General features: G+C 42.1%; 4 protein-coding genes across 7 annotated transcripts; 2 read left to right on the top strand and 2 right to left on the bottom strand.

Moving 5' to 3' along the window:
- Positions 1-5,692: 5,692 nt before the first annotated feature.
- Positions 5,693-17,709, bottom strand: LOC106570302 (leucine-rich repeat-containing protein 3B). 2 transcript variants are annotated; one of them, XM_014142473.2, is made up of 2 exons: positions 17,472-17,709; positions 5,693-11,930 (listed from the first exon to the last, which is right to left on the bottom strand). In XM_014142473.2, exon 2 carries the CDS (start codon positions 11,739-11,741, stop codon positions 10,920-10,922), a length of 822 nt encoding a protein of 273 aa, XP_013997948.1. In that variant the 5' UTR covers positions 11,742-11,930; positions 17,472-17,709; the 3' UTR covers positions 5,693-10,919. The 2 variants fall into 2 exon arrangements, with proteins under 2 accessions (XP_013997948.1, XP_045550749.1); XM_045694793.1 differs by having other exon boundaries at positions 17,424-17,689.
- Positions 17,710-38,008: 20,299 nt separating this feature from the next.
- LOC106570303 (3-oxoacyl-[acyl-carrier-protein] synthase, mitochondrial) lies at positions 38,009-46,254 on the bottom strand. The gene is given in 10 exon segments (XM_045694792.1): positions 38,009-38,266; positions 38,268-38,522; positions 38,524-38,607; positions 38,794-38,961; positions 38,963-39,019; positions 39,208-39,440; positions 41,806-42,261; positions 43,542-43,618; positions 44,888-45,407; positions 45,841-46,254. Coding segments are annotated over 7 exon segments (924 nt in total). The 5' UTR covers positions 41,878-42,261; positions 43,542-43,618; positions 44,888-45,407; positions 45,841-46,254; the 3' UTR covers positions 38,009-38,211.
- A 46-nt stretch (positions 46,255-46,300) lies between these two features.
- ngly1 (N-glycanase 1) lies at positions 46,301-58,311 on the top strand. 2 transcript variants are annotated; one of them, XM_014142476.2, is made up of 12 exons: positions 46,301-46,523; positions 49,110-49,224; positions 49,401-49,601; positions 49,950-50,112; positions 53,885-54,104; positions 54,344-54,465; positions 54,747-54,892; positions 55,163-55,273; positions 55,679-55,855; positions 56,106-56,297; positions 56,602-56,779; positions 57,035-58,311. In XM_014142476.2, exons 1-12 carry the CDS (start codon positions 46,423-46,425, stop codon positions 57,208-57,210), a joined length of 1,902 nt encoding a protein of 633 aa, XP_013997951.1. In that variant the 5' UTR covers positions 46,301-46,422; the 3' UTR covers positions 57,211-58,311. The 2 variants fall into 2 exon arrangements, with proteins under 2 accessions (XP_013997951.1, XP_013997950.1); XM_014142475.2 differs by having other exon boundaries at positions 49,401-49,634.
- A 189-nt stretch (positions 58,312-58,500) lies between these two features.
- Positions 58,501-106,979, top strand: LOC106570304 (DNA topoisomerase 2-beta). Of its 2 annotated transcripts, none has more exons than XM_014142479.2 (35): positions 58,501-58,980; positions 68,259-68,465; positions 69,157-69,247; positions 71,226-71,289; positions 78,929-79,074; positions 79,336-79,433; positions 79,935-80,147; positions 80,388-80,561; positions 80,782-80,883; positions 81,020-81,157; positions 81,405-81,543; positions 90,065-90,222; positions 90,519-90,644; positions 90,924-91,034; positions 91,351-91,456; positions 94,839-94,948; positions 95,284-95,376; positions 96,318-96,432; positions 97,011-97,132; positions 97,936-98,084; positions 98,320-98,551; positions 98,928-99,062; positions 99,241-99,441; positions 99,823-100,018; positions 100,309-100,400; positions 100,514-100,669; positions 100,948-101,031; positions 101,309-101,506; positions 101,830-101,980; positions 102,231-102,392; positions 104,185-104,472; positions 104,640-104,729; positions 105,628-105,768; positions 105,915-106,015; positions 106,130-106,979. In XM_014142479.2, exons 1-35 carry the CDS (start codon positions 58,939-58,941, stop codon positions 106,319-106,321), a joined length of 4,923 nt encoding a protein of 1,640 aa, XP_013997954.1. In that variant the 5' UTR covers positions 58,501-58,938; the 3' UTR covers positions 106,322-106,979. The 2 variants fall into 2 exon arrangements, with proteins under 2 accessions (XP_013997954.1, XP_013997953.1); XM_014142478.2 differs by having other exon boundaries at positions 68,241-68,465.
- Positions 106,980-111,150: the final 4,171 nt, after the last annotated feature.

The following is a 111,150-nucleotide window of genomic DNA, read 5'->3' as shown; positions in this document are numbered from 1 at the left end:
AGGGAAAGAAAGAGAGAGAGAGTCCCCATTCTATCATTCAATATTAACCTCTTTGTTTATTCAAACTCAATTCAATGATGAACATCGGCAACAGGCCCATTAATCAACCATGCCAGACCAGACAGCGGTAGACCAGACTAGCACAGGGAGAGATTGTGATAAAACAGAAAGACAAGAGAGATATCTTCTGTAATAACCCTAAGGAGATACCAGAATTATTCTAATACCAGAGGAAGTCATTTAGTCAAAACAGAAAATGGGGGGACAATGTTTTTGATTAGACAGGGCAGAAATCAGATATGTGTTATCGAGAGTATTTACATGTCATCATTCATTTATTATACAGTAGTGATAAGCAAAATGCCAAACACCGAGGGTGTCACGTCCTGACCATAGTAAGATGTTATTTTTTATGGTAGAGTAGGTCAGGGCGTGACAGGGGGTGTTTTGTGTTTTTCTATGTTTTGTATTTCTATGTTTAAGTTCTAGTTTTCTATTTCTATGTTGTTTTTTGGGATAATCTCCAATTAGAGGCAGCTGATCCTCGTTGTCTCTAATTGGAGATCATACTTATTAAGTAGGAGGTTTTTCCACCTGTGTTTGTGGGTAGTTGTCTTCTGTTTAGTTTTCTGTACCTGACAGAACTGTGCGCTTTCGTTTTCTCTTTGTTAATTTTTCCTTTAGTGTTCTGAGTTAAAATAAATATTCATCATGAGCAATCAACGCTGTGCTTTGGTCCCCTCTCTACGACAGCCGTTACAGAGGGTGGAAATTAATATGAGGAATTAGCAACTAATAACATAAGGTTGAAACATATTTGGGGCCAGTTTCCTGGACCCAGATTAAGCTTAGTCCTGGACCAAAAAGCACTTTCAATTAAGATTTTCCATGTACTTTTTATTTCAGTGGCAGGTTTAATCTGAGTCTGGGAAACCATCCCTTGATGTTTCGTTTCAGACAGAGAGCTTGTCCCTGAGGACAATACCTTGAATTACCATAAATTGATGCCCCTGAAGATCACTTTCAATGGCTCTGACTTTATGAACTTAAGATCAGTCTTGTCCCAAGGAGAATTATTAAGTCTAGGTCCAACCAGCACTGTTGGCATGGCTGATGCTAAGCAATATGCAGAGACAGATAAGAAATAATTGCCGGCTCCCTCCTATCAGACACCAGGAGGAAATGAAAATCACAATCAGGCAGTGTTTTAGCTGGCTCACGGTCTGTTTTAACTGGCTCAGTCTGGTCTGGTCTCTGTATGAGTTGTGGTGCTACAAGCCTGGTGCTCACTGGATAGCAAGGTGTGTATTCAAATGTCATTTTGTTCCTGTTTTGCCTGGCAAAAACAGAGTAGCCTACTTTTATATAATCCATATAAAATACACTTAGCTATCTGCCACAGACGCATATTTGCCAGAACAATCTGCCTGGTCTCATAGCAGCCCAGCAACAGCAGCCCAGCAACTTGACTTTTTCCACAGTTTGCTACATTACAGCCTTATTCTAAAATTGATTAAATTGTTTTTTTTCCCTAATCAATCTACACACAATACCCCTTGTTGACAAAGCAAAAACAGATTTTTTTAACAATTTATGCAAATGTATACAACAACAAAACATACGGAAATATCACGCTTACATAAGTATTCAGACCCTTTACTCAGTACTTTTGTCACGTCCTGACCAGTAAAAGGGGTTATTTGTTATTGTAGTTTGGTCAGGGCGTGGCAGGGGGTGTTTGTTTTGTGTGTTTCGGGGTTTTTGGTTTATGTTCTATGTTATCTATTTCTATGTGTTTATCTAGCTTTTCTATTTCTATGTTAGTTTTGTCAATGACCTCCAATTAGAGGCAGCTGGTGGTTGTTGTCTCTAATTGGAGGCCATATTTAAGTGTGTTCATTTTCACTTGTGTTTGTGGGTGGTTGTTTCCAGTATAGTCTGTGCACCTTATTGGACTGTTTTCGTCATTTGTTTTGTTTAAGTGTTTTTCCTTTAATGAATAAGAAGATGAGCACTTTACCCACTGCATTTTGGTCCACTCCTTACGACGCACGTTACAACTTTGTTGAAGCACCTTTGGCAGCGATTACAGCCTTGAGTCTTCTTAGGTATGACGATACAACCTTGGCACACCTGTATTTGGGGAGTGTCTCCCATTCTTCTCTGCAGAACCTCTCAAGCTCTGTCAGGTTGGATAGGGAGTGTCGCTGCAGAGCTAATTTCAGGTCTCTCCAGAGATGTTCGATCAGGTTCAAGTCCGGGCTCTGGCTGGGCCACTTAAGGACATTCAGAGACTTGTCCCAAAGCCACTCTTGTGTTGTTTTGGCTGTGTGCTTAGGGTCATTGTCGTGTTGAAAGGTGAACCTTCGCCCGCATCTGACATCCTGGACTCTCTGGGGCAGGTTTTCAACAAGGATCTCTCTGTACTTTGCTCCATTCATCTTTTCCTCGATCCTGACTAGTTTCCCAGTCCCTGCCGCTGAAAAACATCCCCACAGCATGATGCTGCCACCACCTTGCTTCACCGTAGGATGGTGCCAGGTTTCCTCCAGACCAAAAAGTTCAATCTTGGTTTCATCAGACCAGAGAATCTTGTTTCTCATGGTCTGAGAGTCTTTAGGTGCCTTTTGGCAAACTCCAAGCAATGTGCCTTTTACTGAGGAGTGGCTTCTGTCTGGCCACTCTACCATAAAGGCCTGATTGGTGGAGTGCTGCAGAGATGGTTGTCCTTCTGGATGTTCTCCCATCTCCACAGAGGAACTCTGGAGCTCTGTCAGAGTTACCATTATGTTCTTGGTCACCTTAAAGATCAAGGCCCTTCTACTCCGATTGCTCAGTTTGGCCGGGCGGCCAGCTCTAGGAAGAGTCTTGGTGGTTCCAAATTTATTCAATTTAAGAATGATGGAGGCCACTGTGTTCTTGGGGACCTTCAATGCGGCAGAATTTTTTTGGTACCCTTCCCCAGATCTGTGCTTCGACACAATCCTGTCTCGGAGCTCTACGGACAATTCCTTCGACCTATTGGCTTGGTTTTTGCTCTGACATGCATTGTCAACTGTGGGACCTTAAATAGACAGATGTGTGCCTGTCCAATCAATAGAATTTACCACAGGCAGACTCCAATCAAGTTGTAGAACTGTAATGGCTGTCTTCGTCGTCCTCAGATGAAGGGGAAGAGAAATCAGACCAAAATGCAGCGTGGTAAGTGTCCGTCAATTTAATGAGAAAACTGAACACTAAAATACGACAAGCAACATAAAAGAAAAACCGAACAGTTCCATAAGGCACAGAAGCTATTCGGAAAACATCTACCCACAAAACCCAAAGGAAAAACATGCTGCCTAAGTATGACTCCCAATCAGCAACAATGATGTACAGCTGTTCCTGATTGGGAGCCATACCCGGCCGAAATAAAGCAATCCCCAACATAGAAAAACAGACATAGAATGCCCACCCAAATCACACCCTGACCAAACCTAAATAGAGACATTAAAAGGCTCTCTCAGGTCAGGGCGTGACAAGAACCAGCTCAAGGATGACCAATGGAAGCAGGATGCACCTGAGCTCAATTTCGAGTCTTATGGCAACGGGTCTGAATATTTATGTAAATAAGGTATTTCTGTTTTCTAATTTTAATATATTTGCAAAAATGTCTAAAAACGTGTGTAGATTGAAGGTATTGTGTGTAGATTGATGAGGATAAAATGAATGTAATCAATTTTATAATAAGGCTGTAACGTAAAAAACTGTGGAAAAAGTCAAAGGATCTGAGTACTTTCCGAATTCACTGTACCTCAGTTCTGTATATGTCTAAAGATAGCTGTAACATCGCACTACACTAAATACTTTTGGGATGAAGATGTAAAATATTCTCTCGAATTTATTACGATATTTATGAGGAAGAAAAAGGCTACAGACAGACCATGCTTTCCAACCTGCATACAGAGGACCCTCAACCTACCCTTCATACAGGTAGGCCGTATGATCTTGCTTGCTCTGAAGTGACATGATATATCTAGTTGATATTGACTGCTAAATGAATAACTTTCAGCTCAAAATGCAGACATAAAACGCAGTTTATTTCTGTGTCTTGCATTTTGAAAATGCATCACCGTTTATTGCGGTAATGAAAAGTTGCATTTGCGCAGGGATTGTGTTCGCGTCTGTGCGCTTTGAACCACTTCTGTGGAGAGTGGGGGTATAGCTGGGAGAATGGGGCTATGGCTGGGAGAGTGGGGGTGTAGCTGGGAGAGTGCTGGTATAGCTGGGAGAGTGGGGGTATAGCTGGGAGAGTGGGGGTATGGATGGGAGAGTGGGTGTATAGCTGGGAGAGTGGGGGTATGGCTGGGAGAGTGGGGGTGTGGCTGGGAGAGTGGGGGTGTGGCTGGGAGAATGGGGGTGTGGCTGGGAGAGTGGGGGTATGGCTGGGAGAATGGGGGTGTGGCTGGGAGAGTGGGGGTATGGCTGGGAGAGTGGGGGTGTGGCTGGGAGAATGGGGGTGTGGCTGGGAGAGTGGGGGTATAGCTGGGAGAGTGGGGGTGTGGCTGGGAGAGTGGGGGTGTGGCTGGGAGAATGGGGGTGTGGCTGGGAGAGTGGGGGTGTGGCTGGTCAGGGGACAGCTGGGAGGAGGTGGTTCATAGGGAGAGATTGTAGGGGTTGGGGGTTGTTGGCAGAGAACATGAAGTATGACTCTGGGTGTACCTTGAGTATAAAAATAGATCTAATTTAAGGATCTAATTTTAGTCTGTGACAGTTTATAATTCAGAAGAGAATTCAGAACAGTTGGGCATCCATCCTATCCCAGCCTTAAATACAGACGGATTGAGGGATGGAGGGAGGGAGGGAGGAAGCCGGGAGACATTGAACAGATGTAGCCGTTGTGTCGAGGGGAAGAAAGAAGCAAGTAATTGTTTTGAGACAGACAGGAGCACTCATGTATGGCAGGCAGCGTTTGTTCGTCTGTGCTTTTAGCGAAACGTTGACAAGAGGCCTCTAGACTCAACTTCAAACACTATTTCCCTTTGTTTCAATTTAGCCATGATTGGCTACTCATCAGTGTGTGTGTTTGTCTGTGTGTGTGTGTCTGTGTTTTCTGAACATGCCTTATTCATGATCTGTCATACTTTGCATTTAAAGATAGAATCCGCAGTACAGTGCCACTGGCCGCCCCACCACCCTTGTTATTGTTTTTGTTGCTGAGCAGAAAAACGTTGTGATCAGAGAAATGTCGTGCAGCATGGTAAAAACATTGCAGTACATATTGTGCTCTTCTATCGCGCGTGCAATGATGTCAGAGGGGGAAAAACTGTGTTCGTTGTTTGAGGTAACTTCTTTGTTGTTGTAATATTGCAAACAGACTTGGCTGTTTCACCATCAAGGAGTCCAGCTTTAAAGACAAATGCAAATAAACATACTGAAGCTCATTATTCAAAGAGAAACATATTGTTTAGCTAAAACGTGAACAAGTGATTGATACAGCACAGTAGGTTGCATGTTGTGTGACAATGTTATCAGCGTATGGCAAATGTCCCTCTGTAAAGTGTATTGAAAACTTATGACAATACACTTTAAATAAAGTTGACTGGACTTCATGGGCATATGCGTGCCCTCTCCACTCCTGATGCCTAGTATTGGGTAGAAGGCTACAACAATCATCATGACCATCCAAAGCTAAATTCAAATAAATCACGAGTGTCCATATTTCCTTTATTTCCTTTTATGACATGCCTTTACAACGTATGGATGGTTGTATCAGTGCTTGGTCTTGAGTTTTATCACAAAGCATCAGATAATGTTTTGTTCGTCTAAAAAAAAAAAAGAAAGTGGACAGGCAGAGAAGACAATAACCACAATCTCTCTCTGTTTTATGCTACTTTCACGTTTTTGCTTCTTTATTTAGATGGTGGGAAACTAGGATATCAACGTCCATTTCATTTCTATCAGCTCTTTCAAAGACAAACTATACAGAGTTAATGTCTCCTTTGTGTTGGTTCTGTATACACTATGCTGGACATGAAAGGATTCCAAAACACAGAAACCTTTGACTGTGAAACGCAGTGCTTTTTTCATTCATGTCCAGAAAACAACTCTGAATATGAAATTATTTGGTTAAAATGACAAACAGAAAATGTGAGAAGTTTTTCAGGCACTTAATTAAATATTCTTCCAGAGTCCTTGGCTTGGCTACACTGTGCTTTTTTCATTTGCGGTATGGGTACATGCATTGAAAGAAAAGGTCTCCTCTCCTAAACCCATTACAAATACATGAGACATGAACTCATGGCCTCTGCTCTGCAGGACAAGACAGCGCAAAAGGCTGTACAGTAGCACAAAATTCAAATACAACAATTTATTAAATGGATTTCAAATTCTTTCTCGCACACAACAACAATGTACCTATTTACATTTAGTTTGATAAATGTGTGTTGTGACTAGGCCTACTTGTCTATCAACCTGTTGTAACGTCAACCTGTTGTAACTACTACCTGTTGTAACGACAACCTGTTGTAACTACTACCTGTTGTAACTACAACCTGTTGTAACTACAACCTGCTGTAACAACAACCTGCTGTAACAACCTGCTGTAACGACAACCTGTTGTAACGACAACCTGTTGTAACTACAACCTGCTGTAACAACCTGCTGTAACTACAACCTGTTGTAACGACAACCTGTTGTAACGACAACCTGTTGTAACTACAACCTGCTGTAACAACCTGCTCTAACTACAACCTGCTGTAACAACCTGCTGTAACGACAACCTGCTGTAACGACAACCTGCTGTAACGACAACCTGCTGTAACAACAACCTGTTGTAACTACAACCTGCTGTAACGACAACCTGCTGTAACAACCTGCTGTAACTACAACCTGTTGTAACTACAACCTGTTGTAACGACAACCTGTTGTAACTACAACCTGCTGTAACTACAACCTGTTGTAACGACAACCTGTTGTAACTACAACCTGCTGTAACTACAACCTGTTGTAACGACAACCTGTTGTAACTACAACCTGTTGTAACTACAACCTGCTGTAACGACAACCTGCTGTAACTACAACCTGCTGTAACTACAACCTGCTGTAACTACAACCTGTTGTAACTACAACCTGCTGTAACTACAACCTGTTGTAACTACAACCTGCTGTAACTACAACCTGCTGTAACGACAACCTGCTGTAACTACAACCTGCTGTAACGACAACCTGCTGTAACGACAACCTGCTGTAACGACAACCTGTTGTAACTACAACCTGCTGTAACTACAACCTGCTGTAACTACAACCTGTTCTAACTACAACCTGTTGTAACTACAACCTGCTGTAACTACAACCTGCTGTAATTACAACCTGTTGTAACTACAACCTGCTGTAACTACAACCTGCTGTAACTACAACCTGTTGTAACTACAACCTGTTGTAACTACAACCTGCTGTAACGACAACCTGCTGTAACGACAACCTGCTGTAACTACAACCTGCTGTAACTACATCCTGTTGTAACTACAACCTGCTGTAACTACAACCTGCTGTAACTACAACCTGTTGTAACTACAACCTGTTGTAACTACTACCTGTTGTTACTACAACCTGTCATAACTGCTACCTGTTGTAACTACTACCTGTTGTAACTACTACCTGTCGTAACTACAACCTGTCGTAACTACAACCTGTCGTAACTACAACCTGTTGTAACTACTACCTGTTGTTACTACTACCTGTCGTAACAACCTGTCGTAACTACTACCTGTCGTAACTGCAACCTGTCGTAACTACTACCTGTCGTAACTACAACCTGTCGTAACTACAACCTGTCGTAACTACAACCTGTCGTATCTACTACCTGTTGTATCTACTACCTGTTGTAACTACTACCTATTGTAACTACAACCTGTCGTAACTGCAACCTGTCGTAACTACAACCTGTCGTATCTACTACCTGTTGTATCTACTACCTGTTGTTACTACAACCTGTCGTAACTACAACCTGTCGTAACTACAACCTGTCGTATCTACTACCTGTTGTAACTACAACCTGTCGTAACTACAACCTGTCGTATCTACTACCTGTTGTAACTAATACATATTGTAACTACTACCTATTGTAACTACAACCTGTCGTAACTACAACCTGTCGTATCTACTACCTGTCGTATCTACTACCTGTCGTATCTACTACCTGTTGTTACTACTACCTGTCGTAACTACAACCTGTCGTAACTACAACCTGTCATAACTACAACCTGTTGTATCTTCTACCTGTTGTATCTACTACCTGTTGTATCTACTACCTGTTGTATCTACTACCTGTCGTAACTACAACCTGTTGTAACTACAACCTGTCGTAACTACAACCTGTTGTAACTACTACCTGTTGTTACTACTACCTGTCGTAACAACCTGTCGTAACTACTACCTGTCGTAACTACTACCTGTCGTAACTGCAACCTGTCGTAACTACTACCTGTCGTAACTACAACCTGTCGTAACTACAACCTGTCGTAACTACAACCTGTCGTATCTACTACCTGTTGTATCTACTACCTGTCGTAACTACAACCTGTCGTAACTACAACCTGTCGTATCTACTACCTGTCGTAACTACAACCTGTCGTAACTACAACCTGTCGTATCTACTACCTGTTGTAACTACTACCTATTGTAACTACTACCTATTGTAACTACAACCTGTCGTATCTACTACCTGTTGTATCTACTACCTGTCGTAACTACAACCTGTCGTAACTACAACCTGTTGTATCTACTACCTGTTGTATCTACTACCTGTTGTATCTACTACCTGTTGTTACTACTACCTGTCGTAACTACTACCTGTTGTATCTACTACCTGTTGTATCTACTACCTGTTGTATCTACTACCTGTTGTTACTACTACCTGTCGTAACAACCTGTCGTAACTACAACCTGTTGTATCTACTACCTGTTGTATCTACTACCTGTTGTAACAACCTGTGCTCATCATATCATCAAATCCTTCCAAATGAACTGGCCACCTTGCAGCACTGGGGGGAAAATCTAAACTGTGTAAACATTCCTTGTACATAATACATCATTTCTTAACCACATTGAATATGGAAAGAAGCTTTTACTTTTTTCATTCTCTCACTCTCCTGCCCATATCGCTCCTTCGCCCACTTATCTATCCTCTCTCCTTCTCTCTCTCGCTTTCTCTCTCACTTTCTATCCCTCACTCTCTCTCCCTCTCTGCCCTGCCCTGCCCTCCCCCTCCCCTCTCTCTCCATATTTCTCTCTATGGGATGTTTTAGTGAACCCATGTCACTGTGATGCAAGTGAAAGCCATTTAAACGAATGACAGCTGCAATTTTCTCTTCTCACATTGCTGGGGATAGAACTCTACACACAGTGTTATTAAAGGCAAGGTAAATGATGCATGCATCTATCTGCATTCTGAACGCAGCATGGGGGCTGAACAGAAAGGGGATGTTTGTGTTGAAATTATTAGTCTTCCCATCGACAGGTTTGTGACGCTGTGGGTGTGTCCCAAATTGTACCCTATTCTCTACGTAGTGCATTACTTTCCACCAGGGCCCATAGGGCTATATGTAGGGAATAGGGTCCCATTTGGGACACTGAGTATTTCTCCACTTTGGCTGAGAAAGGAATCTTTGTGTGAAACACATTTCTATGAATATGAATACGTATTCTATTTCAGGAAGCATAGACTGAGTCATTAAAAATCTTAGCAAATGAGTTTTGTGGAAAAGCCAAATGCACAGTATTGTTTTTGGGTGTTGTTGTGTATGTGTTGTGTTAACATGTAACACAAAACGCGTGTTGGTTCTCAGGACTTGAGAACTTGGACACTACTAGGGTACTGCTAAATCACATGACACACATACGAATCACATGAATCTACCGACTCTTTTAGGGGTCATTTGATTTGATATCTACCCCAAACCATTGTGCTACGTTATCTGACCATCACAAATCTACTAAGATGCAATGGATCAACTTTGTCATTTCAAGACAACAAGAACATACAGTACAGGGACTTGACAAAATTAAGGAAGAAATGTTTAGTATTTTTACAGCACATCAGTAGTTTTTCAACATTGGTGATGTCATGATCATTTTAACAAATCATTGATTCTTTTATTTCACATTTGGAAAGTAAAGGTACGTTTCATGATTGATGTTTGGGGCCTGTGATTTATTCAAATTAAATTAAACAAAGTATGCAGTTGGATGCACAAGCACAGAACACTCTCTAGATCAAAGGCCTGTTATCATTACCTTACAAAAATGTTGTCCAACAAACCATTTCTCCAGATTTTGCTCTAAAAAAATACTTATCAACCTATCAAAATTTAAACCTGAGATTCAGATTTTCAAAACAATCTCAGAACAGATCTCAATGAAGCCATCTGAGGTACCCCCATAGACTATACCCTTCTGTTACTGTGATCTGAACTAACTGCTGTTGTCTATGCACATGTGCACTGTGCATTCCAAAATGCTCCACTTTAGATTGACGTCTACAGACAAACACCAACGTTTAAGCATTTCTCCTCTTTAAAAATTGGGCTTTCGCAGTGTTTACCTTTGTAATTAACACATATTGGGTGTGAAGCTTCAAATGCAAGGATCCAGGTTTAATCTATCATGATTTCTTTTGAGTACATCAAAAAAACATTTTCACAACAGAAGACGTTACATCCATCTTGAAATATGGGTCCTATATCTCCGGGTTTAGTTCTGAACTTCTGCTGTTCATGCATAGAATTAGAATCAATTAGTAATTCTAATTCTAGAACTAATTAGACAATCTAATTATATTGTTTTCAGTCAGTTCTCACTATAGTGATGTCAGTTCTCACTACAGGGATGTCACACTGGAGTACTGATGTCCTATAGTGTCTAGTAGTGATGATGTCCTGTTACACCACAGTACTGATGTCCTCCACCTCGTTGGGCTTCACAGGCTTGCTGGGCAGTGACTTAAGGTACTCCAAGTGTCGCCGGGCATCCTCCTGGTTCTGCCGTACGTAATACACCACGTAGGAGATGACCATGGCGAACCAGCCGAACATCGTCACCAGCATGGCGTAGTCCGTGGTCCTCTTGGCCAGGTTACACAGGTCCGTGTCCACCGCCAGGAAATGGCGGCCCTCCTGCTCCTGGAGCTCGGAGCTCCGGCAGAGGACACGTGCAGCCGCCTCGTGGTTGTGGGCCATGCCGCCCAGTGCCTGCTGCAGGGTGCAGTCACAGTGCCAGGGGTTGTCATCCACCAGGACCCGCGCTTTGAGCCGGGTGAATGCATCCTTGTGCACGCTAGTGATGCGGTTGTGTGAGAGGTCGAGGACCTGCAGTGTGGCCTCCACGCCACTGAAGGCACCCTCCTCCAGCGTCTCCACAGCGTTGTGGGACAGGTTGAGCTCCCGCAGCAGCCTCAGGCCCCGGAAGGCATGGTCGGGGACGGCCATGATCTGGTTGTGGTCGAGGCGGAGCACGGCGGTGTCTGGAGGCAGGTCCGGGGGGATCTCTTTGAGCCGGGACCCGGTACAGGTGACATTGAGGCCAAGGAAGAGCCCCAGGGGCCCCGGGCCGAGGTGGAGGCCCGGGTCGGGTCGGGCCCGCTGGCAGACGCAGCCCTTGGGACACATGGAGGCGGAAGGGAAGCACAGGGCCATGAGGACCAGGCTCTGGAGGAGCAGGCACATGGGCAGGGAGCGGGACAGCCACAGGTCCAGGGGAGTCATACTGGTGGGGACCACCAGCCCTCAGCATCCCGCCAAGGGACAGGGACACCACACCACTGGACCGGCCCAAGGACCAACAGACCAGCCACGGCTCATACCAAACACTCCATACTGGAGACTGATGAGCCTCCACCAACACACTCAAGGTCTGTTCAGGTCTAGCAGGATCTGCCACCAGTTGAACTCATGCTGAAATAAAAACAGAAGCATTAAAAAATGTAAAACTGCTTAATGAAGGACTATAAGTATTTTGAACAACTTTTTTAGTGTGGACCTTTTGGTTTTTGCTGTAGTCAAAAAGGCCAAACAGGAGCATTGATTTACTCTGTATACACATCATCATAATGTCACTGTTATTGATAGAAACAATATTACACGACTTGTTCTATTTATGACATGCTAGGGTACACGATAAGGTTAAGGTGCTGACCTGTTGCACCCTCTATAACCACTTTGACTATTATTTGACCCTGTTGATCATCTATAAATGTTTGTACATATTGAAGAACAATCTGGCCTTAATGGCAATTTATTGGCCAGAAGATAATCTTATAATCTCCACCTGGCAAAGCCAGAAGAGGACTGGCCACCCCTCAGAGCCTGGTAACTCTCTAAATTTCTTCCTAGGTTCCTGCCTTTCTAGGGAGGAATTCCTACAGTAGCCACCGTACTTCTACATCTGCATTTCTTGCTCTCTGGGATTTTAGGCTCTGTTTCTGTATAAGCACTTTGTGACAACTGCTGATGTAAAAACGACTTTATAAATACATTTGATTGATTAAGCTAGGTTAGACGAATCACTGTCCTTAAAAGAACACATTCTTTACTGAGACGTGGCAATAAGGATAAACCTGTGAATCAAACACTAGCCAGCTACAAACTATTTTTATTTAACCAGGCAAGCTAGTTAAGAACAAATTGTTATTTACAATGACGTCCTAGGAACAGTGGGTTAACTGCCTTGTTCAGGGGCAGAATGACAGATTTAGACCTTGTCAGCACGAGGATTCGATCTAGCAACCTTTCGGTTACTGGCGCAATGCTCTAACCACTAGGCTACAACTATGCTGTGTATTTAGTCAGTTAACCTTTTACTGCAGTGTGCTAAATCAAGGTCACACGGTGATTCTTGGTAGTCTTAAACACATCTACTTTGAAACCAAAGTGTACACCTCACACACATGGTTATGGGATTAAAAAAAGAATGCACCTGCATAATTTCAGATATAGAGTTGAAATGTATTACATTTTGAGTTTGCATCCCAATATTACACGTTATATACATCACAGAAGACTAAAATATAACAAAACCGTTTGACATAGACACACCGGATTTTCGCCGTTGAATATATATATATATATATATACATATATATATATATATATATATACAATTTTTTATTAATTATGAAATTCTGAAAAATATGAACATTCCACCCATGAGGCCATTAGCAGGGCGATTTAGTCATTTGACTGCAGGAAAGAGTTTTAAGAACAGATTCTTATTCACAATGACGATCTGTCAAACATATACATTGCCTGTTGAGACATGTACATTTTATTATCTGTGTAAGAGTAAGAATATGGTAAGTGCACAGTAATGGGAAGTTAGAGCGGACAATGGAATCAATGTTTACTTACGTTCCCATTCATGACATGATCGGCATTGTTAGTAAAAAAAAACATACACCTGCTCTATTGTAAGCTTGGTACTGTGGATAACAACAACACATTGTCTGCATTCCAAATGGCACCCTATTCTCTATGTGTGCACTACATTTTACCAGGTCCCATAGGGAATAGGGTGCCATTTGGGACTCATACATTGTGTGATAGGGACTCAGCCATTGTGTGATAAGTGCTAAGTACAGTGGAGTGCAGCAGGCTGGTTATATCATGCCCCCCTCATTCTCCCTCTGTCACCTTCTCAAAACAGATCCTTGTCTGCAGAACATCACATGGGGAAAACACAGCACAGGGTGAATGTGTGGAATTCACTTACAGTACAGGAATTCTACATTAACCCAACTGTACAATACAGCCCTATTTCAATCATAAAAATCAGCCGTAGCTGTATTTTCCCCATATTGAGAGCCTATCTATCCTGTAGTCTGTAAGTCAACTGTACAATACAGCCCTATTCAATTATAAAAGTGCTATGCGCTTATTTTCTGTCGTATGACTTTCCCCATATCGAGACCCTACCTATCATGTATATAAACACATACTAACATGTGTCTGTCAGATCTCCCTGAGGTACTGATAAAACACATTCATTACCGAGTTCGAACAGGATAAGATCCTGAAAAATTTATCCACTTAGACATACAATCAATTCTGATTATATACAACTTTACTATACTGCCCAGCAGCTTGATGGGAGGAATTGTAGAACGCTCTAGAATACAGTGATTGTTAATGGATATGTGCATCTCCCCATATCTGGGAAAAAATAGATACTAAAAACTATAGAAATAATAATAACCTAGTGTGAGGGAGCGGCCCTATCTCCCCACAGCTTGTGTTGTTCACTGGATCCTATGAGGATGATAGAGAGAGATAGAGAGATTTAGAAAGGGAAGAATCTTAGTTGACTGTCTGAGGCCCAGTCTCCCCTGGGAGCACCAGACACAGCTCAAAGATATGACAGAGAGACTAAAATAGAATAGAATAGAATTTATGTTTATTTATCAATTTCAGGGAGGGAAGCATCTGTGTTGTCTGAGGCCCAGCCTCCCTCAAGTGTGTCTAGGTTCAAACACCAACTGCCAAAACGTTGAATTGCATGCAGGCATGTCATCCACCATCCGCAAGTAGAAAAATGGCAAAGCAACACAAGTGACAGTTGGTATCCGCGGTGACGAGGGATTTTGAATGCATCATCTTCAGAGGCCCTTGGAGGGGAGAATGTAGGCTATGTGTCACTGTGAGTGTGTGAGCTTTGAGGCCTTTCAAGTCCAATGACTAACTGACTGAAGTCTTACCATCATACCCAACAGATATTTCACAGTAATGACCTGGCTGAATTCAGCTGCTGGCCCTCTTCCGTCTCTGGTCACACTGCAGTGTCAAAGGTTTTTCACTTACAGCTTGATATGGGCGCCTTTGGATTCTATAATTGACCAAACGTTAATTGATATGTAAATGTTGTGTGTCCACAGTCCACTAACAACTAGAATACAGCCTCAGCTGCGAGGATGCAACAATTTCTATTTTTGCCACCACTTCAATTTTCTTTTCACAAATCAAGAAGGACATGATTGCCCTGTCATTCAGATTCAGTGAAACCATTAAAACATTCATAATTTGAATAAAATCCTTACTTTCTACCTGCAGTCTTTATATGACCATATTGTTTAGCAGTATGGTTTAGACAATTTTGAAACTCTGACCAATTACAGATGTAGGATCTTAATTTAAGCCAGCTTGTTACAACAAGAAAATAATCCTGCAGCAACATGAAATGTGAATTATTATGTGGATAATAATTTACATTTCTTGTAGGGTATAATACATTTTTCGTTAGGGTAAATCAAGTCTGACAGTTTAAAGTCGAAATTATAAACTTTAGAAGCCTTTTTAAACCTACAAGTTTATACAAGTTTTATACACTACAAGTGTGCATTTCCAACTGTGCAGGAACATTTCAGCAACAACAGAGTGATCAAATTAAGATCCTACCTCTGTATCATGTCATCAATGTTAACTTTGATTTTTGTTAAGTAAATATCTGTCATCATATGATTTTAAGGGGTAAATGCCGGAGAGTGGATTGGGGATAGAGAATAATGCAACCTTTAACATTACTGTAAAAAGAGCCATGCTTTACAAATATCTGATTTTCAAATGCAACTAAGTTGGTCTGCAATCACAATTTAGCAGGCACTCTAGAACTGGGATGGGCTCCCAATCAACTACAATCATGCATGGGCTTTGTAAATAGCACTTAGGCTATGTAGTGGCTGCTCAATAATTTTCTCCCCCATGTTTTTTCTCTCCTTGTAAGAGCTTAGCTGTGACTTCCACTGATGTCAACCAAAGCTTACAGGTAAAGCTAATTCTTATGACAAATCTCAACATGACAGTAAGGATTAATCATGAAGTAAAGAAAAATAAATACAGCTATAACTCTTTTAGGTTAAGTGATATTGAAGCCATCCACTGTCAGCCTGGAAGCCTTAGCCTGAAGATGAACGAATGGTCAAGAGTTCAATGAAATAGCTCTTTGATATGACCCCATCATAAAGTCAGAGAATAAATCATGTAAATTGTTCCATTACTATGCATTTACAAAACAATTTACTAGAATACTATGTAACATCAATGGTGTTATTGTAGTGTTACTACACAGGTATAAGAGCAACTTGATGCACACCATCATTGTATTAAGAGGCAGAGTGATTAGACAGAGTTGAAATGGTTTTGGACACAACCATGACACTATTTCAATCATTTATCATAGGATATGGCCATTCTATTCCTTAAGTTACATGTTCCTGTCAAGGCCCTATTTATGAAATTCAAACAAAGATGTGGTGTGCATCCCAAATAGCACCCTATTGCATACATAGTGCACTGCTTTTGGCCAGAGCCGTAGTGCACTACATAGGGAATAGGTTGCAATGTGGGACACAGCCTTAGATCTACAGTGGACTAGCCTACTATGTTTTATTGAAGCATACAGTCCCATATCACTTGATACAGTTTGTGTTAATCAAATCAACATTATTATTAAGGATGAACCATTTATGCAAATAGTCTTGATGCAATGAGGGATTTCGAATTACCATAGAAATGGGCCTGAGCAAATAATAGCCAAGCTATTCCTCAAAGACAATAGTCTGCAAGTGTTATAAATGGCATGGCCTTTCCCAAACAAATAAACCATGCCCCATGGCAAAGAATCTGATTTCTGAGTAGCCAAGCCTACACAGATTTGTACACTTTTTTTAGGTAGGCCTATAGGTCTAAATGTATGCCTTTTGTTTATCGGTTATATATTATCATTCTGATATTACAAGATGTTATTATATAGTATGAGTTTTGATATGATATAATGAGTGTGTATCTGTTAAACCATTTTCACATGACTGTGTGAGCCTGCTCGTCACCAAGGTGAATTCCTTCCTATAGCGCACTCCTGGGCTCAACCGTTAACGGTTAACCCTGCCCCCGAGCTCCGCGGCCGAATGCGACGTAACCTACTACAGGGTTCCCGGCTTCCCTTTCTGACCAGCGCAGCTGTTGTTTTCTACATGGAAACAACTCACTGCCATGATGAAACTATTTCATTGCGGCATGCATGTAAAGATGACACCCATTGAACTATGTTATGTCCAAGTATTTATCAAGGCCATAACAGCAATATTATTGCCGGCATCCTATCATAACATTATTATAACAGAAAAATAGCAGTATATTCGACATTCCAACAATAAACTATATTTGAGTGATCAGAAGACATGAATGAGGCTGTGAAGCAACACATTGAATCGTCACATGACAACGTTTAATAATAATATTAATTTAAAACATGGTGGATATTGAAATCACCCCAAAAACGGATATATGACTACCCCAACTCATCTATTTTTCCTGTTTGTTTCTTAATCTGACTAACAACAACCATCAGACAAGAAAAATAAAGGTGGAAAGCCAGCATGAAAATGATTCCATACATACGTGTGTGTGTGCTGCGGAGCAACAGGCGACATATGTTTCCATTCTCACCTGCAATAAAAACAACCCCTCTCAATTCCATACGTTGACATTCTAAACGGATCGTTCCAACCCAATCTTCCTTCTGTAATTTTTGCCTATCCTCGTCAAAGATGTTCGAATATCCGAAGTTGAAATTCACATTGTTGCTATTGCTTGTTGCTGCTCAGTATTGAACATGAAAGGAATGTGACTGGGCTCGGGCTGGTAAGGGAGGGGTTTGAGAGACAAGAATTGGCCGCGACGGTATTTACCCGGAGCGCGCGCGGGGATGAATGGAATGCACGCGGCGGTCAGACAGACAGTAGGTATTGCCATACTGTCTGTTGGGTTCTTCTGACTAATTCAATCCACTTGTAATAAATCCTCAGACATTTCCATTGTATTGTATTCTCGTAAAACTAAATGGAGAGTTGTTAAGTTAAGACAATTTGTAGGTGCATTTCACTGTTAGTCTACACCTGTTGTTTATGAAGCATGTGAGGAATACAATTTGATTTGTGGCCCCAGTCAGTCACCTCCCTCAATCTGCATAACACTTCAATGAGTCCATGGTAGAAATAATTGTCAAAATATTGCTCTTTCAGTGTTGCATACTTGAATTGTAGCCAATCACATTGGTCCACATTTGAAAATACCCTATACTAAATACTTTTCTGTTACTATGTGTCTGCTCACACAAGTTTCCTACAGGTAGCCTACATAATATAATCAGGAGCCCACATTTGCCATGTGGCCTACACAGTAAGTACCATGGTAAATGTGGCCTACACAGTAAGTACCATTTACCATGGTATTTATGAGTCACATGAAGCTGTCACACTGCCACATGACAGACAGGGGAATCTGAGTGGAGCTGTCTATGTAACATGCCCATGGTGGCCACCAGCCCGGCAATCAAGCAGGATCGCCCTCAATTTCTCACATAACAGGCAGGGAAGGAATGGGGACACCCATATACATCATTTCTATGGGGACACCCAACTGTGGTGATGACATGAGGGGCCCTTGAGATTCCGTGGGGGCCAGACACCACGTGACATCAAGTGCTTTCTGAGTTTGGTTATAGCCTGGCCAGGCAACCATGGACACAATATACAAAGACATTCAGGACTCAGGAGTCTATATTTTGTAATCAGACGTCTCCGATCGCCACCATTCCACCACAAGACTGTGTTATCCCGCTGAACTTAAGCCTCAACATTAGCTCAGGGAGCTAATGCAAGTCTTCAGATCTCAGGCAAGATTATTCATCACTAGAGTGTGGTTAGTCGAACCACCTCCGCTACACCTTATAATTCCCCAACAGATGTTGATTTGAGATAAATAGCCATCTATTTAGATGTAACAGTCCTTTACTCATATTAAGCAGTTAGTGATCAGCTGAGGTATATCAACCACACACACATCATCCAGCGATGTATTTCAGTGGGTCTAGCTGCTTCGATGATGAGACATTTTCCTTTTCGCCCATAAAAAGTTATGTTTTGTTACGGTTATTTGCATACTGAGTGGCTAATTATTTCCAGCCAATAAGCAGTTATCTGATGGATGATTTAGAGGGGAAAGAATGATGAATGGTTAGTCAAATTTATCAGGCCATTAGCCTATTTGGGTGACCACTGCGATCAAACTCTGCATGCAACACAGATAATATTTATAACCCTATCCCTAACCCTTTATGTCATAAGATGGGAAAGGGGAGACCTAGTCAGTTACATAACTGAATGCATTCAACCGAAATGTGTCTTCCGCATTTAACCCAACCCCTGCCTATAATTCCTCAATTGCCATGTAATGCCTACCAATACATTTGCAATGTTTAAGTCTGTCTTCAAGCAATCATTTTCTCAAACCTGTCATTTCATATATACCTGAATGGAATATATTAATTCAATAAATGATGGTCTGTTTTCCGCTGTCACAGGGATTTTCTGCAGCAACCAGCAGCCTCTCAGTTTAACTCTGTTAACTGAACCTGTAGAGTAAAACTTGGAAAACACCAGGACCTGTCCCTTTCAACACAATAAAATCTGATAAAAGTGTATATATCACCAATTAAAATGATCAAAAATGGCTGTAGTGGGCCTTTAAACACAATCCGATTGTGTTTTTATTGACCTTTGAGTTAAAACAAAGGTAAGGCTATTTGACATAGCACGTACACAGCAGCATCAGGCGGTCGATACAAACACACACACACACACGCATGCACAAATGCACAAAACAGTAAGGGGGCGGCCAGTTGATACGAGCACATCAAAAGTAGTGCACTATGTATAGGAAACAGGGTGCCATTTTGGACGCACCCTTTGATTGTCTCCTAGATTAAGCCCCTCCTCCTAAGGCTTGACAGATTGATGTAGCACACTGTTCCTCTTCCATTTCTAAGGGGGAATAGATTGATGTTACCACCAGGGTAAGTATGTTGTTTGTGTGGTGTTGTACAGACAAAGATGAGGTTGAATGGCACTCTAAGGGAAATGGTTGAAAGAGACCCTTAATACAAACACACCCCCATAAAGAAAATGAGAAATAAAAACAGGTTCAGCCCCTGGCTCGACCGTGATCTTGCAGAGTTACTCCACCTCAAGAATTGCATTTGGCGAAAGGCTCGGCACATGCATACTCAGGCTGACTGGCTCTCGTTCATGCAAATGAGAAATAAGTGCACTCAGGCTCTCCGGAAGGCCAAAGTTAGTTACTTTAAGGAGCAGTTCACTCTCTATGGGTCTAACCCCAAGAAGTTCTGGAAAACGGTTAAAGACCTGGAGAATAAACCCTGCTCCTCACAGCTGCCCATGTCCCTTAATGTTGATGATGTGGTTGTTACTGACAAGAAGCACATGGCTGAGCTCTTTAATCACCACTTCATTAAGTCAGGATTCCTATTTGACTCAGCCATGCCTCCTTGCCCGTCCAACATCTCCTCATCTCCCACCCCTTCTAATGTGACTATCCCCGATGCTTCTCCCTCTTTTTCCCTTGCCCCACTACAAAGTTTCTCCCTGCTGGCAGTCACTGAGTCTGAGGTGCTAAAGGAGCTCCTTAAACTTGACTCAAAAAAAAACATCTGGGTCAGATGGTTTAGACTCTTTCTTCTTTAAGGTTGCTGCCTCTATCATCACCAAGCCTATCTCCAACCTTTTTAACCTGTCTCTCCTTTCTGGGGAGGTTCCCATTGCTTGGAAGGCTGCCATGGTTCGTCCTTTATTTTAAAGGGGTAGATCAAGCTGATCATAACTGTTATAGGCCTATTTCTATTTTGCCCTGTTTATCAAAAGTGTTGGAAAAACTTGTCAATAATCAACTGACTGACTTTCTTAATGTCTATAGAACTCTCTGGTATGAAATCTGGTTTCTGCTCAGGTTATGGATGTGTCACTGCAACCTTAAAGGTCCTCAATGATGTCACCATTGCCCTTGATTCTAAGCAATGTTGTGCTGTTATTTTTATTGTCTTGGCCAAAGCTTTTGATACGGTAGACCATTCCATTCTTGTGGGCCGGCTAATGAGTATTGGTGTCTCTGAGGGGTCTTTGGCCTGGTTTGCTAACTACCTCTTTCAAAGAGTACAGTGTATAATGTCAGAAAATCTGCTGTCTCAGCCACTGCCTGTCACCAAGGGAGTACCCCAAGGCTCGAACCTAGGCCCCACGCTCTTCTCAATTTACATCAACAACATAGCTCAGACAGTAGGAAGCTCTCTCGTCCATTTATATGTAGATGATACAGTCTTATACTGAGCTGGCCCCTCCACGGATTTTGTGTTAAATGCTCTACAACAAAGCTTTCTTAGTGTCCAACAAGCTTTCTCTACCCTTAACCTTGTTCTGAACACCTCCAAAACAAAGGTCATGTGGTTTGGTAAGAAGAATGCCCCTCTCCCCACCGGTGTGATTACTACCTCTGAGGGTTTAGAGCTTGAGGTAGTCACCTCATACAAGTACTTCGGACTTGGCTAGACAGTACACTGTCCTTCTCTCAGCACATATCAAAGCTGCAGGCTAAAGTTAAGTCTAGACTTGGTTTCCTCTATCTTAATCGCTCCTCTTTCACTCCAGCTGCCAAACTAACCCTGATTCAGATGACCATCCTACCAATGCTAGATTACAGAGACATCATTTATAGATCGGCAGGTAAAGGTGTTCTCGAGCGGCTAGATGTTCTTTACCAATAGGCCATCAGATTTGCCACCAATGCTCCTTATAGGACACATCACTGCAGTCTATACTCCTCTGTAAACTGGTCATCTCTGTATACCCGTCGCAAGACCCACTGGTTGATGCTTATTTATAAAACCCTCTTAGGCCCCCCCCCTCTGTGAGATCTACTACAGCCCTCATCGTCCACATACAACACCCGTTCTGCCAGTCACCTTCTGTTAAAGGTCCCCAAAGCACACACATCCCTGGGTCGCTCCTCTTTCCAGTTCGCTGCAGCTAGCGACTGGAACGAGCTGCAACAAACACTCAAACTGGACAGTTTTATCTCAATCTCTTCATTCAAAGTCTCAATCATGGACACTCTTACTGACAGTTGTGGCTGCTTAGTGTGATATATTGTTGTCTCCACCTTCTTGCCCTTTGTGCTGTTGTCTGTGCCCAATAATGTTTGTACCATGTTTTGTGTTGCTACCATGCTGTTGTCATGTTGTGTTGCTGCCTTGCTATGTTGTTGTCTTAGGTCTCTCTTTATGTAGTGTTGTGTTGTCTCTCTTGTCGTGATGTGTGTTTTGTCATATATATATACATACAGTGGGGGAAAAAAGTATTTGATCCCCTGCTGATTTTGTACGTTTGCCCACTGACAAAGAAAGGATCAATCTATAATTTTAATGGTAGGTTTATTTGAACAGTGAGAGACAGAATAACAACAACAAAAATCCAGAAAAACACATGTAAAAAATGTTATAAATTGATTTGCATTTTAATGAGGGAAATAAGTATTTGACCCCCTCTCAATCAGAAAGATTTCTGGCTCCCAGGTGTCTTTTATAGAGGTAACGAGCTGAGATTAGGAGCACACTCTTAATGGGAGTGCTCCTAACCGCAGCTTGTTACCTGTAAAAAAGACACCTGTCCACAGAAGCAATCAATCACTCAGATTCCAAACTCTCCGCTATGGCCAAGACCAAAGAGCTCTCCAAGGATGTCAGGGACAAGATTGTAGACCTACACAAGGCTGGAATGGGCTACAAGACCATCGCCAAGCAGCTTGGTGAGAAGGTGACAACATTTGGTACGATTATTCGCAAATGGAAGAAACATAAAAGAACTGTCAATATCCCTCGGCCTGGGGCTCCATGCAAGATCTTACCTCCTGGAGTTGTAATTATCATGAGAACGGTGAGGAATCAGCCCAGAACTACACGGGAGGATCTTGTCAATGATCTCAAGGCAGCTGGGACCATAGTCACCAAGAAAACAATTGGTAACACACTACGCCGTGAAGGACTGAAATCCTGCAGCGCCCGCAAGGTCCCCCTGCTCAAGAATACATATACAGGCCTGTCTGAAGTCTGCCAATGAACATCTGAATGACTCAGAGGACAACTGGTGAAAGTGTTGTGGTCAGATGAGACCAAAATGGAGCTCTTTGACATCAACTCAACTCGCCGTGTTTGCAGGAGGATTAATGCTGCCTGGGACCCCAAGAACACCATCTACACCGTCAAACATGGAGGTGGAAACATTATGCTATGGGGGTGTGTTTCTGCTAAGGGGACAGGACAACTTCATCACATCAAAGAGACGATGGACGGGGCCATGTACCATCAAATCTTGGGTGAAAACCCCCTTCCCTCAGCCAGGGCATTGAAAATGGGTCGTGGATGGGTATTCCAGCATGACAATGACCCAAAACACACGGCCAAGGCAACAAAGGAGTGGCTCATGAAGAAGCACATCAAGGTCTTGGAGTGGCCTAGCCAGTCTCCAGACCTTAATCCCATAGAAAATCTGTGGAGGTTGCCAAACGTTAGCCTCGAAACCTTAATGAGGAGTGGGACAAAATCCCTCCTGAGATGTGTGCAAACCTGGTGGCCAACTACAAGAAACGTCTGACCTCTGTGATTGCCAACAAGGGTTTTGCCACCAAGTACTAAGTCATGTTTTGCAGAGGGGTCAAATACTTATTTCCCTCATTAAAATGCAAATCAATTGATAACATTTTTGACATGCGTTTTTCTGGATTTTTTTGTTTTTATTCTGTCTCTGACTGTTCAAATAAACCTACTATTAAAATTATAGACTGATCCTTTCTTTGTAAGTGGGCAAACGTACAAAATCAGCAGGGGATCAAATACTTTTTCCACCACTGTGTGTGTATATATATATATATATATATACACACACACACATTTTAATCCCAGCCCACGTCCCGGCAGGAGGCCTTTTGGTAGGCCGTCATTCTAAATAAGAATTTGTTCTTAACTGACTTGCCTAGTTAAATAAAGGTTTAAATAAACACAGAGAGGTATTTGTATCAAGCAAAGCCACAAAGCCCATAAAAAATCTGTGAAAAAAATTGTATTCCACATTTTTTATATAAAAAAAATCACAAAAGTTGTGAACTGGGCCTTTAATAGTCCTTTATTAGCAGACCGATATAGCCATCTGTAGCGCATGCAAAATATCTGCACCGCCACCCTTCCCCCCCCCCCCCCACACAAGCCTACACAATGTCCTCTATCAAATGCTTCTAACTTGACAAGACACATTCATCAGAGCAGCTAAATTAGCTTAATGTTATAAGTAGATAATGGTAAAGGGGGAAAATGTGTGTGTTTCTGTGTGTGTGTGTGCTCATGCAATTGTGTTTTGCAAAGCTCAAGCTCAATAAAGAAGCTCATGATTGAAATTGTGACAATGGGTTAATGAGGGGTTAATGACGTAAATGGTATTTCTGTCTGTTGGTCAGCTGTGAATAAGCTGCATGGCCGACAGAGACAGAGACAGTGACAGAGACAGAGACAGTGAAAGTGACATGCCATTGACTCATTGACTCTTCACAGGTACAGCTCACACACACACACACACACACACACACACACAGACATATACACACACGCCAGCATGCACACCAGCATGCCAGCACGCACGCAGTGACACAATGAAACACACACACACCAAGTTGCCTTAATTATAAAGAGTATAGAAATAGATTCTTGGTTCATATGGCAATTAAACCTGGAAGAGGCATGATTATCCAAGCATTTCACTTTACCATCTCATCTAGCCACTCTTCTGGGCTCTGTGTGTGTGTGTGTGTGTGTGTGTGTGTGTGTGTGTGTGTGTGTGTGTGTGTGTGTGTGTGTGTGTGTGTGTGTGTGTGTGTGTGTGTGTGCGCACTATGCATTATGGAACATTTAACACGACTGTCAAGAACAGGAAACGGGGAAACCCCTCTTTTCTTTCTCGTACCAATGGTTCGTCATTTAGCACATGTAAACTGGAGTTGAGCTCTGTATGATGAGGCTATACTTAAATAATAGCGCAGATACAAAAGAGAGACATTTATGATTAATTTGACAATAAAAAATACAATTTAGCCGCTCATGTGGATACATTGCATTTAAAATCATAGAGGGTAACAAAATAGAGTTGAACAACTTATTCCATTGGGGTCTTCTTGCTTTCAAACCAAAAACACACTCATATTATGATACTGTTTCAAATTGGTGTGGGGACTTTTTCAATGAATCTAATCAGAAGAGTGATACTAACTTTATTTGTAGAGCCAATATATGAAAGCAATAGTAAGTGAGTAAGGGAGACATACTGGGACAGTTTTCTATGCTTCCTCATGTGGAGAGAGGGGAAAGACCGCTTCCTCAGCTTCATGGTTCTCCAGTAAAAGTGGGAAATCCCTGTGTGGCAAGTGCCAGAGTAAGCTGCAAGAAAATCTGCCTTGAGGGAGAGCTGAAGAGTTTTGTACGGTAAGACTGTTCTACAAGTCCATTCAACAAACTGGGTGGGCTGCACGCCACAGACGACTGCATTAGCCTGCTGAGCTAAAGCTTAGGTATTAGCTTGGGGAGCTAATGCAACTAAACCATCTCTGTTACACTTACTGGTGGATTATGGACTGCAGTGCTCCTGTTGAGAAGAGCACTGTTGCTGGCTCATGTCATGACCTCAGCAATTTATACCTTCTAACAATGAGATAGAGAAAACCCATTTCAGCCCTTTGTGTGCACAGCTAAAAACAAACCCAATCTCTGTGCATAGTTGCCCGAAAGCCTGAAAGCTATCCTTTGAAGTGCTTAGACAGAACTCAACTAATGTCTTAGAAAGCATGTGTGACCACGCTGCTTTAAATAGCCTGGATGCACACCATTAGCAAGAGAGAGGATCAAATTGAATTGGCATTAAAACGTTGGGCCGTTCTCTCTTCCTGATCTGCTTGGCAGTGTGCTATCTCATCTCAGTGGATATGGTAATTACCATTTTGCTTTTATATAACATCAGTTCAAATGGCCTCTTTCACCCTGCTCTGGGCCACATCAGATTTAGTCAGTGGCTTCGTGCCAAATGGCACCGGAGCTCTGGTCAAAAGTAGTGCACTATATAGGGAATAGGGTGCCATTTGGGATGCAGGCGGTGCCTCCGTAGCCTCTCCTTTGAAATGTCTTTATCCCCATCAGTCTGTCTGGGACTTTGTGGAAATTATGAACAGAATCACTGACCTTGGAATCATAACCCTGGAGTGTAGCCACTTGTCTGGGTCATAATGTGTGTGTGTTTGTGTAGCCACTTGTCTGACTGTGTCATGATTGACGGTTTCTGGAATTTTGCCAGGACCGGGCCGTTCTCTTGATATCATTTTGTAATAATCTCTGTCTGCATTGACTGAGTGCACTGTCAGTTGCAGCTGGGGTCACTCGTTCCTTTCATCCCTCCTTTCCTTCAACCCTCCTTCCCTCCATTACCCCTTGTCTCATCCATTCTTCCATTCCTCCTTCCTTCCACCTCTTCTTCCCTCCATTCAGCCATTCCTCCTTCCCTCCATCCCTCAGTCTCTGCATTCATCCCTCTTATCTCTATCACTCAGTCCTTCTATCCCTCCTTATCTCATTTAATTCTTCCTTCTCTCCATCCCTCAGTCCTTTCATCCCTCTATAATCATATTCACTGATACATTCAATGTTGAGATGTGTTCAAGGTTAGATCAGCCAATTACTGGCTATGAATGGACCAACAGCTGTATGCCCTTGGGTCCTCACTGATGTCAATGTCACATTGAGTGTGAAGTGTGAGGGCACACTGGGGAGCAGGTGAAGGAGGGGGAAAAAGAGGGGGAGATGGGAGAGAAGAGGAGGGAGGATGAGGCTGAGAGGAGGAGGGATGGAGGAAGAGAGGAGGATGATGGGGAGGCTGAGGGGAGGAGGGAGGGAGGATGAGAGAGGAGGAGGAGCAGAGAGGGAAGAGGAAGGGGGGATGAGGAGGGAGAGGACGACTATTGAAGGTGTAAATCCCAATGACAATAAAGAGTAATCCACAGTTAATAGTGGTAGCGTCAGCAGCCAGTAGTCCCATATGGACCTACAGTAGAGGAGACCAACGTGATTGTTGCCTGCCTGTCAAACAAATGTCATACAGATGCTCAATACAGATTCAATATTACATTACTCACCCCTCTGTCCACAGCACCAAGGGCAAGGTCATGTCTCTCACCCTCACAACTGTCTGCCACTATTGTTTAATCAATCAAACCATAAACAGTACTGTACTCTCACTAATAACTACAATATGTCATTGTTTTTCTGTAAATCAACTCTGATCGAAAATCTGTTCCCATGTATTGAATCCAAAAATGGAGGGTGTGGGGTTTGCCCTAGCAAGAAGAAGTCTGAGAGGGTGACGTGACTGTCAAGGTAATTGTCACTGTATCCACACATGGCTATAGAAAATAATATGTGTGTGTATTTCTCTCTCTCTGTCTCTCTCTCTCTTGGAGAAACAAGGCTTATAGAATAATGTGCGAGATATCCACAGAAAAAAAATCTATACTGTATTGTGGACACCCAACATAACATACAAACTGTCGAAACACACAACCCAGAATAGTGAAATACCACTTGAACCACTTGAAAACAATACCCTTAGAGTGTTGCAAAATTAAAACAGCAATGCAAAAACCATACATCATGCAATAGGAAGAATAACGAAGGCAGTCAGTCAGTGGCGAGAACTATGAGGCAGCTGGGCAATGAGGAGAGAGTCTTTGTATCCTAAAGAGTCAAATGGGTTTTTCTGTCTCATTGTAACATAGGGTTTGAAACATGATGGGCTCTTTTAACAACATGCAATGCATGTCCCCCGCCACCCTCTCTTCAAGCCCATGGTTTTGAAACATCTCTCTGCTTTAAAAGTCGGAATTTCCATCAAAATATTACATTTGCTTTTCAAACCTTTCACCAGAGGAATTCATCAAATGTCTCATATTTACACATTTCTCCCTAATTTCATCTGTCAAAAAAAACATTTCACATATTCAGAAACGTGGCATTTAAAGGTAATATTATTCCAACTCTGGAAAACCCTGGTATTATACAGAGATCAGGGGGATTCCGTGAATCTTTAAGGAGTGTCACGTTCTTGAAAATGAGCGGACAAAGGCGCAGCGTGAGTATAGTTCCACATATTTTTAATCTCCGTGAAACAAACAAAACAATAAAGAAACGTGAAGTCATGACGAGCACACAGGCAACCAAACACAAACAGTATCCCACAAAACACATGTGGGGAAATGGCTACCTAAATATGATCCCCAATCAGAGGCAACGATAAACAGCTGCCTCTAATTGGGAATCATATTAGCACCAACATAGAAATAAACATACTAGATCACCCCCTAGTCACGCCCTGACCTACTACACCAAGGGCTCTCTATGGTCAGGGCGTGACAAGGAGATAGCCTAATGGTCCAGGAGTTCTTTCAGGGAAGTTCTTTCCATCCAATTAAGAAAGGAATTAACAGTGATAAGGAGGCCATTTATCTAACCGCTCTGTGACTCCAAAATCCACCGGAGCTCCAAGATTCCTCTTTAGGGAATATTCTCACTTCTCATTGTCAGTCATCCCTCTCTGTACTCTGCCCCTTCCTCCTTCCACACCCCCTACATCCTTACCCTTCCTCCTTGTTAGAAAGGGCATAAAGTGGATGGAATGAAAAAGGTGTATGGTACTCCTTTTAGGTGCCTGAAGCCTACTCCTTTCATCTTGAGCGCCAATGTTCTGAGAGCCAATGTTCTATGAGGTGCCGATACTCAACCCATAGAAAACTCAGGGTGTCGGTATACTCTGTACCAGTGAGCACCGGCTCAACTCAAGCACTGCTGTTCTAGTCTCAGGTCATTAAAATCCCATGGTATGACAATTGCATGGGACATTGGCTACATTTGTGGGAGAAAATGCATGGGAATAGGTGTCGTTAAGAGATCTCTGATATCATGGTTCCTTGGTACATATGTAGAGGAGGTGATTTCTTGGTCGGTTGACCCGGAGGGATCTAATCCTAACGGTTACACATACAAATATGCACTTGATTTAATGTACTGCACTTGAGTTTATGTAGGCATATATTTAATAATGTGTCTTTGAGTGTCCTGAAAGGTGTCTGCAAAATAAAATCCATTATTATTATATTATTAATAGTTAGCCGAGGACGTCCTTGTTGATGATTAGATTTACATTGAAACTGAACACAAACTCAGCCACAAAAAGTCTAAACAACAGCCTCTCTCTATGAGCTGAACGTCCCAAGAGTAACACAGGAGAGATGAAAGGTTACCTCTCTCCCCCTCTCACCCTCTCCCTCTCTCTCTCTCTCTCTCTCTCTCTCTCTCTCACACGCTTTCTCTGTCTCTGTTTCTCTCTCTCTCTCTCTCTCTCTCTCTCTCAGAGTAGAAGAGAGTCAACACTTTTTCATGTCCTTGGGGGAAGTAAAGGCAGAATTGGTAGCTATAATGCTTTTTTTTAAAGCAGTAAAAGAATTCACTTCAACCTGTATGGGTTGGAGACAGAAAATCCTTGACAAATAATTGACCAAGGAGTTTCATAATATCTTATTTTAGAGTTTCAGGCTACAGAAGCACAGTACAAGCTTATGACTATAACATGACAACAACCTTGAATGTTGAGAAACTTGTGAATAGCCAGCTACACTTCATGGACAAAGGTTTCTGCTTGACAGGAAATTATTTTTAATGCTCAGGGGGGAACGTGCATTTCTTGTCCCACGCTAAACCACAGAGAACAGAGATTAACCCTCGTCCATCGAGACGTGAGTGAGTTGTGTGTCACCATTCATGTTAACACCACTTAACAGAGCACACAAGGAAGTTGTTATTAGCAATCCAATGAGGAAGGAAACAAAGAGGATAATAGTATAGTAGTAGGCAGGTAATGTTCTGTGGCCTGCCATGCAACACACTATCTAGACAGGCAGCTCTGTGTGTGGAAGTATTATGTTCAACATAGGAATGAAGAGGATGAATTACAGATGTAGGATTGTTTTGGGGGGGCCGGTTTGCTACAGCAGGAAATAATTGTGCAGCAACAGGAAATATGAATGATTATGTGGATTATAATTAATATAAATTTTTTGCAGGGGTTGATACATTTTTCATAAGGGAAAATCATGTCTGAGATTTAAAAGTGGAAATGACAAACTTCAGAAGTAATATCAAACTTCAAATACACTACAAATAAAAAAGATCCTGCATTGCAGGGCATTTCTGCAACATGGTGATTAAATTAAGATCCTGCATTGTAGCCTATGTTGGCAGTTCTTAAAAATAAACTCAGAACATTGTCCTCCTGCAGTCATTATAATACACCGTATAGGTCTGAATGTATCATTTCTTAGAAGGACCTAGTAATCTACAGCAAAACAGCAATGGGGGGAGAAGACCGACTCATCTTGATTGTGAGAAATAAGCATCTTCACTGGAACCCATCAGAACATGCTGAGAGGACAGAAACTACATCCATTTACACAGGAGGCCTACATTGAACAGGACAGGAGTATAATGTATGTAGGGGGCTGGTTGGCTGGCATATCAATTTCTTCATTGTCTCAGGAGACCCTGAGTGTGTGTGGGTGTATGTGTGTTTCCACGTGAAGGAGAGAAAGCCTCTGGAGTGCAGCTTATCCCTCCCTCCTTTCATCACTCCCTCCTTCATCCCTCCTTTTCAGTGTCCTTCTGGTAGAGGAGGAGAAGATAGCCAAGGAAGACATTCCCAATGGATACCTGTGTGTGTGTGTGTGTGTGTGTGTGTGTGTGTGTGTGTGTGTGTGTGTGTGTGTGTGTGTGTGTGTGTGTGTGTGTGTGTGTGTGTGTGTGTGTGTGTGTGTGTGTGGCTACTGAGTAAAGGTCAAGAATGTGAGAATGGTCAGTCCGTCAACCCGGCTGTCCAATCAACAGCTGTCTTTGAAGTGTGTGTGTGTGTGTGTGTGTGTGTGTGTGTGTGTGTGTGTGTGTGTGTGTGTGTGTGTGTGTGTGTGTGTGTGTGTGTGTGTGTGTGTAATCCATGCGTTAGCCCTCTAGAGCCCTACGCATTAGTCTGACAACAGATAGGCATACTACACCATTCTCTCCGGTTCTATCTCTAATGCTGAGGAACCCCAGACACAGTGGGCTACATAATGATCATTCAAATAATGCACAGTATAATATAGCTTTGATATATGCTCTTGATGCTCTTACCAGTTAATTCAACTAAACACTTACCCAGTAATTTCCAGTTATAAATATAACACAGATCACTATGTGGATATACTAATATGCTGCGTATCATCACAGGTTGTTCAATGGAGAGTGTCCAGGAGTAAACACTGTAGGTATAAACTAGGTCTGGGAAACATATTGCTTTGTAATGCTACTCAATAGATGTTGGACAACATTAATGTGTCACACAATATTCACTATAGCCAGATGAGAGCACTGTTTGTTCAGCGGTCTGTCTGGTCAGTCAAATATGTCATGCAGGTCATTAATTACTTGATATGCTACTAACTCACATAGGGACTTCTCACTGACTCCATTTACAGTACATGGCTGGGCATTGGGAGTATTGGGGCTGCTGAGGTAGACAAGTGTTTCTCAACCAGCTTTGTACTAGTTTATGTCAGTGGTGCTCCAAGGAGGAAGGATTATATAGCTTGCCTGTCCCTGGTACAAAACAAGTTGAGAAACACTGAGGTAATAGAGAACCTCACCCCAGTAGTTCCAAAAACATGTTGGTACCTTGAACCCACCCAACACCTTTAGAGTTTCTATGCGACCCTGCAAGTCACATCTTTTTATATACCGGAACTGTTGAGTGGAACAGACTACCACAACAACTCAAAGCCATGCAGACCATAACTTCATTTAAAACTAATGTCAAAAATGATAGAATAGAACAATTGTTAATGTCTGTCACACTAAGTAATGTTTTTTCACCATGGAATTTAGGGACCACAATGGAAATATGTCTGACTTTTTTGTGATATCCCTGTCATGTTTTTAAAATGTACAGTGCCTTCGGAAAGTATTCAGACCCCTTGACTTCTTCCACATTTTGTTAGAATACGGGCTTATTCTAAAATTGATTAAATCGTTTTTTTCCCTCATCAATCTACACACAATACCCCATAATGACAAAGCAAATACAGTTTTTTAGACATTTTTGCTAATTTATCAAAATAAAAAAAAGGGAAATATCACATTTACATAAGTATTCAGACCCTTTAATCAGTACTTTGTTGAATCACCTTTGGCAGCGATTACAGCCTCGCGTCTTCTTGGGTATGACGCTACAAGCGTGGCACACCTGTATTTGGGGAGTTTCTCCCATTCTTCTCCCCTCAGATCTTCTCAAGCTCTGTCAGGTTGGATGGGGAGCGTTGCTGCACAGCTATTTTCAGGTCTCTCCAGAGATGTTCGATCAGGTTCAAGTCCGGGCTCTGGCTGGGCCACTCAAGGATATTCAGAGACTTGTCCCGAAGCCACTCCTGCGTTGTCTTGGCTGTGTGCTTAGGGTCATTGTCCTGTTGGAAGGTGAACCTTCGCCCGCGTCTGAGGTCCAGGGTGCTGTGTAGCAGGTTTTCATCAAGAATCTCTCTGTACTTTGCTCCATTCATCTTTGCCTAGTTCCTGACTAGTCTCCCAGTCCCTGCAGCTGAAAAACATCCCCACAGCATGATGCTGCAACCACTATTCTTCACCGTAGGATGGTGCCAGGTTTCCTCCAGATGTGACGCTTGTCATTCAGGCCAAAGAGTTCAATCTTGGCTTCATCAAACTAGAGAATCTTGTTTCTCATGGTCTGAGAGTCTTCAGGTGACTTTTGACAAACTCCAAGCAGGCTGTCATGTGCCTTTTACTGAGGAGTGGCTTTAGTCTGGCCACTCTACCATAAAGGCCTGATTGGTGGAGTGCTGCAGAGATGGTTGTCTTCCTGGAAGGTTCTCCCATCTCCATGGAGAAACTCTAGTGCTCTGTCAGAGTGACCATTGCAATCTTGGTCTACACCTGCTTCAAAGTGCTTCTACACCTGCATTGCTTGCTGTTTGGGGTTTTAGGCTGGGGTTTCTGTACAGGACATTGTGACATCAGCTGATGTAAGAAGGGCTTTATAAATACATTTGAATGATTAATTGATTGATTGGTCACCTCCCTGACCAAGGCCCCTTTCCCCCGATTGCGCAGTTTGGCTGGGCGGCCAGCTCTAGGAAGAGTCTTGGTGGTTCCAAACTTATTCCATTTAAGAATGATGGAGGCCACTGAGTTCTTGGGGACCTTCAATGCTGCAGAAATGTTTTGGTACCCTTCCCCAGATCTGTGCCTCGACACAATCCTGTCTTCGACCTCATGGCTTGGTTTTTGCTCTGACATGCACTGTCATTAGTGGGACCTTATATAGACAGGTGTGTGCCCTTCCCATGTCCAATCATTTGAATTTAACACAGGTGGACTCCAATTAAGTTGTAAAAACATCTCAAGGATGATCAATGGAAACAGGATGCACCTGAGCTCAGTTTCGAGTCTCATAGCAAGGGGTCTGAATTCTCATGTAAATAAGGTATTTTTTTATTTGGATTTTCATACATTTGCAAACATTTTGAAAAACCTGTTTTTGTTTTGCCATTATGGGGTATTGTGTGTAGATTGATGAGGATTTTTATTTATTTAATCCATTTTAGAATAAGGCTGTAACGTAACAAAATGTTGAACAATTCATGCGGACTGAATACTTTCCGAATCCACTATTTGTACTGTGTCTGTGTTTTTTAACTGGAATATAAAATCAATCAATCAAGTCAACAAAACCAGTGTTTGTAGCCAAGACAGAATCTTAATTAAACCGGGAAAATAACTTGCTGAGACCCATCACCAATGAGTTCTTACCCACTGTTTGGGAAACACTGCCCATGGAGTGAAACACAGCAACAGAGGCTCACACTAGGCTGTAAAACCCATGACCCCTAGGTTCATTAGTTTCTTTACCAGGTTAGTGGAACATATCTTTGACCATGCGTTATATTCCTCTCTATACATTACCATGCTGTAGTGAAAATCTCTAGGCTAAAACACAGGTCATAATCTGAACTATGCCCTTTGAAGAATGTGCATGGTCTTCCATCCTCCCTGTGTCGACTCTAGTGCGTCATATTCCAGAGCCTTTTAGCCCATTGATCCAAATATAAGCGTTTCTGCCTGTGGTGATGTGATATATGGCGACATCAGGTGCTACTGTATATTGACCCTCATTAAACCAGCACTAGGCCCCAATGAACGGCCATCAAGTTATGGCCGATAGAGAGAGAGAGGCTATAATTTTAGCATGCATACATGTTTCTGTAGAGGAGCTAAACCTCGTTCCTCTCCTCTGGGACGGTTGGTTGGCTCGGCCTGATATCAAAGGGAATACATGCCGACTCTGTTGCCATGGTGAGCCTAATTCAGCTTGGATGTCTCCTAATTGGAAAGCATGGATGGAGAAAAGGAGAAAAAATAAGAGAAAAACATCAGTCATTATCATTAATAGGAATCAATAGTCCCTGGCCTAGGTGCTCAGACTGTGGCAGTATCGATAGGTGAAGGGGGAGAGGTGAGGGGGGAGGAATCAGAGGAGGGCTGTGACAGGGGGAGGGAGGGAGGAAGGGGGTTCATACAGATCAATGGAGGAGCCTTTAACTTAAATGATCGCCGCTCAGAGTAGAAAAGCCAGGCAGAGAAATACTTTGAAGCTGAACGTACCGTATACCACAGATCATTTACATACTCAGGGTCCGCTCTCTCTAGCTGTCAGTGTTTTACCACCTGATGTACTGTGCACTAAATGGCAGTGTGAGTGCATTACAGTACCATGAGGTGGGAAGGCAGGGCCACTTACTTCTGTCAATGCTGTAGGTGGGAGCTAGCCTTTTGTTCATAACGCTATAAAAACAAATGGAACTGTAAATGTCAATCTCCAATTTCATGCACAAAAATGCAGCATTGCGGAATGGAATGAGTAGACCTAAAACTCTACTCTGTCTGTTAAACCAACAAACGAAGAAACAACAAGTCAATTGGAAACCATATTTGTGATCATCGTGATCCCACATTTCTATGTCTATACTGTACATGGAATAGGTCAGTAGCATCTCTTGATCTATAATCAGTCATAACAGCACAATACTGCAGTGTGTCAATGGCAGTACTTTTGATACATGAGGGATGGTAATGAAATGGCAGCCTTTGAGGGGGGTGTTAGGTCATCACTGAATAAACCTACCTACAGTGAATCTGTTATTATTGTGTTCTGTCTGATACATGATGTTCACTTTCCATTAATCTCCTTCCCAAACACTTCCGCCCAAATGCACGTTGCGCAATAGCCAGGGGACGAGGTTAACTTTCCACAAATAACTTGAAAATACCACAGATAACAGCACCTGCTGCTGGTTTAGGTCAGTTCCCCCTATAAAACTCGAAAAGGTTCAAGACACAGATAAGGACTTTCCTTCCTTCCCAACTTGAAAAAAAGGTTCCCCTATCATTTATCCATGTCAAATTATTTAAAATTCAAATGGCGAATGAATAATTGATTTATTCATTAGCTGAAGATGACATCCTGTAAGAGTTAATAAAACGTCATCTCTAAAAATGGCCTTGAGAGATACATCCCCCTATAATTCATCATGCAAGTTAGTTTCCTGTATTGCATCTTCTATTCACTTCAGTCATGACTCGTGACTGAACAAACTATTGAAGAATTCATACACTGAAGAGTATGTTTTGCACAATGTTTCCAATACATAGAAAGCCTGCATTTTGGTCATATCAACTGATGTTCTTACCAGTCAATATTTACAGTAAAATACACTACTAGTACATCATACTGTATGCACCTCTCTATATACTCCTGCGCCAACAGGTTGCAAGAGGCTAGTCTTCTTTTGCAATCACATTCATAGTAGCTTTGCCTCAGACTGAGCAACCCACATCCAGTGATCCAGAGGGAATACGAAGAGGATAAGAGATCCCCCAAATCACCCTTCATATGCAATCATTACACATCTCCCTCAGCAGGACCACGTTGGTTCAACAACTCCGTTTTTATTTTCCACAGAAGAGCGGCTAGCACTGATTATGGCTTTTACACATTGGAGGAGAGGAGGAACAAATGTGAAAGCTTATTTTCCTGGTCCCCTCTGGGCCACGTTTTTTCCATTACCTCTACGTCTCCCTTGAAATAATGTATGCGTCCCAAATGAGTACTCATTTTGTTTTGACCAGAACCCTGTAGTAGCGTGCTAGGGGGAATAGGGTGCCATTTAGGATGCAGATAATGCCACATTGTCTCCACTGAACCTTCCCCTATATCACATCACCGCTGTGCTCTCCTCTGTCTGAGACTGAGACCTTGTTGTTCACACAGAGCCCAAACAAATACAATGCCGGTTTACCTGACAATTTCCCTGAGAATCTCCATTGAAAGCTATTTTTTTGTCCAGGACTAGGCTTTGTAATCTGTGTCCGGGAAACCGCCCCCCCCAGTATCTAGAATAGATCTTAGTAATTTAGAGAGAAAATGCATTCAGATAGCGATCTGTCATTATCATGCCACTCATGACAAAGCTTCATCTGAAATGTCATTGCCAGAATCCATAAATGAAATTGTGTAATGAAGCATATATGGGACTGTATGAAGTGAAGGTCTTCAGTTAAAACATTCTACTGCAATGGTTTTACAAGTTGGATTGTACAACCCAGAATGAAGGGTTTGAAAGGATGAAGTGTCTGATTTTGTGTTGATTTTATTTACAACCCAGAATGAAGGGTTTGAAAGTGTCTGTGGTTTTATGCATTGATTTTATTTACTTAGTCCTTTGATAGTTTAAGTAATAACCAAATTAATACAATTTGATAATAATTATCACAGAGTGATAAGAGGAGGTAATGTGATGGAAAATGGTTGCTTTTCTAATAACCAATTTCTGTGTTCTATGTTTGTGCTTTTCTAATAACACATTTCTGTGTTCATGCAAGTGACTGATTGATCATGCCTGAGAGGAATCCTCACTATCAGTATCTGCAATTTGGCAGTACGCCCAGAACCTTGTTTTGAGAACGAAAGGGACTGTTTCAAGGTCTCAGCTTGGAGAGAAGAAGCCTCGTAAGGTATTGGTCAGTCACATGCATGAACCAAACGTTAATGATGAATTAATTATGAATAATGAATAGGCTAAATCATGCAAATATGACTTGTCTGTGTAAGCACTATATAAGAGAACTAACGGGACTGCCCTGGGGGAGCTCCTGACCGACATGTGTATATGATGCATTGAGTTGGTTGGAACCTCTCCAGCGAGCTGATAACAAAGAATGATTAATTTAATATTGACTTCAGGTGTCCCTAGTGGAAACTTCCATGACACTAGGATGGATGAACACCTTAAATACCAGTACATACACAAAATGCTCTGCTTGCATGTATTGCTGATTTAACAAACAAAACCATAAGCATTCAGAGGGAGAGCGAGAAACAGAGAGGATTATTGGAAATGTTAGATCATCTCTCCTCCAATAAACAGCAGTGCTAAATCTGGTTGTAGAATTACACCAGTTTTTCTTTGGTCACTGTATCCGCAATCACATTTTGCTCTACCTGGGATAACCCTGAAGTACCCCCTCGTGCAATTTATCAGTAGGCCTATGTTCTTATGCCTCTTCCCAAGTAACCTGGGGATAGGTCAAGTATCCCCAGGTTTACCCATAACCCTGTTTTGGAGGACAGGAAGTGTGAACCAGGGCTTTTGGGACCCAAATGAGTGACTGTGATGTGGTGGATGGTGGATCCAGGAAGCCTTGGGAAATTACACTTTATGACTAACCAATTGCTCATTACTGGGCTGGGACACATTCTTCTATTACAATAGGCTCTGAGATGGAGCTGAACTTCCTGTATAGACTGTCTAAATATAAAAGGTAATAAACCCATAGCCTCTCCAGTGTAGTCTCCATGTGAGACACTGCCACCTGCTGGTGATAAATATATATACTACTGGTATTGAAGTACACAAAGTATATGTGTATTTTAATGAACAAAATGCAAACATCAATCATAATTTCATGCAAATTATTTACTGTTACATGTCCCAATATAATATTGAGAACATTTTGAAAGTGAAATACTTGGAATCTATAAAGGATCTGTTGCGAAATCAAATCCCATACAAAACCAGTAAGAAGTGAATCCTTCAGATAAGCTTTTCAGACACTGGTGAGACACAGCGACACATGAGTCTCCCCAAACCCAAAAGAGTTTGAGAGCTACCCGTCTGCCCTCTGTCTTCCACTGCTATGCAGTGCAGGGCACATAGTTCAGGTCAAACTCTGGCTCAGTGAAATCCAGGTTGAGGGAGGGTGGCAAAGTGCTGTGGTAGCAGGCCAGAGCAGTGAAGGCTGCCTCTAGGGCCCCGGCAGCCCCCAGGAGATGCCCCGTGGCCCCTTTAGTGGAGGAGACAGCCAGGGTGGCGGCGTGCTGCTGGAACAGTCTCTTGATGGCAGTGTTCTCTGCAGAATAGCGGTGTAGAGGTGGCATGTGCGTTCACATACGTCACATGGGCCGGTTCCACACCAGTGTTTCGGAGCGCTGCAGACATGCACCTGGAAGAAGAACAGGAGAATGAAAGTGGACTGTAAAAATGTCATGACTTCAAATATGTTCACCATTTCATAAAAAAATTCTGAATTGTTTTAATTTTTTATGTCATGGTCAAGTTGATAGATATTGATAATGGTACTGGCTACACCTGGTGAAAGAGTGCTATAAACCCCATCCATGACTATTACCTGATGGCTCCGTCTCCATCAGCAGTGGGGGCTGTGATGTGGCTGGCGTCCCCTGACAGGCCGTACCCCAGCACCTCAGCATACACCCTGGCCTCCCTCCTCACAGCATGCTCCCACTCCTCCAGGAACACCACCGCAGACCCTTCACCCATCACAAACCCATCCCTCGCTCCCTAAGGGCTGTGATGCCAGCCTGGGCTGGTCATTCCAATGGGTACCCAAAGCCCTTCAAGTAAATGTAAAAGTTGAATTACACCCACATAGCAGTCAATACAAACTGAAATCAATGAACATACAAATGGCCTAGGCATATCTTAATACATATGTAAACATTTATAAAAAGGACAGACTAGATGTATACTAACAACAACAATAACACAAAAAAACAAATATCCTGGGTTCTTCAAGATTTACCTCGCCCTCGCAAACCCCGCGATTGACAGAGGTCCCACACAGGCTTCTGTCCCACCCGCTACCATGGCGACAGCGTCTCCGTGGGCAATGAACCTGGCTGCGTCATCGAGGGCATGGTCTCCAGTTGTGCAGGCGGTGGACACGGCGTGGTTGGGGCCTTTTAGTTTGTGCTTAATGCTGACATGACCTGCAGCCATGTTGACCAGGATACGAGGCACAAAGAAGGGGCTGACCTAGAATACAACTTTTATTAAATCCATCCATCCATCCATCGAAATGGAAATTGGTGTTTTATTTGCAGACTGTTCTTATTTAATCCCAAGTTTTCAACCCTCCTCTGCAAATAGCACACATTCAGACTACAAAGGGAAGCACAGCCGTGAGCTGCCCAGTGACACGAGCCTACCAGACGAGCTAAATCACTTCTATGCTCGCTTCGAGGCAAGCAACACTGAGGCAAGCAACACTGAGGCATGCATGAGAGCATCAGCTGTTCCGGACGACTGTGTGATCACGCTCTCCATAGCCGACGTGAGTAAGACCTTTAAACAGGTCAACATACAAAGCTGCGGGGCCAGACGGATTACCAGGATGTGTGCTCCGGGCATGTGCTGACCAACTGGCAGGTGTCTTCACTGACATTTTCAACATGTCCCTGATTGAGTCTGTAATACCAACATGTTTCAAGCAGACCACCATAGTACCTGTGCCCAACAACACAAAGGCAACCTGCCTAAATGACTACAGACCCGTAGCACGCACGTCCGTAGCCATGAAGTGCTTTGAAAGGCTGGTCATGGCTCACATCAACACCATTACTCCAGAAACCCTAAACCCACTCCAATTTGCATACCGCCCAAACAGATCCACAGATGACGCAATCTCTATTGCACTCCTCACTGCCCTTTCCCACCGGGACAAAAGGAACACCTATGTGAGAATGATATTCATTGACTAAAGCTCAACGTTCAACACCATAGTACCCTCAAAGCTCATCACTAAGCTAAGGATCCTGGGACTAAACACCTCCCTCTGAAACTGGATCCTGGACTTCCTGACGGGCCACCCCCAGGTGATGAGGGTAGGTAGCAACACATCTGCCACGCTGATCCTCAACACTGGAACTCCCAAGGGGTGCATGTTCAGTCCCCTCCTGTACTCCCTGTTCACCCACGACTGCATGGCCAGGCACGACTCCAACACCATCATTAAGTTTGCAGATGACCTAATCACCGACAACGACGAGACAGCCTATAGGGAGGAGGTCAGAGACCTGGCCGGGTGGTGCCAGAATAACAATCTATCCCTCAACGTAACCAAGACTAAGGAGATGATTGTGGACTACAGGAAAAGGAGGACCGAGCACGCCCCCATTCTCATCGACGGGGCTGTAGTGGAGCAGGTTGAAAGCTTCAAGTTCCTTGGTGTCCACATCAACAACAAACTAGAATGGTCCAAACACATCAAGACAGTCGTGAAGAGGGCATGACAAAGCCTATTCCCCCTCAGGAAACTAAAAAGATTTGGCATGGGTCCTGAGATCCTCAAAAGGTTCTACAGCTGCAACATCGAGAGCATCCTGACTGGTTGCATTACTGCCTGGTACGGCAATTGCTCGGCCTCTGACCGCCTCTGACCCTACAGAGGGTAGTGCGTACGGCCCAGTACATCACTGGGGCTAAGCTGCCTGCCATCCAGGACCTCTACACCAGGCGGTGTCAGAGGAAGGCCCTAAAAATTGTCAAAGACCCCAGCCACTCCAGTCATAGACTGTTCTCTCTACTACCGCATGGCAAGCAGTACCGGAGTGCCAAGTCTAGGACAAAAAGGCTTCTCAACAGTTTTTACCCCCAAGCCATAAGACTCCTGAACAGGTAATCAAATGGCTACCCGGACTATTTTAATTGTGTGCACCCCCAACCCCCCCTCCAACCCCTCTTTTTACGCTGCTGCTACTCTCTGTTTATCATATATGCATAGTCACTTTAACTACACATTCATGTACATATTACCTCAATTGGGCCGACCAACCCGTGCTCCCGCACATTGGCTAACCGGGCTATCTGCATTGTGTTCCGACACCCATCACCCGCCAACCCCTCTTTACGCTACTGCTACTCTCTGTTCATCATATACGCATAGTCACTTTAACCATATCTACATGTACATACTACCTCAATCAGCCTGACTAACCGGTGTCTGTATGTAGCCTCGCTACTTTTATAGCCTCGCTACTGTATATAGCCTGTCTTTTTACTGTTGTTTTATTTCTTTACTTACCTATTGTTTACCTAATACCTTTTTTGCACTATTGGTTATAGCCTGTAAGTAAGCATTTCACTGTAAGGTCTCTACACCTGTTGTATTCGGCGCAAGTGACAAATAAACTTTGATTTGATTCCTACCTACCAACCCTGCCACAAACACACATCTGAGAGGTTGGAAGCAGTGCAGCACAATTCAGCGCCTGCTGGCTACAGCAGCCCCCATAACTGTTCTTACTGTAACCTTTCGCCTGGAAGATGGCCGATGTCTTGGCGATATTATCCAGCAAAACCATTCCCATCCCCACTGCCACCTCTGTGGTCAGCTGCTCACCAGGGCTGCTGGGATACCACCCAGAATCCTCCAGTGCCAGCTGTGCGGCACCGAGAGCCATGACAGTGACATACTGTTGATCTCCCTGCGCGTGGCGAATCTCTCGTCCTTGAACTGGCCCTCTCCATCCCCTCGGGGCACCAGGGCTGCCACTTTACAGGGGATTGTCTTATACGTCTCAGAGTGAAGGGCGACAATCCCACTGGCACCGCTAATCAGCTGGTTCCAGGGTAGAGTAGTCCCTGTGCCGAGAGGAGAGACAAGTGCTATTCCAGTGATTGCTACTCTCCTCCTGGATGGATTCTTTCCACAGGTGTAGTGTCTCAGATTGGGACTCAATGAACAAATACAAGTGCTCTTGTTGAGAAGTGTTCTGGTGGTGATGTGATGCCAAGTACAACAGCAGCTTTGGCCTACACGATGAAGACATGATGTTGTTTTGTTTCTCTGCTATCTCTGTGGAATAGAAAAAAACTATAATAAACAGTTTAGCAGTATAACTCATTCTTGACTCATACCTACCACCAATCACGTCAATACAGTACGGTATCTAGGTAGTACAAATGCTATCATATCCACCAAGGTAAAGTTGGTTTTATATTCAGACATTCAACAGACATTCATCAAACTTTCAAAATTCGCCAAAAAATCTATAACTAATTAATTGATTGTCACAGAAACATAAAAATAGATATGGATTATTCTATAAATGTCTAGCACACATTTACAACCTTTGTTTTGAATTTAAAAAATCCAGTTTTGATTTGATGGAAATACATAATCTTTTAAATGCAATTTAAAGCTGTATAAATCAATAACTAATTCACCGTTTGTCACAGAATCATCAAACTAGATATGATTTATTCTATAAATGTCTAGCATACTTTTACAACCTTTGTTTTGAGTAAAGATTACAGTTTTGACATGATAGAAATACATAACATCTATAAAATGCAATTTAAAGCTATATAAATCAATAACGTTTTCACTGATTATGACAGAATCATCAAACTTGGTATGATTTATTCTATAAATGTCTAGAATACTTTTACAACCTTTGCTTTGTGTAGAAATTCCAGTTTTGATTTGATAGAAATACATAAAATCTCAAATATTGCATTTAAAAATGAAGAAATCTAATTCAGTGATTGTCTCAGAAAAGTGAAAATATGCATTTATTTGCAATAACTTTAAATAAATGTTAATTTCAAGTGTAATTTGTTCTATATGAAGTTGTACAATGTTTACATAAAGTTGTATAATGTTTACAATCTTAAATTGTATGCCAAATCAATGTTTGCATTTTTAGTGCAACAGTTCCACATTTTAAAGTAGTTACAAGACACAACAGTAATTTATTTATACGTGTCTAATTTAACAGTAAAGAGGCCCCTTCCAATCATTTTCTATTTTAGATTTGTTCAAGTCCTTCTTTGTCATCCCCAGACAAGCTGAATGGTACCATCTCTGGCACATAGAGCAATCTATCTATAGTATTAAAAACATAAAACAGGGTTTTGTTTATTTACATGTAAATTATAGTTCTGGAATACCCAAATTCTGTTACATGCTTTTGCAATTAGGACCATTTTCAAATTGAATTGGATTTTTGATCAATTTCTAAATTGACTAAATGATATGCATTTGACCACAACCCTGACAATACTTCTAAATGTCTTGAAGGATGAAACTACATGAGTTTTCATAGCCTACTGTTATATTACACAAAGACAAACCCAGTTGGTCAGATCATCATCATTTTTCTCTGGATGATGCAAAACACACAATGAGCAGTCTTGCGTCGCATTGAAGACTGGAAAAAAAGAGGACCACATTTTTATGCATTGTTGACACAGTTAATGACACATTTAAATATGCTTTCTGGAACCCATAGTTCTAAAGGTTGTGCTTCAAAGACAAAATCTGTCCCTCACAGTTACATACTACATTGTTCTCTCACCGTCTGGGCTTTACCCCCTTCCCACACCCTGTAGCAAAGGGTTCCTCAAATATCGTCTTTCTGCTTTACACGACCCATTGGAGCCAAAAGTTTACCTCAAAAACACCTAGTCAACCTTGTTGTAAGCTACTGTCTGAGAAGTCTGAGAATTTCTCTCCTTTTTTCTGTATTTCCTGTTAGCCTAATGCAGAATAAAAATAACACCTCCTCCTAGTGGCCAAGACATAAAAATAGCAAAGTTCCATGAGATCACTATATGGGATTTAGAAATATATGTAACATTAATTACAATAACAACAGTATGTACATCAAAGTACATTAAACCTCCCAAAATGTATTTTCCAGTATCAGTATTTCCTTTTTCAGGCTATTTTCCTGAGGTAATAGATTAAACTGTTCAACACTTACAGCCTAATGTTTAATACCCCGGGTATTCCCGAGAACACATTCTGGAAAGTCTATAGATTCAGTGGTCACTTTATTAAGTACAACCCCCTTTGCACCTGGAACAGCGTGAATTCAAAACTGTTGAGGCAACTGGGAAAGGAGATACACTGTTCAAGTTGGAATTATTAAAGAAGTGTTGGAATTATTAAAAAACACTTATGGAACTTTTCTGAGTTACAAAAGACCATCACAGAATGTGCTGTCATTTTGTACATTCTAAAGTTCAAACAAACAGTAACAAAATACCATAATACTTCTCTGCATGCTTTAGTGTCTAGCAAGCCAAGACCACGGGACTTGGTGTATGTAGGAGCAATTTATTTTCGTGAATAGGGTGGTGAACCTAATAAAGTGGCAACTGAGCGTAGATATCACAAATAACTCCTTTTGAGCAGTGCCTGTCTGTTATATGTTAGATCAATGAGTATAATGGTAAATCTGATCCCCAAGGTCCTCATAGGCTCACTTGGATATATAGAGTTGGAGGTAAATAAAAAAAGATGAAACTAGGACATTAAAACACTGGCAGAATTCTTTCATCCACATCCATTCACATAAAATATGTATTTTAAAGTATAAATACCCTTCTAAGACCACTGTCTTTCTGGACCTTTTAAAAGGTTTCCAAATAGTTATTTCTGCAAGGAATATGATTTGAAAGGGATATGGTAATACCTATGTAGGTGACGTAGTTTCTCCACTGGTATAATGTGTGGTAGTTGCACACCTCCCTGCTGAATTATGTAGAGCTGATTTGGGCCAGCTGATCTTATTTGTCATGATCTTTTCTGAAAAAAAAAAACATTTTCAAGTAGGCTTTATGCTAGCAGTTTAAGAGAAAAAAAGAGCAAATAGCATAGGGACAGCCTGGTTGAAGTCCTAGTTTTTAATAGTTAGTGCCAGTAGATTGCAGAGGGGTTCACATACAGTTCAGAGGCAAATCATAATGTACACATTTAGCCCAAAAACCAAACATGTACCGTCTACTTCTTATATTAGTGCTTTTTTTGTTATCCACCCTCTGGTATCTTTCAATACCCATGCTAGCTATATACAGTATATACATATGTTATGGTTCACTCTTAGTTTTCCTTATCTCCACTGTGGAATGTCCATCCTGGTCCTCTTGATCCATCCACCTGTCTTCTTTGTTAGTCAGGCCTGACCCCTTCATCTCGTAGTTTTTTCCTGTAATCTAATTTAATATTACTGAAGATGCAGAATTTTCTGCCAGGCCCCTTCTAATAGGGTATAACAAACTCGTTAGAACTTTGACTACATGCCCTCTATCAAATCAGGATTTTTTTCCCTCAAAACAAAGGTTGTAAATGTATGCTAGACATTTATAGAATAAATAATACCTAGTTTGATATTTCTGTGACAAACGGTAAATTAGTTATTGATTAATACAGTTTTAAATGGCATTTGACAGATTTTATGTATTTCTATCAAGTCAAAACTGGAATTGTTCCTAAAAACAAAGGTTGTAAAACTATGCTAGACATTTATAGAATAAACCATATCTAGTTTTATGTTTCTGTGACAATCAATTAATTTGGTATTTTTTAAATAGCTTTTGGCAAATGTCTGATGAAAGTCTGAATGTGTGAATATAAAACCAACTTTACCTCGGTATCATATCCTTACTGCTCCATCTGTGTCCCTGGACCCAGGCTGTCAATGACTGAGCCCTCACCAACACGACAGGCTATTAGCGTTCTAATTTGTCCAACTACGAAATACATCTCCCTGAATCATCTATTTGTCACTTACGACGTGAAAGCGATGATATATGATGTCATTATACCTGTGAAATCCTCTGCAAATGTCAAATGTGTCTCGCTCACACACTGGCATCCAAGCAAGTGAGTTCATTCAACGGGGATACTATCGTATTGCCTGATACCATACATTGAACATAGAAGTGTAGATTACAATTGATATACAACAGAACAATGTCAATTAATGTATACATTTAGGAAATATTGATTTATGGATGTCATTACCGTATTTTACATCGATTTTGGAATAGTTGTAATTTTTAATAGGCGTGATTTGTTCAGGCATTGCAATGGCAGCTATTTGGATTATTTACTTGGGTGATCAACAATTATTTACTTGCGGTTGCTAGCAGCAATGAAATCGTCGTTCATATAGCTAGCTACCCTAGTGAGTGAAATACTTCCAGTGAAGGTTGTAGCAGAGAGGACATGGCTGGGTCTCAAGGATTCACAACATTATGCGAAAATTCGAATGAAGTCTTTCTAGACGTCGCGAAATTGTTGATCACCTATGCCGACAACATTCTTAGGTAATAATGTCTGTGTACTTCAATGTGAACGGAAAATATTGCCTAGCTAACTTTGCTAGTTAGCTTATAATGCTAGCTTCCTTACTAACTAGTTTAGCTTCTTTAGCTCATAGCTAGACATTATGCAGTGTCATCTTGTTGAAAAGAAAATGGAAATATGAGGCGACAACAAGCTACTGAAACGGGCAAAGCTGTCAGCCGCTTAAGTCGCGAGCGCTTTTTACATTGTAACGGCATTTATTTTGGGTAGCTGCAAAATGCAGAAATTGCTCCTCCATTTCCTTGTTGCTAAAATTAAAATTGTTCGCCTAATTTCAGTTTGACAAAACAATGTATAGTGTAGATAATCATTGTACCATCTCTAAACCGCAGTGAAATATATTTGCAATAACCAAAAATATTGTATTTTCTGCTTTATTTAAGCTAGTGTACAAAACCGAAAGTAAAATACTGACCACACCGCTCCCATCGCGTGCGCAAGCGTTGCAAAATAAATGAGCGTCTGCGTTGCCAAGCGCTAAAATAGAAGTCAGTTCTATTTGTGACACTTTGTGCAAGTCCTGCCTCCCATTTCCTTATTGGTTATACCCACTTGGGTGATTGAAAGATGAACTGAGGTCGGTCGTTGTGGTAATACTATGAAAGCTAGATGCCAATCGCCATATAAAGTCCAAAGAAGAAAAAGCCTGCAAAGAGGAGAAATGAGCATGTTGGCCGTTTTGTGTGGATTAATTGTTTAGGGTAGAGGACCTTGTGCATTTCAGGTAAAATAACAACTCAGCATTTATATCCCAGGACAAATTAGCTAGCAACAGCAAGCTAGCAAAATAGGACAAATTAGCGATCACGACACGCAGGTTGAAATATCAAAAACTCTGAACCAATTATAGTAATTTGGGGACAAGTCAAAAGCATTAAACATTTATGGCAATTTAGCTAGCTTGCAGTTGCTAGCTTATTTGTCCTATTTAGCTAGCTTGCTGTTACTAGCTAATTTGTCCTGGGATATAAATGTTTAGTTTTACCTGAAATGCACAAGGTCCTCTACTCTGACAATTAATCCACACATAAAACGGTCAACCGAATCGTTTGTAGTTATCTCTCCACCTTCCAGGCTTTTTCTTATTTGGACTTTATATGGCGTTAGATGCCAAACTTTCATAGTATTACCACGATGACCAACCAACCTCAGTTTGTCTTTCAGTCACCCACGTGGGTATACCCACGTGCCATCTCCTCATTGGTTATCTTCTTCTATAAACCAATGAGGTGATGGGAGAGGCAGGACTTCGTCACAAATAGAACTGACTTCTATTTTAGCGCTTGGCAACGCAGACGCTTGTTGGCGCGCGCGAGCAGTGTGGGTGCAATGATTGAATAACATGTATGTGTACTTTTATTTTTGCGACGCGAGCGGTGTGTGTGAGATACAATTTACAGCCCTAACCTCTAGCACTGAGCGGCAGTGCCTTAGACCGCTGCGCCACTCGGGAGCCCATGGTAACATCCCTGAGCAGTTTCATTCCTGTCCTGCAGCTCAGTTCAGAAGGACAACTATCTTTTCTGTGTCTGGGTGGTTGAATACATAAACAAAAGCATAATTATTATCTTGACCATGCTTAGAGATATTCAATGTCTGATTTGTTTTTCAAAAACTTTTACCCCTTTTTCTCCCTGGGATTTCGTGGTATCCAATTGATAGTTAGTCTTGTCTCATCGCTGCAACTCCCGTACGAACTCGGGAGAGGCGAAGGTCGAGAGCCATGTGTCCTCCGAAACACGACCCAACCAAGCCGCACTGCTTCTTGACACAATGCCTGCTTAACCCGGAAGCCAGCCACACCAACATGTCGGCGGAATCGCCGTACACCTGTTGACGTGCATGCGCCCGGCCGGCCACAGGAGTCGCTAGAGCGCGGTGGGACAAGGACGTCCTTGCCGGCCAAACCCTCCCCTCACCCGGATGACACTGGGCCAATTGTGTGCCGCCCCATGGGTCTCCCGGTCGCGGCCAGCTACGACAGAGACTGAACTCAAACCAGGATCTCTAGCGGCACAGCTAGCAACTGCGATGTAGTGCCTTAGACCACTGCGGCGCTCAGGAGGCCCTGATTTGTTATTATTACCCATCTACCAATCACTGCCCTTCTTTATGAGGCTTTCGAAAAGCTCCCTGGTCTTTGTAGTTAAATTCAATACTTGACTGAGGGACCTGACAGATGTATGTATGGGGGACAGAGGAAGGGTTAGTCATTCAAAAATGTCAACCTGTATAATTTCACACTGACATAGTCCATATGATTTGTTCAGCCAAATTGTATTCCTGGGCCAATTTAGGCTTGCCTAAACAAAAGGGCTGAATACTTATGCAACAAATACAAAATTCATCATTTTAAATCATCTTAAATTGTTTTTATTCTACTGACAAGAGTATTTTGTGTGGATTGACAAATTACAGTTAAATCTATTTTAATCCCACTTTGCATCACAAAAAGTTAAGAAATCCACGGGGTCTGAATACTTTTGCAAGGCACTGTGCATCCAATACATTTTCACTAGCTAAGATATTTGTGAATGTCCTTGCAGGAATCCCAATGAAGGCAAATACAGGTCTATTCGAATAGGGAACCCTACATTTTCCTCCAAACTCCTTCCTATCAGAGGGGCAGTGGAGTGCCTCTTTGAGATGGGCTTTGAGGAGGTAGGCTACTGTTGTCATCCTTATTCTAAAAACACACTGATTGAATGTCATTGAAATGTCAGGAAAGATGTATGCATGACTGCCTTTGAAAAGTTCTACATAAGTAAACATGCCAGAAGCCTAGATGATTGTCTTTTGGGATGAATTTTTATCTGGATGTCTCCATTTCTCCTCAGGCTGAAACTCACCTGGTGTTCCCCAAGTCTGCCTCTGTGGACCAGCTGAGGAGAATGCGGGAGTCCATCGCTGCAGAACGGGATCAGAGACTGGGTGTTGGGCATCCCCAACAGTCTCCTGTGACAGCAAGTGTCACAGCCCTAACCTCAGCTCCAGCATCGGCAGCAGCCCAGGGTCCACCTGTTACTGCCAGCCTGCCAGTTAGACAAACCCCTACACAAGCACCCTCCTTAGTAAAGCTTCAGTCTTGTGTGATAAATTCTCCCTGATACACATTTGTATTTTTTTATTTGTATTTTATTAGGATCCACATTAGCTGTTGCAAAAGCAGTAGCTCCTCTTCCTGGGGTCCACATAAAACATGAAACATAATACAGAAGGACATAATACAGAACATCATTAGACAAGAACAGCGCAAGGACAGAACTACATATATTTTCTTACTTTTCTTTGTCAGTAAACAATTGCATCCCTTCAATTGAACTCTCATCTCTCTCACCCCCCTCTCCCTTTTAATCTATCTCCCTCCCTCTGTTTCTGTTCATCAGGAAAGCAGTATGATCTTCCTGACCACCCTCCAGTCTAACTTCCAGCATGTGATGGAGTATGAGAACTCAGAGCTACAGCAGAAAGCTTTAGGTGTTATACCACACCAGCAGCTGACCACCACAGCCAAGGAGAAACTACAGCAGGCCAAGCAGGCCGATCCAGGTAACACCAACCCCATAGTTCAGAGTTCCTATTCAGGTTTAACCTCGTTCCAAGTCTCAATTGCTATTGTCGGTTGGCAGATGAGATGAATTCTGGCTAAACCAGTTCTACTGTGCTTTATAAACACTGGGTGGATTGCAACAAATATGTTGAACTTCACATGGTGCACCGTGTTGGTACAGTTTTTCTTAAAATGATACTGAGTGCTAAAAGAAGCTTGATTGCAATGAAAAACTCACAACAATAAACCAGTGATTTGGCTGATCTTCAGGGGTGCAAACTAGTCACCTTTTGGTGAAATTTGCCGTTTTGAACCCAAAATAGGTGACCTACATGATTCGTGTAGCTCCAATGAGAAGTTTGGGGGTGGGAGGGCTCTGGCTGACTACTGGCTGTATGTGAACAAGTGATACGCGTTTGGACCAATACTGGCTGTATGTGAACGAGTGATACGCGTTTGGAGCAATACTGGCTCTATGTGAACGAGTGATACGCGTTTGGACCAATACTGGCTCTATGTGAACGAGTGATACGCGTTTGGACCAATACTGGCTGTATGTGAACGAGTGATACGCGTTTGGACCAATACTGGCTGTATGTGAACGAGTGATACGCGTTTGAACCAATACTGGCTGTATGTGAACGAGTGATACGCGTTTGGACCAATACTGGCTGTATGTGAACGAGTGATACGCGGTTGGACCAATACTGGCTGTATGTGAACGAGTGATACGCGTTTGAACCAATACTGGCTGTATGTGAACGAGTGATACGCGGTTGGACCAATACTGGCTGTATGTGAACGAGTGATACGCGTTTGGACCAATACTGGCTGTATGTGAACGAGTGATACGCGTTTGGACCAATACTGGCTGTATGTGAACAAGTGATACGCGTTTGGACCAATACTGGCTGTATGTGAACAAGTGATACGCGTTTGGACCAATACTGGCTGTATGTGAACAAGTGATACGGCGTTTGGACCAATACTGGCTGTATGTGAACAAGTGATACGCGTTTGGACCAATACTGGCTGTATGTGAACAAGTGATACGCGTTTGGACCAATACTGGCTGTATGTGAACAAGTGATACGCGTTTGGACCAATACTGGCTGTATGTGAACAAGTGATACGCGTTTGAACCAATACTGGCTGTATGTGAACAAGTGATACGCGTTTGGACCAATACTGGCTGTATGTGAACAAGTGATACGCGTTTGGACCAATACTGGCTGTATCCAAGGCTTAGCCAATCGTTCACGTAACAGAATGCAGCACGTGAGAGAAGAGGCAACCAATTTGCTAGTTACAACAGAAACAGTGCACGCTCTGGAAAGACATCAGAGAGTGGAAAGGCAGTTTGCCAGTTAACTTACAGCAGCGTGTCCCCTGAATGATAATGAAGAGACTGAGGTGAGAAGCCTGACCGAAGAGACTGAGGTGAGAAGGTGATGAAGCGTACTTCATGAGCTGTAACAGAAAAACAACTGGCATTTGGAAAGTTTGAGGTGAGGGAGAAAGTGTGGTGGAAGTATTGTTAGCTAACAAGTATTGTTAGCATTAAGTATCTTACTAGCTGGATCAAATTCTCCGTTAGCTAGCCAGAGAAATGTTGAGCAACATTAGCCAACTTAACTGATCAAATAATTGAGTTTACGGTGTGAAAAATTTAGCTGACTTTACAACATCAGATGAGCTAATGTTAGTAACCTAACCAATTCGTTGTAGTATTAACTGGTAACGTTATACGAGTTCTTGTCGTTCCTCAAGTTATAACACTTTAGTTCCTTACTGGATCCTGATAATCTGTGTGAAATGTTATCTAGCTAATGAACTAGCTACTATCTGTGAACAAATGTTTTCCCTCTACGGTATGTGGTTAATTTTCAGAATGAGAGAATTGGGTGAAAATGAGGCGTTGCTTGTTAAACTAGTGGATACAGGGATCAAGTGTAGCTGGGCCTGGCTTAAGCTGGATAGAGGTGAAAGGAACACCACACACTTTCCCTCGTGAACACTTTTTCAATACAGTGGATAAAAGGGTATGCCAGGTGTACACTCTGCCTGAAAGAGATCAATTATGCCAACAAAGGGTATCATGCTCTGCTGGCACATTGTAGAACAGATGTCCACAGGCAGAAAGTGTACAATGTAATAATGTGCACTGTAGCCCAAATATATTGCTTTTGTTGTGTTGAACTTGACAGTAACACGTGTGAGTGAGGGGGGATTAGACTTTCTTTTTTCTTTACTCAGTGAATGTTATTTTTGCACACATGTAGCCTTGTGCGCTTGATAGATGTCTACTATAGTGGCCACTATAATAGAGCAAAAATAGAATGCCTCTGTGTTTCGTTCTACTTTAATTAAGATGTTTTTTCCCCAAGTGCAATATTTAGACGCGTGTGGTCACACGCATTCTAATATAAAGGCTCTCATGGCTAACTAATTTGCAGTAAAGTCCAGGCAACAAATAACATTGGATTGCTTTCTTTACATTTTTTAGCTGCGAGTTAGGTTCACATTAACCACTTTTTATTTTACACACAGACTGATCATGTAGATCATATTCTTTGTTGTTTAATTAGTTAAAACCTGCATTTCCCCCTAGCAGGGATTTTTTGTTGTTGCATGTTTCAGTGTAAAAAGAAAAAAAGGTGTCACCTTTTTGGGCCCTCAGCAGTTTGCATCCCTGGATCTTACATTGATGCAGCTGTCCTGCATCAATGTAACTTTCATTGTGTGGGTTCTCTATTCCCTCCCCCAATGAAATAACGACTTCTCAGGAGGATCGGAAGTCGTAAGGCTGAATGTAAAATACTTATTATAAGAAAACAAGACCCTATACTTCATTCTAACGTTTTATCTTAAATGGCAAAATAATATGTGTACCATTTGAAATAATTTTAATTAGCTTTTAAAAAAATCTAGACTATATAACTCATGATTTAGTTACATATATTAAAAATATTGACAGTGCAGATATTTCGCTCCGGTCTTGATAAGAAATGACTATACTTTTTTAAAGACAAATTGTACTTAATGGATCACATTAAATTGGAAGTGAAAATTGAGGCAGTACCAACATGAGTTTTCCATTCATACAACATGTAGGGTAAATTACCACAGAAGATTTACTGTGGTAAATGAGGAAATACTTTATTTCAGCTGTACGGAATGATTGTCAAATGGATAAAAAAAAATGAACAGACTAAGGGACATTTTAATGATAATACCCACCAGGGTGCAAAGAAATAGAATGAATAGAACGGACAAATCATTGACTTCAATGGGCTGTTCTAGTCATTCTAATTCTATGGATTTTCTACTATCCGATAGGCAAAATCCAGATAAATAACTTTTGGAAAAACTGGGCCCAAAGGGCGAAATAGTCTTACATTTTTTGGGCCGCAATCAGGACTAAAAGATAACCTCTACGTCCGCTTTAGGGAGCGGTAAATCAGTGGCCAATGATAGTTGCAATTGAGATCAGCCGTGCGGGTAATTTTAGCACTTATATTTGGTTTAACGAGACATTACCTTGTTTTAGTAAGCTGACCAATATTAGCTGCAATAGGCATAATAATAATTTAAACGACAACAAGAACACTGTTGCTACCTCACTGGACACAGAAGGTGCATGAATAAAGGAGCAAACTCTTCAGAGCTTGTAATCAAACAGTTGATGTTTATTGTATTTCTGGATGTCCATGAACTTTAAAGACATTTGTCCTTGCTTTGACCTTATTCCTGTCTCTCTCCGGTCTTCAGATTGCAACCTGAGTGAAGAGGACCTACTGGTGCTGGAGCTGCTCCGCTGGTTTAAAGGGGAGTTCTTCTCCTGGGTGGACTGCCTGCCGTGCAACCACTGTGGGGGTCCAACCCAGTCCTCAGGCCCACTGGCCCCTTCTACAGAGGACCTTCGCTGGGGAGCCCAGAGGGTAGAGAACCATCACTGTCAGGCCTGTAACCACTCTACCAGGTTCCCCAGGTGGGTTCAGTGAGTCAGTGTTTTCTCTATCATTATATATCCCACCTGTTTCAAAGATGTAGGACCACGTTCCAGCTCGTGGCCAGTTGGTAGGAGCGTGGCGCTAACAATGCCAAGGTCGTGGGTTCAATTCCTGCAGGGATTATAATTAAAAATGTATGCACTCACTACTGTATGTCACATTGGATAAAAACATCTGCTAAGGTACATATTAAGACATCACTCTCCTCTGTGTTCAGGTACAACAACCCTGAGAAGCTGCTGGAAACCAGGAGAGGGCGCTGTGGGGAGTGGGCCAACTGTTTCACCCTGTGCTGCAGAGCCCTGGACCTGGAGGCCAGGTATATCTGGGACAGCACAGGTACTGTAACACACTATTCATTCATGTTAAAGCACAGAAGCTGTTACTGGAGGCTCTACTAATTAAGACTGGTTCAGGAGGGGGTCTCTCGACATGTTGCTGTTCTGTGTGACTGCTTTCCCATTCTCTGCTATTATCACTGGAGGGTTTATTGACTACATGGAGCAATTGGCTCCGTGGCTGTTTATCCTATTCTTAACTATTTCTAACTGTGCATCTCTGCAAATACTGTATGGCAGATATGTCGTTAATATGTTCTCCTGTTCCTTGTCCTGTCCCAGACCACGTGTGGACAGAGGTGTACTCTGCCTCTCAGCACCGCTGGCTGCACTGTGACTCCTGTGAGAACGCCTGTGACAAACCTTTGCTCTATGAGATTGGCTGGGGGAAGAAACTAGACTACGTTCTGGCTTTCTCCAAGGACCAGGTGAGGAACACACTCGCTCTCACACAGAATGTACACTTTGAAGGTGCCAGAGAGAGTAGTTGGTGTTTCCCACTAAAAATGCCTTGTTCAAACACAACGCAATAGTGAGCATTCACTTAGGCCCAATCTGTTGAAGTATGAAGAGATGCTTGACCTAATCTCTTCACCATGCTTAGCTTAATTACACACACTTCAGAAACAAATGAGTCAATAAGTCTCTAGCTGTGGCTTGTAGAGTTGTCAGGATGTTAGGAGTGTGTTGTGTTGCAGGTGGTGGATGTGACCTGGAGGTATTCCTGTAAGCACCCAGAGGTCCTATCCAGACGGAACAAGGTCCAGGAGCCCTGGCTGCTATACACCATCAACGGGCTCAATGCTGTGGTAGGTTATCCTCAGACCTCCACCACTTTTTAACCTCATATTCATCACCAAACCCGTGTCTACATATGTGTAAACGGGTATAGTGCTTCACGTGTTATGAGCATATATGTTATGCAATTTGTGTAGAGGGACCTCTCATCTGGTGAGGTAGATTGTAAACATACAAGCAACTGTATTCTAAAGGGGGCTTATTAAATGTACTTTTTAAACTAGATTTTTTTTTTTGGCTTAATGGCCCTGAATTTGCCAGTCAGCTCAAGAGATTCTGCAGCCCCTCATCCATGTTGTTCAGGGTTTTTCTATAGAGGCACCAGTCACTTTACCCAGAGCCTGGTAACATTCCTGTGTGTTCATCTGTAGATGGTAGAGCTCAGTCACCCATCACTTTTCTGTATTCATGTCCAGAGGCAGCAGTCCCTGAGCTCTGAGAGGAAGAAGGAGCTGTTAGAGAGACTCCTAGTGGAGCTGGTGGAGTTTATATCTCCTAAGACACCCAAACAGGGCGAGCTGGGGGGACGTAACTCTGGCTCCCTGGCCTGGAGGGATGCCCGCGGCGAAACAGGACCAGGGACTACCCCATCGGTGAGTTATACAGCTGTGTTAGAGTCAAATAACTTGTTACTTCCTTGTATCTTTGTGGACCCACTGGGACCACCGATACGAAAACGTATGCATGACTGTAGTCGCTTTGGATAAGTGTCTGCTAAATGGCGTTGTTATTATTATTAATAACTGTAATGGTCCTTTGAGTCAGATAGGAACAATTGTCTTGTAACTTGGGGACCAATGGGGGAAATGTTTTTAAATGAATGTATTTGTTTCTCTCTACCAGGCTGCTGCAGCAGAGTTTGTGTTTGTTCCGACTGAGAAGGAGAAAAGTGGGAGATTATTCCATCTGCGGTACAATTCCACCAAGGATCACTACTGCAGGGTGTCCAATGACAGTGAGGACATCCAGGGCTGGGACAAGACTGTGTGGAGGAAAGAGTCTGTCTTCAGGAAGCTGGAAAGTGACTGGCAGATGGTTCGTTTTTATCCATGATATCATAAACGTCAAGATGCAATGCTCTTATTGATTCAATCTAGTTCTTATATTGACACATCAATGGGATACTTTGTTGCTTTTCTGTCTTTTTAATATTGGTCAGTCTTTCATCGTTAATTCAAGGGCATTACTTTTTTGCAGAACCAATAATAAAGAAGTTGCCTTTATCAGTATATCCTAACTTTGGATATGTTGCTTCTATAAGATGTGTGTATTGCAACTGTAAATGTTGGCATATTTATGCTGTCTTTTTCCTGTGGGCAAATGCGCTCTGTCCTGTCAGGTATATCTAGCTCGTACAGAGGGCTCATCGTCAGGGAAGATCAGTTGGAAGTTGGACTGTGCTCCTGTAAGGATGAAGATTAAGACCGTCTCAGTCAGAGCATGCAGCCAGACCTTTCACTCTGGGACCGTCCGCTGGGGTCTGCAGTCTGGACAGAACACCACAGAGTTCTCAGGAGGTTGATGGATGATTGATACATTTGTCTGGTTTATGTGACCCATCCCTTTTACGATTAAGTTGGAAGCCTTTTTTCAAATTGACTTGAAGTGCTAATTGTATACTTAGTGATTTGTAAATGTAAAACGGATAAATTATGATTTGATAATCAGGTATGACGGTGAACGCACATTGCTTGTGCACTTAAATGATATATTTTTCTTCTTTATCCTGCATAACAATGGATAAATGTTTTGTCACGTTTTTGAACACCCAGACGGGGAGATGCATTTGCTTCCGGGTCTTTCTGGATCCTCTGAGTTGGTCGTGGAGGCGGAGCTAGCCGGAGGAGAGGGCGAGTCGTCATGGCAACACTCCCAGCTGTTCCGGCGAAGTTTGAATGAGCCGGAGGAATCCTCGTTGGAAATCCTCGTCGAGATGGAGGATGCTTGATGATGGAGATACTGTGCATTCGATGGCGATCACTCTGAGCAAGGCGCTGCTACGTTAATCTTCATCACATAATGAGTAGTTATTTTGGGATGCAACATGATGTATAGATCAGTGATTCTGCTCAGTGCCTTGCTCAAGATCAGGGGAGTCAAACTCATTCCATGGAGGGCTGAGAGTCTGCTTTTTTTTCTTCTTTCAATTAAGACTTAGACAACCAGGTGAGGGGAGTTCCTTACTAATTAGTGACCTTAATTCATCAATCAAGTACAAGGGAGGCGAGAACCCACAGACATACTGCCCTCTGTGGAATGAGATCGACACATTCTCAATATGATCACCTTGAATACACCGACTCTGTACATAGTCATGTGTAGTATATTCATATGCGTCTTGGCGCTTATGAGACAAACGAAGGGTTAGTAGTTTGGTGATGATGATGGTTGTGGGTACAGGATGGATGGTCGGTCAAGTAGTCCTTTGGGATCTGTGTGTCTTGAATGAATAATCTTATATTGATTACAGATCTTGTAATGATGCTGGTTGGATATTTACTGCCAGGAATGTAGCAAGACCCAGACCCAGCTTCTGTATGACACAAAAGCCTCTTATCTAGACTCTATGCCCAATGAGGAGTAACTTAATCCTCTTGGACCCCTTGGGAGCATATGGTGTCCAACATGGCTTTCCACCTCAAAGGGGACTATGGAGCAATATGGCCTGGCTGCAACCTCCTGCCATAACAAGGTTCTGGCTCCTGGACATAGGAATATGACCTGTGAGCCTAAAGTCCATCTGATATGGATTTTCTACTTGTCTTTTGAAGAAAGCAATATAATATCTCTGTAATTGTTGTATGTAATGTTGAATGGACCCCAGAAAGCAATGTAATTATTGATAGGTTTTTATGTCTATCCACTTATGGTTATGGATACACAGGTATTCTATATTTTATTTGTGGTGAATGCATGATGAAGACCATTGTTAAAATATTTTAACTACAACTACCTTGCAGAAATCCAGATGATATGAAAGAAGTTAATGTGTCCTTGTTCAAATATGTAAATTGTGCAATCGGTATAATAAAGAAGACATTTTTTTTGATTGACTGGTTTCATGCATCCTAAGTAAGAAAAAGTAGTGCGGTCGGTGTTTCTACTACCACCTACTGGTTAGAAATGGCAGGTACATCGTGGGGCCTGAATATATTTTTTCCATTGGCTGAAGTACCGGCGCCTCGAAAAGCAAGTGCCGGATTGGTGGGTTCCGCTGTGGGGGATTGTTGCTTTGCGGATGGTGGAACCTGACGGAGGCAGGCGGCGGTGTTATTATTTGTGAATGAACATTTTGGTATTGATTTACAGCCGTATTTTAAAGTAGTTTTATTTATACAGTATTTGAATTTATTTTGTACTACATTACATTTTGTGGATCTATTTAACGTCTGGATTTTGTACAGTAATTTATACACATCGGCAAGTCGCACGCAAGCGTTGACGATTTCAGGCCTAGTTTTAACCACCGCTCGTCGATTTTAACAATAGCCGCGATACAGTCCCCCATCTTGAACTATTTTGACAGACATTTTATACTTGTTCTGACACAGAAAATAACCCAATGGGGTCCGTTAACTGAAAGCATTCCTGAGTTTATGGACTATATTGTATGCCGGACTTTTCAGTATTTTATCTGCTTAGTAGCGTCACTCAAATTTAGGGAAACAAAAGGAAGATGTCCAACGGCGCAGCAGGAAGTGGGGGTCTGACTTGGGTGGTAAGTTACTATTTTGTTATGTTGCATTACTGGACATGTTTGCTTTATCGCTTCAGCTAGCGTTGATCATGTTGCCGGGATGCACGAGAGAAATTCCCCAATTTGTCAGGAGCTGGATATTTGTAAAATGGCCAGTGATAACTAGCCAGCAGCTAATACATTCCTTTAAACTATCATGCGCCTATTCAAGATGGGCCATGATTTTGGGATATTCATTTAGCTACGATTGCCCGGCACATACAATCACAGATTGGTCCACCAACGTCAGATACATTGTTTTCTTTTATCATGTCATTCGGCAACATTGCTTTTCAGTGAGTGAGCCACTTGGCCAATGACAATGCCCCAAGAAGTTCTTTGTTGCAATACACGTCTAGTGTGATTGATAGTCAGTTTGCATATTTTACATGCACGCCGTTTGAATATAGAACCTTGACTGTGTCTCAAATACTGTATTTCGTAGGTAGCCTAATCTCTCTCTATATATAAAAGAATTATACGACATATTCCTTAAATGTATTTGCACCACATTTGGTCAGCTAACGTTAGCTTTAGCAGCGGCCAGCCCGTAGATACGGCAGCACAATTTGGGACCTGTGTAAAGCTAGCCACAAGGATTAGCCACAATAGTGGAATTTGCGGTTTTCCTTCTAAATAAAAGTCCCCCATTTGAAAGTGATTCAAACGGATACAAATAGTGGAATCGTGACATATTTGCACTAGATAATGCTAAACAAAAGACACTTGGTTAATTTGTCAAATCTGTTGAAATCGAACTGTGGATGTATTAAACCTTAGTGCATACAAGTATGCCCCCAATGCAATTCTGTAGAGCCTAACCTATGGATTTTGCACCCATGAAATGGGGTATCGGCCTTCTCAGTGACACTCACAGAACACAACTGTGTAGAGTTTACACAAATATTAGGTCTCTGGTAATTTAAAATGTATTTTTGCATATCGGGTAGGGTGGGAAAGCCACGGATCCATTTCGGAACAGGTATAACTTTTGGACCCTTGAAGACCTCTAGCTTAAAGCAATGAGTGATGTATTTGAAGGGCAGCGGTGCATTTTGAACCCACAACCTCTGTTTTTCAATTGGTTCTTCAGAACAGCACTGGTCCATTTAATTGAACGTTGTATTACGTTTTTTGGACCTGAGTGCAGCCCTGTTTTCTATTTTTTTTTTTTTTTATGAAATTAAAATGGTGACATCATTTTAAAATAAATGCCGCACCAAAATGAGCGTAACAACATATTGGGCCATATTATCAGGCTGGTCTGTTATTTAGCAATAAGAAAGTATCACCTGTAGCCCAACTGATACAGTATAGTTGCTATAAATAAATAGATGGGGTTGCCCATCTGTATTTGTGCTAATCATTAGCTAGATTTGTATTTTTTTTTATTTAACCTGGCAAGTCAGTTAAGAACAAATTCTTAATTACAATGACGGCCTAGGAACAGTGGGCAGAACGACAGATTTTTACCTTGTCAGCTCGGGGTTTCAATCTAGCAACCTTACGGTTACTGGCCTTAATGCTCTAACCACTAGGCAACCTGCCGATCAGTGCTTCCCAAACTTTTTCAGTCATGGCCCCTTCATCATAGGGGAAGTAAGGAGGATAGGTTGCTGCTGGTCAGAGTCTGAGACAGGCATGCTGCCTCTGAGTGGGGACTGGGAGAGAAACAGGCGAGCTTGAGCCTACTGCCTGAGGTTCAGAGAAACAGCCCTTCTGTAATTATGTGGTTTACTGGAACCCAGTTTAAAAGTTTATAATACTACCAAAGTTGACTTAACTCACAAAATTGAGCCCAATTTAACCGTGACCAATAATCACTTGTTTTTCACGCCATCACTTTGCAATAGAAACCTTCTCCATTTAAAAAATATTTTCTAATTAATTCTTATTTATGCTTATGAATTTACCATGTTAAATATGATTGTACTTCTTCATTTATTACAAGTTAGCTCAGAGAATTAAGTGTTTTAAGAGAGTGGAGAGAAAGAGGTGTTATTGGGCAACTTCTTTCCCTTCACAAAAGAACAGCCTCTGAGGACCGGACAAAACCAAGCATAATTGGTGGGATTCAATCATAAAATGAAGAATAGAGTAGTACTGTGTAGTTTAAAGCCACAGAAGGCCAGTAGCTAAGGTGGGAAAATAATTTTCGAATTCATCAAGATCATCATGGTACAAAAGTTTAGGTTTTTCTTTATTTTACTATTTTTCTAAATTGTAGAATAATAGTGAAGACATCAGAACTATGAAATAACATATGGAATCATGTAATAACCAAAAAAGTGTTAAACAAATCAAAATATATTTGAGATTCTTCAAATAGTCACCCTTTGCCTTGATGACAGCTTTGCACACTCTTGGCATTCACTCAACCAGCTTCACCTGGAATGCTTTTCCAACAGTCTTGAAGGAATTTCCACATATGCTGAGCACTTGTTGGCTGCTTTTCCTTCGCTCTGCACTCCGACTCATCCCAAACCATCTTAATTTGGTTGAGGTTGGGGGATTGTGGAGTCCAGGTCATCTGATGCAGCACTCCATCACTCTCCTTCTTGGTCAAATAGCCCTTACACAGCCTGGAGGTGTGATGGGTCATTGTCCTGTTGAAAAACAAATGATAGTCCCAAACCAGATGGGATGGTGTATCGCTGCAGAATGCTGTGTTAGCCATGCTGGTTAAGTGTGCCTTGAATTCTAAATAAATCACAGTGTCACCAGCAAAGCACCCCCACACCATAACACCTCCTCCTCCATGCTTCATGGTGGGAAATACACATGTGGAGATCCTCCGTTCACCTACTCTGCGTCTCACAAAGACACGATGGCTGGAACCAAAAATGTCCAATTTGGACTCCACACCAAAGGACAGATTTCCACCAGTCTAATGTCCATTGCTTGTGTTTCTTGTCCCAAACAAGTCTCTTCTTTTTATTGTTGTCCTTTAGTAGTGGTTTCTTTGCAGCAATTCAACCATGAAGGCCTTCTTCACGCACTCTCCTCGGAGCAGTTAATGTTGAGATTAGAGGTCGGCCGATTAATTAGGGCCGATTTTCAAGTTTTCATGACAATCGGTAATCTGCATTTTTGGACGCCGATTACATTGCATTCCACGGGGAAACTGCGTTGCAGGCTGACCAACTGTTATGCAAGTGCAGCAGGACGACAAGGTAAGTTGCTAGCTAGCATTAAACTTATCTTATAAAAACAATCTTCACAATCACTAGTAAACCTAGTAATATCATCAACCATGTGTGGTTAACTAGCTTGTCCTGCGTTGCATATAATCAATGCGGTGCCTGTTAATTTATCATTGAATCACAGCCTACTTTGCCAAACGAGGGATGATTTAACAAAAGCGCATTTGCAAAAAAAGCACAATCGTTGCGCGAATGTACCTAATCATAAACATCAATGCCTTTCTTGAAATCAATACACAGAAGTATATTTTTTTTAAACCTGCATATTTAGTTAAAAGAAATTCATGTTAGCAGGCAATACTAACTAGGGAAATTGTGTCACTTCTCTTGCGTTCATTGCACGCAGAGTCAGGGTATATGCAACAGTTTGGGCCACCTGGCTCGTTGTGAACTAATTTGCAAGAGTTTTACATAATTATGACATAACATTGAAGGTTGTGCAATGTAACAGCAATATTTAGACTTAAGGTCGCCGCCCGTTTCATAAAATACGGGGCGGTTCCGTATTTCACTGAAAGAATAAACGGTTTGTTTTCAAAAGGATAGTTTCCGGATTTGATCATATTAAATGACCAACGGCTCGTATTTCTGTGTTCATTATATTATAATTAAGTCTATGATTTGATAGAGCAGTCTGACTGAGCGCTGGTATTCATTCAAACTTTACTGCGTTTGCCAGCAGCTCTTAGCAATGCTTGCTTCACAGCGCTGTTTATGACTTCAAGCCTATCAACTCCCGAGATTAGGCTGGCAATACTAAAGTGCCTATTAGAACATCCAATAGTTAAAGGTATACGGAATACAAATGGTATAGAGAGAAATAGTCGACACGTCATAATTCCTGTAATAACTACAACCGAAAACTTATTAACTGGGAATATTAAAGAACTGGGAATATTGAACCACCAGCTTTCATATGTTCTCATGTTCTGAGCAAGGAACTTAAACGTTAGCTTTTTTACATGGCATATGTTGCACTTTTACTTTCTTCTCCAACACTGTTTTTGCATTATTTAAACCAAATTGAGCATGTTTCATTATTTATTTCAGAAAAAATAGATTTTATTTATGTATTATAATAAGTGTTAATTGTTCATTCAGTATTGTTGTAATTGTCATTATTACAAATATATAAATCATCCGATTTAATCAGTATTGGATTTTTTTTGTTGCTCCAATAATCGGTGTTAAAATTATTATCGGTCAACCTCTAGTTGAGATGTGTCTGTTACTTGAACTGTGAAGCATTTATTTGGGCTGCAATTTCTGAGGCTGGTAACTCTAATGAACTTATCCTCTGCAGCAGAGGTAACTCTGGGTCTTCCATTCCTGTGGCGGTCCTCATGAGAGCCAGTTTCATCAAAGCGATTGTTTTTTACAACTGCTCTTGAAGAAACGTTCAAAGTTCTTGAAATGTTCCGCATTGACTGACCTTCATGTCTTAAAGTAATGATGGACTGTCGTTTCTCTTTGCTTATTTGAGCTGTTATTGCCATAATACGGACTTGGTTTTTAACCGATTAGGGCTATCTTCTGTATACCCCCCTACCTTCTCACAACACAACTGATTGGCTCAAACGCATTAAGAAGGAAGGAAATGGCACAAGTTAGCTTTAAGAAGGCACACCTGTTAATTGAAATGCATTCTGGGTGACTACCTCGTGAAACTGGTTGAGAGAATGCCAAGAGTGTGCAAAGCTGTCAAAGGCAAAGGGTGGCTATTTGAAGAATCTCAAATATAAAACATATTTTGATTTTCTTAATAACACTTATGGTTACTTCATGATTCCATATGTGTTTTTTTGTAGTTTTGATGTCTTCACTATTATTTTACAATGTAGAAAATAGTAAAAATAAAGAAAAAACCTTGAATGAGTAGGTGTGTCCAAACTTTTGACCGGTAACGTATATTACGTTTTTTTGGGGGGGGGTCAAAATTGACCTGTTTCTGATATTGGGGGGGTCATAATAATACATGGGACTTATACAGCGCGTTTCAAGGATCCAAAGTCACTCTTCAATTCTAGAAATCAAAAGGGAAGAACTAAAAAACAAGAGTCAAACCAAAACCTAAGACTAAACAATAACATGAATTAAGAGAGGGGTTGGCTCAAAGAAGGGAAAGAGTGTGATGATGTAGGGTTGGGATTTGGGATACGAACCCGGTTTAGTGTAAGGGGTGGGATTGGAGTTAGGATATGAACCTGGTTAAGGTTTTGGGTTAGGTGCTGCTCAGTATGGGGAAGAGAGGAGTGTCTTTGTAGTGTATTTCTTTGCGTGTGTGTGTGGGGGGGAAGAGGTGCTTAAGGGTAGGCCTTGTCAAAGAGGTGGGACTTTGGGAGGGACTGAAAGATAGTGATGGACTCCGAGTCACGGATGACTAGAGGAAGGGAGTTCCAGAGCCTAGAAGGAACCCTGGAGAAGGCCAAGTTACACACCTGGCTGAGACTAATATTGGTGAAGTGAAATGGAAAAAATTACTTGTTTCAAAAGAATTTAAAACGGAAAGGTGGTGTGTGCGTATGTATTCACCCCCTTTGCTATGAAGCCCCTGAATAAGATCTGGTGCAACCAATTAACTTCAGAAGTCCCATAATTAGTTAGATTGCACACAGGTGGACTTTATTTAAGTGTCACATGATCTCAGCACCTGTTCTGAAAGGCCCCAGAGTCTGCAACACCACTAAGCAAGGGGCACCACAAAGCAAGCAGCACCATGAAGACCAAGGAGCTCTCCAAACAGGTCAGGGACAAAGTTGTGGAGAAGTACAGATCAGGGTTGGGTTATAAAAAAATATCAGAAACTTTGAACATACCACAGAGCACCATGAAATCCATTATTTAAAAAAGTAAAGAATATAGAACCACAACCAACCTGCCAAGAGAGGGCTGCCCACCAAAACTCACGGACCAGGCAAGGAGGGCATTAATCAGAGAGGCAACAAAGAGACCAAAGATAACCCTGAAGGAGCTGCAAAGCTCCACAGTGGAGATTGGAGAATCTGTCCATAGGACCACTTTAAGCTGTACACTCCACAGAGCTGGGCTTTACGGAAGAGTGTCCAGAAAAAAGCCATTGCTTAATGAAAAAAAATAAGCAAACACGTTTGGTGTTCGCCAAAAGGCATGTGGGAGAACATATGGAAGAAGGTACTCTGGTCAGATGAGCTAATGGGCCATAAAGGAAAACATTATGTCTGGCGCAAACCCAACACCTCTCATCACCCCGAGAACAACATCCCCACAGTGAAGCATGGTGGTGGAAGCATCATGCTGTGGGGGATGTTTTTCATCGGCAGGGACTGGGAACTAGCTAACCGCCATCCATCAAGAATTTCTTGAAGGAAACCCGTTTCAGTCTTCCAGAGATTTGGGACTGGGACGGAGGTTCACCTTCCAGCAGGACAATGACCCGAAGCATACTTCTAAAGCAACACTTGAGTGGTTTAAGGGGAAACATTTAAATGTCTTGGAATGGCCTCGTCAAAGACAAGACCTCAATCCAATTGAGAATCTGTAGTATGACTTAAAGATTGCTGTACACCAGCAGAACCCATCCAACTTGCAGGATCTGGAGCAGTTTTGCCTTGAATAATGGGAAAAAAATCCCAGTGGCTAGATGTGCCAAGCTTATAGAGACATACCCCAAGAGACTTGCAGCTCAAGTTTTCAGTTTGCCTTATTTCTTGTTTGTTTCACAATAAAAAATATTTTGCATCTTCAAGGTGCATGTTGTGTAAATCAAATGATACAAACACCCGAAAAAGGTTGTAAGGCAACAAAATATGAAAAATGCCAAGGGGGATGAATACTTTCGCAAGCCACTGTAGCCTCGTTATTTATATTTTACTTGTATCTATTTGCAAATGTTCTTGCTTTTTATCTGCTTTGTTGGGAACGGGCTCGTAAGTAAACATTTCACGCTATAGTCCACACTTGTTTTATTCGGTGCATGTGACAAATAAAATGTGATTTTGATATGTGCAGTGCGTATAAGTATGCCCCCCCCAATGCAATTGTAAAGACTAATTTATCCAAAGAGTTTTTACTTTTGTGTCAAATTAACAAATTATTATATTTTGTATAACAACATTCCGACCTTTTTTAGCATTATCTAGTGCAAATATGGCATGATTCCACTTTGTATCTGTTTGAATCACTTTCAATTGGGGGACTTTTATTTTGAAGGCGAAGTGCACATTCCACTATTGTGGCGAATCCTTATTGTGGCTAGCTTCACACAGGTCAATTTGGGTGCCACTGGCAGCAGATAGACAATGGAGCAGCTGGCTGTCTGATAGAAGATGCGATAATGAGGTCATGCAGAATTCTTTCAGTGTGTTTGAGCAACCAAGATTAGGTTCTTAGCAGACCTAATATATAATACCGTAATTTCCGGACTATAAACCGCAACTTTTTCCCACACTTTGAACCTCGCGGCTTAAACAATGACGCGGCTAATATATGGATTTTTCCCGCTTTCAATTTTTTTTCTCCAAAAAAACACATTCTGTGACGTGCTCAATTTTTTGCCGGCATGAAGCTTTCATTAGACCAATGAAATTGCCGAACGGGTTAAGGTCAAACAACCTTTTTGTTTACTGTTTAGATTAAATCGAGCACTCTCTAACTTCCCATCATTCTGATTACGGTAATCATTTTGTCACCCTCATCATGGTAAAGACACGGGGAAATGCATATGATGCAGCTTTCAAGTTGAAGGCGATTGATCTGGCTGTTGGAAAAGGAAATAGAGCTGCTGCACGGGAGCTTGGTCTTAATGAGTCGATGATAAGACGTTGGAAACAGCAGCGTGAGGAATTGACTCAGTGCAAAAAGACAAGTAAAGCTTTCAGAGGGAAGAAAAGCAGATGGCTCGAACTAGAAAATGAGCTGGAAGACTGGGTCAACACAAGAGAGCAGACGGCCGAGGTGTTGCGGCTTATAGACGTGCGGTTTATTTATGTTCAAAATAATAATTTGTTTAAAATTCAGTGGGTGCGGCTTATATTCAGGTGCGCTCAATAGCCCGGAAATTACAGTACTCAAGATTCATTTTCCGTTCATATCTTGTCAAAGCAAATATCACAGAGTGGTGGACTGTCGTGAGCTAAATGGCTGCTTTGGCTTGATAATCTGATTATGACTTGCTGTGAGAGTTGGGGTAAACCATAGACCATATGGAGTGAACTGTCTTGGGTCCCCTGTTTGTTACTAATAGGCTGATGAGAATTGTGAGGGTCTGTTGCTCAGATACCTCCCCATAGAGAAATGTAAACAGATCTCAAGGGCCACAGGTGACAGGGACTGCATTTTACTCAACCACTGTGTTTGTTATTGCACAGTAGATTATTTGCTCAGTTTATATAAGCCTATTGCATGCTCAACGGCTCTGGATCAATTGTGTACATACATTACCAGAACAATACAGTTTAGATTTCCCTATGCTTGAAACATTTACATTTTTATTTGATAAAGTTTGCTCCTCAGGCTCAGTCACTTTTTGGCCTCTCCTTGGGTGCAATCCTAAGTATTTAACAATGAGATCCACTGCCTTAACCAATGGTGTCTACTGTGGGTGTGTGCTGGGCAATTAGCCTAACCAAGTAAACCTTCCAAGTTCCAACCAACCCACTAATCAACCAACCAACCAAAGCGTTAAGGAGCATTGACAGAAGAATTTGAGGCTACACTGGTCTAGTAGGATTTAGACCAGGGGTGTCAAACTCATTCCATGGAGGGCTGAGTGTCTTTTTCTTTCAGTTAAGGCCTAGACAACCAGGTATGGGGAGTTCCTTACTAATTAGTGAGCTTAATTCATCAATCAAGTACAAGGGAGGAGCGAAAACCTGCAGACACTCAGCCCTCCGTGGAATGAGTTTGGATGGTAGTCCCGTGTCAAACAATCAAATTCAAACAAAACGGCTACTGCTGTGCCTTAGTTCTGACAATCAGCTGCCAGTGCCTGCAGACACAGAGTTCAATCATTTATCTCTAGTGTCATTTTTAACAAAGTTGTGCACATGTGTCTAATACCAGACCCTCTTTGATAAGAAGAATGCTGCCAAGAAGAGGGAGGAGGAGGCAGCAGCGGCGGCGAACGGCAGGGGCGATGGGGGCAAGCCCGAGGGAGGAGGTGGAGGAGCCAAGAAGAAGGGAGGAGAGAAGATGTCAGTGGAGAGGGTATACCAGAAGAAGACCCAGCTGGAGCACATCCTACTGAGGCCCGACACCTACATCGGCTCTGTGGAACCGGTCACCCAGGTGGGTTCGCTTTCTTCATGACTATAGACGTCTAGGTTGTGTTCAGGAGGGTGCAACAGAAAACAAAATTGTGAATATCTTTTTTTTCACTCCTGTTTTGTGCCAAATTAACTTTACTCCTATTCTACACCAGTGGTTCCCAAACGGAGGGGTTCGGCTTTAAACTTGCTCTTGAAAGTTGTAATAGGTGAATGCACAAGGTGTAATTTCTAAATTGGGTAGTGAATCATCAGCTCCTCTTGTCATGTTAGTCATTGCAGACCTTAGAGCGCTATACCTTTTCAGAAATCTCCACATACACTAGCCCATGTCAGCTGTTTTTTTATTTAGGTTTCTTTGCCCATAGATATTGTTGTAATTAGTCACTCAAATATCACATGAATACACATTAGACATGGCAAAATGTATAGAATTGAAAGAAAATTTGCTTTAAAACTGTTAAATGTTCTTTGCACCCCATGACAAAATGTGTAGAATTGCTGGAAATAAGCTTCAAACCTGCAAAATTCTCTCCACCAACGAGGGGTGTGTACAGTTTGTGTCATGATCAGTGCTTGTGTCAATGTTAGTCACAACAACATCCAGTTCTATAGATGGATCTAACAGAGAAATCTGGTGTTGCTCTTTGTTGTTGCGTAGTCAAGTATTATGAATGGTTGATCAATAGACGTATCCATTTCAACCCTTTCAGCAAATGTGGGTTTTCGATGAAGACCTTGGGATGAATCTACGAGAAATCACCTACGTCCCTGGATTATACAAAATCTTTGATGAAATTCTTGGTAAGTCTATTTATCAGGGTATTTTAAAGCAGAACATACACAGGTAACAAGGTTGTCATTATGAACTAGCCATAGCACTCAGTTAATTATTAGGCTGTTATTAATCAGTTATCAGTTTATATCAGGCCCAGTTATTACTGTGATGGCCTCTGATGGACATTCCCTCAAGATCGGCAGGTAGGGGCCTCCCGAGTGGCGCAGCGGTCTAAGGCACTGTATCACAGTGCTAGAGGTGTTACTACAGACCCTGGTTCATTCCCAGGCTGTGCCACAACCGGACGTGGCCGGGAGTCCCATAGCACACAATTGGCCCAGCGTTGTCCAGGTTGGGAGGGTTTGGCCGGTAAAGCTACTCCTTGTGGCGGGCTTGGTACCTGCAGGCTGACCCCGGTCACCAGTTGAACGGTGTTTCCTCTGACACATTAGTGCGGCTGGCTTCCAGGTTAAGCTGGCAGGTCTTAAGGAGCGAGGTTAGGCGGGTCATGTTTCGAAGGACGCATGACTCCACCTTTGCCTCTCCTGAGCCCATGTTGCAGCGATGAGACAAGATTGGAATTAGGAAGAAAAAGGGGGGGGGGAAAGATGCGGCAGGTAGCCTAATAATTAACAAAAAGGTTGCTGGATCGAATCCCCGAGCAGACTAGGTGAGAAATCTAGTTGCTCCTGTAAGTCTCTGGGTAAGAGTGGCTGCTAATAGACTAAAATGTAAATGTAAGAGAACATAAAAATGTCAATTGTTTGACGTAGATTCTATTTTTAGTGGTCCCGTGTGGCTCAGTTGGTAGAGCATGGTGTGTGCAACGCCAGGGTTGTGGGTTCGATTCCCACGGGGGACCAGTACGGTAAAAAAGAAATGTATTCACTACTGTAAGTCACTCTGGATAAGAGCGTCTGCTAAATGACTAAAATGTAAATGTATTTTAGGCATACTTTGCTATGTCAGTAGACCAGTTGCTATGTCAGTCGACCGGTCTAAATTTGACATTTGAGTCATTTAGCAGACACTTTTATCCAGACAGACTTACATACAGTCAATCTATTGTTGTAGGTAGGATGATACCATTTTTGTACACCAGTGACTGGAGATGAAAAGAAGATTTTTAGCTAGGCCTAATATCTGGTCCAACAATACCTCTGAAACATCAATTAGATTGAACCTGTTTTGTAGAGGAGCTAGCTTGTCCTGTGTTCTGTGGACAGCCTGTGTCCCCCTCCTCCTTGCTCCTGCTCCTCATGTAGTAATTTGTCTGGAATGAAGAGCCGTCTGAGGAAATCTTTTATTGGTTGTCAGTCACACACTGATTAAGGCAAGCGGCAGTAGAATCCAGCGCTAGTCTCGCTTATGTGTTTGACTGACTGGCACATTAACATGGTGTACAACCAATTATTGTACCGGAAAATGTTAGGCTTATGCACTGATTAAAAGAGGAATACCCCTGTCCTGTAAAATAACGTTTATATCAGGCAGTACCTTGAGCGATCAAACTACTGGAACTCGGTCATATGCAATGGAAGAAGACATCATGTTTTTGTGCTCTGCACACTGTGCTCATTTTGCTGTTTTATACTGGTGATAAGGTAATGACAGCCGTCTGTCCTCGCTGCCCAAATATTCACTAGTTCCTACCACATCTCTGTAATTACTGACTAGACATAACTCACACAGGGTCAGTCACACAAGGTCACATTACAACCAAAGCAAAGGCTTTATAATGCAAACCGTATCACACACAGGAGACTTGATTGAGGCTAATTTACTTTTCAATATGTTTTCACTATGAGAGACTTGCTGTGTTGAAAGGATGTGGTTTTGGATTTTATAGGCCAGGCGAACATTTAGGCTATTGATTCTCAAGTGTGTCTTAAGCTCTTGATGAAAATGCCAGTACCAAGTATCTTCTCCATAGTTTCTATCAACACAATTGAATCCCTGCAGTCTCCTACTTCTCATTTCAACATGTTTTTCTCTGCTCCACAGTCAACGCGGCCGACAACAAACAGCGGGATAAGAACATGTCCACCATAAAGATCTCCATTGATCCGTAAGTACACATGCACAGTAAGCAGTTGTCAATCATTAGTCAAGTCCAAAAGACGTACTGTGCACGTGGCTTAGGTAGGCACAGCAGCTTCTATCTGATGCAGCTGTCGTGAATCTGTCATTATCATAAGTTCTGTTTAACAGTCCTGTTTTGTGTCGGCAAAGCCCTCTGCTCGTGCGTAGGAGTCAAATCATTTGAGCATAGCAGCGTCACCTCCAAAACAATGCCCAGTGCATGCTGTCTAGGTAGGTGCAGCCGCGTCCCTTCATTGGAAAACAACGGCTCGCCCATTGCCATTTTTGCTGTTAGAATGTGAAAGCCCTTTCAAGCATCAATCTTTGAGGTAGTTGAGTGAGTGACTGTTTTAGAAGATTTAAACAAAATGAATACACGTAGCATGATGCTTTCACTCTTTAATGCCATCAGATTATCACGCTGCCTGGGTCTCTCTAGACTTCTTTAATGCCATCAGATTGTCACGCTGCCTGGGTCTCTCTAGACTTCTTTAATGCCATCAGATTGTCACGCTGCCTGGGTCTCTCTAGACTTCTTTAATGCCATCAGATTGTCACGCTGCCTGGGTCTCTCTAGACTTCTTTAATGCCATCAGATTGTCACGCTGCCTGGGTCTCTCTAGACTTCTTTAATGCCATCAGATTGTCACGCTGCCTGGGTCTCTCTAGACTTCTTTAATGCCATCAGATTGTCACGCTGCCTGGGTCTCTCTAGACTTCTTTAATGCCATCAGATTGTCACGCTGCCTGGGTCTCTCTAGACTTCTTTAATGCCATCAGATTGTCACGCTGCCTGGGTCTCTCTAGACTTCTTTAATGCCATCAGATTGTCACGCTGCCTGGGTCTCTCTAGACTTCTTTAATGCCATCAGATTGTCACGCTGCCTGGGTCTCTCTAGACTTCTTTAATGCCATCAGATTGTCACGCTGCCTGGGTCTCTCTAGACTTCTTTAATGCCATCAGATTGTCACGCTGCCTGGGTCTCTCTAGACTTCTTTAATGCCATCAGATTGTCACGCTGCCTGGGTCTCTCTAGACTTCTTTAATGCCATCAGATTGTCACGCTGCCTGGGTCTCTCTAGACTTCTTTAATGCCATCAGATTGTCACGCTGCCTGGGTCTCTCTAGACTTCTTTAATGCCATCAGATTGTCACGCTGCCTGGGTCTCTCTAGACTTCTTTAATGCCATCAGATTGTCACGCTGCCTGGGTCTCTCTAGACTTCTTTAATGCCATCAGATTGTCACGCTGCCTGGGTCTCTCTAGACTTCTTTAATGCCATCAGATTGTCACGCTGCCTGGGTCTCTCTAGACTTCTTTAATGCCATCAGATTGTCACGCTGCCTGGGTCTCTCTAGACTTCTTTAATGCCATCAGATTGTCACGCTGCCTGGGTCTCTCTAGACTTCTTTAATGCCATCAGATTGTCACGCTGCCTGGGTCTCTCTAGACTTCTTGCCGTTAAATGATTGATATTTTACCGGCGTTATTTGGAAATGGTTCTGGTTGACCAATAACATAAATCTGTAACGCAGTAGTTCATCTCACTAGTAGCCTTATAAATATACACTGTTCAGAAAGTATTCATACCCCTGGACTTACTCCACATTTTGTTACTTTACAGCGTGAATTCAAAGTAGAGTAAATACATGTTTTTTTTCTCACCCATCTACACACAATACCCAATAATGACAAAGTAAAAACATGTTTAATTTTTGTTGTTGTTGCAAGTTTATAAAAAATAGAATACAGAAATATCTTATTTACATAAGTATTCACACTCCTGAGTCTTTACAGCTGTGAGTGTTTCTGGGTAAGACCTTACAGTATTTACAATATTTGCCCATTATTCTTTAAAAAAATTCTTCAAGCTCTTTCAAATTGGTTGTTGATCATTGCTAGACAACCATTTAAGTCTTGCCGTAGATTTTCAAACAGCTTTAAGTCAAAACTGTAACTCGGCCACACTTATATTTGGCCTTGTGTTTTAGGTTATTGTCCTGCTGAAAGGTGAATTCATCTACCAGTTTCTGGTGGAAAGCTACCACTATGCTTCAAAATAAATATGGAGAGTGGTACTTAGTAATGTGTTGTATTGGAAATTCACTGCTCGAATGCGGGACCTTACAATTATCTGTATGTGTGGGTACAGAAATGAGGTAGTCATTAAAAAATCATGTTAAACACTATTTTTGCAGACAGAGTGAGTCCATGCAACTTATTTTGTGACTTGTTAAGCACATTTTTACTCCTAAACTAATTTAGTCTTGCTGTAATAAAGGGGTTGAATACTTAATAGCTCAAGACATTTCAGCTTTTAAGTTTTCATTAATTTGTAAGATTTTCAAAAAACATAATTCCACTTTGACATAATGGGGTATTGTGTGTAGCCCAGTGACAAAACATCTACATTTAATCCTTTTTAAATTCAGGCTGAAATGCAACAACATTTGAAAAAGTCAAGGTGTGTGAATACATTCTGAAGACACTGTATCAAGGCATGAGGATTTTTCTGTGGGAGGATGTCTTTGAAAATGCAGAGCATCCATTTTGTTGAAGTGATCTGACCACTGTGATGCCTGTGTGGTTTGTGTTAGTCTGCATTGTGCATGCTTCACCTGAGTATTTAGTTGTACGTTGATTCCGTGGCCCAGTTTCTGGTTGCCTTGGTAGTTCTCTAGCAGCAAGGGGTTGTAGTGGAGGGGCTTAGGGAGAACACAGTGAAGACGTGGAGGAGAGAAGCGCCAGAGGAAAAAGAGATGAGCGAGGGATGAGAGGGGAGCGGTGGAGAAGAAGAGGAGATGGAAGAGAGAAAGTAGGGTGTGAGGGAGATAACAGGACCATGGAGAGGAGAGAGACAGGGTGGTACTGTAGAGGCTGATAGATCACTGGGTACTGGGTGTAGAGAGAGAGACAGGGAGGTACTGCAGAGGGCTGATAGATCTCTGGGTAGAGAGAGAGAGAAACAGGGAGGTACTGCGGAGGCTGATAGATCTCTGGGTGTAGAGAGAGAAACGGGGAGGTACTGTAGAGGCTGATAGATCTCTGGGTGTAGAGAGAGACAGGGAGGTACTGTAGAGGCTGAGAGATCTCTGGGTGTAGAGAGAGAAACAGGGAGGTACTGTGGAGGCTGATAGATCTCTGGGTAGAGAGAGAGAAACAGGGAGGTACTGTGGAGGCTGATAGATCTCTGGGTAGAGAGAGAGAAACAGGGAGGTACTGTGGGGGCTGATAGATCTCTGGGTAGAGAGAGAGAAACAGGGAGGTACTGCGGAGGCTGATAGATCTCTGGGTAGAGAGAGAAACAGGGAGGTACTGTGGAGGCTGATAGATCTCTGGGTAGAGAGAGAGAAACAGGGAGGTACTGTGGAGGCTGATAGATCTCTGGGTAGAGAGAGAGACAGGGAGGTACTGTGGAGGCTGATAGATCTCTGGGTAGAGAGAGAGAAACAGGGAGGTACTGTGGAGGCTGATAGATCTCTGGGTAGAGAGAGAGAAACAGGGAGGTACTGTGGAGGCTGATAGATCTCTGGGTAGAGAGAGAGAAACAGGGAGGTACTGTGGAGGCTGATAGATCTCTGGGTAGGTCTTAATGAACAGTCGGTTCTGTAATTCAGGGAGCTAATTTAACATGCTGTTCACCTACGGAACGGCAATCACAGCAATCTGCTGAATGCACGCATTCCTCTGGGGCTTCTGTCTTCACACACACAGAGAGAAAGAGCAGACCACTCAGCACCAGTGTCCTTCAGCGGAGCTCCATGTCTTCTCCCTGTGAGGCCTGTCTGCACGTCTCTCTCCCTATAAGGCCCTGTCATATCTCCCAACGCACTCAGGACATGAGTTGGGAGTCCAGAACTCGCTAAGGATTATCAGGTCGCTAATGGCCTGGTACTCAGGGCTCTATTGTCCCTCTAACCACTCAATGCAAATGCTATTGAAAATCATATCAGTATGTTTTGTAACTCACATCACTGTGATCAATTTGAAGAAACGAGTTCATCAATGGGTTGAAACTGAGTGGATACATGGTCATTGTGGATGTTGTTTCAAAACCTAAAGGTGTCCGCATGCTTCCCAGCTGAAACAGTTCAGAAGCGTTTGTGCATATATTATGAGAACATTTAGTGATGTTTTTGTTCGTTCCGGACTTGGTGAGGGGTTTGTCAGTTGTTCGGGTACACAACATTTTTTCTTGAGGCAAGTCACTGAGGTCGTCATTGTAAATAAGAATTTGTTCTTAACTGACTTGCCTAGTTAATTAAAAAAAGTCTACGCCCCTTCGTCAGTGATGGGTCAACAGTAAGGATTCTTCAGTCTTTCTTGTCATTCAATGAGAGAAGACTTGTTTTAATGCACATTGTTTGGTGCAGTATTTCTAAATAAAACATCTTAGATGTAAAATTGCACAACTAAGATCTCCTTGACAAAAACGTCAAAATGAATGACAGATTTTTTTAGTTATCTTAGATTCATTCTGACTGGTTTGAGGAAGTGTATACTGGTTACGGCGTCTCAGAATGGACAAACTGTACCGTTTCCGCTTATTTCTCTTCTTTCAAGCGAATGTCTTTTAAGGGAGAATGCAAGCACACTCGTTTGCCTAGCCGACTTCAGCTAGCCGCCAGCCGAACTAAAGCATGCTGACCTTTACACAACAAAATGGACAGCACTTTATAAGGTGACCATTAATTCAAAACCGCCATATGCATATTAGAGCGTGTGCATAGAACTATATATGAGGCCAAGCCCGAAATGTTTATTTTTTTTAATATATAATTTTGCTGTTATACAATACATATCCTACCGCATATAATGCACGGCTGACACATTACCTTTAGCTACTGAATATTTCACCACCACCATCTCCTCCCCTCTCTCTTTCATTCCTTTCTCTAGTGTGCAGAGAGGGATTGTCAACACTTGAAATATGTTTTGTTGTGAAAACATGTTACTATTGATGTTCCTGAACAGATTTCACTTGGTTTCCCAAATTAAGCCCTCGGTAGCTACAGGAACCTAGTTGGAGAGCCTAGGACATACAGAGTTTGGGCAGAATATCACCTGTCGCTCAGCAGCCTCCTCAAACAGTGGCTGATGTGTAGAGTGAAATAACCAGAGTAGCCTACCCGGTATGAAAAACAAACCTGCGGGAAAGTGGCCTCCATTCGCTATTCGAGTGCAAACGGATAACTCTAAGTCTAATGTATAAGGCCTGTTTCAAATGATCACTTTTACGCTCAACCTAGCCACTTCATATGCGCTCTCACTCCAGAATGGACAAAGTATCCTTTCTATTTCATTCAGCTAAGTTCAATTATATTCTTCTTACTATAAAATCGGATAATATAAAATAATGGCATGGGACCAGTGGAGTCTCCTCAGAGGAGGAAGGGGAGGACTATCCATAGTGAATGAAAAAAAATAATGAAAAAAATAATCATTTTTAGTTTAAACTATCTATAATAATTATATTAACAATATATTCAGAACTCTGTAGGATAGCACCATGGTGTGGCCAGAAAACAGCTAACTTCTGTCCTCCTCTGGGTACATTGAATTCAATTCAAAACCTAGGAGGCTCATGGTTCTCAGCCCCTTCCATAGACTTACACAGTAATTATGACAACTTCTGGAGGACGTCCTCCAACCTATCAGAGCTGTTGGAGCATTTTAATTTTAAAAATTGTAATTTTATTTTTTTTAAACAATATTTAACTAGGCAAGTCAGTTAAGAACAAATTCTGATTTACAATGAAGGCCTACCAGAAGGCAAAAGGCCTCCTGCCGGGACGGGAGCAGGGATTACATACATTTAAAAAAAAAAAATAGTACAAAACACACATCACGGCAAGAGAGACACCACAACACTACATAAAGTGAGACCTAAGACAACTAGCATGAACTGACATGTTGTCCACCCAATCATAGCATCAGCGAATGGATCTTGTACTGAAAGCATAAGCTAAAGCTAGCTAGCACTGCAGTGCATAACATGTGGTGAGTAGTTGACTCAAAGAGAGAAAAAGACAGTTGTTGAACAGTTTTGAACAAATTAATTTCTTCCAAAATTAATAGAGATATTTCGTTGTATATATTTTTTCACTTCTCTTACTTAGCTAGAGTCTAATGCAGCTAGCTAGTTTAGCATAATTAAACACCCGGCTCAAACAGAGAGGGAAGCTATTTTAGCTAGCTGGCTATGGCTATCCAACACTGGAACTCATCCAAGTCAAGGTAAGCTTTTGGTTTCATTAATTTATTGCCACATGGGCCCGCCTGTGTAACTTCTAAACTGCTTGCTGTACACAATACTGCATGATTGTAGCAGGTTTACTAACGCGTTAGTTCTAGTAGCTATGTTGACTATGACGTGGCAATGATGTAGGCTGTGTGTAGCGGTTAGCGGTCCTGATATGAAGGTTATACTTGGAAAAGTTTGTGCGCCTGGTCACAGACAGCTGATGTGTTATGCACTGAAGTCCAAAAGCCAAGGGAAAAGGTGAGAGGAGAGTGCGTAGTTAGATGCGAGAATAAATTATATATACAACGAGCTGTTTGTATGTGGCTGCTATGAAAGTGAACTGTGTGATCAGAGGTTTATTCATTGCGCCGATTCTGTTGAAAAACATTTCTTAAATGGAAGCTAACAGAATGGAACTGGGATAAACATACCTGAGTTTGTCCAATAGAAACTCTTATTTGCAAATATTGGACTAATGATTACACCCTAGATCAGCTAGATGCAGGCAAGGGTGCAAGGCGGTATTGAATGTGTCACTGTCTGTCACCTTGATTACTCAAATTCTCTCTTCCTGTGTGCACCTACGTTATAAACTTTAATTCATTAGCTAGGTTGTAACAACCTCATGATGAGTATAGGGAAAATGTATCACGTAGTAGCCTGAATCTATTGATGTTACATTGAACTGGCTGAATGGAATATGAATAACAGGCATCCAACATGCTGAAATAGAAATAAGGCCATGATCATGAAAAAATAATAAAAATACTCCTCCCTCATCTTAAACAGCACCAACCGCCAATGCACGGAACATATAAGCATATCTTGTTTGCTAAATGAACAAGCCTACAGTCTACGGCATGGCACATAGCCAGATAACATACAGTAGGCCAGATAACATACAGTAGGCCAGATAACATACAGTAAGCCAGATAACATACAGTAGGCCAACTCATATTCTGTTCTTCTGAAATGCATTTTCTTCATATCATAATGTTTCTTTAGACCTGACTAAAATAAATAATGGATTTATTGTGATGGTGTATATTAAATTGATTTATTAGACTTTATAAATTGTAGATGTTCAAAAAGCACGCATCAGTGGCTTGTATGCATGGAGGCCTGGAGATGCTAAACATTTATGTTAATTAATGGTCAATTACCGTGAGACCGGCAGTCTTTTACATGACAGTAACCGGCTGACAAAATGTCATGACTGCCACAGCCCTAATCTAAAGGTTAGTACATCTAAATGGAAATGCGTAATGGTTATTCAAGTTGGGTCATGATGTTTCTGTCTGTCCTGTGAAGTTCTTTGGCATGCATTGTTTATCCCTCCTTGTTTATTCCTACGTTCATCATCCTCCTCTCTTCCTTCAGTGAGTCCAACACCATCACCATCTGGAACAATGGTAAAGGCATCCCGGTGGTGGAACACAAAGATGAGAAGATGTACGTTCCCGCTCTCATCTTCGGACACCTCCTCACCTCCAGTAACTACGACGACGAGCAGAAGAAAGTCACAGGTGACAAAATCACTCTGAAAACGAGAATCTTAATTATTGTCCATTTGTGTAACACCATTTCATATGGTTTCGATAAAGCTTCAGACAGAATGTCCAACCTAAACCATTTTTACTGTCTGCTTTTATGATCTCAACTGAATAGTTTTTTAGCACCCCTTGCAGTGCTTAGTAACACAACACTGGAATGAGAGAATGACTATAGCTCTTCAAGGACAATCTCTCCATAGATGAAAGCATGTCTCCCTTCTGTTCTCCTCCTAGGTGGAAGGAACGGGTACGGTGCTAAACTCTGTAATATCTTCAGCACAAAGTTCACAGTGGAAACTGCCTGCAAAGAGTACAAACACAGCTTCAAACAGGTACAGACAACGAGAAAGCACAGTGTGATTGACATCTGTTGTTTAGTCAACCTTGAAAATAACATTCTTCAAACAGCTGAACTCCAGTTGATGTTTTGTACAGTATGTTGAGTACAGTATGTAAGGGGGTGAGTATGAGTTGATTTGCACTGCCGGGGGTGGTCTCACAGGATTTTTATGTTGATAATGTCGGATTCTACATAGTTTTGGGGAATTTCGTTTTTTTCTCGTAAGCCAGATGGTTGTTGTCTTTGTGTGGTTTGTCCTACAATTGTCACTTTCAATGAAATGACTCACCAAAATAGTGGTAGTTTGTTCAATCAGTTTCACAAGGCTTTTTATTAACTCGTATCTCTTTGATGGAATTTCACCATTCACCATATTTAATTCTAGTTCTTCTTAATGTGAAGAATGTAGTGCATTTCATGACCATCTTTGTCCCCTTCTTTCTCTCTCTTTCCCCCTCTTTTTCTCTCCCCCTCTTTCTCTCTCCCTCCTTAGACCTGGCAGAACAACATGGGGAAGACGAGCGACCCCAAGATCAAGTTCTTTGACGGGGACGACTTTACGTGCGTGACCTTCCAGCCGGACCTGTCCAAGTTCAAGATGGAGAAGCTGGACAAGGACATCGTGGCTCTGCTCACCAAGAGGGCTTACGACATTGCCGGCTCCTGCAAGGGCGTCAAAGTCCTGCTCAACGGGAAGAAACTCCCTGTAAGTCTCCCCCATGTAACCACACATAGTAAGATGGGCTGTCCCATATACACAGACTATATGCTGTACATAAGGTGCCAAGTCTTGGAAGACCCTGGGCAGAACATTTTGACTTGAAAGAAAACAGCTCATTTCACTACACCTGTTTCAATACAATGTCATTTGCTAATAACCTTTCCAGAACCAGAGCCACTATCCAGACCCGGTTTAGGCTCCTCTCACCTGTCCTTGTCCTCCCAGGTGACAGGGTTCCGCAGCTACGTGGAGCTGTACGTGAAGGACAAGCTGGATGAGGTGGGCGTGGCCCTAAAGGTGGTCCACGAGTCCGTCAACGAGCGTTGGGAGGTGTGTCTCACCATGAGTGAGAAGGGATTCCAACAGATCAGCTTCGTCAACAGTATCGCCACCACCAAGGTAACATCCCCTCAGGGAATTATGTTGTTATTTTACCAGAAATCTACCCTTTGATTTGGAAAACTATGACTTGACCAATCTAGGAATAAGGAACAGATATGAAGTGCCATTTGCATGTATAAAAATACTGGGATGAGTGTGCGTTGGAGTATGACTTGAATCACTTTCGACCACATCAGACATGTTTTATGTACTACACTGCTTGTTTTGTGTCATTCAGGGTGGCAGACACATTGATTACGTGGTGGACCAGATCGTAGCCAAGCTGATAGAAGTGGTGAAGAAGAAGAACAAAGCTGGTGTCTCAGTCAAACCCTTCCAGGTTAGTTATTGCTATCTTATTACTGTCATGTTACTACAATAGTGTTACTAGTGATTACATTTCTTAGTACACTGGTATAGGAGCAACCTAATGTAAAGTTTGGTCAATCTTAATGCTTTGTTTTTCTCTCCATCAGGTGAAGAACCACATCTGGGTGTTTGTGAATGCGTTGATCGAGAACCCGACTTTTGACTCCCAGACCAAGGAGAACATGACCCTCCAGACCAAGAGCTTTGGTTCTAAGTGTCCTCTGTCTGAGAAGTTCATCAGAGCGGTAAGGAGATTCTTCTTCTTAAATTACTTTTCTCTACCACAATGAAATATCACTACTTCCTTCATGTATACATCCTATGTTGTGCATTTACTCTCTACATACACTGTTTCCTCACTGAGAAAGTAAAGTTATTTAGATTTAATTGATATCATATGATCCTAAAATCTGTTCCATGTCCACTTGTTCTCAGTTCACCTGGAGTATTAAACAATGATATATCACATTCAATTATTTATTTTGTCTGCAGGCGACTAACTGTGGCATTGTGGAGAGTATCCTGAACTGGGTGAAGTTCAAGGCCCAGACACAACTCAACAAGAAGTGTTCTTCAGTGAAGTACAGCAAGATTAAAGGCATCCCCAAGCTGGATGACGCCAATGATGCCGGTAAGACAACCACAACTACTCTGCCCTGCTATGTTCCTAATCTACTTATCCACCAAGATTTTACCAAATGTTTATATTGACACTAGTTGAAGATATTTAATTAGGCTGGGGGAACAGAGCTAGGCAGTTGGGCCTCACCCCACTTATAAAACATTATCGTCACATTGTCGTCACACATCATCAGCGTGAGCAGCTGAACACTGTATGCTGGAAAACACCCGGTTTGCTATTTTTGATTAAAACAAAACCGCTGTTAATTAAATAAGAATAACAAACTTGTTTTTGCGTGGATTCTGCGACGCGTTTAGCTTTTAACAGCTAGAAAACACCACTAACCAAACAACAGTGCTAGGTGGCTGTACTACAGACACCAGTTGTCGTCGTGGGAAAGACGCATTGTTAAAAACTTTTGAAAAACAGTAAAGAGCCAACCTAGATACTAAGGAGATCCTGAGGGAAATCGACGAGTACCAACATACTCCATCATGGAAAGGTCCGACTACCTCACAAAAAAAAATCAGATGAATCTACTGAAACGGACGATTTACTAACCATTGAAGTAGAGGCTAGTGCTCTGGCTGGAATCCATGCAACACTGGAGAAGTTGTGTGAAGAGGTAGCAGGGCTGAGGGGGTTTGGCCAGAGTAAAATTCTCACGCTCCATGGAGAGAACAAGGCACTCACAGCCAAGGTAAAAATCAACAATTGTAAAATGGATTGTCTATTCAGGGAAAACACTTACACTTCCTCTAGAGACTGTAAACAAGGTGGCTTTCCACCGAGTACACAGACTTGGAGCTCGGAGCGACAAGACCAAGGGTCCCTGGCCGATTATCGCAAAATTGAAACACTACCAACAAAAGGAGCTGATCAAAAGCAGGGGAAGGGAGCTTAAAGGGACTAAATTTGATCCCAATGAACCATTTCCAAGGGAGATAAACAAACATCGTAAGAGACTGTATCCGGTACAGAGGCAACAAAGGGAGAAGGGTAAGCGTACCTTTCTCATTGTGGACAAACTCTTTTATAGATGGACAGCTATTCCGAGACAGCTCCATAAAACCATGGCTGTACTAAATTCTACAGGGACTTCAGGTTACGAAAAGGAGAAAATATGGGAACTGTAAAAATATCTGAACACTATGAAGTGGATATGAACACACGTACTCAATTACATGTTCACTTACATATACGGACTAATACATACATACACACACCTGATCTCGCTGTCTTTTCTCACTCTCTCTCTTTTCTCTTCTCACTCTCTCTATTGTCGAACTGTTCTATAGTTTAATATGTTTCTTGTTTGTCTTTGTCTACATGTTTATATATGTTTACAACAAGCAAGGGGAAGATATCAGAATAGAGACATTGGGGAATAATAACATATTGTACGGGATACATTTGTATTGTAGTGAAGCCGTCTCTATAGTAATGGAAGGTCTCTTTCATGATCATGTGAAATGTCAGTTGCTCTGGAAATGCTGGGATGTGTGTTTCAATGATGTTAAAGGTAATTATGATGCAACTATGACGGTGATACGATATGGATTACAATTATCATCATTAATATTAAGACTATACGCACTACATGTTACACACATAGACACTCAACCATGCAAATTGGCAGAGTTATTATTTATTTGGACAGCATACATTATAGTCTTACTCTTATACAGACATCGTACACACTCTCACTAAATCACATCCAATATCATACACATCAACCTACTCAGATTTACTACACAGATAATATCTTGTCTCATTTTCTAACATCTGTGGCATTGGCTCACCGGCAAACAGGCAAGGGAATAAAACATATATTGCTACAACCTATTTTTTTAATTCTACATTTCAGACATTTGAAGCTCTTGTTTTGACCGTCATAATACCACTGATGGCAGTAACTTCACAAGCACTAATTATGGTCAATTTAGACTGAGAATATTATCTAGTTATGGTAAGGGCTGAAATAAGTATAGCCAGTTACAACTGTAACGGTTTAGCAGATTATAAAAAAAGATCAGTCTACGTGGCTAAAAGAAAAGGAATATAACATATACGGTTTACAGGAAACTCACTCTACATCCTTAGATGAATTTGTGTGGAAAAAGGAATTGGTTGGTGAAATAATTTTCTGTCATGGACAAAGGAACTCAAACATTTCAATCTGAATGTGCAAATAGTTAAGAATGATTCGCAAGGAAGGTGGATTTTTTTAAATATGAAAGTGGACGAAAAAGAGATTTGGCTCATTAATCGAATTGGTCCAAAGCAAGATGATCCATACTTCTTTGAAAATATTTCTACCAGTTTCTTGAATTTACAGGCAACAAATTATCAAATCATTATGGTAGGAGACTATAACACAGTGTTAAGTACCTCAATGGACCGTAAAGGAAATCACTCTACAAACTATCATCACCGTGCCCTTAAGGAAATCACAAATATTATGGACACATTAGAAATAGTGGATATTTGGAGACTAAAAAACCCCGACCTAGTGAGATATACATGGAGGAGACTTAATCAAGCTTGTCGTCTTGACTACTTTCTTGTCTCTTTCTCTCTTGCATCAAAGGTTAAAGTTTTAATATTAGACAGAATGCGATCGGATCGTCATCAAATTGGCATTCACATAACTCTTATAGATTTTCCACGTGGACGGAGATATTGGAAATTTAATCAAAGTTTACTGGAGGACAACTTATTTTTAACTAAGACAAAATCATTTATATCTGAATTTTTCCAGTATAATATAGGAACAGCAAATCCACTTATTGTTTGGGATACTTTTAAATGTACCTTCAGAGGTTATTCAATTCAATATTCATCAATACTAAAAAAGCAGTTTCTGGCTAAAGAAACAAGACTAAAATGAACTAATAGTACAGGTAGATAGCAATAAAAACGATACTACAGAGATACAAAATAAGTTAGAGGAAAAACAAAAAGAACTTGAGGAACTTATTCAAGAACAATCTAATGTAATCTATTACAAAAATAAAGCAAACTGGATGGAATATGGAGAGAAATGCACCAAATTCTTCCTGAATCTCCAACACAGGAACGCTAACAAAAATAATTAGCAGAAACTAATTAATTAAGACGGAGTCATCTATGATTTCCCGAATGTTATTTTAAGAGGAAGGTAATTATTTTAGGCAGATGTTCTCTCTTCCGTCTCATCCTCTCCCACTGAAGGAAGATTACGGTTAGGAATTCTTTCCAAATAATATAGAAAATTAACAAATGTACAGAAAGTTCAGTGCGAAGGCCAAATTACAGAGGAAGAACTTTTTGAGGCTATTAAATCCTTTCAGTCTAGAAAAATCCCAGTGCTTGATGGCATACCGGTAGAGGTACAGTTAAAGTCGGAAGTTTGCATACACTTTGGTTGGAGTCATTTAAAACTCGTTTTTCAATCACTCCACAAATTTCTTGGTTACAAACTATAGTTTTGGCAAGTGAGTTAGGACATCTACTTTGTGCAAGACACAAGTAATTTTTCCAACAATTGTTTACAGACAGATTATTTCACTTATAATTCACTGTATCACAATTCCAGTGGGTCAGAAGTTTACATACACTAAGTTGACTGTGCCTTTAAACAGCTTGGAAAATTATGTAATGGTTTTAGAAGCTTCTGATAGGCTAATTGACATCATTTGAGGCAGTTGGAGGTGTGCCTGTGGATGTATTTAAAGGTCTACCATCAAACTCAGTGCCTCTTTGCTTGACATCATGGGAAAATCAAAAGAAATCAGCCAAGACCTCAGAAAAAAAATTGTAGACTTCCACAAGTCTGGTTAATCCTTGGGAGCAATTTCCAAATGCCTGAAGGTACTACGTTCATCTGTACAAACAATAGCACGCAAGTATAAACACCATGGGACCACGCAGCCGTCATACCGCTCAGGAAGGAGACGCGTTCTGTCTCCTAGAGATGAACGTACTTTGGTGCAAAAAGAGAAAATCAATCCCAGAACAACAGCGAAGGACCTTGTGAAGATGCTGGAGGAAACTGGTACAAAAGTATCTATATCCACAGTAAAACGAGTCCTATATCGACATAACCTGAAAGGCCGCTCAGCAAGGAAGAAACCGCCATAAAAAAGCCAGACTACGGTTTGCAACTGCACATGGGGACAAAGATCCTCTGGTCTGATGAAACAAAAATAGAACTGTTTGGCCATAATGACCATCGTTATGTTTGGAGGAAAAATGGGGATGCTTGCAAGCCGAAGAACACCATCTCAACCGTGATGGACGGGGGTGGCAGCATCATGTTGTGGGGGTGCTTTGCTGCAGGTGGGACTGGTGCACTTCACAAAATAGATGGCATCATGAGGCAGGACAATTATGTGGATATATTGATGCAACATCTCAAGACATCAGTCAGGAAGTGAAAGCTTGGTTGCAAAGGAGTCTTCCAAATGGACAATGACCCCAAGCATACTTCCAAAGTTGTATCAAAATGGCTTAAGGACAATAAAGTCAAGGTATTGGAGTGGCCATCACAAAACCCTGACCTCAATTCTATAGAAAATTTGTGGGCAAAACTGAAAAAGCGTGTGCGAGCAAGGAGGCCTACACACCTGACTCAGTTACACCAGCTCTGTCAGGAGGAATGGCCAAAATTCACCCAACTTATTGTGGGAAGCTTGTGGAAGGCTACCTGAAATGTTTGACCGAAGTTAAACAATTTAAAGGCAATGCTATCAAATACTAATTGAGTGTATGTAAACTTCTGACCCACTGGGAATGTGATGAAAGAAATAAAAGCTGAAATAAATAATTCTCTCTACTATTATTCTGACATTTCACATTCTTAAAATAAAGTGGTGATCCTAACTGGCATAAGACAGGGAATCTTTACTAGGATTAAATGTCAGCAATTGTGAAAAACTGAGTTTAAATGTATTTGGCTAAGGTGTATGTAAACTTCTGACTTCAACTGTATATCAAGCCTTTTCTGATATACTAAAAGCTCCATTGATAGCTTGTTTTAACTACTCCTATAGAAATGGTAGTCTGTCAGGTACTCATCAGGAAGGTCTGATTTTTCTCTTATTAAAACAAGACACAGATGGCAAATATAAAGATCCAGTCTAAAAAAACTGGAGGCCCCTTACACTTCAGTGATGTGATGCAAAAATACTAGCGAAATGCATAGCACTCAGAATTAAAAGGGTTTTACCAGGTATTGTTCATCCTGATCAGACAGGTTTTTTACATGGACGATACATTGGAGATAATATACGACAACTACTAGAAATAATAGAACATCATGAAACATAAGAAGCCAGGAATGTTATTTTATAGCGGATTTTGAAAAGTCATTTGATAAAGTAAGACTGGATTTGATTTATAAATGCCTGGATTTCTTTTCAATTTCGGTAATTCTCTTATAAAAAGGGTAAAGTAACGTATAGCAACCCCAGGTGTAAAATAGTAAATAGCGGCTGCTTCTCCCAGAGTTTTGAATTGTTAAGAGGAGTTAAGGATGTTTGCTGTCACCATATCTATTAAGATCAGATCCAATAACAACATTAGAGGATTAGAAATCCAAGGCTTAAAAACAAAGGTGTCCATGTATGCCGATGACTCTAGTTTTATATTAAGTCCGCAAGCTAGATCCATGCAATGTCTCATTGAAGATCTAGATGACTTTTCTGGACTCTCTGGACTAAAACCTAATTATGATTAGTGTACAATATTACATATTGGATCATTAAAAAAATGGAACTTTTACATTACCCTGCAGTTTACCTATACAATGGGCTGACAGTGAAGTAGACATACTTGGTATTCATATCACAAAATATATTAATAAGCTCTCCACAATGAATTTCAATAGAAAACAAAAAATAGACAAGATCTTGTAACCATGGAGAGGTAAATACCTGTCTGTTTATGGAAAAATTGCCCTGATTAATTCCTTAGTCATATCTCAGTTTACTCACTTACTTGTGGTGCTGCCTACTCCTGATTTGTTTTTCAAATCATATGAGCAAAAAATATTTTGCTTTATCTGGGACTCTAAACCAGACAAAATAAAGCATGTCTATCTATATAATGAATATGAATTGGGTGGGTTGAGATGGTTAAATATAAAAGCACTAAACCTCTCTAAAAGCTTCACTCATTCAAAAGTTTTACTTGAACCCTACATGGTTCTCCAGTAGATTACTAAGAAACGCTCATCCATTGTTTAAAAATGGCCTTTTTGCCTTTGTGCAGATTGCCGTGTCTCATTTTCTCTCTTTTTCACCAAGCATTGCAGAGCTGGCTACAATTTAAATTTCATCCCCCTGAAAAGATAGAACAAATATTATGGCTGAACTCAAATGTGCTGGTTGATAAAATACCTATATTTATTGAAAAGATGTTTGAGAAGGGTATTTTGTTCTTAACTCTACCATTACAATTTACAATATAATTTATCAGAATTGTACGGGAAGGTCTGCTCAATCCAAGAGTACAACCAATTGATTACAGCATTACCACAAAAATGGAGGCGGCAGGTGGCAGGAGGAGGAGATGGGGAACTGGTCTTTCTGCTCAATATAAAGGATCAAAACTGTCAGAGGAATAAAATAGCATAAATAGGAATGTATAACATTTGAGGACCAGTATGTTGACAACTGTGCCATACAGATTGCAAAATAGTTGGGAAGAGATTTTTGATGTACCGATTCCATGGTACAGGGTGTATGAGTTGATATATAAAACGATGCAAGATTCAAGACTTTGTGTTTTTCAGTTAAAATTATTATATAGAATTCTTGCCATCAACAAAATGTTGAATATTTGGGGCATAAATTCATCAAAGCTCTGCAGATTTTGTTGTGAGGATACAGAATCAATAGACCATTTATTTTGGTATTGCCCTCAGGTAGCCTGTTTCTGGTCTCTGGTTCAGGAATAACTGAAAAGGCATAACATTGATCTAAAATTGACCCTAGAAATAGTACTGTTAGGAGATCTGGAGAGACCGGGTCAATTACTAATATACTAATACTCTTTGTAAAAGTATTTATCTTCAACTTGCAATCTGTGGATTCTATTCGATTAGATACATTTGAAATTGTACGTTAAACATCACAGCATAGTTGGAAGGAAAGCAATTTTTTGTCAATTAAAATAACATCAAATTGAGCATAAAGTCCTTAACTGGCAGCTTCATTAAATAGTACCCGCAAAACACCAATCTCAACGTCAACAGTGAAGAGGAGACACTGGGATGCTGACCTTCTTGGCAGAGTTCCTCTGTCCAGTGTCTGTGTTCTTTTGCCTATCTTAATGTTTTCATTTTATTGGCCAGACTGAGATGTGACTTTTTCTTTGCAACTTTCTTTGACAGAGGAACTCTGCCTAGAAGGCCTGCATCTAGGAGTCTCCTCTTCACTGTTGACGTTGAGACTGGTGTTTTGCGGGTATTATTTAATGATGCTGCCAGTTGAGGACTTGTGAGGTGTCTGTTTCTCAAACTAGACACTCTAATGTACTTGTCTTCTTGCTCAGTTGTGCACCGGGGCCTCCCACTCCTCTTTCTATTCTGGTTAGAGCCAGTTTGCGCTGTTCTGTGAAGGGAGTAGTACACAGCGTTGTTCGAGATCTTCAGTTTCTTGGCAATTTCTCACATAGAATAGCCTTCATTTCTCAGAACAAGAATAGACTGACGAGTTTCAGAAGAAAGTTCTTTGTTTCTAGCCATTTTGAGCCTGTAATCAAACCCACAAATGCTGATGCTCCAGATACTCAACTAGTCTAAAGAAGGACAGTTTTATTGCTTCTTTAATCAGGACAACAGTTTTCAGCTGTGCTAACATAATTGCAAAAGGGTTTTCTAATGATCAATTAACCTTTTAAAATGATAGACTTGGATTAGCTAACACAACGTGCCATTTGAACACAGGAGTGATAGTTGCTGATAATGGGCCTCTGTACGCCTATGTAGATATTCCATAAAAAATCAGCCGTTTCCACCTACAATAGTCATTTACAACATTAACAATGTCTACACTGTATTTCTGATCAATTTGATGTTATTTTAATGGACAAAAAAAACAAGGACATTTCTAAGTGACCCCAAACTTTTAAACGGTAGTGTATGTTGCGTAGAAATCCGAAGAGAGTAGCCAGCAGAGAGAGGTGGGATGGGCTGAGGGTTGGGATGTGGGAGTGGAGTTGACTTTTCTTTTTTCTTGGGGGGCGGGGTGACTGGGTCTCGGATGGTGGAGGGACAACTATGTGGAACTGTGGGGAGATCTTGGAGTGTTTGCGTCCCTGTCTTTTTTGGCCTTGTGGGAGATCTGTTGACATGCCCGTGAGCAGGGCGTTGACCCTGGATGCTTCTGTGGGTCGCTCTGGATGGGAGTCTGTTGGATGACTGGTGTGGTGTAGTTGTTGAGCGGCTTCACTGCAAGTATATTGTATGTTTTGGATATTCAAAAATAAATAAACACTGTTTAAACACTCACTGAACTGCACTTTTTACCCATGTCTTCACCCCCAGGTGGTAAACACTCGTCTGAATGCACTCTGATCCTGACTGAGGGAGACTCAGCCAAGTCCCTGGCTGTCTCCGGGCTCGGCGTCATTGGGCGAGATCGCTATGGTGTCTTCCCACTAAGAGGAAAGATCCTGAATGTACGAGAGGCCACACACAAACAGGTGAGTGTCTAGAGAGCCGTTAGGTTGGTCTGGGAGAGTGTATGGGTGATTACAATCTAAATGATTCAAGTAGCTATCAGACGTACACCACAATAATAAATGATCTTGTAAAGAGATAAATACTGAAGGGATTTACGTCAATTATTTCCCAAATGTGGGGCAATAACCATTCAGATCAACTGAAAAGGAAATTGAGATCAACTGAAGCCAAACTCCACCAGAGCTAGGGTGGCCCACCCTGCCTATGTTATGTTAGGGGAAACACTGACACAATCAATTTTTCTCTTTCCCACCAGATCATGGAGAATGCAGAGATCAACAACATCATCAAGATCGTGGGTCTGCAGTACAAGAAGAGCTACGACGACCCAGAGTCTCTGAGATCCCTACGCTACGGCAAGATCATGATCATGACCGATCAGGTTCTAACACTTAATCAATCCTACCAACGCCTGACGTCTACAATTGACCGATGTCTTGTGATTTTCATCATCAATAATTGTAACAACAATGAGCGTAAAGAGCCTTGTTTTGTTGAAGCTACACTCTAAGGTTACTCTGAAATGGCATGATATTCCCTATATAGTATGGTGTAATGCACCAAAAGTAGTGCACTACATATGGAATAGGGTATCCTTTTGGATGCACCCCTGGGTCATAACAATCCATACTAATAGTTTGTGTTGATGATCTGCTGACAGGATCAGGATGGCTCCCATATCAAGGGTTTGCTCATCAACTTCTTCCATCACAACTGGCCATCCCTGCTCAAACACACCTTCCTGGAGGAGTTCATCACGCCCATCGTTAAGGTAAGACTCACACAGGTAATAGCAGGGGTCCTGGACTATTACACACATTCTATACAGTCAAAGTAAGATTCATATATTGGATCAGCCGGTCCCAATTTTCTCCCTACCACTTCCACCTGGCTTGAAAATGTCAAAGTTTGCAAATCTACTCCGGCTGAAACCTCCATCATAGGACAAGGACTACATGACACAGTCGTGACCGCTGATTTCAGCTTATGGCAACTAACTTTAAACTGTTATAAAACACAAACAATGTTTAGATTGGCTTAAAGCTAGCAAGCATGGTTCTAATGCTGCTTTTAACCCTTTCCTGCAGGTGAACAAGAATAACCAGGAGCATGCTTTCTACAGCATTCCAGAGTTTGACCAATGGAAGAAACAGACAGTCAACTTTAAAACCTGGCATATAAAGTACTACAAAGGTTTGTTCATCACATGTGGATACTCCTCCAAACTAACCATTATTGTTAGAAGCTATTCTGTTTCACACTACTGAGGCAAATCGAGCCAAGCTCTACTGTGCTGGCCTGAATATACGCCCACCATAGTTGCTGGAGCATGCTGGAAAGGACAATGTGGGGAAAAATACCTGAGCCAGCCAGCACAGTTTGGGTTGCCACGGTAAAAATACCTGAGCCAGCCAGCACAGTTTGGGTTGCCACGGTAAGGTGAAAAAATACCTGAGCCAGCCAGCACAGTTTGGGTTGCCACGGTAAAAATACCTGAGCCAGCCAGCACAGTTTGGGTTGCCACGGTAAAAATACCTGAGCCAGCCAGCACAGTTTGGGTTGCCACGGTAAAAATACCTGAGCCAGCCAGCACAGTTTGGGTTGCCACGGTAAAAATACCTGAGCCAGCCAGCACAGTTTGGGTTGCCACGGTAAAAATACCTGAGCCAGCCAGCACAGTTTGGGTTGCCACGGTAAGGTGAAAAAATACCTGAGCCAGCCAGCACAGTTTGGGTTGCCACGGTAAGGTGAAAAAATACCTGAGCCAGCCAGCACAGTTTGGGTTGCCACGGTAAGGTGAAAAAATACCTGAGCCAGCCAGCACAGTTTGGGTTGCCACGGTAAGGTGAAAAAATACCTGAGCCAGCCAGCACAGTTTGGGTTGCCACGGTAAGGTGAAAAAATACCTGAGCCAGCCAGCACAGTTTGGGTTGCCACGGTAAAAATACCTGAGCCAGCCAGCACAGTTTGGGTTGCCACGGTAAAAATACCTGAGCCAGCCAGCACAGTTTGGGTTGCCACGGTAAAAATACCTGAGCCAGCCAGCACAGTTTGGGTTGCCACGGTAAAAATACCTGAGCCAGCCAGCACAGTTTGGGTTGCCACGGTAAAAATACCTGAGCCAGCCAGCACAGTTTGGGTTGCCACGGTAAAAATACCTGAGCCAGCCAGCACAGTTTGGGTTGCCACGGTAAGGTGAAAAATACCTGAGCCAGCCAGCACAGTTTGGGTTGCCACGGTAAGGTGAAAAAATACCTGAGCCAGCCAGCACAGTTTGGGTTGCCACGGTAAGGTGAAAAATACCTGAGCCAGCCAGCACAGTTTGGGTTGCCACGGTAAGGTGAAAAAATACCTGAGCCAGCCAGCACAGTTTGGGTTGCCACGGTAAGGTGAAAAATACCTGAGCCAGCCAGCACAGTTTGGGTTGCCACGGTAAGGTGAAAAATACCTGAGCCAGCCAGCACAGTTTGGGTTGCCACGGTAAAAATACCTGAGCCAGCCAGCACAGTTTGGGTTGCCACGGTAAAAATACCTGAGCCAGCCAGCACAGTTTGGGTTGCCACGGTAAAAATACCTGAGCCAGCCAGCACAGTTTGGGTTGCCACGGTAAAAATACCTGAGCCAGCCAGCACAGTTTGGGTTGCCACGGTAAAAATACCTGAGCCAGCCAGCACAGTTTGGGTTGCCACGGTAAGAAAATACCTGAGCCAGCCAGCACAGTTTGGGTTGCCACGGTAAGGTGAAAAAATACCTGAGCCAGCCAGCACAGTTTGGGTTGCCACGGTAAGGTGAAAAAATACCTGAGCCAGCCAGCACAGTTTGGGTTGCCACGGTAAGGTGAAAAAATACCTGAGCCAGCCAGCACAGTTTGGGTTGCCACGGTAAGGTGAAAAATACCTGAGCCAGCCAGCACAGTTTGGGTTGCCACGGTAAGGTGAAAAAAATACCTGAGCCAGCCAGCACAGTTTGGGTTGCCACGGTAAGGTGAAAAAATACCTGAGCCAGCCAGCACAGTTTGGGTTGCCACGGTAAGGTGAAAAATACCTGAGCCAGCCAGCACAGTTTGGGTTGCCACGGTAAAAATACCTGAGCCAGCCAGCACAGTTTGGGTTGCCACGGTAAAAATACCTGAGCCAGCCAGCACAGTTTGGGTTGCCACGGTAAAAATACCTGAGCCAGCCAGCACAGTTTGGGTTGCCACGGTAAAAATACCTGAGCCAGCCAGCACAGTTTGGGTTGCCACGGTAAAAATACCTGAGCCAGCCAGCACAGTTTGGGTTGCCACGGTAAAAATACCTGAGCCAGCCAGCACAGTTTGGGTTGCCACGGTAAAAATACCTGAGCCAGCCAGCACAGTTTGGGTTGCCACGGTAAAAATACCTGAGCCAGCCAGCACAGTTTGGGTTGCCACGGTAAAAATACCTGAGCCAGCCAGCACAGTTTGGGTTGCCACGGTAAAAATACCTGAGCCAGCCAGCACAGTTTGGGTTGCCACGGTAAAAATACCTGAGCCAGCCAGCACAGTTTGGGTTGCCACGGTAAAAATACCTGAGCCAGCCAGCACAGTTTGGGTTGCCACGGTAAAAATACCTGAGCCAGCCAGCACAGTTTGGGTTGCCACGGTAAGGTGAAAAAATACCTGAGCCAGCCAGCACAGTTTGGGTTGCCACGGTAAGGTGAAAAAATACCTGAGCCAGCCAGCACAGTTTGGGTTGCCACGGTAAGGTGAAAAAATACCTGAGCCAGCCAGCACAGTTTGGGTTGCCACGGTAAGGTGAAAAAATACCTGAGCCAGCCAGCACAGTTTGGGTTGCCACGGTAAGGTGAAAAAATACCTGAGCCAGCCAGCACAGTTTGGGTTGCCACGGTAAGGTGAAAAAATACCTGAGCCAGCCAGCACAGTTTGGGTTGCCACGGTAAGGTGAAAAATACCTGAGCCAGCCAGCACAGTTTGGGTTGCCACGGTGTAAAAAAATACCTGAGCCAGCCAGCACAGTTTGGGTTGCCACGGTAAAAATACCTGAGCCAGCCAGCACAGTTTGGGTTGCCACGGTAAAAATACCTGAGCCAGCCAGCACAGTTTGGGTTGCCACGGTAAAAATACCTGAGCCAGCCAGCACAGTTTGGGTTGCCACGGTAAAAATACCTGAGCCAGCCAGCACAGTTTGGGTTGCCACGGTAAAAATACCTGAGCCAGCCAGCACAGTTTGGGTTGCCACGGTAAAAATACCTGAGCCAGCCAGCACAGTTTGGGTTGCCACGGTAAAAATACCTGAGCCAGCCAGCACAGTTTGGGTTGCCACGGTAAAAATACCTGAGCCAGCCAGCACAGTTTGGGTTGCCACGGTAAAAATACCTGAGCCAGCCAGCACAGTTTGGGTTGCCACGGTAAAAATACCTGAGCCAGCCAGCACAGTTTGGGTTGCCACGGTAAGGTGAAAAAATACCTGAGCCAGCCAGCACAGTTTGGGTTGCCACGGTAAGGTGAAAAAATACCTGAGCCAGCCAGCACAGTTTGGGTTGCCACGGTAAGGTGAAAAGGGTTTAAGTGTTTGATTGATTGTTTGTGTTCCAGGTTTGGGTACCAGCACAAGCAAGGAGGCCAAGGAGTACTTTGCAGACATGGAGAAACATCGGATCATGTTTAGATACGCCGGGACAGAGGACGATGCTGCCATCACACTGGTGGGTTTAACATGTTTACCACTCTCTCCTTTTCCCTGTCATGGTCTTCTGAACACTGTTTCAGTAAATGTACAGAACAAATGTCTAGAAAAGTTAGAAAATCAATTCTGAAATGGCTAAAACATTTTAGAAAATATATTCCTCAAGCTAGGATTGCTGTGCACACACTTAGTGCTTTCTTCAAACCTTCTATCAACTCACACCTGAGACGTTGTTTTGACTTTGTGATTTGTCAGTGCTCTGCTTGAGAGATCCTTGCCAAATGGAGAGAGGACTGACAGTGATTTCGTTTGACTGACACTAACAGTGATCTATCCATTGCTGTCTGTCTCTAGGCGTTCAGTAAGAAGAAGACTGACGACAGGAAGGAGTGGCTCACTAACTTCATGGAGGACAGGAGACAGAGGAGGATGCACGGCCTGCCAGAGGTGAGTGGGACTGACTGTGTGACCGACTGGGTTCAAATCCGGGTCTCCTGCATGCCAGAAGACTGTTAGCCCGCTTAGCTTAATAAACAAAAGATTTATCCACTTTTTTATGTTATATTGTATTTGTGCATCTCTGAGTGATGTTCTATCAATTCCCGGTGTCATTTCATGTTTTCGTGTGTATCTGAGATAGTCACCATTCAAGTAGGCAGAAATACAGCCAGTATAACAAGTTTTGCATACCTCCTATTGCGTAAGTCTTCAGGTCCCTGCAACGGTTACTCATCACACAAGTGTGCTTCACTGAAACATCTAGGTTCTATCTGCACTGTGAGAGACTGTCCAGATCATTCACATCAGTGCAGATTAAGGAAAGGAGACAAGGAGAGGAATCAACAGACTATTGAGATGCACCCAGTGAGAGACATTTTGATATTGGAGTTTGATTAAAGGAAGAGGATGTAGACTGTTTAGATGTTTGTGTTTTCATACAGGGATCTCTCCACCATGGGAGTTACTTGGACCATGATGTATCACAGCTTGTTTAGAGTCTTTAGCTGGCTCAGATTCACAAGCCTCTGAGGATTTGTGTACAGTCCATGTTACCCAGATATCCTAAGCATTGAAATGGAAATATTTCCTGAAAATCCTCTACTGTCTATCACTGATGTAAAGTAGAAGCTGCTTTCCCCATGTGGATCCCATCAGAGCCAGGTCCAACACCGGTGACATCATTAGAGCGTTGCTTCAATTCTGTTCATTTCTGGCTCATCCTACAGCAATACCTGCACGGAACACAGTTTTGTAAATGACTCTGTTTCCTGTCGGTCGCTGATGCAAAGTAGACACCGCTCTCCCTTGTGGCGCTGATAAGACCATAACAACATCATAGCCCTGATTCAAGTCACTTTACGTTTCATCCTTTTATTGTCCCCATGCAGCAATACCTGTACGGCACGCAGGCGAAACACCTCTCCTACAATGACTTCATCAACAAAGAACTCATCCTCTTCTCCAACTCCGACAACGAGAGATCCATCCCATCCTTGGTGGATGGTACGTATGCATCTCCTGGACTCTGTCTTAGTAGCTTTTGTTGTTGTGTTTGTTGTCAAATGGCTTTGAAGTTTAATAAGGGAACTGAGAAGCCTGGAAACTTGTTTTGAACAGAGTTCTTCACTGTCCTCTTGAATCATTGTTTGTGTGTGAAGTGGTCCCCTATTGATGACGTGTATCTTTTGTTTATTTGAATCCCCATTAGCTGTTTGTTGCAACACCTACTCCTCATGCGGTCCACTTGTGATCCCCTTTTGAAGAGATGTGTGTGTGTGTGGTGTGGTCCCCTTTTGAAGAGATGTGTGTGTGTGTGGTGTGGTCCCCTTTTGAAGAGATGTGTGTGTGTGGTGTGGTCCCCTTTTGAAGAGATGTGTGTGTGTGTGTGTGGTGTGGTCCCCTTTTGAAGAGATGTGTGTTTGTCCCCTTTTGAAGAGATGTGTGTGTGTGGTGTGGTCCCCTTTTGAAGTGTGTGTGGTGTGGTCCCCTTTTGAAGAGATGTGTGTGTGTGGTGTGGTCCCTTTTGAAGAGATGTGTGTATGTGGTGTGGTCCCTTTTGATGATCGTGTGTATGTGTGCAGGTCTGAAGCCAGGCCAGAGGAAAGTGCTGTTCACCTGTATGAAGAGGAATGATAAGAGGGAGGTGAAGGTGGCTCAGCTGGCTGGTTCAGTAGCAGAGATGTCTGCCTACCATCACGGAGAGGTCCGTAAACTTACTGAGCTATAGGAAATATACTTACTGAGCTATAGGAAATATACTTACTGAGCTATAGGAAATATACTTACTGAGCTATAGGAAATATACTTACTGGAAATACACTTACTGACCTAAAGGAAATACAGTGATGGAAAAAGTACCCAATTGTCATACTTGAGTAAAAAGTAAAGATACCTTAATAGAAAATGACTCAAGTAAAAGTGAAAATCACCCAGTAAAATACAACTTGAGTAAAAGTCTAAAAGTATTTGGTTTGAAATATACTTAAGTATCAAAAGTAAATGTAATTGCTAAAATATACTTAAGTATCAAAAGTAAAATTTTAAGTATAAATCATTTCAAATTCCTTATATTAAGCAAACCAGGCAGCACCATTCTCTTGTTTTTAATTTATTTACGGACAGCCAGAGGAACACTCCAACACTCAGACATGAATAATTGGAGGCAGATGGGATGACCAGGGATTTTCTCTTGATAATTGTGTGAATTGGACCCTTTTCCTCTCCTGCTAAAAATTCGAAATGTAACGAGTACTTATAGGTGTCAGGGAAAATGTATGGAGTAAATGATGTTCTTTAGGAATGTAGTGAAGTAAAAGTTGTCAAAAAATATGAATATTAAAGTAAAGTACAGATACCCCAAAAAACGACTTAAGTAGTACTTTACACCACTGATGAAATATACTTAGAGAGCTATCTTCCACTTTAAATCAATACAGTCTGAAGAGACTTTGTGTTTTCCACAACAACACTGTTTTGACATGTGTGCCTCTGTATGTGTGTGATCAGCAATCCCTGTTGATGACGATTGTGAACTTGGCCCAGAACTTTGTGGGCAGCAACAACGTGAACATCCTGCAGCCGCTGGGTCAGTTTGGTACCCGCATCAACGGTGGCAAGGATGCTGCCAGCCCCCGTTACATCTTCACCATGCTAAGGTAAAGCCTCCGAGGGTCAAAACACATTTGTGCAAGCTATTTGATTGGTCTACTTGTTGTATGATTTGTATGGGCCATTGTGCCGTCCTGAAGTGTAGTCATACCTGCTTGATTTAAAAAAAGGTTAATGATACATTTCATGTAAACTTTGTTTATACATCACCTTTCATAAAACACATTAAAACTCAAAATGCTTTCAAAATGTATTTATTATGAAGTGATGTCACTTCCTTAGTCCCCTGGCCAAGATGTTGTTCCCAGCGGTGGACTCCAGCCTGCTGAAGTTCCTGTTTGATGACAACCAGAAGGTGGAGCCAGAGTGGTACATCCCCATCCTTCCTTTGGTGCTGGTGAACGGGGCCGAGGGCATCGGGACGGGCTGGGCCTGCAAGATCCCCAACTACGACCACAGAGAGATAGTCAACAACCTGTATCGCATGCTCAACATGCAGGACCCTCTGCCCATGGTGAACATTTCCAACTTTCAAACGTATTTCATTACATAAGATCAACTTTATTGTCCCAGGGGGGAAATTTGTTTTGGACACACAAGCAGTGCAATTGTCCATTTGGTTTTAGGGTTTTATTGCTTAATAAAGCATATCAACTCCGATTTTAATATTTTTGTAGATTGATACCATTATACATTAAAACCTTTAGCTAAATCAATTGTCATTTGGGATTTTAAAACATTTTTGTTAGAAGTGGATAAACCACCAACTTTCTGTGTCTGCTGTTGGTCAGTTATAATCAAGATTTGTGTTAATCATGTTCTAAGTAATCATGTTCTAAGTAAGTCATCTATCATAATGACTGAGTATTCCTACCTCTCTCCTCTCCCAGCTGCCCAGCTATAAGAACTTCAGAGGAGTCATCCATGAGTTGGGTCAGAACCAGTACATGGTCAGTGGAGAGATCTCTGTCCTGGACAAGAACACCATTGAGATCACTGAGCTGCCCGTTCGCACCTGGACACAGGTACACTATTGCTAAGGACAGGATATATCACACCTGTCCAGCACTTCTGGTCATCTAGCTGCTTTGACGGAATGAATGAAGGAGATGTTGAACCTTTGTTTCTATGCTGTGATGTTGTGTTTGTTAGTTCTTGTAATGGACTCTGTTTTCTCTCTGTCTCTCTCCTCCCTCCCTCCAGGCCTACAAAGAGTCGGTACTAGAGCCCATGCTCCAGGGGACAGAGAAGACTCCAGCTCTGATTAATGACTATAAGGAGTACCACACAGACCAAACCGTCAAGTTTGTGGTCCGTATGTCAGAGGAGAAGCTGGCCCAGGCAGAGGCTGCTGGACTACACAAAGTCTTCAAGCTACAGTCCAGCCTCACCTGCAACTCCATGGTTAGTACCCCTCCTCAAGTCTGGGTTCTATTCACTAGGCACCAAACAGAAGAAAGCGGACTGAAACGGGGAGAAACTACCTGAGATTGTTCAATAATAAACGCCTGGGTTTCATTATCCGTAGCAAAACGGTTTGCCCTAATGAATACGACCCTGTATTTGAGTTGAACTTATAGCTGTATTGACTCCCACTGTTTATTCATTATACACACCTCTGGATGAAGTGCTCTGTTTTGTGTATATACAGGAATCACATCTGTCCGGATGACGGGATTCTTTGGAATGAGTCTATCATCTAAAAGGGAACCATTTTGAGGTGTTTTGTGGTTTGTCAGCTGTTTTGGAAAGGAGAACTATCTAAAGTAGTTGTTCTCCCCTCAGGTATTGTTTGACCACATGGGCTGTCTGAAGAGGTATGACTCGGTCCAGGACATTCTCAAGGAGTTCTTTGAGCTGCGGTTGCACTACTACAAGCTGAGGAAGGATTGGCTAGTGGGGAGCCTGGGGGCGGAGGCTTCCAAACTGTCCAATCAGGCACGATTTGTACTGGAGAAGATCGAAGGAAAGATCACAATCGGTGAGAATTTTACCTGCATGTCTCTCCCCCTGTCTCTCCCCCTGTCTCTCCCCCTGCCTCTCCCTCTCTCCCCCTCCCACTGTCTCTCCCCCTCCCACTGTCTCTCCCCCTCCCACTCCCCGTCTCTCCCCCTGCCTCTCCCCGTCTCTCCCCCTGCCTCTGTCTCTCCCCCTGCCTCTCCCCCTGCCTCTGTCTCTCCCCCTGCCTCTCCCCCTGTCTCTCCCTCAATATTTATTTCAATTGGCAATTTGGTACTAGAGTACTGCTATATTAATGTTGTTTGTCTATAGAGAACAAGTCTAAGAGGGATCTGATCAGGATGCTGGTGCAGAAAGGCTTTGAGTCGGACCCCGTGGCGGCATGGACCAAAGCACAGGAAAAGGTACTGTTAGCATCCTGCCACTGTCCACCACTCAGCCCTGTGACTGGCTGAGACCGCTTGACGCGTCAACACCCTGTATTCTGATTGGACATCTTCCTGGTCTCTCCCTATAGGCTCTGGAGGAGGACGATCGTGACGGTAATGACAGTGACGGCTCTGTGGACTCTGGGTCGTTGTCGGGACCAAACTTCAACTACATCCTCAACATGCCTCTGTGGTGCCTGTCCAAGGAGAAGGTGGACGAGCTACTCCGACAGAGAGACATCAAGGTACTGACTCAGAGAGGAAGGGTGTAGACACCTGACTGTCAAAGACTTGCAATTCAATTCAATAGATCTTTATCGTCCCCAAAGGGCTATTCATTTGCAGCAACATTACACAAGTAGTCAAGGGCTGAGTGTCTCTTTTAACGGTTGTGTGTGTTTTGTTCTTGGAGCATAGTGTGTGAATATCAGTAGTTTTTTAAGATCGCAGAGGGAAATGAACCCACGCGCTCTGTGTTACTAGCACCATGTCTTTTATCAACGGAGTGTGTGTTGTTCAACAGAAAGGAGAGTTGAATGAGCTGCAGAGGAAGTCTCCTGAGGACCTGTGGAAGGAGGACCTGGCGGTCTTCATTGAAGAACTGGATGTGAGTGGTACCAGCGCTACGTGCAGCAGAGTCACTCATCTGAGTCACTGCTTAAGAAGGGACTACTGTCATTTCTACCTACTTGTGCGAGACTGCTTTTGTTGGGGAGAAGTCGGGTAATCTCAAGGTTTCCTTCTCCAGTCTTTACTGACGGCAGATCTATTCGTAAATGTTTGGCTTTTATCTCCTTTCACTATAAACCGTCACCTCAATACAAGTGACTTTGACCATTTACAAAAAGTGACTGAGGTGTATTCTCTCCCTGTGCGTGTGACAGAAAATCGAGGCCCAGGAGCAGGCAGACATGAGTGCAGGTAAAGGTACCAAGCTGGTGAAGGGCAAGGTGGGCAAGCCCAAGGTGAAGAAACTCCACCTGGAGGAAACGTTACCCTCGCCGTTCGGCCGCAGGGTCGTACCCACCATCACACAGGCCATGAAGACTGACGCCTCCAAGAAGATGACCAAGAAGAAGAAGGTAAAACAGTTATTATTTAAGATGAATCCTCTCTATGCTTCATTATTAAAGGTCCAGTCTGTAATGTTTCCAGACAATTCCAATCATTGAAGTTGATGATTTATACCCATTGATTCTACAACAATATCACTTATCAGTGTCGTATGAGCTTAGTTCAACTGTATACCTCTGTCATAGCTCAGCATTGTTTGCATTGGTCTCTGTGTGTTTTCAGGCATTAGACATGATGTGTGTGTGTGTGTGTGTGTGTGTGTGTGTGTGTGTGTGTGTGTGTGTGTGTGTGTGTGTGTGTGTGTGTGTGTGTGTGTGTGTTGGCCTCTCAGGGTGATGCGGACCTGGTGATGAAGCTGGAGTTTGATGATGAGATGGGAGTGCTGGGGTCAGATGGGGGAACAGGGGAGAACTCCTCCTCGAATACACCAGCCCCAACCAAGCCCAAGGCCCCCCGGATCAAACAGGAGAAGAAGGAGTCAGGTCAGCAGATGTTCCATTCTCCTTTCATGTGTCTGTCATCTTATTGGGGTTTAGTCATGAATTGGGGGAGAAGGGGAGACGGATGAGAGGGATAGACAGGATTGTATCCCCTCCTCTTGGGGCAATTCGTAGTTGGGAGTCAGAAGTGTTACCACTAGAGGAAACTTTGGCACTCATTTCTTTTAATCACACTTCATGGCTATTAAATAAAAGACCTGAAATCTGAATGAATAAATGTTCTCTATATCAGGTACTCCCAGAGCCAGGAAACCCCCCACACCCAAAGGATCGTCTGGTAAGAAGGTGAAGAGGCGTAACCCCTGGTCGGAGGATGAGTCCAAATCAGAGAGCGACCTGGAGGACAGTGAACCTGTAGTCATTCCCCGAGACACCAAGTCACAACGGGCCTCAGGTAACCACTTACCTACTGGGTTGTGTTCATTAGGACACACCATTAAAACAGTGCTTTTTGTTGGATATGTTCAGACAGTAGCTTCCTTTTTCACTCTGTTTTGGGGTGTTTTCTTTGTGTTCACTGTCCTGTTAGAACTAGGGACAGCCATTTTTCCTGATCACAGCAGTTAATAGTAGTTAACTGGGCCCTAATCTCGGTTAACCCAGAACTAAAGTCTTGCATAATTGGTCCGCTGCTCGATTTAAGTTCTGGGTCTATACCTGTTAAGGGAATAGCTGAAGAGATGCTAGAACGAGGAACAGAACCGGAACGAGTAGCTCTCTCTCTCACTTTGCAAGTTATGGGCCGAATGTCACCTCCCCTTCTGAAATTGGAAAGATGCCAGTAATGAAACCAGTAACCAGTAATGAAACCAGTAACCAGTAATGAAACCAGTAACCAGTAATGAAACCAGTAACCAGTAATGAAACCAGTAATGAAACCAGTAACCAGTAATGAAACCAGTAATGAAACCAGTAACCAGTAATGAAACCAGTAACCAGTAACGAAACCAGTAATGAAACCAGTAACCAGTAATGAAACCAGTAACCAGTAATGAAACCAGTAACCAGTAATGAAACCAGTAACCAGTAATGAAACCAGTAATGAAACCAGTAACCAGTAATGAAACCAGTAATGAAACCAGTAACCAGTAATGAAACCAGTAATGAAACCAGTAACCAGTAATGAAACCAGTAATGAAACCAGTAACCAGTAATGAAACCAGTAACCAGTAATGAAACCAGTAACCAGTAATGAAACCAGTAACCAGTAATGAAACCAGTAATGAAACCAGTAACCAGTAATGAAACCAGTAACCAGTAATGAAACCAGTAATGAAACCAGTAACCAGTAATGAAACCAGTAATGAAACCAGTAACCAGTAATGAAACCAGTAACCAGTAATGAAACCAGTAACCAGTAATGAAACCAGTAACCAGTAATGAAAAGCCCACACACAGAAACTACTGCTGCTCGTCCCATTCCTTCACGACAGATTGTACTGTACCAGTTATGTTTACGTAGATCTGTCTACGAGAGATTAACTGGGCCTAGAGTTTTTCCTGGTTCAGTCACGTAGTCGATTGGTTGGTTTTTCTTCAACTGTTTTAACCAATCTTATCATGTTATTAATTGCATATTCTTTGTGATTGGTCCTTGAGGCCATTTTGAAATGTTTAAAAGCCTCATTCTTATTTCTGTAAAAACCCGAAACGCGGTGGTTCTACTTTTTGCAATAAAGACGCTTTTTTATTTAATTCCATTTGTCCTCCAGGTGTTGATGGATATCCTCTCTGCACCAGTTCGCTCCTCAATTCATGCTCCTTGGTTAGAAAGCAATGTAACGGCAGGGATCCTTTCCCTTTGCAGGTCACGTGGTCAGAAAACTCTCTGGCCTTGCTAATTCTAACATAATAGTTTTGTCTCATTGTCATTCTACACACTATGCTGTCTGTCACTCGGGGTGACTATAACTTGAAACTCCATCAGCTCTTTGAAAGTCTGGTTCTCCCTGGCTTGATGAGCCTGAAGTCTGACACAATCCATATGCAATAGGAGAGGTTATGCTACGATTCTCAGCTCTCAAAACACTGATTTGACTCACACTATGAACTCTGTAGCTTTTCCTTATCACTAGTAGTGGGCTATTAGCACATGCTGCCTTTCAGAAATCATTACAAATCAATCAAACTACAACAAGTGATTCAAAACACACCCACATTTATAATGAACTTTGTCTGTTCCTCAGCGGCCAAGCCCAAGTACACATTTGACTTCAGTGAGGAAGAGGATGGAGGAGAGGAAGAGGATGATGATGATGATGCTGCGTCCTTGCCAGCCCAGCCCTGCAAAGACGACTTCACTGCCTCCTCCGAAACTAAAGACCGATACAACGACCACAGCAATGATGATGAAGATATCTTCCCCCCGCCCAAACAAACCACCACCACCGTCTCACCAGCGAAGAAGAAGGAACCAGAGAGTATATTCTCCTCCTCCAAATCAGCCGGTTCCTCTGAAAAGAGCAATGACACTGGTGAGTTCACACAGCAATGTACTTTCCTTAGTAAAAGGTTAGATGTATATTTCTTGTTTTTATTTCCAGTCTTGTGTGTTTGTCTATGAAAAAGGATTTTGTCTGTACATATGCTCCTAGTCCCTGCGTTCATCTGAGGGTTAATGTCAGTTACTCTTCTCTTCCAGACGATCTGAAGTTGGACAGTGACGAGGAAGAAAAGGCCTTCTCATACTCCAGCAGCTCTGCCTTCGACAAACCTGTCCCAGCTAAGAAAGGTAACACACAGAGCCAAATATGTATCTACAGCCTGGCCACATTAAACAGACGTACATTTGTGTACCTTCATTAAGTACTTCTTACGTTTCAAATTAAATAATGGTCTGCTTACTTAAGACAGAACAATAGGGAGGTTGGTCAGGGAGGCTGGGTGGGCGAATACCGCGATCGAGAGGTTGCGTGTTCGAGTCGCGTCAGAGATAACTAGCATTTTAGCTAACCTTTCCCCTGACCTTTTTCCTAACCTTAACCTAATTCTCATGACATTCTAGGCAAAATTCTCCTTTCCTTTGACATTATGACACAACAAGCAGCCTGGTCTCAGAGCAAGACGTATAATACTATATGTCCTCCAACACGTATGATACTATACATCCTCCAATTCGTATGATGTTGTATGACCGCTATTACATTACAATTTCTGACTTTGGTAACACCCGCATCTGCCGCTAGAGGGAACACTAATGCAAATCTCAAATCAAATCACGTTTTATTGGTCACATACACGTGATTAGCAGATGTTATTGCGGGTGTAGCAAAATGCTTGTGCTTCAAACTCCGACAGTGCAGTAATATCTAACAAGTAATATCTAACAATTTCACAACATATACCCAATACACACAAATCTAAGTAGGAATGAATTAAGACTATATACATATGGACGAGGGATGTCAGAGCGGAACGGACAGAGATATAGTATAGAATACAGTATATACATATGAGATGAGTAATGCCAGTAATCCCTCCTACAAATCTCACTACCAAGGGGGGTTAAAAAGATACTGATAATGTTGCTGCTGCTGAATAAAGTGCACTATATGGGGAATAGGGTGCCTTTTTAGACACAGACATGGTGTCTTGCTGAGATCCTCATTATTATTGATTATTACCCACAGCAGTGAAGAAGCCTTCGGATGCAGCTCCCAAACCCAGGAAAGCACCAGTACCCAAAGAGCCACCAAAACAGAAGTTGGACACGTCCGTTTGGGACTCCGACTCAGATACCGGCTCCAAGAAGCCTGCGACACCACTCAAAGGTACAGGCTTACCTCACAATGACCAGTGGAGAGTCAGTAAGCTTACATTCTATTTCTCTATGAATATAAAAGATTGACAAGTGTAAACTGGCTATAAAAGGGTATGAACCGAGTGTAACCTGGATGTGTTTTCCATACCTGTGTAGGTAAAGGCGGAGGGAGGAAGAGGAAGCAGTCTGAATCTGAAGAGGATGATTTCAGTCCCAAGAAGACTCCTGGGAAAACACCCAAAGCCCCTACCAGCAGGGTAAGAGAGTGTGTGTGTGTGTGTCATTGAATCATATAGGATATAAGAAGATACTAAAAAACGAAGACTTCCATACAACAAGATACTTAGTCTTCTCGTCTTCTCCCTGTGTAGAAACCGTCAAAGAAAGCAGCCGTGACCCCACCCCCCATGTCAGATGATGATGATGTAGACTCCAACCGTTTCAGCCAATCCGGCACGGCATCCCGAGACCGACTGTGCAGAAGCAGGACCAAGAAGGAAGTGAAGTACTTTGCTGAGTCAGCGTCAGGGTCAGACGACTATCAGTACGACATGTTCGACTAGACCATGGAATCCCTCCCACACAGGCTCTGTTCCAATGCTTCCTCCCTCCCTTGAAGTAATCACAGATCTTCATTGGTTGGACTAGGGAAAGTAATTGGTTGGTAGCCCATGCTGTCACCTTGATGAAATCAGGAAGGATGGGTTTTTAAACAATTTGAACAGCCATTTGCACACACACCGCTTTAGTAATTTTAACGTGCATCCTTCCTTCACTTTCTAGAAGAGATCATCTGAGAGGTGGGATAGGTGTAGGCAGTGGTTGTATAAATATCCAGTCATGTTTAAATATCATGTGATTATTTCAACGTAGGAAGGAAGAATTTAGTTTTGAAGTATTCAACCAGGACCAGACACACACTGGTTGAAATACCCCTGTGCTGTGTCCCACAGACTTTTGTACATCCCCCCCCCTTTAATTTTAATGGTGACGTTTAATGCTTTCTACTGTGTAGGTGTTTTACACTTTTTATTATACATACAAAACAATTGTTTTTTTTAATTATTATTATTACCATGGAAATGTTCTGTATTTGTCCTAAGCAGCTTTTAGAAGTTAGGAACGCTGTGCTTCAGCACATTTTAACTGTTTAAAAAGTAAAAAAGAGACTATGTACCTTTTTGAACATGAACTTGGAAGTAAACAATGAAATGTAAATTATTCTCTGGCTGTTGGGTTTTCTGTAAGATTTTCTTAATTGACTTCACTCTATTTCCTGCAGAGCAGAACTGTAGGAACACGATTCGCACGCACGTACATACGTAGTTAGAGCGTTGCACTAGTAACCAAAAGGTTGCAAGTTCGAATCCCCGAGCTGACAAGGTACAAATCTGTTCCTAGGCCGTCATTGAAAATAAGAATTTGTTCCAGTAAATCTAAATATTCGGGTTATAACACGTCCACACGTTATGTATTTTAAAATAAATATATTTTTATTACAGGGCATTTCATGGTAAAGTTAAACAGTATATGAACATATAAAGCATTGTTAATATACAAACAGACAATATTGAAAACAAGATAGAAGCTCACCGTAAAGCTCCTTATGAGGACTTCCTACTTTCTCTTCCCACCAAGCCAGCAGGAGGTTCTGGGTAAATGTATAATCACCATGACAACTCCCTGCTGCCCCGCCCACCCTCCAGTAAGACAAAGTTAAGAAAACTCAACCATAATTTGATCATGTCTCTTGATAATAACGCTAACTATACAACACTGCATATGATGACAATGAGGTTTTCTGAAACCGATGGGGAGAAAAAGGCAATCATATACATTATTTGTAAATGTTAAACTTTTGAACATTGACACTTTTTGAACAGGCATAACAACAAAGTTGCTTTCGAAGGTACATTTTTTATGAGGTTCACAGTCATGCTTCTACTGGATAGTTGGATAATGGGCTGCCATCAGTAGGGCACAGCGGTGGAATGTTCAGATAGAAATACGTCGCATAGAACAGACACCACGGACTTGTAGAGTATGGAATCGTCAAGCCAGATCTATTCAGTGTATTTCTATCTGCAATGTTCAGTATGTTGCCCCCTTCCGGAACACGCATTGATCTTATTCCATTATTGACAACCAAATTTCTGTCAGTTGATTGATTTAGTGACAGCTGCTTGGCATTCCAACTGAAGAGGGGAAAGCAGCTCTGTTGTTTGATCAGCGATGACATCGGGGTAACTAGGGTTTCGAAATTCTGGAAACTTTTCACAAATTGAAGAATTCCACGTTGGAAATTCCTTTAGCTTATTCCCTCCTGATTACGAAAATCCTCCGCCCCCCCAAAAAAAAGGAATTTGGGGAAGGTTTCTGGAATTTTGCAACCCTATTGTGAACCCATGCTCAGGTACTGACACCATTTGGTCCTAAATGATGTGGGGTGAGCAGCTGCTACCCAAGAGGGGCTGGCTATGAGATGAAGCTCTGAGAGGTCAGATAGCCTAAAGCTGCCATTAGTTGAGACATAAAGCACACCACACACACACCATCTAATACATGAACAAGTCTGCAGTGAGATAGTAGTAGTAAATATTAACAGTTACATCGGTACAACATTCAACAGAAACCAACGTAGTAAATTCGGCATTGTGGAATGGATTGAGTTCCCTGCCGTGTCACCTGGTGCCTGTAGGTGGCGCTCAGGTCACTAGGGAAATGGATGTAGACATTCTTCAGCTGTGAAATAAGTTTTCCAACTTCAAAGACACTCAGGGTAAATTTCAAAAGTCTTTCCTTGATTCATCACACCCTCGATTCCTCACCTCAACAACACACATTGGAGAAGGTCTGAGGTTATGCATCCTTTCCTCCAATGCGTTTTGAGAAGGAGGTGCGGCATTAAGGGAGAGGAATGTAGGGAAGACTATTGAGATTCATCCACACTGCTCTTGTGATGAGCCACCAGGATTGTTTTCCCCTACATCCCTCTCTTCCTTAGAGGGAAAGAGAGCATTACATTTTTTGTCATAAGATGCAATGAATTTGACAAAACGCTGCTTTAAAGTAAGTATTCCTTTAACACTGCATATCATTCCTATGTAACGCCTGGACGGCATATTCACATTCTAACATGGTACAACAGAGACAGTTTTGTTTTCCCTTAAGATATGTATTACATGTGGTGTTGATATGGAGGAGATGTTTCTGAAAGGTTCTAGCCAGGGCTGGGGTCAATTCATATCAATTCAGTCTATTCAGCCAGCAAACTGCAATAATCCATCAGGAATTGACCCCAACCTTGGTTCTAGCTGACTGACTACAGTGGTCATCTATTCCCTTGTGGTAAAATGTTTGCCTCCATTCAGAATAAAAAACCTTCCTATCTTTATACCTCTGAGATGAGTGACTCAATAATCACCCATAACAGTTTATGCCAAATTATTATTACCCTTAAGAATGATAAAGAAAACTGTTTATTACCATCACCCTTAACATTATGTCGACTACATATAATTCACGTTCAAGTTTTATATAAGTACTATGAGAAGTATTGCCTTTGTGCTAGTTGAGTAACTGGTCAACATCTGAAAAATTATATTGTCTATAGCCTGGCTTCCACACTGAATATCACTCTGTTTCACTTCACAACAGTGAAATGAACAGAGCAATATTCAGTGTGGATTCTAGGCTATTAACTTTATAAATAGTGTCCAAATTCTAATCTGTGATTTAGAGTTAGATCCAATCCGTAGAGCTGAAGAACAGTGTAATTTCCGATTGAGCAGACATATTCAGCGTTTACCGTGAATGCAGTCTCCGCGAACTTGGGAACATTGCCTTTACATTTTAATCGCGGTATACTGCAGCTCTTCAGTGCAACGGACTGAATGTAGCCCTTAGGCTCTAAAGAAAAACAGCTTTACTAAGAATATAGTTATAAGATCAGAAAGGCTGTTGCGGCCGATATGGGACATCATTCCTCATCCCTGAGAAAAACAGCTGTCTGGTGGATCTGCCGTCCAAAACACAAAGCAGGGTTGGGTTCAGGAGATGCAACGTTCAGGAAAATATATTCTTGTTTTAGAGCTGACATGATTCCCTATTCTACATGATAGAGAAGCGCATGTTTACATAATATATTTATATCTGAACATTCTGTGATGTTGTAACCCAAATGAACGCTACCCGAGCTTATCTATCTATAATTACTGCACGTCTCAGAGGTTAAGGGTCATGTGTAAAGAATCTCCTTTGCATCACTGTAGTTTTGCACAGGACTTGTGGAGGAGCAAGGCAACGGTCAGTCACTCTGTAGGACTAGAACTAAGAATGCGCAGTGGCTACTAGAGTCTAGTGTACAATCTTCCCGGCCGAGCGGTTAGGTCATGAATATGTATTTTAACGATTGCAATGTCCCCGTGGTTTCCTTCCAAAACAAGACACTTATGTATGCAAGTATGTAAGAAGGGGTAGGTAGTGATTCTGGGCCTACAGGACTCCTTTGTAATCCTGGCCCAGAACGCAATGTGCATTTTGTGTTGCGCAGACGCTTGTAGTTGCTGACAGCCATTAATGTACAATTACTAGATTGAATCTGCATCAGAGAAGTAATTGACATTTTAACACCGTAATAAGAATGCATTTAACTGCACAGATGGGGGAGAATGTTCAAGAGAATTGCAAGGAAACTTCAAATTCATAAAAATTAAAAAACATCTACATTTCTCAGTGGCGCAAGCTTAATGAGAGTCGCTTAACCCTTATCTTTACCCAGAGATTTCACTTGTTAAGACTGCTTGATTTCTCTCTGGGAATGTCCTTTAATGATAAAATCTCAGAAGCCTTTTAGCCTCAGAAGCCCTGTACATTACATTACAGCCTGTTATCTGTGATAGACAGATCCAATCTGGTAATAGTTTATCTAGATTCAATCTAGTCATTGTATATCTATGGCCTCTACAGTCTGAGGAAGCGGCTGAAGAGATGCAGCCACTGACACTAGAGAGAAGCCTCTAGCACTCTGGCTTTATGGTGATGTAATGTACACTGATGGAGACGTCAACATAATGAGTTATAAAAGACAAAACACAAAACAGCTTTAAATAGAGGAACAAATATAAAGTATTAGTCTTCCATACTGTCTATATGCAAGAACAGTCTATATAACTGTTTTTGTAAAGGACCTTACATTTTAGCCCCCCTTTGAACCTTGTCATGTATGTACTGTTTCGCATCAAACAATAATATTTAAGACAATGGAAAAAGCACCACAAAATTCATCATAGAAACAGACAGATTTCTAACCATACAATGATATATACAATGTATTCCAACAATATGAGACAGAGTGAGAGAGAGAGAGGGAGGGAGAGAGACAGAGAGAGAC

The sequence above is a fragment of the Salmo salar genome, chromosome ssa14 (assembly GCF_905237065.1).
Source record: "Salmo salar chromosome ssa14, Ssal_v3.1, whole genome shotgun sequence".
In the NCBI taxonomy this organism is placed as follows: domain Eukaryota; kingdom Metazoa; phylum Chordata; class Actinopteri; order Salmoniformes; family Salmonidae; genus Salmo; species Salmo salar.
The sequence above is the reverse complement of the archived record's forward strand: the minus strand, read 5'-3'. Positions and strand labels throughout refer to the sequence as shown.

Excerpts from the sequence above, each read along its gene's own strand:
- LOC106570302 (XM_014142473.2), bottom strand. The coding sequence starts at position 11,741 with ATGACTCCCCTGGACCTGTGGCTGTCCCGCTCCCTGCCCATGTGCCTG.
- ngly1 (XM_014142475.2), top strand. The coding sequence starts at position 46,423 with ATGGCTGGGTCTCAAGGATTCACAACATTATGCGAAAATTCGAATGAA. Across the intron at positions 50,113-53,884 it reads GGCCAAGCAGGCCGATCCAG|ATTGCAACCTGAGTGAAGAG; the intron begins GTAACACCAACC and ends TCCGGTCTTCAG. Across the intron at positions 54,893-55,162 it reads TGGCTTTCTCCAAGGACCAG|GTGGTGGATGTGACCTGGAG; the intron begins GTGAGGAACACA and ends GTTGTGTTGCAG.
- LOC106570304 (XM_014142478.2), top strand. The coding sequence starts at position 58,939 with ATGTCCAACGGCGCAGCAGGAAGTGGGGGTCTGACTTGGGTG. Across the intron at positions 81,158-81,404 it reads CTGAGAAGTTCATCAGAGCG|GCGACTAACTGTGGCATTGT; the intron begins GTAAGGAGATTC and ends TTTTGTCTGCAG. Across the intron at positions 91,035-91,350 it reads TCATCACGCCCATCGTTAAG|GTGAACAAGAATAACCAGGA; the intron begins GTAAGACTCACA and ends CCTTTCCTGCAG.